Source organism: Pecten maximus, chromosome 4 (assembly GCF_902652985.1).
Source record: "Pecten maximus chromosome 4, xPecMax1.1, whole genome shotgun sequence".
NCBI lineage: Eukaryota > Metazoa > Mollusca > Bivalvia > Pectinida > Pectinidae > Pecten > Pecten maximus.
The window spans coordinates 24,796,402-24,940,580 of NC_047018.1; the positions used below are offsets into that span (position 1 = coordinate 24,796,402).

At 36.7% G+C, this 144,179-nt stretch overlaps 6 protein-coding genes across 6 annotated transcripts; 2 read left to right on the forward strand and 4 right to left on the reverse strand.

The window, feature by feature from the left end:
- Positions 1 to 22,463: 22,463 nt before the first annotated feature.
- On the reverse strand, positions 22,464 to 46,495 carry LOC117325585 (transient receptor potential cation channel subfamily V member 2-like). The gene is made up of 23 exons (XM_033881921.1): positions 45,673 to 46,495; positions 39,474 to 39,585; positions 37,472 to 37,554; positions 36,736 to 36,811; positions 35,825 to 36,035; positions 35,012 to 35,162; positions 33,812 to 33,976; positions 33,407 to 33,522; positions 32,704 to 32,785; positions 32,464 to 32,495; positions 31,487 to 31,578; positions 30,795 to 30,927; positions 30,402 to 30,479; positions 28,056 to 28,189; positions 27,660 to 27,835; positions 27,191 to 27,274; positions 26,444 to 26,607; positions 25,141 to 25,256; positions 24,466 to 24,673; positions 23,969 to 24,122; positions 23,571 to 23,610; positions 22,838 to 22,905; positions 22,464 to 22,594 (listed from the first exon to the last, which is right to left on the reverse strand). Exons 2-23 carry the CDS (start codon positions 39,575 to 39,577, stop codon positions 22,491 to 22,493), a joined length of 2,571 nt encoding a protein of 856 aa, XP_033737812.1. The 5' UTR covers positions 39,578 to 39,585; positions 45,673 to 46,495; the 3' UTR covers positions 22,464 to 22,490.
- An 8,322-nt stretch (positions 46,496 to 54,817) lies between these two features.
- On the reverse strand, positions 54,818 to 60,404 carry LOC117325586 (CXXC motif containing zinc binding protein-like). The gene is made up of 7 exons (XM_033881922.1): positions 60,241 to 60,404; positions 58,896 to 58,979; positions 58,615 to 58,671; positions 57,746 to 57,827; positions 57,214 to 57,323; positions 56,802 to 56,867; positions 54,818 to 55,524 (listed from the first exon to the last, which is right to left on the reverse strand). Exons 1-7 carry the CDS (start codon positions 60,244 to 60,246, stop codon positions 55,447 to 55,449), a joined length of 483 nt encoding a protein of 160 aa, XP_033737813.1. The 5' UTR covers positions 60,247 to 60,404; the 3' UTR covers positions 54,818 to 55,446.
- Positions 60,405 to 60,513: 109 nt separating this feature from the next.
- On the forward strand, positions 60,514 to 72,400 carry LOC117325587 (uncharacterized protein C6orf62 homolog). The gene is made up of 7 exons (XM_033881924.1): positions 60,514 to 61,331; positions 62,386 to 62,472; positions 62,973 to 63,062; positions 64,686 to 64,808; positions 65,687 to 65,821; positions 66,942 to 67,001; positions 69,470 to 72,400. The coding sequence occupies exons 1-7, from the start codon at positions 61,203 to 61,205 to the stop codon at positions 69,554 to 69,556; spliced, it is 711 nt and encodes a 236-aa protein (XP_033737815.1). The 5' UTR covers positions 60,514 to 61,202; the 3' UTR covers positions 69,557 to 72,400.
- A 4,766-nt stretch (positions 72,401 to 77,166) lies between these two features.
- Positions 77,167 to 106,615, reverse strand: LOC117325589. The gene is made up of 19 exons (XM_033881925.1): positions 106,428 to 106,615; positions 105,273 to 105,410; positions 104,653 to 104,745; positions 99,523 to 99,733; positions 98,708 to 98,816; positions 97,928 to 98,090; positions 95,983 to 96,088; positions 94,882 to 94,999; positions 93,671 to 93,809; positions 92,428 to 92,520; positions 91,730 to 91,841; positions 90,732 to 90,796; positions 89,987 to 90,155; positions 89,174 to 89,316; positions 87,651 to 87,728; positions 82,660 to 82,760; positions 80,853 to 81,000; positions 80,152 to 80,210; positions 77,167 to 78,227 (listed from the first exon to the last, which is right to left on the reverse strand). The coding sequence occupies exons 1-19, from the start codon at positions 106,485 to 106,487 to the stop codon at positions 78,065 to 78,067; spliced, it is 2,268 nt and encodes a 755-aa protein (XP_033737816.1). The 5' UTR covers positions 106,488 to 106,615; the 3' UTR covers positions 77,167 to 78,064.
- Positions 106,616 to 106,656: 41 nt separating this feature from the next.
- Positions 106,657 to 116,600, forward strand: LOC117325590 (threonylcarbamoyladenosine tRNA methylthiotransferase-like). The gene is made up of 15 exons (XM_033881926.1): positions 106,657 to 106,759; positions 107,724 to 107,935; positions 108,477 to 108,578; positions 109,085 to 109,248; positions 109,706 to 109,772; positions 110,759 to 110,879; positions 111,167 to 111,270; positions 111,508 to 111,674; positions 111,797 to 111,942; positions 112,236 to 112,296; positions 113,004 to 113,123; positions 113,643 to 113,705; positions 113,892 to 113,975; positions 114,750 to 114,923; positions 115,407 to 116,600. Exons 2-15 carry the CDS (start codon positions 107,752 to 107,754, stop codon positions 115,515 to 115,517), a joined length of 1,668 nt encoding a protein of 555 aa, XP_033737817.1. The 5' UTR covers positions 106,657 to 106,759; positions 107,724 to 107,751; the 3' UTR covers positions 115,518 to 116,600.
- Positions 116,601 to 131,879: 15,279 nt separating this feature from the next.
- Positions 131,880 to 142,277, reverse strand: LOC117325591 (ankycorbin-like). Its single transcript, XM_033881927.1, has 3 exons — positions 141,947 to 142,277; positions 137,910 to 138,140; positions 131,880 to 133,527 (listed from the first exon to the last, which is right to left on the reverse strand). Exons 1-3 carry the CDS (start codon positions 142,025 to 142,027, stop codon positions 132,973 to 132,975), a joined length of 867 nt encoding a protein of 288 aa, XP_033737818.1. The 5' UTR covers positions 142,028 to 142,277; the 3' UTR covers positions 131,880 to 132,972.
- Positions 142,278 to 144,179: the final 1,902 nt, after the last annotated feature.

Genomic DNA, 144,179 nt, shown 5'->3' on the forward strand with positions numbered 1-144,179 from the left:
CCAAGTTAAACACTGGTGTCTCCAAATTCCACTATACTGACACCCGCATCATAGTCTGTGACCTCAAAGGATACAGGTTCTGGGGCAGTACCGATCAGGGTATGGGGTTTCCTCTCTGGCCGTTTCCTGGAACTTTGTAGCGGGTCTTCTCGATGGGGACATCTATGGGCATCGCATTGAAGTACATCAACATATTGCGGTGTAGGGTCCGTTTACGTTCCTTTCCTTTGTACCTCGTATACAGGAATGTTACTACTAGGTTTTGTAGAGTTCCTGTTCCCATCTATCTGCCAATTTGTTCTTTCCTTTTAGACCGACCTTCCTTACAAGGACACGATCTCCTATTTCAAGTTTTGACTTCCGAATCGACCTGTCATAACGACTTTTATTGCATGCAGACACCTTTGTGGCCTCAGTACCAGCAACCTTGTAGACATATTTCATCCTATATCTAAGCTTACTGACGTACGAGGCATGGTCTGCCGCCCCTTGCTCACAAGGGTCTGTTTCAAGAAAAACGTCCACAGACAGGCGAGGATGCCAACCGAACATTAAAAAATGTGGTGAGAAACCGATGACATCGCTCCGTGAAGTAGTATAGGCTTGGACTAATGGCGCTACATGAGACTTCCAGTCCACTTTCTGGTGCTCCTCAAGGGTAGCCAGCATACCAAGAAGTGTACGGTTCAACCGTTCGGTTGACCCGTTTTCCATGGGATATTAGGGGGTAGTTCTGGTTTTTAATGCATGTCAGGTTTTCCACGATCTTACAGAGTTCTCTTATAACTTTGCTCTCAAAGTTGCTACCCTGATCACTATAGAGACGTTCGGGAAAACTGTAGAAGGCTATGAAATGTTCAAATAGTGCCTTCGCATTCCTGTGTGCGGTCTGGTTCCGACAGAGCACAGCCTGAGCGTACCTGGTAAACATTTCAGTTATCACTAGAATATTTTCAATACCACCCTTCGAAGACTCCATCGGTCTTTTGGTATGGAATGGTACCAGCTCAGCCTGCGGGCCTACTGGAGTTTTGTGTCTTATGCGCCGTCCACAGTTCTCAACTTCCCAAACCTGGCAAGTAAAACATCTGTCTAGCTAACCAAAGAGTTTTCTCCCTCCCCTGATGACCAACGATATCATAGACCCCTTTCAGCGCTAGGGAGGGGTATTGTCTTGGTAGCACTAGCTGTTTTATCTCCTGACCGTCTAGAGAGGCGGTTCTATATAGCACGCCCTCGTGTAGATGACACCTCTTCCAAGTTGTTATAATTTTCTGAATATCTGGGGACTCATCATTTCGGTTTTTGCCCATGGGATGAAAACCGGCTCTCTTAAGGTCTATAGCCCTTGAGAAGACAACACTGTCAATCAGTGGAGCTAGAACAGTTGAGGACTGGCATACAGCCTTAACAACATCAGAGTTACAGAATGATATGCGATAGAGACCGTCTGCATCATCATTATTTCTCCCAGCTCAATATGTCAAAGTTAAGTTGTAGTTAGCCAAAGTGGCTACCTACCTATTGCTAGTGGCATCCAGTTTAGCTTCACCCAGCACATAAGTAAGAGGGTTATTATCTGTTACAACTTCAAAGGTATTTCCATAGAGGTAATCATAAAATGTATCAGTAACAGCCAACTTTAGTGCCAGGAACTCAAGCTTATGAGCTGGATAATTGCTCTCGCTTGCTTTAAGTCCTCTATTGCATATGCAATGACCCTCTCCTTAACCTCATGCTTCTGATACAATACACCGCCTAAGCTGGTACCACTAGCATCAGTATGCAAAATATCAGGTTTTGTAAAGTCAGCATAAGCAAGTACAGGAGGACTAATAAGCTTCTCCTTTACAGTATCAAACGCCAACTGCCGAGTATCACCCCAGATCCATTCAGCTTTCTGTGTATGCTTTGATTTCTTAGACTTTGAAGCCTTGTTTTACTTGACAACCTTTTTTGACTTGATAGCCTTCATGGTTAAGGCATGACCACGTAGAAGCTTATCTAGGGTTATACTACGAATGTATCTTGGCATAGTCTTTCACAAACCGTCGATAGTACCCGCTCAACCCCAAGAACTGGTTCAACTCCTTCAAATTTGTAGGTACTGGCCAACTCTGGATGTCCAGATGATCCTCACTGGTACGGGAAAATATTAGAATGTCATCTAAGAAGATGAGACATTCGTTCAGATGCATATCACCCATGCACTTTTCCGTCAAACGTTTGAAAGAAGGTGGACCAAAGCCCATTATATTAGTTTTCCAGAATCCCAAGTTACCAACTGAGAACGCAGTATTTTTGATATCCGATTCTTCAACCTCCACCTGCCAATAACTTGAATGTAGTTCTAGCTTAGAAAAATAACGGGAACCATTTATGGTATCAACGGTATCATCAAAGCGAGGGAGCATATATGCATCCTTTCTGGTACGTGAATTAAGCATCCGAAGAAAATGGACTATTAGATTATCTAATCACACCAGCCTCCTGCATCTCCTTTATATGTTGACGAACCTCCTCATACATGCCAGGTGGTATTTTACGATGTAGATCTATGAAGGACCGTTTGTCCAACCGTTCGATCTTATGTTTAATAAAATTAGTTTTACCTAAATCGAACTGACTTTTGGAGAATGCATGTTCCCAATTACCTAAGACCTGGCGAACCCTTCGTAACTGTTCCTCGGTGAGATTTGTTTTATCGATATGCACACCAAGTTCTTCAGGTAGCGATAACTTCTCCTCCTGTGATGTAGGGAGATCAGAAGCCAAATTGTCTACTACCTGTACCCTGGTTACAGTACACAATAACGACCGTGGGTTTAATACCACAGATTCGCTGAGATATTACAAAGCTTCACCGGTATTTTGTGATTAGCTGTATTTTGCTTAATTTTCAGCACCCGAGGGCAACAGTATAACAAAACGTAGAGTTATCCTGGTTCTCTGTGACCAGGTCAGTTATTTCCGAGTCTACACCCCGAGCTATTCCATTTATGACAACAGTTGTATATAATAGGGAGCAATAATGACAGGTATGAACATGAGATACTATCCATTGCAGCCGCCCATTATTTAGGTACTACTGAATCATCAAATGTTGCCCTCTAAACTAGGCCCGTATAAAACTTTTCCGATAGAGTAAAAACAATCGAACCACTATCTGTTAGTGCTTTGACCTTTTGATCTTTGACAAAAACAGGACTCTCACTCGAAACACCCAATAATCTATCTAAAATATCTTGAACTTGGCCTTTTGACATATGTTCAGTCCCTGATTGGCCGTTAGCAGAGACTGTTACTTGTTTGCGTGATCTTCATTGCTGGCTTTCCCTTTATTGTGCCACTCACCACGGCCTCTAGATTTATTGTAACCTCCACGGCCACGACCTTTGTTCTGACCTGACTTTTGACCTGTACCTGGGTTATCATTTGTGGACTGTGAACCAAGTGTGTTCAAAATTTTGTCCAGCTTACTTTCAAGTTGAGAGTTCTGCTCTAGATTTGCTAGTTTTTTTAAACAAACTTATCCTCCATCTCAGTAACAGAAGCAACTTGTGGGTCAGATGCAACACTAATGGCCTGCTGGTGTCCCTTTTATGGCTTGAACCTGCAGCAGAGAAGATATTTAGTTCTTTCTCCACTATTCGGATATCCCTTAAAAGCTCATTAAAGCTTGTTATCGTGTCATACTTATGACGAGTCTGACTCTTACGTTTGTCAGATCTCAGGGAAGTCCAAACATTATGACGCATTAGGTCATTCTTGGCCGACTTATGTAGAGTACCACTCTCTATAGCAGTCTGCAGCAAAGCCTCTAAACGGCAACCGAATACAGTGGCAGATTCATTGGGTTTCTGACTAGTGTTAAAAAAACTGCTGCATCAGCATTCCATGTGTTGTAATGTCCCAAACAAAGAATCTAATTTTCCCAAGATTTCCCCAGGAGAGGCTTTATCACCGACGGTTAAAAGAGACCTTGCAATACCACGAAGAGAGCTCCTAATAGCCTACACAAGGGTGCTGGAGGCAATATCTTAGTCTCTATTGAGGCATCTGATCTCATACCTCCATTCCGCGTAGGAAACAAAGGTGGCTCCTCCACTGAAAACTGGAGCACCTAAGGGATATATTGTGGATTACCGCCATACATACTTGTACCATGGCCAGAGTGGCCAGGTTGATGTGTTTGGCTTGCACCCACAAAACTAAATTGATGACTAGGCGTACTAGCAGCATTAGGGATATGAGGTGGTCCCCTATCAAGTAATTAATTAATGACTGGTTTACGACCTGCTCGTTTATACTGAAGCAAATCGCACCTGAAATTTAAAGAATTAACACCTAACCTACAATTTATTTCCTTGATATTACTATTTAAAAACTCTTTTCGTTTTTCGTAAATAACATCCTGCTGGATATAGGACTCTGGGTTTGCATGGCCTTTGAAGGCATTCCACACCCTAATTGAATATGGCGGAATCTCCAGAAATACAGGTTTTACCTTACTAGATTCGAAACAAATTTTTACTGATCTATCAATATAGAATTTGCAATAATCAGAACATTCCTCATCAGTATTGTGACTCAAGGAGATGAATGGGCCTCTTTAAGTCACATTTACCTAACCAAATATACAATGTAATGTTGCCATGTTTATCAATAATTTCTGACAAATCTTTAGTGAGCCAACTGTAACTTTGGTTAAATTTGGCACCTGCTTTACAATAGAAATCATCCCAGACACTCATTTATATCTAAATGGTTCCGCAGTGAAAAACCCTTATTACTTGTTAACAACACTGGGGTAAATTTGGCTTCTTGAGAAATTTCCTAAGTTTACTTCATAAAGAATGACCAAAATATACAAAATACAGTTTCACAGCAGATATACAAGAGTTTACAAAAGTTACAAAATTATTACAGTTTATATCAAAAGTGCGTTGTACTTGTGCATTAAATAAAAAAGGACAGACATAATACATGAACTACAATAGACAAAATACACATCATGCATACAATACCTCTCTTTCTCTCTAGTGACTCGGCTGGGAGTGTGCACAGGGTACAAAATGATGAATGAGAACAGATGTCAAGATGATCAAACTGCTTCGCAGGCTTCCCTTACAGGTCCCTGGTAAACCCAAACATCAAGTACCCTATCACTTTACAAATTAAGTTATGCCAATAAGATAGATAATATCTATACACAATATACAACATATTAATAATTATATATATACCAAGTTATATTTACGTAAATGTTAGTAGTTAATATCAAAGATATTTTAACAATGTACAGTATGTATTAAATGAATGTTACGAATTTATGACAGTCTGACATAATCATAAATCACAACGGCGCTAAAAAGAATGACTAGACGTTCTCACGATAAAAAGTGAATATAGTATATAATATATGTATAACACGAGGTATATATAAAAATGTAATGTTCAGTCAATCCCGTCAGTTTCAATATATTTTTTTTATAATTTACTTTTTATTCAGTGTTTTCATCAAAAAATGTACAATACATAGCTTTCTCTCACACACACACACACACACACACACACACCCACACACACACACTAAGGCTTGTATACACTCAATCAATTAAATTTACTAAATTTGTATAAATCAAAGATATTCAAAATTACTTTAATTAATCATTTATCACATACACACATTTATACATACACACACATACATATGTCCCACTCAAACACATTAAATGCAGAGAAAACTAAATAATTAAGATTTCTGTACTGTAAATACATTGCATCAATTACACTCACAATTTACACATGTATAATTTCTTTACTACATGTTTATATATTTCACCATCACATACACACACATACACAATACCCTCCCATGCATACCCTCATATACCCGCTTCCTCACATGAATAAACACTCTCACATACATACACACCCACAGAGAGAGAGAGAGAGAGAGAGAGAGAGAGAGAGAGAGAGAGAGAGAGAGAGAGAGAGAGAGAGAGAGGGAGGGAGTGAGAGAAGAGAGGAAGAAAGGAGAAGTAGATTTAAGGTAGGGTTAGAAGACTGTATAATTGTTTTTAATTTTTTAATTTATATTCTTTTTTCAAATATGGAGTTATCAGCTATGTGAAAGGCTCCTTCATAATCTAATAAACAGAACTTAGAAGCAATATATTCAAGCAATTGTTTTGGAGATATTCTAAAACAAAAACAAAAAATAAACAAGTTACAGCATTATAAGTCTATTCCATTTGTTCCATTCATTTTCAAATTTGCGTTTAGCATTTTCACCCTTACTATTAGCAATGTATTTTTGAATCGTGTAATTATCCTTAATAATATTGATGAGAGCGTTTATACTTAGTGAGGTATGTAAACATCTCATTCTGTAAATATATTGTTTTATGATAATAATGATTTCATTATCAACTCGATTACTTGGAATGAAATTTTGATGAATGAGGCCAAAAAGAAAACTTTTTTTATTAAATGAGAATGGTATTAGCAAAGCTTTCATTAATGAGTCTAGACTATCCAGTAGTTTTTGAACTTCTTGACACTCCCACACTAGATGGGTTATGATTTCTGGTTCAGAATTACAAAGAACACAGAGAGGGGAGGCAACTATTTGAATTTTGAATAAAAAGGAGTTAGTAGATAATACATGATGAATCACTCTAAACTGAAACCATTGAAGTTTAGTGTTTGTTGTAACATGAAATGGTAATTTGTAAAATCTATACCAAGTTTGTTTATTAATGTCTTCAATATAGTATTCCACTTTCTGGTGCCAGAGGGTATAACATCAGATTTGTTTAAAATATTGTAAAAAAAACTTTTGACCCTTTTTCAATATATAGTCTAGATACAAATCAAAAACTATCGTCCTCTGGTCCACCTTGACCACGCCGAAGCAACAACACCCTTTATCATCGTCCTCCGCACATCATTCCACATACTGTCATACTCATACGCAAGCTCCGACTTTGTGTACGTTTAAAATAACTGTCATGCACATGCGGCCATTATAGCCGTCGGACGTAATCCGGCGTTATCTCCATTGCCTCCATTGTCGACTTCAGTCGTAGTCTAACTTAAATGGGCCACTGATTCACTTTAAACTTTCGTTTGGCGCCATCTGTAACCGTCAGTTGCTCTCACAGTAGGACTCCGACACGAGTTTTAGGTTACAAGGTTTTATTCAATAAATACAAATGAACCTGCAATAAAAGATACGAAACTGTCTCTTAATATATATGTACAGGTGTAGTTTCGGTTTCCACTTTTACAACTAACAACTTTTTTTAGGAATTTAAACTGAATAACCAGGGAATCATTATTCGCACAGTTGTAAGTATAGGTACATGTACCATGATCACTCTGACCAGCTGAAGCGGAAGAGAGTTGAATAATTAAGCATCGGTCACCTTATTTCTTACCAAGGAATGAGAGTTCTGGCTACCTACTAGAAAATTACAGATTCATTGAAGACACCCATCCAGTCTGCACTATCATGGATAACACAAAATGCTATTGGATATAAAATACACTTACCTGATGTTGGAAAGGTACACATAAGACATAATCGTACCTGCCTTGTTAAGATCAGAATTCTTTAAATATTCACCGACATCATCAGGAATGTGTTTTTGAAAGCCTTGGTAACTCTTGAGTAAGATTGGATTTCCCTAGTTATCATGAAAAAACGTGTAAAACAAATCTAACTTACCATAACCAGTGAATCGTTATTTCATTACGTTATTTTTATATTTGTTCAACTTTTGTTGAATACTTTTGATAACAAGATTACTGATAGTCGACACTCATCCCTCTTTCGAGTAAAATCATCATCAGTAGAGATGATGCATCCTAAGATTAGTTCAAGATTAGTTAATGGTCAAAATGGTAAAATGTGTTTTGTAGGAAAATAAAATAACTTATTATTTTTTAACAAACATATATTCAGGAAATTGAGATATTTTCAGATCAGATAACGGATGCTTTGTAAGGTCTTTCAATTTCACCCGTATGTGGTTTGGTGATTGGTTGTTCATGAATAACAAAAACCTTTATCAACCAATTATAATGGGTGTACTTTCAGACAATTAAGGTCGATTCAGTACAGTCAGAACACATATGTAAGCATTATTCCAATTTCCTAATCGTTAATTGTTCATTTCTAGATAACAATATCTTTGCAGCCTTCTCTAGAGTGCACCAGTTCGATCCTCTAGGTTTTGTTCCCGTTATTTATCATGAATCGGACTGCAATATAATACAATGCGAGCAAGTCTTTAGTTTACAAACAGAATGGAACGTCAGTTGAGTAAAAAAAAATGAGATCGAATTAGAAATGCAAAAATTACAGAAGAAATTAAAACATTTTAAGAGCTATACACAGAATTAAAGTCGTTTAAACGTGTAAGCCGTAATACATACATAAAGAATAGATAAGAAAAAATGTCATTAGATATAAAGTTTAAGAAATGAATCTCTATTCGCTAAAGTAAGATTGATAATACATTCAAAAGATGAGATTTTTATTTCATTCCTTCCGGACGATTTCAGAAAATTGTATAGATCGCATTTAAATGATAGCATGTCCGTATCAATCACTCTTTGTCTATACTATTTACCTTTTCAAAAATTACCTCGAAATATGGTTTGTTATCTAAACTCGGTCTTACCAAGGAACACCGTTTTCACTGGTGTATGCGAAAAATATCATTGAATTCAGGTCAAATGTTTATTGTCATACTAAGACATGCAAACACCTATATAAGGCATTATCAGAATTATACCTCCTGATTCAACCTCCCGATTGAATATGACCTACCAATGAATCCTCGATTATTTAGTTATGACGTATATCCCCTCTATTCACATTGAGTACAACCCAAACCTCAGTCCCGATGTTTTTCATCTTAGTGCCTATCGGCCGTGTCCCAACATCACCTCATAGTGGCTATCTCTTATGCTTGAGTGTCTTTTCACTTTCACAGGGTCTATATTCCAACTTGTACATACATGTGCATGTAGTTAGGTTTAATATGTGAACTTCACCACCCTCGGAAAACTCAACAACTAAACTGGGGGCTGCTGGTGAATAGGGTAGTTAGAGAACGGGACGTCGACACGACAGTCAGTGTAAACGTTCATAGAAGGGTCATTGTGATAGAGGCTCTGACATCAACGAGTTAGTAACACCAGCTACGTCTCCGAGTTGAGCTAATTTTGTTGATGATGTTTAGATGGTGTAATAAAGACTCGTAGCATAATATATCAATTCGTCATTACTTCAGATATGTAAGATTATTAACAATGGTTGGTGTTCATCAAAATGTTAGGTTTCGAGTTGTAATGTCCATCGGTAATGAGGTAAATTGTAATATAACATTCCGGTTTCGTACCTTTGAAATTTAATACGAAATGTTAAAGTAGAATTGTATTTGTTTTCAATCTAGGTGCGCCTTATTAGAGATGGAGATATTCGGTTTCTGTTGAAACACGAATTTTGATTGGTTATATCCTGTCGTTTTCTACCTGGCTGTATACTTTCTGCTTCAAACAGATTTCGCACTGCACAAACGTGTCATAATAGATTTGGGCGCATCCCGGACTCAACTGAGAAATTGGCGTATATATATCTCCTAATTGTTCTTCTAATTAAACATTAATGTATAAAGTTAATTAAACACTTGAATATAGAGTTAAACTTTCTCTAGAAGAACGGACTTGGTGTTAATTCTGCTTAAGCAAACATGCTCGAATATGGCTCAGTCTTATATATTTTGAAATCGTATAACAAATCTCATATAAAACCAACTATTGCCGCTGGTATAATGGAATTCGTTATAAACGAGCTTTACAATATATACAAACCATTAATTTTTATTGTAGTAACATCTCAGTTTCAACAGGCTATGTTGGTTACCTCAGTAATTCACAAGATAAACATACTAACATGAAAACGTCATTTATGAACAAAATATTCATATCATTTCGAAAAAAAGATAATAAGAAATAAAGACTGTTAGTAAGTACACTGTGTGTATAATGGTTACCAAAAAAACGAGTTCTTTAAAACTACTCTACTAGTAATTGGCAATCACAAAAAACAAATCAATGACTATATCGTTAATGGTTCCATTATATGTACATTCCCACACGCCCTGTATATGATATCCTGTTAACAAACATTTAATTTCCCTGGCCATCTCTACTCGGCAGACCTGTCACGTGCCGTCATCACCTTAACATCATTTTATGACACTATGGTATAGGAATCCGAAACTCCTGGTTATACTTTATGATAAAACGAACAGAAATGTTATCGATTAATGACCTTCTATTTATTTACCGATTATATGGTATTGTTTATGCTAATCGAATGTCAACATACTTTATTGATTGATATCAATGAGTGATTAACATCGCACATATAAAAAGACACCAGCGTAAATGGCAGTATCACAAGGTTCGCTTGACCAGGTTGTTTAGAGGGTGCGGGATACCGTCAGCAGTCAGTTCCAGTTCCAGCTACTGTAATATACATGCTCTTCCTTCAAGTCAAAAGGTAAGGTTAGAAGAGAAATAACATATTCTATTATTTTCTTAAGTCTGCATAGATTGGCCACAACGATTATTGTAATTAAATTAATCTAAAGTAGTATTAATAGGTATATGCAATGTACAAATCACTTTCCTTTCAAACAAAAGGCAATGTTCGAGGAAAAGTGTAATATTCTTCAATGTTCTAAATTCTTTATAGGCTGGTCCCAGCGATTATTTCTATTGAAATAATAGTGATTAATATATATTAGTATACCAGTGTCTCAAATATATGACTACATGTTTGTTTCTAAGATGAAACATAAAAGTTGCTTTATAAACAGAAGCGATCACGTAAAGGTCTTGTTAATATTTTGTTTGAATGAAATGTTGTTTCTACGAAACCGTAGAGTCCTGATACATTTTCACCGTACTTAAGTGTAATTTTGAAGTTGTTTATCTAAAATCATATCGGTTATATTTAATTCTGATAATAATATAATCAGGTTATTAGTTTGGTGTAAACTGTATATACTGACATTAGATATTGTTTGAAAAACAATAATCAGTTAACAGGAAATTTTAAGATATCGCGTGATACAAGGCAAGGCTGCCCTTTGTCATGTTTATTGCTTGTCATAGCAACGGAACTTCTATTTTGTAAATTACGTTCTGCGAAAGATTAACATGGTGTTCATGTAAATAGAAATGTAAATGTATCTCAGCTAGATAATAAAACGACGTTGTTTATGAGGTATCATGATGTTACAATTGAGTTGAAGTTGGTTGAAGGGTTTGGAAAAGTGTCTAGGTTGAAATTGAATAAAGATAAAACAAAGAGAATTATTGTCGGCAGGAATAAGAATAAAAATAACAGTAACGCAGATATTAAATGGGTAAAGCTAGTCCAATTGCTGGGTGTCTGTATTGGTAGAAACTGTAAAGCATACTTCGATCTTTGTTGGAAAGAAAAAGTAACAAGAATAGGCTACTACTTAGGAACTGGGAAAAAAGGAAAACTTACCATGCTCGGGAAGGCGTTTATCATTCAAACTTTAATTCTTCTAGAAATAACGATTCTTGTAAATACAATTGGAATAGACACTGATGGAATAAACATTTAGATAGTATGATATATAAATTCATATGGGATGGAAAGCCTGATAGGGTAAAACGAAAATTAATAATTTGCGATATTTAAAAGGATGAACTGAATGTCATATGTTAATATTTTACGCATCTTAAGTGAATACAGGTTCTATAAAGCTTATACCAAAAAAGCACGAAGAACAGCTTTTTATTTAGACTTACTTTAAGCGTCATATATGATGCAGTCTGATATTAGTGTTAAGAAAAGTTATAGAGAGATAAAACAAGTAATTTTGGGACATAAATATATGACTTTTAAAGGTGAAGCTTTAACTTTATTAACTGGATTAATTATGGTATGGTTCATACAAAGGACATTATTGGAAGTAACGGAAAATTGATGATAATATTATATATAGAAAATTAACATGTAAAAAACTGCATTGATGAATTATCAGCCAAAAACCGGACGAAGCCTCGAATTTGGTAAGAGAAGCTGCATATAGAATTAATAATGTAATGATAATAGAATAAGAATTGTGCGGTGCTAGTAGAAAATATAAGTAACCATGATATCTATGCAAGTTTATGGTATAGAAAACTTAAATATCAGAAAACTTAATAGATTGAAAGATAATTTCAGAATAGGAGAAAACATTATTCAAACATTAACAAACGGCTTTCATTTTATATCTTGAGTGATAATAGAAAACGATGAGAAAATACTATGTTGGAAACTCTTTCCTAACATTATTCCTTTGTATTATTAAAGAGATGGAATATAAAGATAAGCGAAAGCTTTTATGTTTGTAAAATCAAAGATGATTACAATCACTATTTTATTGAATGTCGTTGCAGTTATCCACTTTGGAATCACGTAAGACAGTCCCTGGATAAACTTGGATACACGATTGATTTAAAGAATTCGAACATGATAGTAATTGCGTACATTTTTTTTCTCACTGATTGATTTTGTTATATACTGTATAGATTGTACCATTTTTTTAATCAAATATAACGATATAGTCAAATCATTTAAGTATGAAATGAGAAGGAAATTATATTTTTAAAAAACACAAAAGGCTGTCTTTATTACATTGTTTTCTATAAAACAAGCATGTAATCATAGCATTTGTGATGTTTTGTAGAATTTGATCAATCTTGGTGTGTGTTACAGATACGACATGTGGCGTGTACAGTGTAAGACGTATCTACTGTACCTGTCCATTGTGTTGCTTCATGCGATATCATTAAAGGACAAGCCTAATGGGGCTACGGAAGTTAAGACTGTCACCAATGCTACAAAACTCTTGTATGAATACTTCCTGTTGTGTGGTTCGGACTACTTTTGCCATCCAGAAAAATTTGGGTTCGGATTTCAAAATATCAACACACGTCAATTTCAAATGTGTGAAGATTGTAAATGTGACCGAGATTGTACTGAGAAAGGAAATTGTTGTGTGGATGTGATTTTTTCCATACCACTTCCGGTATGTGTAAGTCCTTCCATCAACCTTCGAAAAACGCGAGAACCTCCTGATAAGGTGTTCATGATCAATTCATGCTTAAACGACACCGACGAAAATCTGAAAAGACAGTGTAGGACAAGTGAAATTCTTTTTAAACCTAGTCATGTCGAATTTCCTCCAGTAACCTCACAGCGCTACAGACAAACCTTTAAAAACAAATTCTGTGCTGAGTGTAACGGTGTGTTCGACTACTCCGACTGGAGTTTATCAATGGACTGTCCAGTGTTTACCGATTTTAACTTCCTGTCTACCTTTGACGAAATTCTCGACCAGGCTGAATCGTTGGAGTGTAGCGTGGGTTTTAGTACCGTCGATGACGATATTCATGACTGTTTTGTAGACTATATTGGCGTTAGATCGACCTCAAAGTGTAACAAGACGGGAACCTGGACTACATATGATCATGACATCGACTTGGCTTGTAACTCGGACTATAGGGTTAGGTATGGCGTCTACGATAACATCTTCTGTTTTATATGCAATCCACCCTATTTTGATGATGATGATGATGTCATATCATCATGCAACGTTACTGGTTTATGGGATAGCCACGTGGAAAGTATAGAACGAGCATGTCAGTTGCATAGTCAGTCACAGAATGCTGTACCTTACAAAAACATCTTTTGTTTCCTTTGCAATAGAAATAATAGTCACCTATCTCCATACTTCGATGTGTTTATGGACCCGATATCACAGAACCTGTTTACACAAGACGGGTATGGAGATGACAAATTATTATTCGTATATTCATTTTCATTCACCTCCTACAACGTAGAATTTTACGACACAATTATTAAGAGTATAAATAAAAATAGTTTCCAAAAGGATGAATTTATTGGCGAGCAGCAATGGTCTGTGAACATAACGAAGCTATTAATCTACGACTTCAGTGTGACAGGGTACGACAGATACTGTCGTCAACACTTGCTGCCATACATTGTCGGAAAATACAAATGTTCGTGCAGCCCTTTGTGCTTTTTCGATGAAGCCTTGGAATGTTGCCTTGATCTGGTTCTTGAATATCCTTTATCGTGCCAGAGACCGGATCTGGTAACAGAAGGACCAAATCATTATTTTATTGACGGGTGTTATCAGTCATCCTGGTCTGATGACATTCAAACAAGATGCCGGTTTTCAGATGATGATATTTTTTCTGCTTTGCCAATCGTAGGAGAAAACGGTATTCTTTACAAAAATTTTGATTGCTTTCTTTGTAACCAGGATAAGGCATTTAGTATGAGCTCATCAAAGGACATCAGTTATTTCCCTTGGTCTATCGATATGCAGTGTGAAGGAGACCTGAATTTACGGTTTCGCGCCACTTTTTATGATGTTATTGACACTGCGAAAGGAAATAGATGCAATATTAAGATTTCGTCTCCCAAGGTTAACCACGGGCGTTCGTGTAAGGACCAATTTAAATTTAAATCCCTGAAAGGTTTGCATAAAGACGTATGTAACACGACAGGTAACTGGGGAGAGTTTGATATAGATATCAAATGGGCATGTGAAAATTCTTCCCTTGAAAATCAATACCGTGGATACAGAAATGTATTTTGTTTCATTTGTAATCCAGAGTCAGTAAGAAATACAACGGAAGTCATACGAAGTTGTACGAGCTTTTATCACGAATTATATGGCGCAGAAATCTCCAGTGCATGCCGGGAAGCACCAGAAGTGATCAGCATGTTCCCTGTGAAGAACGTTTTCTGTGAATATTGTAATATGAATGACTCGGAGATTCCAATGCCGTGGCCCATCACATTTCAGATGTATAACTTTGACAGCTTTGATAGAGATTTAAAGATTGATGTATCAACACCCGTTTTTCAGGATCTGTTCAGTCCATTTGTCAACAAGTTGGTAAAGGATGAAATAGACGTTAATGGCTCTCATGTATTCGACCCTATTACAGTAAGTACCCAGATTATACATGAATACATATTGTTTACATTGATTAGTTATTTATTTATTCTATTCATTTATCATATTTATTCATTGATATGAACGTATCTTGAAATTCATTAATATATATATAACGTTCAATTAATATCTGTGATGTTCAATATATTCTGATATATATCAATACTTGGTAAGTTTCCATAATAATAGGAAATACAGCATTGCGTGTTTGTAAATTACTTAAATTCAGGATGTGTCATTACATTATAGAACAAATCACCAACTTAGTACAGTAATAGGTAACAACACAACCATTCTAATAAAATAATTTTTGTTCAATCTAATTAATTTTACTCGTAATTTCCGCTCCTCTACGATACATTACCGCATCACAAGGATACCCTACAAAACAAGGTATTATATTGTATTGTGTTGCCTGTTAATTAATCTGTTCATATGCAGTAATTTTACACTGTGTATGGATGGAAGAAAGTAGTTGGTTAATTTAATCAACAAGTGGTGATCTAAACTTCAAATTAAAAAATGACAAATTCGCTGATTTGGAAACTGCTTGCTGGACGCTTCCTGAAATAGATTGACTCATTAACAAAGTTTTTTACTGTATGATGTGATTTATCACTGTTACAGCATACCTGAAGATTACTTAACATGCTCACATATATAATAACTTCGTTACAGTCCCGCCTTCGTCCCCTGACCTGCTATCCCGGCAAGATCATCGACGAGAACGAGTGCACCCCTCTACTGCGGACTACTGCTGACCTGAAGTATACTATGTCGTTGTCCCTAGAGGGAACCGTACACAAGGCCGATCAGGCTATAGCTTTGCTAACTAACACAAAACAGAAGGTTTTGTCTCAAATAAAGACCAAACTGGCTGTTAGGGACTTGTTTATACTATCGTTACGTATCATATCCAACGTTTCCTGTGTAATTGATAATATATCACTACCGATCAATTACCACATACTGATGCAAACAACTTTTATTATTATGGACGTTGTCGAGAGGTTGACTACAGAACGAACGTTATTAAACATAACAAAAGAAAATTTGGTGATATCGAATGTGACGTTTAGGTCTAGGCCTACCAGTGAGGCGTTTTTCCTTCCGTCTGCTCCTGGTTCTAACTTTGACGATTACTGTGTCCAAAATTCACTCTACAATTATAAGTACTGGAACACTCTGCAAGACATCCGGGCAACTCTCGTGTCGGATATCATGATTTGCCGCCAAGTGGTACTGGAACATGACGAATACAACATTAAGCTGGACACCCTAGAGCTATCAGTGAAATATAGTTCAAGAAAGTTTCACCAGGACAGATACCTGCGCATGCCCGATGGTAAGGTGCAGATTTGCTGGGATGACTACCATGACATTATAAATGAATACATGGCCAGTACTGAGTACGACCCTTTCAGAGAGGCACTGTCTATCACAACATTAGTATGTACTGTGATATCCCTACTCTGTTTGTTTATAACATTTATCACGTACTTGTTGTTTCCTACCATGCGCTCTATCCCTGGAGTTAACAACATGAGTCTCGTTTTAGCAATGTTTTTCTCACAAGGATTTTTCCAGTTTGGTTTTGAAAAGACATCGATTCCCGCCCTGTGTGTGTCGATTGGAGTCGTCACACACTATTTCTGGTTGGTCACGTTCACCTGCATGAACGTATGTTCTTTCCATATGTATAGTGTGTTTGCTGTAAACACGTTGGCGGGGAGATCCAGCAACACCCGTAAACGAATAGCACTATACCTATCATACTCCTATGGAGTACCGCTGTTAGTTATTGCTGCTAACATTATCGCAACACACGTCACTTCCGTCCCGGATGAGGTAAATCACAGTTTAGCACCAATTGGATATGGCGGTGGTGTTTGTTTCATTTCTAACAACATTTCATTTTATGCCACCTTCCTTGCACCTATTGTATTGATCTGTGTCGTTAACATGTTTATGTTTGTTAGAGTTGCCATAAAAATCAGAACTACACCGAAAGTAGATAGCACGAAGGACCATAGACTCGATTTCGTGATTTACGTCAAGCTGTTTACCATAACGGGTGTGACATGGATCCTCGTCATCATAGATACTTTTCTGCCGTTATCAGTTTTCAGTTTCATTGTGACGATTCTGACTGGGTGCCAGGGATTGTTGATATTTTTCAGTTTTGTTTGGAATCAAAGAGTGTTTAACCTCTATAGAAAACGTTTCTGTAAAAGTAAACGTCACGAAAGGCCTTCAGCTAAATATTCTACTCGATCTGAGGAAACTGTGTCCAGTGCAGTGTAGAGAGAAATATTTGCGCTGATTTAACACTAAGGTTGCAGGTATGATAGAGAAAAATACACATATGTATGCTGACTACTCTCTGAAAACCTGTTACTTCATATTATATTTAGTAAATTATTTTATTTTAGCTAAGGTTTTCTTTATTTGATATCATAAAACAGTTGCCTGTACTTGTTATTTTAGTGTTTACAAATGTTCATAGATATCGTAGCGTCACCTTTTTACCTAGGGTAGTTTGAATTCAATTAAGTATGTTCCTATTGATTTTGCGACTACAAATCAATCGAAGCACCAATACATTTTGGTTTTAGTTGTATAAAGTATCGATATTAAAATTGATGTGATACTGGCAATTTTACGTTATGATGTCTAGTGTTGCCGTGCTTGAGTTGCCTTGATGTTTTGCGAAATGGTCAATAGACCTGATTATTGATTCCTCTTTTGAAATTCTATGAAAACTGCCAATGTTAACACTATCTGGCTGTATTTCCCCACTAAAAGATTGACATATAACAACCTTTTCGTGGTTTGAAAACTATAAAAACATTATTTGACAACAACAAGAGCAGATAAAATACTCTAGATCTGAAGAGATATACCCAAACACGAGCAATCCCGCAAGTAACGGAAACTATGATATCCAAAAAGGTACTTGTTACCTGCAACGTGTGTGACGACAAAAGAGGGGTTCCGAAATGTAAAAAACAGTTGAAAGAGCAATGATTGGGAAGAAGGATAAACTCTTAATGCGTTTTGATTGGTTTGCACTTGAAGCCTGCTTCACGGGGTTCCGGAAATGAGAGCGCATTAAAAGTAGTTTGCAGTTGCTTTAGTAATATGTTTTAAAACAATGTAAAGATGTCCATCAATTCATTGCTTTGAATATATAAACTTGCTTATGATTTATCATGATCTGTAATAAATTGTGATATTTCGACACATTTTCAAAATTGTCAGTTTTGCATGTTAATTAGTAACTTTTCACTTTAGGTAATATCCTTACGACCAAATATTGTTAAAAGAAAACACATTTACACAAAACAGGTCAATTTCTTTTAAAAATATTTTATTTTTTATTGTGGTATAAACAGGTACAATCTCGTAATTGTTGTATATGGTATTTCATTCACTCGTGTTAGTTATTTTTACCAGACATGTAAGTTTTCAAAAACAACTAAACTCGAAGGAAAGAAATGCTATATGCAACGACCTCTCGATCTCTCGTTGTGTAAACTCTATTTACTATATTCATACAGGCAAGCCGTCTTTGTTATACGTATTTATGAAATATTACAACTGAATCAAAACGTTTCCAACCATTATACTTGTTATTGATTACTGTAGAGAAAACCCACATCTTTGAGTATTTTTTGTATTGAAAAATAACACGTTTACTGAACACCAATGAAAACAAATATGATATTTCTGGATAATTGATTCGTGCACCAGGCTGAGGATATGAAAATGTTTCCCTCGCGAGTATATGTCATTACTGAACATACTTTTGACTAATTAAGCATTACATTAATGTATGTCTGGTTATAAGAATACAATATATTGCCATTGTCTTATGTAAATTATTGATAACTTAGAAGACAACGTTATCTGCCAAGGAGATTCTCTCAAGATTACTCCGTACTTGTACATATTTTGGCCTGAAATTAACTGAAAAAGTAATTTTGTTCTAATTTCCATAGACTCCATCAGGAGAATGAATTTCTGTTTTAAGATGACGTCCAGTACTTTTATTTTGTGTTTAAAGTATTATGAATACAAAAGAAAGCAATTAGCGGGGCGTTAATTAGTGTTCCGAGGACTAGTACTAATGGTACGGTAACAACGCTGTAATGATATGTCAAAGAAGTCTGGGAAATAGAGGGAAACTCTCCATGTATTCAGTCGGTATTTGATACAAGGAATTGATCTTAATGGATAATAACTCCGGTTGATAATCAAATGTATGTGATACTGTTGTGTTGTAAGTGTGTGAGCACACAAAACGTTTCTATGACACTTCACTCAATACAATCGTTTGATGTTTTCTATACATCCTCCACTAATTGATATCTTTAAATACTTATGTATTGTTAAATGATTCTGTTAATGTTCTCCTATATCGATAAGCTGTCAAGCGCTGATTACGATGACAATAGCAATGCTGCTTTAAACTGGATACGATGATGCTTAGAGTAAGGTAAACCCCTTACACCTTTTGTTTGACGATCTTTAAACGGCGATATTTACACTACATTATAGACAAGAACGGCTGTTATTTTCTTCCTCGGGTTCGTTGTGTGCGATTTATGATAGAAATGAAACGTGGGAACTAGTTAATCACATTGTAATTGGATAAAAAAATTGAGGATTTTTGTCTGGAATTTTCTATATACAAACAAACAGCAGTAATTTATCCCAACATATTCATGTACAATAAATCATTAAACCGTATCAGTCAATAATGAAGTGATCGGGGTGTCAGAGTTGTAAATAAAGATGCTACATCGCCGATATAAAACACCACCCTGGGTATAGAAATATATTAACAACAAACAATAAATGAAATACATGTAACAATAACGTCTTAAAATGATCGAAAACATGGCGGTAGGGAATGAACGAATATCTCCGGATTGCATTTAATTCTTAATTCACTTTGAATCTTAAAGGTAAAACAACGAAGCACAACGGTTTGAAGAGTGGTTATAGCGTAAAGTATGTAACTCCAACAGCCCATTCTTACTTTTAATCAATCAGAATTACACTTTGTTGGCGGTGTAGCATCTTGCTTAACTATTTTACTAGTTCAATGTACCATGACAAATAACTTAATAGCATTGGATAATAAGACGATAAACATGTCTAATGGTGAAGGTAAAGCCTCAAGAAGCTATTAGTGATGCTAAGGCTGAATGATTCAGATAGAAAGTACGGACAAACTAAATATGGGTAAATAAATTAATAAACAAGTCATCCTACGGTCACAGCAAGTGTAGTATGTCTACAATCTGACATACAGGTTAGAGAAATTACATAGAGGATATCTAACAGTGTCTTCAGTAATACCAAATATATTTCACGAGTGGGGCTAATATTTTGATATTTTTCACGAGTGCGCAGCACTTTTATAGAATGAATAATTTTTGATATTTAACTGGTAAAAATGTAATAAAATCTATTATATACCTCTTTTACTGAAAGTTGGGCGACACATTGGTAACAAGATCACCTTTCATCTAGGCGGTTTTCCCCGGGTAATCCGGTTTCCTCCCACAGTAAGACCCCTCGCTCACTCCATCAACCCAACAAGAGTGCTTGATAAAGTTTGTATAACTTGTTCCACCATTTTTGTGAAATAAAGCTTATATATATCCAGAGCAGATCTTGCTCTGTCTTTAAAGTCTTTTGTTCTAAATTGTCTATTAGATGGATGCTGGGAATATATAGCAAAACGGCACAGATATGTAAACATACCACAAACTTATCATATATGTTTCATAAAAAAAGATAAATAAAGTGTTTAAATGTATATCTTTAGATTTATTATTTTATCTATCCTAATTCTAATCTCAAGCATGAAAAACACATTTGGTACACTTCCATGTAAGAAAGACAAAACGAAAGCAAATGATAAATTTAAACATATTGATATATTGTTTGATATACCATCACAACAACTGAGTTTGCATATCATATCAATATAGGTCAACATACAACGTGTTCTTTGGCCAAGGACTGATTATATCAGATCTAATGTAGACAATAATTCCATTTGAGCGAAATAATTGATTTTTAAAACATTAGAATATAATGCAGCGTTCTTAATTTGTCTCCTTCAGAAATAAATTCATGTTGTACATAACTAGTTATCGTTGGGACAGTAAAAATGTTAATTACCTTACAAACATATGGACTTTTCAGTATTTTAATGCAGCTCAGAATGAATTAACAATCCTTGAATTAAATATATTGGACTGTTAATTGATGGACAGAATATCAATAAAATAATCTATTTAAGAAAAATGCCATTATTTTATAACGAAACCAAACCGAGAATACTTTAAAGATCATGATATGTAAATGAGGATGAGGGTTCACTAATTAAATACATAACCACGCTTTAGTTTTTATTCACCGACATATTTTGACACAATATGATACAAACTACCACGATTCGATAAACACACACGAATTACAAAGTCTAAACTGATTTCACAAATATAAGTCAAAGTGATATACGAAACCCTATAAAAATGTAAATAGATCATAACAGTTTCTTAAGTGTCCTTAGATGTCTTGGCCTGGCCTCAAACTCAATATCTTCGGTACTTAATTGCCTAACCAGAAATGTCTACCTTATGAAAATACACCAAATATATTGCTAGCCAGAAATACTTGCAATTAACAGCACTACAACAACAGCACTACAACATATCCACGTTTCAACGATGGTCATCCCAATACTCTGACATGACCGTATGGATAAATCGTCTATAAATCATGTCGGGATCGCAAGGTATTAACACCAATGGATGCAAATTGTACACATATTATATACATATTCAACGCATTACAATTACAGCAGAAATCCACGATGTGAACTTTCATATCAACAATATATTTTGTATATATGTATAGATGTATATAAAGCTTCTTATGGCACTTGTCAAATAACTTTTTGGGGAACCTGGACTGGAAAGCGATAAATGTTTTTTTAAAAATGTTAATAGATTCATATATATATAATGTTAGTAAAAACATTTATAAAAATTCTAGTAAGTAAAACATTATATGTTAGTTAGAACATTTATATGATATGTTAATGCAATGTACTTACAAGTAAGTATCTTTATATATAATATGAAAGTACAATGCACATTAATGATATAATGCATCATTTATCGCACCAAGCATTGTCATAATTGTGGTTTGCACACCAAATATGTACCAGTGTTGAATAAATTGCAAGCCTCATTTTTAAGGGAACATTCCTGTTAGTCCTACTTGTAGTTTTAGACTATCCAATTTCCCAAGCGAATTGGCATCTATTATTGAGAGTAATAATGTTATTATTAAATGCATAAAAAGAAATTATAAGTTTTCATCATCGTCCATGTTTAGTGAAGAGATGTCTGCTACTTTCATTTGGCCTGTCGAAGGTATTGTCCAAGGCTCTAGATCGCTCTTGTCCACAGCTGTAGATATTAAAAGGAGACAAGAATATTTCAATAAAGTATGTTTTTGTTGGGTCTCAGTTTGTAAGGTACTGATATATAGTATTTGAATGTTAAAATCCCTACAATATAACTCTACACAAATACATACGATTTTATATCAATCATTTTGTGTTGTTATGTAATAACGGCATATTATGTATTTTACATTATGTATTGTATATTATGTATTTTTATCAATACCTGGATCCCCGTCATACTGACCTTCGATATCATCCCTGTCGTCTCTTGAAGAAGTCTTTCGTTTCTTCTTTTTCTTTTTTGATGTCGACCTTATGGAAAAGGGAAACGAATCTGTTAAATATTTCAAGGACGTGTTCGCTGTGTATCCAAACTTTCCGAAATGTTTTTCTTAAATTCAGGTCAAATTTCATTTTAGACGCAGTGGCCTAAACAGAAAAGCCAACAGTGTGAATTTCAATTATCGAGGACTTGTCCCTTTTATATTCACGAGCTCAATTTATTTCTCTCGTTTAATAGTCACATCACTAGAACCAGTCTCAAAATGTGACCATTTCAAAAATTGCATGTATGACTCGGTTATTATGTAGGCGAAAATTACAATACTGGACAATGATAATTTACAGGTTTTATATTTATCCTGAAATGCGTCACTGAGAAGACTTTTATGCGCATGTGCATAGTTAAATGTTTATCAAATTTAATGTTAAACTGATAGTTCAAAACAAAGGACTATTGTGTTTTCTATCTAATGAATTACACGGTATGCTCTGTGGGTTCAATATTTGAATATTTATCACAAACCTAGCGTAATAGACGGATTTGATTAGATATACAATGGAAAATTGTTTAGTACAGCTGACACAGATTTAATTCTGAAAGCAGATACAATTAACATGATGTAGAACTAGCATGTAACAACATTTCTATCTAGAGTATATGAATATGTAAAGGCGTAAGATAATCAATAGAATACCTTGATCTTGTAAGCTCAGATGCAACAAAGTCGCCTGCTCCTGAAAAGATATTACATGAAGTTCTGCTAATTTCTTTATTGGTGGGACATCAATTTATATAAAAAGTTTCAAAAACAAAACAAAAAAACAAAAAAAAAACATGTCTGGCAGAAAAGAGAAAATTTTCGAAAAAGACATTCGAAGCTCATATCGGTGTGATGCCAATACACAAGCAAGAGTAACACATTTGTAATACTGTAAAAAATATTGGATAAAGTTTTAGTTTTTTATATCAATATATGAGTGTTATAAGTAAAACTGAAGATAACTTTATACCATTACAATAAAATTATCTCCTTTATATGTCACTTTATCGTTTACATTTGTTGAGTTCAGTTTTTAATGAAACAATGTGTACCTCCGTAGTTAGGATGTCCTGGCGGTAGGCCGGAAGATTGTAACATTAAAATGATATCTTTTATTTCAGATATGTCCCTCTCAATTTTGTTGATATCATGATCTAATCTATTCACAAGGTCATCCTGGTTTTGTTTTTGGATTCTTGTTATTTCCTACAACATAATATGCGTATAATGAAATACTGAACAGCAGAACTATGCAAACCAGGTGGTCAATAGCAAATCTCTTTTTCGTTGTCTTAATAAAAATTAATTAATTTGATAATAAACGTCTGAACATACATCTAATGATTAGAACGGTAAATCTTACTCTAACAAACGATTTTTTTTTAAATACATAATCTGCTAATATTACATGAAAAAGGATTGCCTGTATTAATGTTCCATATTTGACCAATCACTTGCTGTGCAGCTCACAGAGATGCCTAAGATATATTTCTTGGCTGAAATTACGTACAGATATGATGAAGCTGTAAATTAATGAGTATCGCTTTACCCGAAGCTGTATAACGGCAGTCTGCATTTCATTCCCATCTGTTTGTTCTTCCACGTCGTCGTCATCGTAAGCCTCCTGGAGAGGATTACAGCGCTCTCTCATGTCGTTCAGGATCTGCTTCCGTCTGCTCTTACTGAGAAGGTCCCAGTCCACCAAACATACAATGGCCTTCTGCATCCGGGCTATACTATGGGCGTTATCGTATACTCTGTCCAGGAAACATAAACACAACATCTACACAAGGAATAAAACACAAGAAAATATCTTTTTAAATTTGAAATTTGTACTTCTCAAGCATGATCCATATTTATCTAACCACGCATGTAATAAAATCTTACATGATAAATGCAGTTTCTTTAATACCACATATTAGGCAAAGTAATGACAAAGTGCAGTAAAATCGTTTACTCAGTATCGCTTTCTGTATTGGCTTAGTATAAGGTGTTTGTTTCTTCATTTTAGTTGTGAATATATTAAGAACGCGTGCGTGCGTGTCTGTATTGAGTAGTAACGATGGAAGGCGATCCAAACTAACGTTTTGAATAAGTTAACGCCGACGTGCCCTGTTCGCTGATTGTCCATCATTCCGTTGTTCTATCTCGTCTCATAACCAATGTTATTGAGAAAAACGTTACATGAATTTGGCTAATTCCTTCACTCAACCATACCAGTTACCTTTGAAATGAATCCGAAAGAAGAGCGATGAAGAGGTTGAGACAGACAATGGCAGACACTGTTAACCATGATCCCACTAGGATGTCGGTCATAATAGGATCCACTGACTTCATTGTCTGCACAACAATGGAAACATTATTTATCTCAGAGAATATTGGTCATAATAGGGTTATCTACCATTATTGTCTGTAGGAAAAAATTATCTATCTCAGAATATTGATCAGAATAGCATCCACTGTCTTCATTGTCTATAAGAAAAGAAAACTTTATCTCAGAATATTGAGCATTATAGGATCCACTGACACGTTATTTATCTAAGAATGTTGATCATAATATGAGGCACTGTCTTTATTGTCTGTAAGGCAAAGAAAACATTATTTATTACCGCAGGATTTTGATCATATTATGATCCTCTTCAATTATCTTTCGCACGGAAGGTATGCTAATCACACTGAAACAGTCATAAAGTATTTTTTTTTATATTCATGCTCTATGATTATAAACATATCTTTCTGGAACTTTGTTATTCTATATAATAGGTCAAGATTTCTTTAATTGATATTCAAGGGAATTATTTTTAAATGAAGACCCACCAGTATATAAAATGGTATCTATTGCCGTAAAAGGACCCGAGTACAGTGAAGTAAATGTGTACAGCAACGGAGAAATGAAATATCTAATGAACAAGAATACAGACTCTTTATTGTAGCGAGTAAGCAAAATATACTTTTACCACCAAGTGATAAAGACATGTAAAAGTATATTTGTCAAGTTGTAAATTTTATTTCTCTTAAAACAATTGGGAAACAAGTTATATCAACTTATATTAATCAGGCTTATTGGCCTGGGTGGAGGCGCGAATGGCCTTACTGTGGGAGGAAACCTGAGCACCCGTGGAAAACCCACGTGGTTGGGCAGGTGACTCCATACCTTTTAACGTCTGATCGAGGAATCGAACCCCGGCCGCCTAGGTGAAAGGTAAGTGTGTTATTACTGTTCCACCCGACCACTCAAAAGTACATTTGAACATAGAATTAAATCCAACAGATGCCATTTTATGTAACTGCTGCCATGTGAGGAGTTGCTTATTTATCAATAATAGATATCAACGATGGGAAAGTCACTGTGCATTCAAATTTGTATTTCGCCTGTCTGCCTTTTACAATTCTGAGTGTTTCGTAGCTCTCGTTGCGGATACAGTTCTCAAGGTTTGCCATTTTTGTGCATGTCACATCTCAATTCCTACGAATAGTGACGGTCTAATTTTTGTCAGCGTGATAAAGTTTAAATCATGCAAACTTACCTGGTAATCATAATCATCCACAAGAGTTATCCTAAAGAGACTGAAGAAGACGTCCCCAAATCTGGTGAAACCCTCAACGTTAACGTACTCGGTTGTATTGTTGTCATGGTAACGAGTATCATACGTCACCCTCTCACCACCAAATATCATCCAATAGGCACACACTAAAACAAAGCAAACTCTTATTTTTTATTTCCTCACATCAATGCCATACGTCTTTATAGCAAGCAGAATTATATCCCAAACATCTAAATATTATGGAAAATTCCCATTGCTCATTTACATAACAATAATATCATCCATTTATATAAAATATAGCATATGTTACATTGTTTCAGTTCAAATTTAACACTTAGTTTTTTAACAATCACAAAAACGTTATAGTCTTATATCAATCACTCTTGTTCGCTCGGATGTTTGAAGAAAAAGGAGTACCCGAGGAAGACCCATGTGGGTTGGTAGTTGACCCCATACCTTTCCAAGTCGATTGGGTATCGAAGCCTTGGTTGAAAGGCAAGGGCGACTTTTACTTCATACACATCATTCCAATAAAAGGTAATAAACATAGAGATATCTCTCATCTGCCCCACATCATATCCTCCAGTAGTATTGGACAACATTTCTACATAATTAGATTGTACACATCTATAAATAGACAGACACGTTACCATATGGGCAAATAGCTAAATGTATAGGGTAGATTACCTTTAATGTATGTACATCTATATATTGAATGGCATATCTTACCAAATGGGAGAAAGAACTGAAGGTAAAGACATCCAAACAGGATGAAATCCTCAATCATCTTCGCCAGAATTACAATGAGTGGCCCTACAATACATATACAAATCCATATAAGATGCAACACTGTATCTGATTGGTGGATAAGAATAATGTATCATCCAATCATTTTAAATTTGTATATAAAGCCTGGATGATCCTTACACGTCATAACATTTATAATTTATGACGTGAACCGAAAGGTTTTTTCCCGGTAACTTTTAATAGAAGGGTCGTTAATGATGCCATTTATCCATTTTCAGAAATAGATCCACAAAGACTCGAATGGCCTTTTCGAAAATATTCGGCCGGAAACATCGTTTAAATGAAAGTTGATGATTTAATATCACTTTGATCGAATTTACCTGACAATATCTATATATATATATTAGATATTATGAAGTTGCGTGTATTTTTGCATTAAGTGTTATATTACCGAGTCGCTTAAAAGGTCTGGCACATTTCGCCAGTCTCAACCAGAGGAGAATAAGCGTGAGTGCCATAAAATTGATATGGAATCTGGCTGCCTCCTCGGAGTGACGGATGACGTCAGCAAGATGGGAAATTATGCATATGCCCTGCATTCCGTAACACACCCAGTCAAATACGTTCCTGGGTAAGAAGTATGGTAACAAAAAAGAAAAAGTTATATAACAAAAATTAATGCTGGCCGTACCATGACGAAAATAATCTGAACATTGACAAGAATTATTTCAATCACGTGAAAGATTCAAGAATAAGAATCATAGCAACATTCAAGCTAAAATTAGTTCAACTGAATTCCATTATAGCCAAGACAACATACGTTTCGTTGAATGAAAATTGCACTTACCAAAAGTCTTTGAAGTATCTAGGAATTTGCTTCTCAACTTGATGTAACTCATCTTGTAAAAACTGTCGGTCTGAACTATCAATGCAATGTTTCATGTCTGCATATAGTTCATCCGCTCTGAACTTCTTCCATTCCTGAAAAGGTTGATGTGGTTGATACGATACACGATGTACACGATACAAGTAACATTCATCATTTACGCTATATGTACTTCCAAATTTCCTTTTCTGAAAGATTATACATCAACATCATACTGACATGTTGAAATAGCTAACACTACACGCCACAATATATAACACTACAGAACAACAATATCTAAAACTATAGATCGAAATATTTAACTCTACAGACCGACATATCTAACAATACAGGCAAAGCTATCTACTTACTCTACATATCAAAATACCTACCTCTACAGACCGAAATATCCAACACTTCAGACCACACCGAAACGTTGTCACACCACAACATTTACGTACCACACTGTAACAGCGATGGAACACACCTAAACCTAAAATGGTACAGAATTCCGACACACAGAACCGGAATCGCAGAATAGCAGACCGGAAGTCAACACACACATAACCGGAACTTCCAACTCATCAAACCAAAAGTGCTCACGAATCATCAAACCAGAACTGTAGCACAAGAGACCAGAACAACATCCCTCAGAATAGTTTTAGTATAAGAGTACGAGACGAATATGAGTCTTGATAATTCGACTGCTTTATCGCAGAACTGTCGTCAATTCTCAGGAACTTGAACTGCTTGCTTGACAACGAAAACAATTGTTTTCTAAAGCTCAGGGCCCATATTCATAAAAAATCTTAAGTTAAATACTTAAGTTTGACTTAAGTTATACTTAACTATAAATATTTTACTTAGTTAAATAAAACTTAAGTTTGAACTTAAGTACTATTCATAAACGACTTAAGTATTTACTTAGTACATACTTAGCTAAGTATAAATATTTAAGTAGTTCATGTAGTTGCTATGTTGTTGTTAAGTAGCTGCGTGATGTTTTTCGTAAAACGTGAAATTTGGCACCGGCGTTCCTGGCATTCCAAGACGATCAGAATCCGGAAATGGCAACAGCAAAAAAGACGAGATGACCAACTGGACAAAGGACGAATGCCTTGCGATGGTGAGGCTAGTACATGTTTACAAATGAAAGAAAACATGTCATACGTGGACGATTTAAGGACGGAATGTCGGCATCTGCAAATAGGCAAATAGTGGGTTCAGGTTGCCGGCAGATTGAACAGATCAAATGTATTAATCAGGAGAGAGTCGGAAGAATGCACAAAAAATTAGACTAACCTCGTCGTTCAGGCCAAAAATGCACATAGCGTGTTCATCGTAGAGTCAAGAAGAACAAGTACGTTTTAGTTAATTTCCACTAAACCAAACATCAGTTGAAATGTACATATCAAACCCCTAGTTACATTGTACGATCTGTAAAATCCCGCTCCCCAAACATGCTAGAACTGTCACAACAATCAACTGTTATTTAAAACTTTCGTTTCGTTATCAAAGCAGGGGAGTACTAAATACATGACAGGGCCGGAATGCACATGAACGGGTTTTAAGTTAAAGTACAAGTAACCTTAATGTTTTTTAATACACAGGTAAGAACTCTATAGATATACATTTTTTTAGATTAATGAATAAAAGATACAATAAAACTTTGAGGCAGTATTTCTGCTTTGTCAAAGTCAGCAAGAGAAACAAAAATGAAGTTTTATCTAAATAAAATTTGATTTGTATGTGGGTATGTTCATTATAAACTACAATTGCTCCGTGTCGTTGTAGTATTGACTTCGTAATGGGCCTTAACGACAGTGAGATTGACTCCTCCATCTTCGATTCAAACCTTTACCTCTTGTTTTAAATGATTGAATACAACAAAGTCTGAAGTTAATGATTTTTTTTCTTAAAAACAATTTGATTTCTGTCGATTTCGTAAGGTCATCTTTCACCTGAGTTGTTAAGTATTTACTTAAGTATTTTTAAAGGAAGTTAAACATCCTCATGACGTTACTTAGCTTTAAGTAAAAACTTAAGTAATACTTCAGCTTAAGTAGTTTTATGAATACAACTTAAGATAAAACCTTGAATTAAGTAAATACTTAAGTTTATTTTAGTACTTAAGTACAAAGGTCCTACTTAAGTATTTACTTAAGTGAAATACTTAACTTAAGTTTTTTTTATGAATATGGGCCCTGAGCTTTAAATATTTGTTTGTATATAAATAATATGTGTTAAATGCATACCATCATGATTCCCAACGTATTGGAAAATACTTATCTTTAACACAGAGTTCCCATTTGAATTTTTTTCACTTACGTCGTTTTTGGTAATAGAGCGACGATATTCTAAGACTTCTCCTATAATTTCCCATATGGTGAGACCGATACCGATGACCTTACAGGACAAGAAACATACATATTTAATATCTGTGTGAAATATCATATAAAATGTAATTGTTATTACTGAAAGTGCAAGGTGTCGTAACTTTCGATTATGTATCATAAAAAGGCGTCATTCAAAGCAGACGTTCTTCTGAACTTGTTATTTAAATAGGACATATAATCCTAAATGTGAAATTATAATAGGGACCACAAAATGTTATAACCAAATATGTTGTCTCAAATTTACAAATTCTATGCATAAAATATATATGTAAACTAGTGATACTATTATGGATATACCAATATAAAACATCATACGTGGACTTACGTGTAGAAAAAGTCTCCACCATTGGCCAGGCAAGTCATAGTAGTGCTTATTTTCATAGGAAACCAGCACCCCAATCAGTGACCAGATCACGATATAAACTATGTTATATAGGAACCACATAATGGCGCGCCGCCTGTATAAACGTACCAATTCGTATGTGTGATATATAGAAACGTACCAAATCAGAGGTATGTTATATAGGAAACACAATATGGCACGCCGCCTTTAAAAACGTACCAATTCATACAGAAACGTAACAAATCATAGGTATGTTATATATAAACGTAACAAATCATAGGTATGTTATATAGAACCGCAATAAAACATCGGTATGTTATATAGAAACGTAAAAAAAATCAGAGGTATATTATAAAGGAACCACAGTATGGCACGCCGCCTGTACAAACGTTGCAATTCATGGAGACGACCAGTGAAAGCTAAATTGTTTTGGCGAAAACCAAAATTGGGCTTCAATTTTGGCGCCCTATTTAGTTGATGACGTGATATTATTGTCAATATGATGACGTCACAATCGATTTCTGACAGGTGCATCCAATGCAAATTACTCAATGGTATATATCTAATACACGAAAAGCATGTGCAAAAATATTATATGAGCTCATTTAACAGCAGTCCAATTATGTGATAAATACTTATCTGTCTGATCAATGAAACAAAACTAAACAGCTTACCTAGCATACTCATCCCACATGTACTGGATGAGGGTGGAGAAGACAGAATGAGACAGAAGATTGTACTGGTGTTTGTTGACGGCTGCCTGGAGCTATAATATAAGGAATAAGAATATTAACTATAGGTACGAAATAATGAAAAGGCTAAGCTATCAAGTGTTGACCTTACATGATTCATATCAATTTATATATATCTTGGTCCAGGAGAAACAGCTTGTTTCGCTTACGCTTACGCTGCGGTTGAATTGTAAAAATATGTCGTCGGCAGGATGTTGATGATATGTTCTATGGGACTATGTCCAGTTATGCAAAATTATCTAGATCGTCTACATTCGTTTTTTTTTTTTTTTTTAATATACAATATATATGTTAAGTGTGTATAAGGAATTGTTTATGAAATGTTAATTTTGTATTAGTAATTGTTTATCAAATGTTAATTTTGTATATTTTGTATTAGTAATTGTTTATCAAATGTTAATTTTGTATGAGTAATTGTTTATGAAATGTTAAATGTGTATGAGGAATTGTTTTTGAGGAGTTAAACCATACATTCCATGCTTATACAGAACAATGCACAGTAATATATATTTTTCTTATATTGGAACATTTTTCGCTCGTGACGTATAGTAATATAGCAGGAATTGACCAATACATACTAAAGAGTACAGATTACCCGATATCAATAACTTTGTTAAATCAATAATATCCTTAAATGTAATGGAATGGGAATGAAATAACATCACTAACCATATCATATTGCATCTGCGTTTCATGATAAACAGTTCACAGATTCTGGCTGGAATGCTATAATGTTACAATAACATAGAATTGTAGGACATCCCTATCACCGGAAGTCAATATTATGAAAACGGTTATAACCGTATCGCTATGGTCTACTCAGTTTGCAATAAACTGTCTAAAGTAGATGCTAATGAAATGCTTCTCATTGAAATTTCTTCTTTAAAATGCAGCCTTACCGGCAAGTCAATAAACGATTCTTTCTTCTCGTCTGAAATAAACAGTAAATGGTATATTTATCAAAACTGTATTCTGGATTATTTGAAATATACAGTGTAGGTCTTAACAATTCATATCAAATTGATAGAAATTATAACTTTTACACAAAACTATAATGGTCCCAGAAACAGGAATCATACATGACCCGAACGGACAGTTTTATAAACCTTACACAATTATTATGATTCGCGTTGGCTCACCTGCCATTAGTTGGTAGAGGTAGAAGCTCTGGCTACGGTGTGTCTGGTCAGTGGTATGGTAAGCATCAAGAGCTTCGTACGCCTGGAGTTGGTAATTTACAGAGACATTTGTTCAATGGTAAGCGCCAACAACACTAAAACTTAAAACATACAGGTACAATAAATTCCTTCCTGGACAAGACAAAGACAACATATAATTGAACACCAAAGGTGGTGATAATTGAACACCAAAGGTGGTGCAGGAACTACTTCCACAACACGTGATCATCATACTTTTATGGTGCTATCCTTCGTCTTTTATCATTACTTTTATTTCTAGTTTTATGTTTTGCTTGTTAATAACAAATACAGACTATTAAAATGCCTTAACAAAACATGCCATAAATATAAAAGAATTATAGAATATGGTATAGCTGATAAATTTCCCAGGGACAATATTTCGCGGTCGTACTTACCGGATATTATTTTTTGCGCAATCATGCATTTTTTTTAAATTCTGTAGTAAACACTTCTCTTCATTTCAGTATATAAACATTCCCTGGATAATTATCTTCGCGGTATATTTAATGACGGCGAATATAGCGAAATTAAATCCTTCACGAATATTACCAAACATACAGTATTTAAGCATCAACACCAATCGGAGAAAATTAAATAACTAATATAGTTAACAGACATGTCTGTTATGAATGCCAAAATTTACCACAGCAGGCATGTTGATGATCATCCAACCAATGGTTCCGTATCCGGGAACGTTGTTCCGGTTCATCCAGGCACGAGCGCCTTTCTTCAGTAGTAAACGCGTCGTTATACTTCTGTCTGAAAACATTGGTCACGTGATAATTAAACTACACTGATGTACTAAGGAATTATCATATCTGGTGTGTTACTTTGTCCCTTAAACCTTTTACCCTGTAACATTTGTAACCTGAATGATACATTATACATGATAACCGACTGCCCACCATCAGTACTATCTGTATTTACATGATAAGAAGGATGGTTCTTTTGGATGTTAATTGAACTCTTTATAATTTGCTTAAAGTCGTAGACCCCAAGCCTTAATAATTTGGGTTATCGAACCTAGCCGTAGTCTACACAAACGTACCTTGTTCGGCAGCTAATTGTATCGGGTATCTGTCTTTGTAATCCTGTATGTCGTCAAACTGACAACCATGATCTATCAGACAGTTCAGTGCTTCACTGCAGTTGTATCTGGCAGCAAAGAAAATGGGCGTTTGTAGATCTCCTTTTGTTCTAGCTTCTTTGTTTGCTGCAATGCAATGAAAATATTGTTGGATCTTACAATTAAAGGTTAAAGACAAATTTCATATTAAAAATTGAAATAAGATACAGTCCCCAGCTTCAAGACGAAGTTTGGTACCAAATATGACAAAGGACTCCACAACTCTGTATCAAATATTAGTCCCTAATTCTAGTATCTGTTTCATCGCACTACTTACTGTAACTCACTACATATTGGTATTAGGAGATGAGTAAAGATACAATTCTCCTTCTCCATACTGTAGAATTTCAGCTTTTTGTTATTTTTGTCTTAAGCTAAGTGGTATTGAAGTGACCAAATCTGATCTGTTGTCCCTTTTCATGTACCATCTTAGTAAGTTATGAATAAAATTAAGTCAGTTTTACTATTACCCAGTAGCCATGCATCTAGTTGCTTCTACCCAACAATTCTCAAGACAGTTACCCTTGTACCAAGCCACTAAACCAGTTACCGTACAACATGCACAAGTTAATCTGGAAGTCACTTATGCAGCTACCCTGCTAGCAAGAAATCACTAATGCAGTTGCCTTACTTCCCTGAATTCACTTATACAGTTACCTTACAACCAAGCAGTCGCTAATACAGTTGTCCTACAACCCGGAATTGTCAAAATATATATACCCGTTACCCTACCATCTAGGATTTACAAAATACAGTTACCCTACTGTCAAGAATTCACCAATACAATAGTTACCCTTCTATCTAGAATTCATTTAATATAGTGTCCTGTTACCCAAAAGTCACTAATACAATTGCCCTATCCAGAATTCACTTTTACAAATACAGTTACCCTGCTATCCAGAATTAACTAATACCATTGCCCTACTACTAAGAAATCACTAATATATAGTTCGTCTAGTTAATACATCGGCCATTTAACGGTGGCGGATATTACTGAATGATCACTTTACATGTACAATGTATGTAAATATATATAATCATACATGTTTTCCTTTGCCGTCTAACACATGAAACAACAATAATTGTTTACAAATCAAATCCAAGTGTACATGATAAGGTTACCTCCGTGTTCGATGAGAAGGGTCAACATGTCTGTGTAGTTATTCGCAGCAGCCACGTGCAATGGTATACATCCGTTCACATCAGCAGAATTTACATCAGCGCCATGATTTAACAGAAATAACGCGACATCCACGTGCCATTTTCTTGCAGCCTGAAAGATTAAGAATATTGATTCCATTGACGCTCGTAGAAATGGCTGCTGGTTAAGCTGTCACCAGCCTTCTTCTCGTTTTCAGAATGCGACATTACCTGAATTTGACGTAGATTTATAAATAATGTGCGTGTCGTCAATGAGGTAGAAGACACTTTTTATCCTTCCTGAACACTATGGTCTTATTCTTCTTTACTTTTCAATGGTCCCTTTGTAAAAGATGTTATTCAAATTCTTAATTGTTATCAAGTTCAAGTTAGAATTAGGATTTTATTCAGAGTTCTTCGAGATTTCCTTATTGTTTTAGACAAATCTAAAACATTGCCACATATGGCGGCTAGAAAAATCTGGGGGGGGGCACTGACGTATGCGGCATCTATACTTATCTAAAAGCATTGCCGAACATGGCGTCTAGATGACTCTACAACATTAGTCAATGCGGCGTCTAGACAAATCTAAAGCATTGCCGAATGTGTCGCCTAGACAAATCTAAAGCATTGCCGAATGTGACGTTTAGACAAAATAATCCATTGCTGAATGTGGCGTCTAGACAAAATAATCCATTGCTGAATGTGGCGTCTAGACAAATCTATTCTGATCGAATTTGACGTTTAGATAAATCTAAAGCATTGTCTAATGTGGCGTCAACGTCGTATAAATACCTTGTGTAGGACAGTCTCTCCTTGAGAGTCGGGAACATTGATGTCCGTGCCAGAATGAAGCAATATATCTGCTAGCTGTAAGTCTACTTCGGTAGATTGATTAGAAGTTTCAGATTGTTCAGATTTCAGAAATAATTGATGTAAATCTGATGAATTACCGTCCTCATATTTAAAGTCTTCGATGAGGTTATCTTTTGAGTCCTGATTGTTTCTGTGGAGAAAATAGCATAATCATATAGCATTCACGGCCGTTACTTTTTACATAGTTTTTGCATTTGATTTGGTATACATTGTAGGTAAATAGTTTCGTCTATGTTATTATAACAAGTATGCTGGGTATTGCTAAAGCAATACATGTCTCTTACCTACCCCCGCTAAAAATAGTAAGTGACCTTGACCTTGACCCAAAAACCCGGAACTTGATCTTTAGCTACTCATTCTACAGTTATGAGCCAGGTTTCACCAACATACCTTGAAGAGCTGTCAGCATTGTCGAGAAAAATGCGGAAAACTGAGTGGACGAACTAACAGACGGACGGGGAGGGAACCTATAGTCTCCACGGTTTTACCGGTAGAGGACTAATAATCGATAACAACTTAAATGAAACATCCTGATTTGTCATTTTACGACACTCCCGGGAATGTTTGAAGTGATACAATAAATGTACATAAGTATTCAGAAGACAATAAGGACATACATCGCTATGGACAAATTATTCAAAAATATCGAGGTAAAAAGGCTTTATCCGAATGTTTTAAAATTGATTATTTCACATAAGGAGCATTTTTGAAAGAAACAAATATTAAATCCCATGTTTCTATTCCTAAGAATTTAAGCCATTGATGCATATAGGATTACGTTCAAATTTGACGATCTGATATAAATTGTTAATTGGTATATAACTTCTCACCGGTTATTCCTGTTTGGTAGACAGCAACTTGAACAATCGTCATCGTCCTTGTAAAATTTTGATTGTGTATCTTGATCTATTAAAACAAACGCACATGGAGAGTCACGAATAATAGAAGCATTATAGTACACGTACGATAAAGTATTTTAAACACAACACAATGATATAATTGGTATTGTTACAGTTATAATGGTACAATATAGAGTTATAAATATCGTGGAATCTCTTGAGGAAAGTTTTCAATTGAATAGAAAGGCATAAGCGATAAACATGAAATAATAATTGACGTGTTTTCAGCTTAATGTTAATTTATTTTAACAATTTGGCTAAATTACAATGTTGGTGCACATGTAGTTGGTATGATATGTGGTTGTATCTCTAAAAGATTTATTATTTTTCATTGTTATATCTTTCGTAACATTTGGATAAAACAATAGTCAAAATTAAATTTGAAAATGTACCTTATCAAAAGCTTAGATTAAATAGCCGGAATGTTCTGTAGATCTGATTGGTGTTGAATAAACTTCCACGCATAAAAAAAAAATTCACATAACCATCATTTTGAAACAAAATTCAAGAGGGTATGATTAATAGGCATAATGGTCAAAAATCTGTGCCTCGCTTGAAGGGACAAAATGAATTCAAAACGATTCCAACAGAGCGCAGGTATAGATTTTATCTTTTTTTTGTTTGTTAGTTTGTTGGTTTTTTTTTTTTTTTTTTTTTTTTTACTTACTGTAGCCTGCCCAGCGTTTGCCGCAATACTTGCTCACATCACATTGTGGATGTTTGAGTGTGTCATCTAAAAGATCGGTAATACTGAAAAGACGTAAAATGACATAAGTGAACTGAATGATTAAGTACACTAACTTAACAACAAATTAGAAACAGAAAGAAAACGACATTAGACTAGATATCCGAACTCGCCATATTTTATCTTAAACAATCATAAAAAATGTTAAAAGCGTGAGCAGTGTAATAGTAGTGATAAAGTCTGTCTTAATGTTCTCATCAGTTGTATTCTTCATTTTCTGTTTTTATGAATAACTTGAAAATCGTTGATGCGTGTTGGTACTATAAATAGCGCTTTAAAATTCGCACAAAACATAACTTATTTTATCGGACGTGTTATTAAACCATATTCCTCGCCATTTTGTTAATTTTTAAAATGTTTTCGATAATTGTTTATCTGACAACAGCTTATCAAATAGACATTTATTTATAGCAATCAACTGTAGTACACTACTTGATGGGTGATACTTGATGGGTAATAATTGATGGGTGATAAATGATGGGTGATAATTGATGGGTGTTACTTGATGGGTGATAATTGATGGGTGATAAATGATGGGTGGTAATTGATGGGTGTTACTTGATGGGTGATACTTGATGGGTGATAAATGATGGGTGATAATTGATGGGTGTTACTTGATGGGTGATAATTGATGGGTGATAATTGATGGGTGATAATTGATGGGTGTTACTTGATGGGTGATAATTGATGGGTGATACTTGATGGATGATACTTGATGGGCGTTACTTAATGGGTAGTAATTGATGGGCGTTACTTCATGGGTAATAATTGATGGGCGTTACTCTATGGGTGATAATTGATGGACGTTACTTCATGGGTAATAATTGATGGGCGTTACTCTATGGGTGATCATTGATGGACGTTACTTGATGGGTGATAATTGATGGGCGTTTCTTGATGGATGATCATTGATGGGCGTTACTTGATGGGTAATAATTGATGGGCGTTACTTGATGGGTAATAATTGATGGGCGTTACGTGATGGGTGATAATTGATGGGCGTTACGTGATGGGTGCTAATTGATGGGCGTTACTTGATGGGTGCTAATTGATGGGCGTTACTTGATGGGTGCTAATTGATGGGCGTTACTTGATGGGTGATAATTGATGGGCGTTACTTGATGGGTAATAATTGATTGGCGTTACTTGATGGGTAATAATTGATGGGCGTTACATGATGGGTGATAATTGATGGGCGTTACTTGATGGGTGATAATTGATGAGCGTTACTTGATGGGTGCTAATTGATGGGAATTACTTGATGGGTGACAATTGATGGGCGTTACTTGATGGGTGATAATTGATGGGTTTTACTTGATGGGTGATAAATGATGGGTTTTACTTGATGGGTGATAATTGATGGGAGTTACTTGAAGGGTGATAATTGATGGGCGTTACTTGATGGGTGATAATTGATGGGTGATAATTGATGGGTGATAAATGATGGGCGTTACTTGATGGGTGATAATTGATGGGCGTTACTTGATGGGTGATAAATGATGGGCGTTACTTGATGGGTGATAATTGATTGGCGTTACTTGATGGGTGATAATTGATGGGCGTTACTTGATTGGTGATAATTGATGGGCGTTACTGGATGGGTGATAATTGATGGGCGTTACTTGATTGGTGATAATTGATGGGCGTTACTTGATGGGTGATAATTGATGGGCGTTACTGGATGGGTGATAATTGATGGGCGTTACTTGATGGGTGATAAATGATGGGCGTTACTTGATGGGTGATAATTGATGGGCGTTACTTGATGGGTAATAATTGATTGGCGTTACTTGATGGGTGATACTTGATGGACGTTACTTGATGGGTAATAATTGATGGGCGTTACATGATAGGTAACACTTAATGTGATACGTGATGTTAAGGAACATTATAAAACAACTATAAACAGTAGATTCACTCCAACCTGTTGTCATGCTGGTGTCCCCTTGACCTAGTCCTAATAGCCATGACTCCATCAAAGTCCGAGCTAGTGGGTCCCACCTTGCTCTTCTTACCGCTTTTCGTCATCGTTGATACTGAATGTAGTAAAATTCTCACATTTTAAACCAAGCAATATATGACGTAACCATTTGTCAGTATATTGTCAGGGCGGATTCCCTGAACGCCTACATTTTGAAATAACACCCTACTGACTATGTTTGTACAGAAAGTAGTATAGTCTGTTCTGGTGAAGTCACTTGTGAAGTCACTAAGTTAGCTGGGTTTTTTTACCTGTGTATGTTACCTATAAATTTCATTATATATCTCATCAAAATCAGAGGTCAATATCCAATGAATATATACTGCACAAAAATAAAATATATTAGAATTAACTATGCACATGATAATTGTCAATAGTTATTTAAAGAAATTAATTGTCAAATTAGTATTAATTAATAATTCACTGAAATTATTATTGTAAAATATTTATTAATCAAATTCATTAATCTTATCAAACTAAATATTATACCAAATACTTTACTTTGCCCTTAATTACAAGTTATAATCAAAAAGATCTTTTTTTCTCTTTTGAACACCTCTCTGATACCAATCAAAAAGACTGAAGATAATATGATGTTGATAAGTAAATACCGCTAACTTTACTGAGATCAGTAAAAATGATGAGCTGTGATGTAGCCCAGGCTTCGGGATGGCATGAGACTTCGAGATGAATACCGAAGCTACATGTATGTATCTATGTAAACTTCGAAATTATCATCAGGACTATCATTCTACAACTTGCATTTATACTGTTTATAATCAACTATGGCTAATGCTCAGTTAAACTTTAACTTTGTTAGGAATAGGTAAAGTGGCAATAACTTAGCATCAATGGTCACACTGTCCCACACTATTCCATTAGATATACACCATCCACATCGAGACAGACGGGTCCATGTAACCAGTTGTTTACGCCCTACTATCCAGGAAAAGTCAGGTCATATACACCAGATTTTTCAAACTACTAGGGAAGTTCATGACAGAAAAACACCTACCCATGATGCCAACCACAGTATCCATCGACTTTGAAATAGCTGTCCACAACGCCCTCTTTACCGTCTTCCCAGGGACCAACATCAATGGATGCTTTTCCTTTTCATCTAATGCAACGACAACACTAGGAGACGCCGCGCGGCTTTATTGCCACTTGTACCACTACACCAAGTAGAAGACGTATGGTTCCGACCATTAGAGGACATCGATGATGCTGACCTGCTCATTGACGTTATGCCATTCACAGACAACGTTAACGCTGCTGACCAGTGAATAGAGGGAGAGAGAACCGTTCGGAACCACTACGACAACGACCAAGGATGACCAACCACTTAAACGCTGGCACGGGAAACTCAAAACAAATGTACACCTTGTACATTCCAACATCTTCACCATTATATAAACATTCAAGGACATACAGGCTACTAATGAGATAAATAGAAGTCAACGTCGCGCTGGAGGAAACAAACGACCCCGGCCAACGAAATACAGAAACATCGACACTCGTCTTGCCCTTCTGAAACAGAGACTGGAGAACCAAACTGTTGATATAATATCCTACGCCGATGCAGCCTACGAACTTCTTCATTTAGGTTAGCTGTGTGTACTGATGCAACATATGGACAGTGCTTTATCGTTTATGTATCAAAGACGTTTTCAACAATATGTATTTTTTTTATTATATAAACATGTAACATTCTAAGATAAAAATAGCAATATTCCAAAACTTTAAATTATTTATATTTGAATTTATATGTCTTGTGCTCAATTAATAATTAAGATTCTGATAGAGTTGTTTTCAAAATATGAAAAAATATATTAACTTGCAGAATTCTAATGTTCTTATAGCTGATCCATAGCTATACTATAAAATTCACAATTCTATTTAAATAAAACGTTAAAATTTATATGCTAGTGTCTTGGTTTTCTTTTGTTGTCAAATGATTTCTACATGTAAAATACACGTAAAATATCTCAGGTAAATACAGAACATGTATGAAACAGACTATAATTATCCTCCCTTTGCTGTCTCTGCCTTTTGTTCTAAATATGTAGGTGTTCGGAGAACACATCATTTTTTGGCTTTGTCATTAATGCCCCGAGTATCGCTTTGAAGTCTTCATATAATTTTGATTTATCATTTATTTATATGGCAATAAAGGAAACACCTTTTTCTGGAACAGTTTGTCTTAATTTCCTTTTCCAATGATTTCTCCGGAAATCTTTCTTTTGCTAAAACTCTAATCATACAGGGCTGTGGCAATGTGACTAAGAAAGGGATAGTTTATGTTAATTAGGCTAATAGCTGCATGTGTGCGTATGGTTTTAGATAAAATAAAGATAAATAAGATAAATTTTATTACCAGTGCAGGACCTTTTGATCCTCTATATCGGACTCCAAAATATGATTATTACAATAAAATCAATAAATTGTGAAACAGTTCCAATTCTTATATAATTTCACACTTATATAGTTATATAAAAGTTCCTGCTTTTCCCAATGATTATCTAGTCTGTTTTTGAAAGAATTTACTGTTGTATGGGAGGCGGAAAGGGCAAAAATCCTTTAAAACAAAACCAATGTCAAAATCATATCAATAGACATCCTTTTCAAACCAACATATGTTATGGAACAATCAATGTTCAAAAACAAACCAAAAGACAAGAAAATCAAACCAATAGACAAGAAAACCAAACCAATAGACATGAAAACTAAACCAATAAACAAACGGAAATAAATTGTCACGGCTGCAGTAAACGCCATCTAGCGTCAGTTTGTGAGTTCATTGATATAGCTTTCTTGATTCTTATGACATAATATTTGTAAAGTCCAATTTCAAGTTTTAAAGGTGTTTATTTCTTCAATAGCTGGTCAGTTCTGTCTTTCTCTTGCGTTCCGGTCCTTCCGTCAGTCGGTGTTCGAGTACGTCCGTAGGTTTCTATGTATCTCCCCGTCTCACCGTCCCTATAATATGTCTACTTTTTATAGTTTAGGGTTGCTTGACCTTTGTATGTACCGTATTGGATACTGCATTACTCCTGTCACTCTTACCACCTGCTAAGCGCATAGGCACACCGATTTTGGTACTTACAATGACAATGACAAGATTTTTTTATTCTCATAAACAGAATCCTACGGCTATTATTCTCACATATTGTGCTCATATTCCTGGTATGGATTTGACATGTTAATTTCTCCATTGACCCTGAGCTGGCGCGTGTAGACCATTCCACGCAATTATGACCATGGCTTGTTTCTGTTAAGTATATCACATGATGAAATACTTATTGAATGATTGAACCTCGGTACTTAATTTTTAAATCCTTGAACTTATTCAATTCTATACGTTATTTTGTAACATCCGTATCCTTCTTCGACAAGAAATTTGATTAATCAAAGTTGTAGCATTTCAGGTGTTTACATGTATGTACTTATATAAACAAAAAGTTCAACCGCAGGTTCTTCAAACTAACTTCTTTAATGGGATGGCTTCTACATAAATACTGTACATGGAGTTTAACATCTTTACAATCAGACTGGTCAACTGGCAATAACTTCTCGCAGAGAAATAAAACAACTAAATCTCATGACTACATGAATTTAGCGGTACGGCCAAAAAAAATGAGTGTTGAGTATAACACAGAGGTGTTATCGAGTGTCTGTCCCAAGTGTCCCACTCAATTATAGGTACTGCTGCTGCTTCTTTTATAGGGATGCTTACAAAACCATCACGTTTTTCAACACGTGAGTTAAATTTTAATTAAGTGGCTATGGTCCAAAATTCTCCGAAATTCTCTAACCTATCTGTTAATACTAATTAACTACCTGTCCCAGGGCTACACCATCTGTTGTCTTTCAATTAAATATATTGACCCCTTGTTGACCAGCCTATACACTAACATTTATATGTACATACATATATAAAGACACAATTTCTCAAGTACGTGTATTTCTCAGTTATAAATATTAAATATAATTATTCAATACTCAGTTATAATCATTAAATATAATTATTCAATAAGAAATTACACAATATTTTTTCCGTCACCAAGTCTATTGTTTTACAAAGTTCTTACAAAAAGAAGAAAAGACCATATATAAACATCCTACCAACCTGTTTTCTAAATACGCATCCCCAACATCCTTACTCAATTCTATAGTTCAGTATACAACATTCCCTAACACCCTTATGTGTCAGTAAAATGTCTCGTCAAGTCTAGTGAATGTTCAACACTTATATAGTAGTACATACAATCATTAACAACATGATACATATTTGAACGAAGTACCTTCTACACATCGAATATTTATAGTTAAATCCAAAATTATTGATAAATGAGTTGCGTTTCCGTAATAAAATCCACACGGTGAAACTATTGCATCAGTTATTCATCAATATTTACAACTTTAGAACTATTGATCAGAGATAAATGAGTTACATTTTCATCATAGAATCCACACGGTTAAAATCATTATATCAGTTATTTCGCGACAAAATCCAAGTTTCCGCGCGACAACTCGGGATAAAACGTATTCACCACATCTGTTATTTACAAATTAATTAAATTTAAGCATTACATAGTTATTTACACAAGTATATGTCATGCCTCGGTACTTTTTTTAATCCTTGAACTTATTCAATTCTATACGTTATTTTATAACAGTCTGCAGTCGTGACTATTGATTTTCGTTTGTCTATTGGTTTAGTTTTCAAGTCTATAGGTTTGGTTTTGAACATTGATTGTTCCATAACATATGTTGATTTGAAAAGGATATCTATTGATATGATTTTGACATTGGTTTTGTTTTAATGGATTTTTGCCCTTTCCGCCGCCCATAATGTTGGTACTAAGAAAACATGTTCTTGAAGATCGTTCCATATTCTAACAACGCGCAGACCAAAAAACTGTTCCTTATATCAAGCCGAGAATGCTGCGGATATGACTTTTTTTTTATCGTGTTCTCTTGTTCCGTGTCTCTGAACCTTGTCGCTACAGAGCTTGAAAAAGTCCGCAACTTTGATATCGCTGATATTGCTAGTCAATTTGTAGACTTCTATCATATCGCCCCTCATCCGTCTGAAAGCGAGTATAGGTAATTTGAGTCTTTTCAGTCTATCGGAATAGGACGTATCCTTAAATCCAGGTAACTGCTTGGGTGTCCTCCGTCGTACAGCTTCAATCATATCAATGTGCTTAACTTTATTTGAGATGGACTCTAACTAGTCTTGCAAAGCAACGGGAAGTTGGATTCATTTAGAAAATCAAAAGACCGTCTTATTAATCCAGACATAGAATTTGCTTTCTTAACTTGGGTACTTAAACGTTCATCGAAAGATAGAGATTGATCTATAATTACTCCCAAATCCTTTCCCATGTCCACTTCCTGAAATTCTTCATCTTTTAGATAATATTTTCGTTCATCCTTATTTCTGCCTATGCGCATCTATTTACATTTTTGGAGGTGAAATTGAAGCAACCATTTATCATTCCAAGCTGACAGGTGATCCAGGTCATCATGAAGTTAACTTACATCAGCATTTCCCTGTATGCATCTGAATAACTTGGTGTCGTCCACAAAGAGATAAACATCTGACTGAATAGTATCTGGTAGGTATTTATGTAGATGACGAACAATGTTGGCCCGAACAACGTGTAAATCGTTCAACGGGAGGTAACTCGTCTGTCTGATAAGATGAGTTTCACTATTAGGAGACCGATCCTCGTTTGTACCAATGCTATAAAATTTCGCCAATACATTGAGATATCCATCGTGATACCATAATGTGCTGTCACCTCTGGGATCTAACCCGTCACACTAGCCTATAATCCCGACCTGACATCACACACATTCATCGTAGTCATGGTCACCTAGCGACTAACAATCTCGCTGGTTTTCTGAACGCGTTGGCATGGTAACGAAAGGTAGAGGTTGGAAATAAAAAGACATTTTGAAATATACTCTGTATATTAACTCGAAAATAGGCTATTTGGACACGGGCCGAATAAACCATTAGGCTTTAACAGCATTGAAGCACAGAAACCTGATATTTATTTCGGTTCACAAGTTTTCGAATAACCTTATGATATTTAAGTTAACTTTTAAAAGATAAAATGTAGAAACTTACCTCCATTACCAATGCACCCAAGGCAATAGTTTACGTGGATACTGTGTTAATCCAGTCACACCTGAATGTATTGTCTTAAACATTGTGTTGTACAGCTCAATAGATAAATATATACATACACGTCCTTTAATGGAAACAGGTATGAACAATGTCACAATTAACTAGTTGTTCAAGTATGATACATTTCTAAAGACGTCTTTGCTATCATGAATATATAGTGCATTCTATTTTCAATCGAAGCATTACGCCAAGACGAAAAATAACTTTAAATAGGCGGTCTCGAACGGAACAACAATTGCATTATATGCATTGTACATGGCATTCCCGTGTGTAAAAACATAACGATATCCATCAACCCGTGACCAAGAGGATTGTCTACGTATATGGGTATTCTGTAAGCTAACTCGGTGACTTAAGTAGCAGAATAAATAGGGTGTAACACAGCGTTAAATCATTACATTGTTTCATTACGATATTAAGATTATACTTGTCGCGTTGAGTATATCGTTTATTATATTAATCGCTTGAAACAAATCGCCATATGTTGACTAAAGGCGACAGATAATTAAGAATTAGGAAGTATATAAAAATGTAGGCGAGCCTCTTCGGTCTCACCTTGAGATTTTACACACAAGATTATCCTCCACAGGAGATTTGTTTGCTCCGCCATTCAATGTAGGGAAAGAATAAGAGCATGTTAATAAAACACCCTCACCAGAAAATGTACTACCTGTCCAGGTTAAAATAACTTTTAACTGTAATATGAAGAAGAGAGGGATTCCCTAATCATGATAAACTGAATGGCGTCACATACTAATTACACGTAGTTATAATATGGAAGATTCCAACCCTCAGGGCCAGATCCTTATCAAACTACACATGTATATAATACACTAGCGCATCCGGGGGGGGGGGGGGGGGGGGCTATAATTTGCTAAATTACTGGACCCCCCCTTTCAAATTCCTGGATCCGCGCCTGTAATACAAGTCTCGTGTTTAGCAACTTCAGATGTCTGCGTAAAGCCTAAGTTACGTCACACATGCGTTAAATAAGGAAGTTCAGCGTAATTCCACGTACCTTAACGTAAACTTTAACTAGCGTAATTCCGACGTTAATTTGCCGTAGTTTAATTTCTAGTAACTACTTAAAACCTTTGGAGAACCGTGGCAGGCGAATTATTTTTTGAACCTTTTCAAAAGATAATTACAGCACGAATAAAATTTTGAAAGAACGTAGACGTCTGTAGTGTAGTTATACGTACTTTATCGTACACGTCTGTAGTGTAGTTGTACGTACTTTATCGTACACGTCTGTAGTGTAGTTATACGTACTTTATCGTACACGTCTGTAGTGTAGTTATACGTACTTTATCGTACACGTCTGTAGTGTAGTTGTGTGAACTTTATCGTACATGTCTGTAGTGTAGTTATACATACTTTATCGTACACATCTGTAGTGTAGTTATACGTACTTTATCGTACACGTCTGTAGTGTAGTTGTACGTACTTTATCGTACATGTCTGTAGTGTAGTTGTACGTACTTTATCGTACACGTCTGTAGTGTAGTTGTACGTACTTTATCGTACACGTCTGTAGTGTACTGTACTACTTTATCGTACATGTCTGTAGTGTAGTTATACATACTTTATCGTACACGTCTGTAGTGTAGTTGTACATACTTTATCGTACATGTCTGTAGTGTAGTTATACATACTTTATCGTACACGTCTGTAGTGTAGTTATACGCACTTTATCGTACATGTCTGTAGTGTAGTTGTAGTACTTTATCGTACACGTCTGTAGTGTAGTTATACGCACTTTATCGTACACGTCTGTAGTGTAGTTATACGTACTTTATCGTACTTGGTCTGTAGTGTAGTTGTACATACTTTATCGTACACGTCTGTAGTGTAGTTGTACATACTTTATCGTACACGTCTGTAGTGTAGGTATACGTACTTTATCGTACATGTCTGTAGTGTAGTTGTACGTACTTTACCGTACACGTCTGTAGTGTAGTTGTACATACTTTATCGTACATGTCTGTAGTGTAGTTATACATACTTTATCGTACACGTCTGTAGTGTAGTTATACGTACTTTATCATACACGTCTGTAGTGTAGTTGTACGTACTTTATCGTACACGTCTGTAGTGTAGTTATACATACTTTATCGTACACGTCTGTAGTGTAGTTATACGCACTTTATCATACACGTCTGTAGTGTAGTTGTACGTACTTTATCGTACACGTCTGTAGTGTAGTTATACGCACCTTATCATACACGTCTGTAGTGTAGTTGTGTGTACTTTATCGTACACGTCTGTAGTGTAGTTATACATACTTTATCGTACACGTCTGTAGTGTAGTTATACGCACTTTATCGTACACGTCTGTAGTGTAGTTATACGTACTTTATCGTACACGTCTGTAGTGTAGTTATACGTACTTTATCGTACTCGGTCTGTAGTGTAGTTGTACATACTTTATCGTACACGTCTGTAGTGTAGTTGTACGTACTTTATCGTACACGTCTGTAGTGTAGTTATACATACTTTATCGTACACGTCTGTAGTGTAGTTATACGCACTTTATCGTACACGTCTGTAGTGTAGTTATACGCACTTTATCGTACACGTCTGTACAATAGTTTTGGGTAATTTATCAAAATTCGGCGTTCTTATTTATTGGAAACATATACGTACTTAAACTTCAAAATCACCCCTCAATGCGCCGTACTTCAACGTAGTTTAACTTCACAATTCAACCCTCAATGTGCCGTACTTAAACGTAGTTTAACTTCACAATTCACCCCTCAATGTGCCGTACTTAAACATAGTTTAACTTCACAATTCACCCCTCAATGTGCCGTACTTAAACGTAGTTTAACGTCGCATTACTAACCCCTCAATGTGCCGTAGATTTACAATTAACCCCTCACTTGAGTTTGTATGTACTTAACGGACATTAATATAACATATGCTTATGCTTTCATTACTCATAATTGCTCTCTTCGTTTAACCTTCTTTACAATACTCTTACTTAGTTAACTACCGTGGTCGTTTCTAAGAATTGTACCTGCTGCCCCCATTGCATGACTGATGTTTTCTCAACTTCCTCAGTAGCAATTTTAATGTCTCCCTTGACATTGCCTAACTTTTTTTGCATTAGCTGAGTGTTTGTCCCTGTGAGGATGGCATTATATATATTTAGGTTCTGTCCACTGGCCGAAACATACCAGAGTTTATACAAATGGTAGTAGCCCGAATTTCCTCTGGGGAGGAAAGTCGGGCTACTTATACTCCTGCTTAACGCTGGAGCATTTTGGGAGTTGGACGACTGGGTTGCCCGTTGTCAGTATGTGACTGGGTGGGGCATCCTGCTGGGTGTCTTCCGCAGTACCCTTCAGTGAGGTTGCACTATAAAGTCAATGTCAGTTTTGTCCTATTACAAGAAGACCAAATACAAACATGAAATGCACACACATACACTACATGCATATATCTCCCACACAGGGGAGGCCATCCTTAAACGACCATAGCTGTTGATAGGACATTAAACAATACTAAACCAAACCATTCTGACTATGTGATGTTATTTAAGGCATATATGACAAGGCTTCAGGTTGAATTGCTTTTGTGCATTTACAGAACATTTATTTTAACAAAACTTGATTGCAGTTGTATAGTATGGGGTTTAGCGGGCATATTTGAATACATATTGCTTTTCTTCAAGTGATTGCGAACAATTTTCGAAAGTGACACACAACCAGTTGACACAAAGTAATCTGACCATAGGTGATAAGAAGACTCAACAGAAGAATGTAACTTAGAGATAATTTTAACAAGCACATATATAACATTGTAAATACACCAAGGATCGTACAGCTATGTAAAATATAGTTGTTTACGGTCAACGTCATTAAAATCACATTTAAAATCTTATGTAGATATCTGATGAAGCCCTGCAAAAAAACAGGATAATTTTTTTTTTTTAAATACACTGTTGTAAGAGTGAAGAAAACCTCAGAGTAAGCCAGACTAAGGATTTGTTTCTCATAGAATACAATATACATTTTACAAGACTGTAGATTACAAAATATGTCCAATATGAGAAACACAAATGAAAATATAAATATATTCTGCACTATAAATGAAATAGAAGAATTCCAAAAAAAAAAAAAAATCAAAAACAAAACATCAGTTATACTACATATGGGATATTTGAAGAATTTTGGTGCCAAATTACAATGATGTCACATGTTTTTAATTGATCACCTCAATGCATTTTCACCGTTTTCATGGTAAATTTACTTACAAAAAAAGAAACAAACAAAATGTAGTAACATAAATAATTTAATGTACATGCATACAAAAGTCATCTGTGGATGAAAATAATACCGGTGGCACAGAATGCAGCGACTGGAAAATACTGTTCTGATTGGTCAATATCTTATTTGATATCCAAGGGTTATGGTCTGGATTAGTTACCAGTACTTAACTTGACGCACTAAAATTTTAGCAAAAAAACAAATTAAAACAGATTAGCAGAATGATGAATTAGCACACCAACAAAAAATGCCATAGAAACCAGAGTTAGCTCACCACCAATGATTGCCATAGAAACCAATGTAGATTAACTGCAATTTAGCGCAATCATAATCTAGCAAAATGCCTGCAGTGAGAAATCAAAGTACTGAAAGTACTGAAGACACAAACGAAAACAAATTATTTTAACTGCTTTTGTTTAGTGGGGACATGGTCAACTTTGTATGGAACATCACCAATACCTGATTAGGACTAGGACAAAATATTGGCAAGAAAAGAAATTCATATCTACTTTTGATTGCAAGTGCGTCTTGGCAGCTAATTGTCAGAATAGGTACTCGGGTAATCTTATTTGACATCTTCAATGGGTTAATGTATACGTAGTTGTAGATGTAATATGAAGGTCCTAGATTACCTGTAAAATTAATGAGGCCTTTCTTTTCAAACTTTTGAGGATCCCATGCCTATAAGCGCTTCACAAATTATCATTATCATTAGCATTTGAAAAAATATTTATACGTTTGATGTAGCGCCCCATCTAGCTACCAGCTTTTAGATAAGAGAGAGCTCAGGTTAAAAACATTTGTGTGATTGTTTGAGGATTTTATCGTGTGTGTGAGCCCTGGTTTGAATGATGTCATGTCAAGGTTTTGAATGATATTTTGTGGCAGATTGTTCTATCCCTTCAGTTCCTTCTGTAAAATAGCGATAACAAACTTCAATTGTCAAAAAACAATATGGCTGCCTGTCGGCCATGTTGTTTTCCGATTAGTCTCAAAATGCAATATCCATAACTAGGCACCGAGGGGAACCTACATATAAAATTTGAGAAAGATCCCTTCAGCACTTTCTGAGAAATAGTGATAACAAACTTCAATTGTCCAAATCCAAGATGGCTGCCTGTCGGCCATATTGTTTTCCGATTGGTCTCAAAATGCAATATGCATAACTAATGTAAGCACCAAGAGGAACCTACATATGAAATTTGAGAAAGATCAATTCAGTGCTTTCTGAGAAATAGCAATAACAAACTTCAATTGTCAAAACCTAAGATGGCTGCCTGTCGGCCATATTGTTTTCCGATTGGTCTCAAAATGCAATATGCATAACCACCCACCAAGGGGAACCTACATATCAAATTTGAGAAAGATCCCTTCAGCACTTTTTGAGAAAAAGCAATAACAAACTTCAATTGTCCAAATCCAAGATGGCTGCCTGTCGGCCATGTTGTTTTCCGATTAGTCTCAAAATGCAATATGCATAACTAGGCACCAAGGGGAACCTACTTATGAAATTTGAAAAAGATCCCGTCAACACTTTCTGAGAAATAGTGATAACAAACTTCAATTGACAAAATCCAAGATGGCTGCCTGTCGGCCTTATTGTTTTCCGATTGGTCTCAAAATGCAATATGCATAACTAATGTTAGCACCAAGAGGAACCTACATATGAAATTTGAGAAAGATCAATTCAGTGCTTTCTTAGAAATAGCAATAACAAACTTCAATTGTCAAAACCTAAGATGGCTGGCTGTCGGCCATATTGTTTTCCGATTGGTCTCAAAATGCAATATGCATAACTAGAAACCAAGAGAAACCTATGAAATTTTAGAAGATCCCTTCAGTACTTTGAGAAATAGCGATAACAAGAATTGTTTACGGATGGAGGGACGGACGGACCACTGACGCAGGGCGATTTGATTGATGAATAGCCCACCATCTGATGATGGTGGGTTAAAAACACCTGGGTCTGATAAACAGACTCTGGAGGCGTAGAATGCGGATGTAGACAGGGCAGGGTATACCATTACGACGGGCACATTAAACTAAGCACTATATTCAAAACTTAGAATTACATGCTCATATCAGCTCAGACTTGAGACAGTTTCTTAATCGCTCATTAGAGTGAACACGATTTTCATATAGCACTCTACGTTATATGTTTACACTCCATACTGTGTAGCTACAAATAATCTATACAACAAAAACACATTCATTCACATGTACAGTTCAAATCAATTTGAAGTGGAATTTTGTTTTTCACTTATGTACATTGCATCAAATATTCTCCGCAATAGTATATGTACCATATACATAACTGTAACTGCATGATACATATATATATGTATGTATGGTATATATATCATGTTAATTAATGTTAGTGAGATGTGAATGTAGCTATATGTATTGATATCATCGATTTCAAAATCAGAGGTTTTTTTTTAATCTGCAGCATCTGTCAGATGAAAATGTAGTTCGAATGCCCAAACTGGATGAACTGTACATGTAGTAGCATTCTTCAAAGTCCATTATGAATGCTTTTCATACAAATGTATTTCTTTCAATTGTTCATGTGTTTAAATTATTAGAACACTGAAGTAATTTTTATTTTCATAAAAATGGAAGTACTGCCTATCTTTAAAACTAAATTGGATATTGACAAGATAAATTTGCCAAAATGTTAAAAATCAAACCTTATTAAGTAGAATCTAAACAGTTGTAAATGGCTAAGCCCACTATTCTTAACAACAAAATTACTTATTTTGATTCTCTGTCAAATATAATCAGGTTACTTGAAGACTTTGTCAGAAAAGTTAACACATATATACATTATTAATAGTTGCTTTAATTAAATTAATCTGAATTTGAACATTAAACCGACTTAACAATTTAAATGAAAAAAATGTGTTTTCACCATTTACCATAATTGACAAGAAGAAAATAATTATTTAACTCAACCTATGATATAGTATGTAACAGCCATCAAGACAATACTATTATCTTTAGTTATTTCACAATAGGATATATGCACAACACAAAAAAGTTTTACAAACTTTTGTTGTTTAGAAGAATAATGAACTTAGTAATTTTTGCTGTTCTTCTCAAATAATATGTACTAGTGTTGTAAAGAAAAAAAAGATTAAATAATAATAATAAATCTAAGTTATAATAAATTATTTGCATTGATTTATCAATACTTTACTGTGCATTAGTTTAAAGGTTAATTTAATTCAGAAGCTGAAATGATTTAAGACAGAAAAAAACGCAGATGTAGGAATATAACATTTCCACTGCCTTTAAATATCTCTGGTTAAATTTAGCAATCAGTACATTTCCATGAAAAATGGTGTTTTCTAAAGAGTTACTGCCCTTTAACCGTCCCTGAAGCGTTCAAAACTCCGCCAAACATAATAAAGGTCTATGTAGATGTACATCGTAGACCCCTTTCTTTTTTATAATATGCTTCGACTGTTATGTAATATTTCAAATGATAATGATAGATCATTTTCTATTTTTTTTTTAAACCATCACGAATATTAGAAAAAAAGAATCAGTCGCTATAATTAGAGATGAAATTTTCAGTGACGTCTACATCTGCATGCAGACAGCCACGTTAATGCGGTACGCGTTCTGTAAACGAAAAACTTCATGTGCATTACGTAGGATATAATCAATAGATCCGAAGTCAATAATAATATTCACAAGTCCATTTGACATTTCGAAACCCTATTCAGTGAGAATTTATTTAACTTTTTATTTGCAAACATGCGTATGGTACTCGACTGCCGTTGTTGTGATATTGTCATGATGAATAGACAACTTTTTTTCTTTCGTAAAAAAACATCTAGGCCTATATAATCTAACCATCTGCAGACTACATCAATCACATGCAAGTTAATATTTCAGTGAGAAAATGACATTCAAAGTTGGGTTTGATCACCTACTCTACATTACTGAAAGATGGCGGACAAAATCGGATGCTGGATGAGTGATTTTTCAATGTACAAAATAACACATCGATGTCGATGATGAAAATTCAGCGTGATGTTAGTAGATTTTTCTTCCGGGTCACAGGTAAGCAGAAATATGGCGCCAGCGAAAAGTCGATTGTATCATTCCGCGTGAAATCTAATGCGTTCAACGCGGAAAAATATTCTTACGTATCATCGACAGAACATACTTAAATTAAATACTTTGAAAACTATCTATTTGTGAGGTTCTGTTGTTTTGTCATATATCTAACGAAACTGCAGTGTTGCATTTGACTCCGTAAGTCACGGGACTATTTTTTTTTTGCGATAGAATATGATTGTGAAGTGGCAGTGGAAGTTGTGTCAGAGCGAACGAAAATGCCAAAAAAAACAACACATTGTCCTGTCAGCTTCTAAAATACAACAAAACAAAAGGTGATTTTTTTTTAATAGCTGAACTTCACTGTATGTCATTTTTTATCGTGAAGTTAAACAAATATTTACTGCATAACATTACGGAGTTACTGTAAAGCAACGTTTAGATTGGCCAACAGCAGTATCCGCCAGAGCCCTCAAAAGCGCTGACATAGACTCAAACTTACGTTTGTGTCTACGTTTGTGTCAACAAAACAAAAGGTAATTTTTTATAGCTGAACTTTACTATATGTCATTTTTTATCGTGAATATTTACGATATTTACAAATATTTACTGCATAGCATTACGCAGTTACTGTAAAGCAACGGTTAGATTGGCCAAGGCAGTATCCGCCAGAGGGCATCGTAGATTTTGTCAGCTACACCTCAAAAGCGCTGACATAGACTCAAACTTACGTTTGTGTCAAAAACGCTTAAATAACATTACCGCTAAAATTTGTACATTTACAGTATTTTGTATACAAAGATTGTAAGTCAGTGAATCAAGGCAACCCCTGGAATTTTGAGGATGGGTCAACATTAGACCTACCGGTATGTTATGGAAATATGAACAATTTTGTGTATTTGATCAGTTTTAAGCAGGATTGTCTGCGGTTAACCTGTAACTCGTTCAACAAGACTGAAATCGGTAACAAAATAACTGGACATGCATAATTTACAACTTTTAACCAACCTGAAAAAAATTCTGATACAAGATTGTAATGCTAGTAGGTCACAAACAGTAACTGGCATCACACCTATCTGAACGGAGTCCTAGCAGGATGAAACAGCTGAGTGGTGAAGTTTCATTTTACACACATGATAACTCTTACTAAAATTCTATTTAAAGGTATGATTTATCTGTGTGTCATTAGGATGATACTATATCACTTAATAGTAAAAGAATTTTATATTGTCCATATGCATCCCATCAGAAAGTCTTCCTTCTTCATATGACACATCCACCAAAAACCAGAAACTATTGCAAATTGGAAGCCATGTCTTCTGGTTGGATAACCCATATGCAATATACACTGAAGATCTTCTATAAATTCTGTCCACTAAAGCTTCACAAACTTGTGTTCAATATTATACACTCCTACAGACTCGCATTGCTTTTCATCATAGTCAACCCAGTCCTGGAAAACAAAGAAAAACTTTGTTTATAAGAGCAAGTAGTAAAGAAAGGAACATGGTGGTAGAATATTCTGTATATGGCCATGAAAATAAAACAATGAAAAGTACATAAATAAATTAAACAATCGTCAGAATTGACATGCTAGTACACTGAATCAATATTCAAGCTGTATTCAAACTTGAATATTCTACCCTCTCCATATCAGCCTACCCTCTCCATAACAGCCTATATACCCTCTCCATAACAGCCATGCTGATCATCGCTACTCTGTAGAATATTCAGCCCTCTCCAATGCAGCCATAGTGATAGTTTTTGTAGAATATTCTACCCTCTCCATAACAGCCATGCTGATAGTCATTTGTAGAATATTCTACCCTCTCCTCAACACCCATACTGATAGTCCTTTGTAGAATATTCCTCCTTCTCCTAACAGCCATACTGATAGTCCTTGGTAGAATATTCCTCCTTCTCCTAACAGCCATACTGATAGTTCTTTGTAGAATATTCCTCCTTCTCCTAACAGCCATACTGATAGTTCTTTGTAGAATATTCCTCCTTCTCCTAACAGCCATACTGATAGTTCTTTGTAGAATATTCCTCCTTCTCCTAACAGCCATACTGATAGTTCTTTGTAGAATATTCCTCCTTCTCCTAACAGCCATACTGATAGTCCTTGGTAGAATATTCCTCCTTCTCCTAACAGCCATACTGATAGTCCTTGGTAGAATATTCCTCCTTCTCCTAACAGCCATACTGATAGTTCTTTGTAGAATATTCCTCCTTCTCCTAACAGCCATACTGATAGTCCTTGGTAGAATATTCCTCCTTCTCCTAACAGCCATACTGATAGTCCTTGGTAGAATATTCCTCCTTCTCCTAACAGCCATACTGATAGTCCTTGGTAGAATATTCCATTCTTTCCATAACAGCCATGCTGATAGTCCTTTGTAGAATACTTGCTTTTGCATTTCTTGTTTATAAGAAGTAAATTATTTGAAGGTAAAGTCCTCAAGCAAATTTCCAGAAAATCACCTGAGAGTTTCATGGACAAGTCTGTAAATTAATGCTCGGAATTTTGCAAATAGGCAGTAACTCAATAAATATAGTAGGATCAATACTATTCTGATCACAAACAAGTTATCTCATAGTGGTAAACTGTTGACAGATGCCAGAGTATTTCTATATTACCTGAAGCATTGCTTTACACACTTTAGTTGTTAAAATGTTAATATTTTAAAAGAAGTCACTAAAAAAACACTTGCACTATTATATACTTACACCTTCTGTCAGTTCCACTTCAGGAAACTTTGCACCTGTTTCTGCTCCCTCAGCCATAAACCCAACCTATAACACAACAAGATGTCTCTAGCGATCCCAATGTGATGTGTTAAAATCAAGATGAATGTGTTTCTAATATGATTTACTTCACTATTTATGTTAGTGTTTTGTAACTGAAGCAACAAATTACGAAATAATTGCAAAAAGCACTGAAAAGACGACTGAAACGATGAAGTGTTTTCCTCCACTTCCTACTGTATCTAAGGTAAATGTGTGATTTTTTTCATTAACAAATAGTAACAAGAGAATAAATGATTAAATAACAATCAGACAATTCATTTTAAATGTACATTAATAACCAATTCATGAGAACATAAGTGAGTATCAGCTATGATGGTTATACTGTTCTTACTCTAGGAGAAAAGTCAATAGGTTCCATGCCTCGACAATCAAATACAACCATGGTTTTGAATTTTCCACTGTCATCAATATTATAAGGTTTTATGGAATCTTTTATTATGTCTGAAACAGAAAAAATCTTCATGTTATTTCAATGTGTGCCTCTAGTTATATGAACACGAAATATGAGAATAGCAAACATTGTTTCATTGTATGAGGCATATGGTACTCTCAAAGCTTCACCAAAATTGGGGGAATGGTTTCTTGTTTAATTCTGTCTGGGATATTTAAATTTTTGAATGTATGAGGTCCTCTGCCAAACCATATGTTTTTTTCTCTTGGTATTCCAGATCACTCTATGTCCACGTTAATTACAGTCAGGACGTCCTATACACTTCCATCTGGGCCAACAGGAGTAGGACCTGCTTAAAAACTTGTTTGATAATTGTTGTAAAATCAATAAAAATTGTCTTACTGTATATGATCTTCTCTGAACGCTATTTGAACTGACAAAATGGATAAATTAAACATCCAAATCAATTTACCTATAGAGCTTTCTCTGCCACACAGTTTACACTTCATAACCATACTTGCTGAGCCTCGGCCACCTTTCAATGGCGAGCTGTCCTACAATATAAAGTCAGTCAATGACAAATCTCATAGTCTCATGCACCTGCAACTGACTCTAAACCTCTTGGTTCATTTAAACTTGTTTAAATTTTATAACATTTCTAACCTCAATGACCTTCAAAGAAGCTGAGGATGTTATTCACTTGAATTCACTTAACATTGGTCCTATGACAGACTGATCTTTTTTCTACTTTTCATTTCTTTCCTTGATTCCTCTTAATCAATTGATAACGAGAGGAAACTACATATGAAATCAAAGAAAGATTGAAGAAGAAAATTTCAAATGTCAAATCCAAGATGACCTCCTGTCTGCATTTTGATTTCCAGATCAGACTTGAAACTGGATGGGCACAACTACAGACCAAGGGAAAAGAATTAGAATTACCCTTTTCATACTTCTGTACTTATCAAGAAATGGCGATAATCAAAATCCAGAATCTTCAAATATCAAAATCCATAATGGCTGTCTGTTGGCCATTTTCAAAACTAAATGGGCGAAACTGTAGGGACCAAGGGGAACCTATACATGAGGTTTGAGAAATATCCTTCTGTTACTTCTCAAGAAATACATGTTATAACATATTTCCATCTGATGATGGTGGGCTAAAAAGCTAACGTTTGTCTGAAACACAGCACCTTTACATAAGCCCACAAATAAGCTTAATATATGCAAAAAAATATTGTAAATAAGAGCTTTATTTTTGGCATTACCGCTGGGTAAACTTGCGTTCGTAATTAAACAATGATATCACAGAATGATTGTCAGGAGAAAAACAATACTTACAGCCGGTGTAACATACTGAAAATCAGTGGTAGCTTCACCACAATTGAAGCATTTCAGCTGCAGAAGAAAATAAGAATATTCATTACAATATCTGATTACACTGTAATAACATTTTAGAAAAAAAAATTCTTCTTTTACAGTATGTTTTACTAAGTATTTGCTTCAAATTGGTACTTTAATTTTCTCAGTGAATTTGAAACTGTCTAACAGTAATTTCTCTTCCTTTCAAAATGCTACAATATGATAAATAAGTCACTAAAAAGGGAACAACATTTACTTACTCTGATATACCACCTAAAATCTTCTCCATCTGGTCTTAAATTTGTTAAAAATTCCAAATCTGCCTTGAACTGAAGACCAATTTTCTGTACAAAAAAAAAGAGATAATGTTATAATAAATCTAAATGGGCAAAGTGGAATAGCTACAAGCTTGTTACTAAAACACTGAATGAAGGAATGTTGATCGATTGTATGGAATATACTAATGTGTTGTTCCAGCTGTACTGTGGTTGGTATTGCCACCTTTTGGGTGAAATGGGATTAATCATTAATATTACCAGTTTGAAATAGTGTTAATGCAACCTTTGCCAAAATATGTAGTTTTTTTCCCTTTACATCTCCTGCATTTTCATCCATCACGAATGTGCCATCATTGAGAAAGTACAAACAATTGATTTTTATTATGATGTAACAAGTGACCATCAATTGGTACCGTAAATTGGATTACAGAGTTAGTTCCGTATTTTAGTATGTTTCGTTGTCATTCCATCGTTCAATGTTTTTGTATAGACAGATACTTTTTTAAGTTAGTGAAGGTTCAAAATTTCAAATATTACAAAGACAACAAATAGAGTCTACTGAGAAATTATGAAAAAAATAATGTTGTACATGTAATGTCCAAAAATTAAGTTCGTCCGACCTAGCCATGCACTAATCTCTTAGGAAGACAGTACTGATTTGTATTGTGGAAGGGAACACCAGATCACAGAAGACACAGACCAATTGGGAAGTTACGAGACACCTCTTTAGACCCCAAGGCTTACAGGCATAGACTACAATAAACTTTTTTAATAAAAATTTTACCATAGACAAAGCCAATCAAATTTGTTTGAAACAAATAGTACAAAGTAACACAGCAGCATGAATCAGGCATACTTTTAACCAATACCAATTCAGTATGTAATATGTAAAGTATGTGATAAGATTATTTATAGCATATGGCAACTTATTGTGAACACTCAACTCAAAGTTTCATGTGATACAACTGTACATACAGTACATATACTTTACTGTACATGTACTCTATGGGAGTTATGTCCCTTGTCCCATATTTCAAGCACGTGTTAGTGTGCTGCTTACAATGATTGTTTGAACTTCTTATTCTACATGTACATCTGTATAAGTTATTTAAAATGTACAAAATAGTCAATTTTATATGAGATACTTTAATCAACTTGGAATGTCTACTGCAGTTTTGTACAGTGCATGCACACGAGGAAAGCTGTCATGGTGAAGTTCATCATTTTTAAAATATTGTAAGTTATTAAGTCAATTGTTGGACGGCTTTAAAACTAAAAGATTAACTTTTCATAATGCAATGTAGTGAATTCCAACAGTTTGACTCACCACCATCCTTCTACTTCTGATACGAGTGAAGTGCACAAAATAAACTTAGAGTTACCCCCCTTAGTTAGTTGATACGTTTTCTTTATATTGTTATTGATTTGTTTTTTTGTAAACAGTGACAGTTTTATATTAAATTCACAATTGATAAATAGGTGCAGGTCAAATAACACACACAAATCTTTGTCTCTTTATGTTTCCGGATTTCCCGGCTCATGTCATGTTTATCTGAACTCTTGTGTGTTTGAGGTAAGAAAAGTAAACGAATATCATATCGCCATTTTGGGAGCTGGTGCAACAGATGCATTTGGAAGCTGCTGCCTGTTTTTGGTGCTTTCACTGCAGTGCTGTGCAAAAGAAGAACCGAGATGGCTCCACCAAATATTTTATTGACTCATAATGGACATACAAAGCTATTTGCTTCCCTGTCTTCAGTGTACACATAACGAATCGCGATGCCACTTGGAACGCCCGATATGGATCATGCTGCGATAACCAGCTGATAACTGCCACTTGTCGAGAATAATTCGTGTACTTCCTTGTTTAGTTATGACACCAAATACAGCCACTGAAGGCTTCTTGAAATAATTTGCCGTTTCAGAATAATGTAGTTATTCGAAATACAGATGAATGTGTCGCTTTTCTGTTACGATAATGAGAACTATCGCCAAAATTAAAATCATTACATACTGAAAGTAGGCCTATAGCTGTATGTGCAAGATGGCAAATGTTTCGAGTGACTTACTAGTAGTCCAAAGGATATGCGGTCGATAGTTTTATGTAGATCGATGTTCAACAATATACTGAACATATTTTGAAACAAAGCTCAACAAATTTAAAAACATTTAGAAAGTGACGACCTGGCACAAAAAAACTCTTCTACAGGATCCGCATCTCTTCATAATCACAGAAAAAATGTGAATAGGAAAGACCTCGATTCAAGTCATTCAATACTTGTTTTGACCATGGGCGATCCACACAACAGGAAAAATTTAGCTGTTAGCCGTCTGCGGCATCAATTGAGAAAGAAGAGGGAATCTTTGGCAGACCATTTTGAGTTCAAGATGTATATTGCCTTTCATTTTAAGGAAAAGGTGATTTTAGTTTTTGTAATATTTAAAGCAGACATACATACATGGCCCTATTGGGATACAATTGGATATCTGATCCTTATTTAAAAACCATACTGGTTTACAACATGCAACCTTATATAGTACCAATTACCCTATTCCAACTGCTCATTGCATGCATGTATGTTTCTTTTTTCAAACAAAAACCTTATAGAATATATTGATAGAAATCTAGTTTTTGTTCGTTGTGTAGCAAAGAGGTAGCACATTTGCCTTTTGTTTGAGCGACTGGGGTTCAACTAACTGATCAAGCATGAAAAGGTATGGGTCACCTGCCAGACTACATGGGTTTTCTCCAGGCACCCCGGTTTCCTCCCACAGTAACTATATAAGACCCCTCGTAAACTTGTATTGCAGATATTGTATGATAAACTCTAGCTTGGTTGGTTGAGAATAAGCCTATATAAGCCAGGCATCCCAGGTTCGATCCCTAGCAGAGGTGGTGATTTAAATTCAATTAATCATGTACTCTGTTACATTTTCATAAAATGTAGATTGTAATGGATACAATTTTAAGTGTGCACATATGTTTCTTAGATAAGATTTAGTACCTGGAGACCATTAAGCATTTTTGTTTTCCGGGTGTGGGGAACAGGTAAATCAGTCTGTTTCAATAAGATTTTTCAAGCAACCTTTCTAGGTCAAAGATGAACCAAACCAGATACTTTAATGAGATCCTTGATAAGTTTGTTTTGAACTCTCAAAATGAATAAATGAATAGGTTAGATTTGAAGGGTCATGTCTGTTCGGCACATTTTGGCCTTTGGATTTCAGGGAAAATGTACTTCGAAATTGGTATATTTTTATATAATTTAGTAGAGTTCATTGAAAGTCTGGCAAAATGTATACATGTTTATTGTCCCGACTTCAAATTGTCCTAATTGGCGAGTCAAATTGCCACAATTTAATTTCTCTGAGCTAGAATCTCGGATCCTCTCCAATAGTGTTATGTACTGTCTCTTATTTAAGGTATATTTTCAAGTATTTTGAGTAATTTATATCTTGCTTTTTTCCCTAGAAAAAGAATTGTGCCTTGTTTGAAGTTGCTGAGGTGGTACCAGTTATGACAAATAACTATGAAGATAGTATTCTCAAAGGAGTAAAGGTATGGGCATTTTGTTTACAATGGTTTGCTTTAGTTAAACAATAAGGCTAGTAAGATGAACTCATACTGTCTCTTATCAAAAAGTTTTCATCTTATTTTTGATTATGTATGTAGCTATTTTGGAAATGACTTAGTTATGGTGACAGAAATATACATGAAGTTATTTCACCTTAATCAGAATATGTATGCTGCCATGTAAACTTTATTTCATGTTAAATGTTAATCTATTTTTAGAAACAATGTTGATGTCCTGGCATATACCAGTACATGGACATGAAAGTAATGAAAGCATTTTGGACCTCAGATATTTCCAGTGTACATGTGGCAATGATAACATTGACATTTTAAATATCATTAATTTATGACATCCTAATTTTTTGCATTTTGTTTTATACATGTGATACTTATGAAATGTGACATTGGATTTGAATTAAAATCTGCATCATATTTTATATAAAACAAAATGGGAATTACATCATTGGTGTCTATCTTTTCTTCAGGAAGAAGCATATACTTACGAAAGTTCCAAAGAGCTTTTAGAAAAAGATGTTGTACAATTGCATGCACCAAGGTGGCAGTCCATGAGGAGGGTAAGACCAGTAGATTATTCAATTATATAGTAACTATATTGATGGGATTCGTGCCAGTAAGTGTATTTTGCTGTTGATGTCATGGTTTAGACGTCCCCCTACTGTGGACTTGCTATTGTTAAGAAAAGTGAATTTCACATATTTTTTTGTATTTTTTTTCTTCCAGTCTTATCTAGTCATTGAGATGGTATTTGACACGACTTTTCAAACAGTACTTTGCGCTAATGTTGCTTATTTTGACAGATGACTCTGTTAAATATACAGAGGACATTGGTCTTTTAAACAAATGTAACAGGTAACATTTAATTTTACTGTAAGTCCTGAAATGGTTTGCTTTGAGCAAATCTTGTAAGGTTGGAGAAAACCTCATCAAAACTATTTAGAATATATTTGTGTGTCTTTCATTAGTGCTGTAACGATACATCGATACATATCGATATATGTTCGTTTTGTGCCGCGATACGATACATCGATACAGTCATCCCTGTATCGTAATATCGCCGGCATGGGTGCGGGTCCATGTAACACATCTGATACAGCGAATCGAGCGCACCGAAGCGCACCGTCAGTAAAACACTTGTAACCGGATTGTATGAAGTCGCCAATGCAGAGCGCCTTGATGATTGCGAATATGGACAATGGATAACATTGACAGCCATGTGTAATTCCGTTTAACTTTATCTCTCTATCTATATCTATATCTTAGTACTAAACCTCCTCTGACTTGTAAATCAAAGATATTCGTTGACTTGAAACAAGTCAAGGGTCCACGGCACATGGAACTTACCTATCGAAGTAGAGTATTCAGTATTGCCGTATTCACAGAATGGGAGGCGGAGTTAACGTATTCCGGGAACACAATAACTTGAATTCGCATTAAATCGGCATCACCCTCATTTGACAATTTTACACCACAAGCAAGACAAGTATTGAGAACCGAAAACCGTGGACAGGTTTAACACAAATAAAGCCGAAAACCACTATGTTTAAAAGCTGATAGCAAACATGCTACATGATGTATCGATAACTAGTTTATAATAAATGATCTGCGCCCTTTTCAGCAGTGGAAATGAATGTTTCCGTGAGTTATAACTTGTTGCACGTTGTTGACCCAAGGTATAACATTCACAGTCGACAATGTTTCAGTGACAAGACTCAAGAGTCCTGTTTATATTTGACATTTACTTAGATCTGTTTAATTCTACTGTTTTTGTTAAAAATGTGTTCAATGAGTGTCATTAAAACTTCAGATTGAACGTTAAATATTGTTTGATTTGTTTCAATTTATGACAATTTCACGTATACGCGATACGTATCGTGATGTCTGTATCGCAATACGTATCGTATCGTGACATTGTTGCCGATACACAGCACTATCTTTCATACAATCCCTCTAGATTGGTGAGTGGAAATTAAAGCTCTGATGATGGACTTTCATGTTCCTCAGGTTTTCTGTTTCAAAATATACACCTATAATTCTTATTCTCTTAAAAAATCAGATAAAAAAAGACAAAAATGATATGTGGTTAATGCACATTCCTTTATATTTGAACTTTCGTTGGGACACATTTCTGGTTTTTTTTAGGTGTTTATTACTATGAGTTTTTTGTACAATCCTTTCAGGATGTGTTAGGATGCACTACAGAAATGGACTTCTTTCTTTGGCCTCGCAGTGACATCGACAAGATAGAGTGTATGCTGTTCTCCAAATGGAAAGGAGATGAAAGTCCCTTCAAACCTATCCAGGTAATAATTCCAAAGTATAGACACCTGCGCCAACACTACATTTTTGTGGATTCGTTCATGATGTTTCAGACCAACACATGTTTTTATAAATTTACCTCCAAATGGCATCATTAACAATGGCAAAATGAAGAAGAATGGCATTTCCTCTGTGACATTCTATGAACTGTCCAAAAATATATACATGTTACATCAATTACAATAATTGAAGATTGCATTTTTCTTTAGTACTTAGTAGAGTTGTAATATCAAGCACATGCAAGACTTGCATATGGGTTTGCAAACTCACCCAACGTGTACATGTAGACTCGAGTTATGACCCTGTGTTCAGTAATACTAGTACACTATACACATGTACGTGAACATATTGAATACAACTCTTTTACATTTCGTTCAGTCATTTTAAAGCAACTGTGAGACATATAAATTGTTAACTTAGTTCAAAAATAACAAAACCAAAAAAAAAGCAACATGACAATGGTCAATTTGATGTCCCATTTGTCATTTAAATTTGAAAAGACAAAACTCATAATTTAGATGATACAGGAAAATATACAAAAATGTTTTTTACAAGGAACAAAAACTGAGAGCAATAATACAGGAATCCATCTTTAAGGGGTTTTGCTTTTCATCAATGGTATACTATCCTTCAGGTAGAGCATTTCAGATTGAAATGTGCACTTCCTCAAATGAAATTTGTATGAGTATTTCCTGTGGTAGTGTTAAAACATGTAAAAGGTTCAAAAGTATCATGTATTGGTTTAAAAAATGATATCGATTCCAGTGATTATTACGGTAGGTAGCAGTTTTGATATAATTTATAGTTCTAGTCCATTAAATGTTTATAGAATTATTTTAACTGTGATTCTACTGTTTTAAAGGCCGAGTTTAGATTTGACCATGCTGATTATGAGAAACAACTGATGCGACTCTTGACTAAGAAAGAAAGATCCGGCCTCATCATCAATAACCCAGACCAGTCAATGTTTCTCTTTATTGACAAAAACCAACTACAGGTAACAGATATTAGAATTTATTGTCTTTCTGTTAGATTTAAGGTTGTATTATGGGTTCGTTGCTACTAGTTTCATGTTCTAAATGGTTTTTTTTTTTTAGTAAGTTAATTATTTGTGTCATAGAGTGGAATAATTCCAGACCGACAGAATCAGTTCATGTTTTTAAAATAACGTAAATAGGCAATGGACATCTAAAAGAAAAACAATATGAAATATTTAGAAAACATAAAATGTTTTACAATGATATTAATGAGATTAATTGAGCATATGCATGCACATATAGGAATGGAATATGATACAATATACAATATGTTGGAAGAATATCAGTACTTTTATAATAAATGTCTTTTGATATAGATAGGTATGCATAATTATAGAGAAGATAAGTTGTAAGCAAACACTAAATCCTACTATGCTACATACCTGGATTCGTGACAACACATGTGCATACCTGGTCCTGTACAGGTAATGCATGGTATTATACACTAGAGACATCTATTATTAGTTTAATACTTATAAAACCTAAATGACCAATAGTGTACATTCCTTGTCATACCTGCGTGCAGGACACAAAAAAGAAACAATATCATTCTGAGGCGTCGCTACATAATCAAACAAGTATTGACAGCTTACCAGACCAGTACTATACTACAATGTACAGTTAGATTAATGAACTGTAAACATATTCATATATGTAACATACCCACATCTCCATCGATCCTTGAAAGCTGTAGCAGCATTGGACATCTGATAAATGGTGTTGGTCTTATTTGAAGTGGAAACATCTATAGTTTTTTTTTTCAGTGATACTCGTTTAGTTCATCATCTTTGTCATTAAACTACCATATATGTATTAGAAAATTTGACAGCTGTCTCATCCTTGATTTATTCAGCAAAATTTGCTCAATGATCAGTCACTGCTTTTTTTTTCATCTTCAAAAAATAGCTGGTACACTGGACAATAATGTTTATAGATGCAATATAAGGTGTATTGTTATTAGCTTCAAAATAAAGGGTTTACTTGGTGTGCTTGGGATTTGCAAAGTCTGAGTTAACTTTGCTGTATTTTAAGTATACCAACTAGATTCATTTTGGTTTAATTTGATCTCTCATTTTTCAGACCAGCAAAAACAAAGTGATTGTGTTCAAACTATCCAGCATGTGTTTGTACCTACCCCAGGTATGTATCGTAAATTTGCACATATACCGGTAGTACTAGTGCACAGGTACATTTTTATGTCATGTTCATTTTCAGGGGGGGGGGGGGGGGGGAGGGGGGTAATGTTGAACTGCACGATAGCTTAAAATTTCAGCATAAAAGTTCAGCATAAGAGGAAATCTGTAACTTATCAAAGCTACATTGCAACATCTAAATGGAATCACCAATCAGGTTTTATACATTGACAGGTTCTTTACATGACACTGTGATAGGCCTAGTCAGCTTGTAAATTTGAGTGGTCACATGTACGATGTTTGTACAAACAAAATAATTAATCCTACCCTCATTTAGCTTGTGATTTTCACATTAGTATGATCTTTTGACAATGACAATTGTTTATTGTTTATTCTCATAAACAGTACAGTGCAGAGAAGATGAATACAAACAAATGGACAACAATAATGCATGGTTAAACAGAATGGACAACAGTTTTGTGAATTAATTATCTCATTTGTATCAATAATAAGTTCAACCAATGAAATAAGTTGACTTTGAGTTGCTTAATTAAATAAGGTAAGGAATCTAAATGTATTTAGTCTTTCCTAATAATATCTAAACAAATGTTTCCATCTGCTATTGAGTATAAGTTGTGAGATTACAGTTAGATAAATTATGAAATTGGTCGCCTATTTCTCTTAGATTACATAAAGTGCAAATTCTATTTTCACATGGTATATTAGACCATCTACCCCTTTCGATTGGTATTTTTGTTTTACCTATTCTAAATTTACAGTACGCTTTGGCTAATTAGGGAGGGAGTTCTAGTAAATAATTCTCTAAACAAAGTTCAGTCTTCTAAATTCTATAATTGATTCCTTTCGAGGAAGTAATACTTTTTTTTCATTTTTCCAGTCTGTTAGAAAAATTACCATAACGTTATAAAAATATTGTACTCCTCAGCCAATTTAAACTTGAACATCCATATATATATAGGGTTTGATAGCTTTATCAAATATGTCAAGTTGACAATGTATAGACAAATTATGATCTTTACATTAGAAATAGCACCATACATTGCTTTAACACCTTTTTTTATATAGTTGTTTGATATTGTTAAACCAGTGTGGGTAATATAAACCCCAAGATATTTAATTTCTTAGGTTATTTCTATAAGATTATTTTCACTGTATGTAAAAGTTCTAATCATTAGGAATTCTTTTCCTTCCAAAAATCATTATTTTGGTTTTACTGGTATCTGTACACGTAATATACAAAGCTGATTACCCCCAATTATAACAAGACTTGACTGGAAAGTTGAGTACAAGTGTAGACTCAGTAATGTAACACTGGTCACCATTTTGTATACGGAAAGAATTCTGCTGTCTTTGTGCTTGTCACTAATTATACTTATATCAATGAAATAAACATATTTATAGGATACATTTTAATACAGTGCAGATGATGAATTAGAGCAGTTTTTACAGTCAGGTCGCAATCTATAGGGCCAGTTAGTCAGTGACTGCCGCACGAAATAAAGGCATTATTAGTGTTATCCTTGCCAAATTGCACATGCATGCTGTTACAGCTTCCACAAATACACAAGTGGAACGTTATGAGTTTCTGGCAAAGCTCTGGATTTATACTGTGTTTTATATAGAATTATGAATTAACCAAGTACTGATTTATCATTTCAAGTTTTGTTTGATGTTAATTTAGCCATTATACATCATATTGTACCTGAATACAGAAACTTGCTCAAGTGGGGTCGTATGTGTGTGGAACCTTGTGGCTCAACAAAGATAAATCCACTTAATTGCTGATAAATGGATATACAAAAATAGATTACAAATCTTAAATCGCATTCATGACATTCATGTTTCTGACAGGCAGAGTCTTGTTCCTACATATAGTGCTTAGAGGATTTTTTCACTTGTCATTTTTTTTTAAATTTGCACAATATACGCACATACTTGGTATTAACAGTATATCCTCTTGCTGTCAGTCTCTGTGAAAGTGATCGTTATTGTCATTCTAGCTCCAGAAACATATCCTGGTATAAGTATTTATCCAATGAATATGCATACATATACTTTGCTACACAGAGCTGAATTCTATTGATTGAAACTCTTTTAATAATTGTATCAGTGTAGTTTTACTGGATATAAAAACAGGTTCAGAATGATTAATGGGGAAAAACACACAAAAACTGCAAAATACTTTTTGAATTTTTAAAAATGAAAAGAATACTACAAGTAGGAGAAAACAATACTATAGGTAGGAGAAAACAATCTTTGAAAACTCTCGGTAGCCATACATCACATCGAAGTTAACTGCCCGCTTTAACACATCTGCAGGGCAAGATGAAAATGTGTGGTATGCTTGTGTATTGTTTATTGAAATAAGGATAAAGTGGCATCAGTATACTTGTTGTGTGACATATTTAGTCCTTACTGGTGACATATTAACTAATAATTTATATTCTCCTACAGGATCAACTGACATCATGGGGACCAGGCACCGCGGAGGAGTTACTGTCTCCCCTTATGGCCGAGCCTCAGTCAGAACCCCAGGGATGATCGGTCCTCGCCCAAGGATGAGGCTTGTGGATAGTGCAGCTCATGTTCTGTATAGTCTCTCAAACACTTAATCAGATACTGAATAGTAGACAATGGCTGCTTTTGTTTTAGTGATTAATCAACAAACCGATAGTGTAAATAATTACGATAATACATACAAATTGTGTATGTCATTTGTTATTCATAGTCTTTGTTATAACTTTCTTTTTAAACCTTTCGTGTAAGCAGCCATTTTGTGTATTATACTAAATTCATTCCGTTTACAGTTTGCTCATTTTAAATGCCATACAGTATACTGCGCAATGAGTGCTCCTAAACCTTTTTTTGTAAGAGATGGAATATGATCTCTTAACATTTACATTTTCGTTTGCTATTGTAACAGTTTTTACATTCCTGCTTTCATTGCAATTTCATATTTTCTAAAAATGTGGTAAAACTTGTGCAAGATTTTACTTCCTAATTTTCCTAATGAGAAACCAAAATTATTTCGGATCAGCTCAAATAATTTTTGTTTTCCTAGTCATGGAAGTTGGTAATGTGGATTAAATCTAATGTTTCTTGCCTTCCTTCCTGCAATGCTTTTTATTACCATATTGGTATTTTACTTCAAGTTATGATTGAAAATGGCATGTTTTGGTTTTGATGAATTTCATATCAGACTATATGTTTGTTTATCAAATAGACTTTTCCGTTGGCCTGGCCATCGATTTAACAATTTCCAGTAGCTACTGGTATTCTTGTTTTGAATTCTGATACTGATGGATAGTTGAACCTCATAAGTCTCTTTCGGCCTTGAATGAATTATAAATAATAGATACAACCTTGACATAGGAAATTTCCTTAGGGTCATTGATAATGTTTGTTGTATTAAAAAAAAAAGAAAAAAATAGAGAGTATATTTGTCAGAATGAAATGATACATGTACACTGTCTTGGAAGCTGTGCTGACAGCCCAGTTGCAGTAACATATAACAATCATGATTAGTTAAGACACGGCATTGCTTACTTTATGTCCGATATGCTACCTGGGATGTAATATACCATATTTGGTCGCCTTGAAAATATTATAAACCATTTTTTGTGTCTCATAGATCAGAGGATTAATCTTTCAACTATCCAAAGTACCAGTAAGGAAACATGATGATTCAAAATTAAGATGTACCTAGCTACAATTTGTGTTTAGCAAACAGAAATTTCCCCATTCATTTATTTTGCATTTAAAATAATATCTTATTATTTATGTTAAAGCTTTCTGTTATGTATGTGATATGGCACATAAAATGATGTGTGGATGAATGTGTGTGCTATAATAACTGGTCTCCATATAGTTTGGGTTGGTAGTTAAGGAAATGTGCATATTGACATCAGTTGGGGTCAGCTGTGTGAATATCTATTTTGTTCTGAAACATTCTGTTGGGGTCAGCTGTATGAATATGTATTACTTGACCATAGCATAATCGTGGGGGTTGACTGTGTAAATGTGTGTGCAATACTGGCCTGTAGTGTTTAGTTGGGGTCTACAGTATAGATGTGTGAGCGTTACCTTGTACTTGTTTGCCCCTCAGTGTTTAGTTGGGGTCGGCTGTGTAAGTATGAGTACTACTGGCCAGTAGAGTTCTATTCGGTTTGACTGTGTAAATGTGTGAGCTCTGGGGTCAGCTGTGTAAATGTTGTTAAAAGATAACTTGACAGGAAGGGCCAAATGTGCTATGCTGTAGTGCAACATCCCTCGTCCACCAACTTTTTTCTTGTAACATCTTCTCAAAAACGAAAAGGCCTAGAATCAGATTTGACTTGTAAGTTCACAATGTTTGCGAAAAGAAATGCCTGGACCCTATATTCAAGGTGATAGGGGTCAAATGTGTTTAAACATTAAACAACTTCAAAGGCCTAGAATAATGATGTTTGTCTTGTAGGAATAACCTTGACCTATATTCAAGTTCAGAGGGGTAAAATTTGTCAAAATATTCAACAACTTCTGATTACGAAATGGTCCAAAATCAAGATATTTGACTGGTAGGTTCCAGGGATGATGCTCAACAAACTTTGCTAAAAGAAATGACCTTGGCACATATTCTAGACCACTGGGGTCAAATTTTCTAAAACTCTCAATGGAATTCTCCTGATTAACTGAAAGACCTAGAATCAAGTTATTTTGATAAACTGAAAAGCAGAGAATCATCAAAGAAGTAAAACCAGGTGAGAGATGTATGCCCATTTGGCCTCTTGTTTATTCTTTAGTGCTATCCATTTTATGAGTAAAATCATTTTGTTTTTTGTGTGAACAGAATATATGAAACAAATAATATCATTTATTAACAAAAGTTTTGAAATACACATGTACATGGACCTTTATATTTTGAAATGAAAATTAATCATTTCTATAAAAACAAAAACAAAAAAAAGAACAAAAAAAAACAACAGAAAAATAACACGGTTATAGGGAAATTATGAACAATTTCCTTAACCTAGTGAATTCATATTTCAGAAAGATTTACAAAATATTTCTAGAATGTCAAGGCTACAAATCCTTGTTTATTGGTCTTTGCATATTTACCTTGCATCAATATTAACTAAAAAAAAAAACAGAAATGCTTAAGCTTTTGCCAAGAATTTTCACATCATATATGAATTTTAAATCACATCTGTATCTGCTGAAATTCAGCACAACTACTATATGTACATTTTTGTAAACTAATTTGAAATGCAGATTGATGTTGAAGGTTCATAGAAGTGGTCACTAAGTTTGTTCTTTACCTTAAAACATCCTCATGGTTGTGAGCTTGTAAAATACAACTACATTCATTTTCTATTATTTTGTTTTCAATAAAGAGCAATACATGTACTGAGTTTTGTGCTTCATTTTGTATTGACCATTTTGTATCCTTTCAAAACAATCTGCAACAGAACATAGAAAGAGAAAATGAATGTATTACAAAAGGTTAATATAAAAATACTAGACATTTGAAATAAGTCTTTATTGTTCTTTTATTAAGGTGTTTGGTATTTAAGGTATAAATGTACCAGTATTGTTAAAGTAAAGCTGCTGTAAATTGGGATACTTTCATTCCTACTTCAATGTACAGTATACAAATTATGATGTTAGAAGATTTGGTAAATATATATCAACATATGCATCACTGGACAAAATTGTTTTGGGCGCTTGAGGCTGAAAATTTCACAAATTTTACAGTTAATGTGTGAGAATGTCTTGCCTAAATCATGTTTATTTTATGATTTAAAAAAAAATAAAGATGTTAAACAATTACATTTACAATTATTTATTAGCTCATCTCTCATTTAAATTACCCTAATGTGCATTTAATATCACATGGGTTGGTTTGGTTTAGTATTGTTTAACATCATATTAAGAGCTAAGGTAATTTAAGGACAGCCATCACAAGTTTTTGAACACCTAGGGTATTTAGTCAGTAAATTTCTGGGATGTGGTGTTATAAAGTTTCTTTATGATAATGACCTTCACCTACTCTCAAGGTCTCTGGTCAAATATTTCATCAATCATTAATCTTCTTTCTCAAGTTCAGAAAGATACACAGTCATGGTACTTGTGTATTTGGTCATCTGGTACCTGGGATAGAGTGTTTTATTACATTTTTACCAGTGAAATATCAAAAATTGTTCATTCTATAAAAGTGATATTTTTCACTAGTGAAGAATATCATATTTTTCACTAGTGAAAAATATCACTTTTGCTGATTTGACCAATCAAATTAATGATTAGAAAATACCAAAATAATTGACCAATCAGAAAGCCCGACATATATGTCAGCACCTGGACAGGGGAAACTACTTTTTTGTTTACAAATTATCGCTGTAGTCCTAGTTAGCATACGGGGTAGGGTTTTTGTTGATAAAAAATGTAATCAACAGAATATCTAACAGTGTCTTCAGTAAAACCAAATATATTTCACTCGTGGGGCTAATATTTTTAGCCCACCATCATCAGATGGTGGGCTATTCAAATCGCCCTGCGTCCGTGGTCCGTCGTCCGTCCGTCCCTCCGTCCGTAAACAATTCTTGTTATCACTATTTCTCAGAAAGTACTGAAGGGATCTTTCTCAAATTTCATATGTAGGTTCCCCTTGGTGCCTAGTTATGCATATTGCGATTTGAGACCAATCGGAAAACAACATGGCCGACAGGCAGCCATCTTGGATTTTGACAATTGAAGTTTGTTATCACTATTTCTGAGAAAGTACTGAATGGATCTTTCTGAAATTTCAGATGTAGGTTTCCCTTGGTGCTTAGTTATGCATATTGCGTTTTGAGACCAATTCGAAAACAACATGGCCGACAGGCAGCCATCTTGGATTTTGACAATTGAAGATTGTTATCGCTATTTCTGAGAAAGTACTGAATGGATCTTTCTCAAATTTCATATGTAGGTTTCCCTTGGTGCCTAGTTATGCATATTGCGTTTTGAGACCAATCTGAAAACAACATGGCCGACAGGCAGCCATCTTGGATTTTGACAATTGAAGTTTGTTATCACTATTTCTGAGAAAGTATTTAAGGGATCTTTCTCAAATTTCATATGTAAGTTTCCCTTGGTGCCTAGTTATGCATATTGCGTTTTGAGACCAATCTGAAAACAACATGGCCGACAGGCAGCCATCTTGGATTTTGACAATTGAAGTTTGTTATCACTATTTCTGAGAAAGTACTGAATGGATCTTTCTCAAATTTCATATGTAAGTTTCCCTTGGTGCCTAGTTATGCATATTGCGTTTTGAGACCAATCTGAAAACAACATGGCCGACAGGCAGCCATCTTGAATTTTGACAATTGAAGTTTATCACTATTTCTGAGAAAGTACTGAATGGGTCTTTCTGAAATTTCAGATGTAGGTTTCCCTTGGTGCCTAGTTATGCATATTGCGTTTTGAGACCAATCCGAAAACAACATGGCCGACAGGCAGCCATCTTGGATTTTGACAATTGAAGTTTGTTATTGCTATTTCTGAGAATGTACTGAATGGATCTTTCTGAAATTTCATATGTAGGTTTCCCTTGGTGCCTAGTTATGCATATTGCGTTTTGAGACCAATCTGAAAACAACATGGCCGACAGGCAGCCATCTTGGATTTTGACAATTGAAGTTTGTTATCACTATTTCTGAGAAAGTATTTAAGGGATCTTTCTCAAATTTCATATGTAAGTTTCCCTTGGTGCCTAGTTATGCATGTTGCATTTTGAGACCAATCTGAAAATAACATGGCCGACAGGCAGCCATCTTGGATTTTGACAATTGAAGTTTGTTATCGCTATTTCTGAGAAAGTACTGAAGGGATCTTTCTCAAATTTCATATGGAGGTTCCCCTTGGTGCCTCGTTATGCTTATTGCATTTTGAGATCAATTGGAAAACAATATGGCCGACAGACCGCCATCTTGGATTTTGACAATTGAAGTTTGTTATCTCTATTTCTCAAAGTACTGAATGGATCTTTCTCAAATTTCATAAGTAGGTTCCCCTTGGTCCCTTGTATTGCATTTTTGGACCAGTCTGTCCTGAAAACAACCTGGCAAACAAACACCCATTATCGTTAAATCTCAAATTTCTTATATAGCTAGGATTCCCTTGTTTGAAAAGTACTGGAGGGATGTCTCAATTTGCACAGATTAGTAAAATGAAGGGAAAAGTAGAGAAAAGATCAATCTGACATGGAACCTATAAAGATCATTCAATGGTGGGCGCCAAGATCCCTCTGGGATCTCTTGTGATATTTTTCACTCGTGCTGCGCACTCGTGAAAAATATCAAAATATTAGCCCCACTCGTGAAATATATTTGGTATTACTGAAGACACTGTTAGATATCCTCTATATATGACTGTGATCTACCGTCAAGATAACGGATGTGAAATGTGTGGAAACCAGATTCCAGAAGGATCGTGATTGAATTGTCAACCTGATGTCATTATATTGTCACTGTGACATCATGGTATTGTTGAAATGAGGAAATGCAATTGTTGAGAACGTGCAAAGAGCTTGTTTCTATCTAGGGTGAGATTAATAGAACCTTTCACCCCCTTGGGGTAAGATAATGAAGCTGACAACACTCAGCAAGCCTCGTGTTTGGCAACTTAATAATCTTCCCCTTGGGTTGAGATTCCCCTGTCTCACTCCCATGGGGATGAATGATTACTTTTCTCTTGTCCTGTTTACCATCTTATGTATCTGATATTGACGGTACATCAATGCAAAAATATTTTGACGTGACATGATGAAGTTTCGATGTGACATCATTGTACTGTTGCCATGACGAAATGGTATTGTTGACGTGACGAAATGCAATTGTTGAAAATGTGAAAAGAGCATGTGTAGCTTGTCTTTGACCAAGGGTGAGATAAGAAAATGTCACTCCGGTAAAACTGTGGATGTCCTTGTCCAGGGTAAGAGAAAAGACAAGAGGCCTAAGGGCCTTAAAAACGGCCATCTGACTCTAAATTTAAGACCCTTATACTGTTTTAGTATGCATTCTCTGTAGCAGTTCTGGTGGCATTGTCAGCTATGGTGGCCATCTTGGAATTCGGATCAACCCAAAAAATAACAACACTTGATCAAGACCATCTCGGAATCATTTCTGTCAAGTATGAGCTGAATCCCACTGGTGGAATATGAGAAGAAGTTTGAAATAGGTGTTGTTCAGGTAAACAATGATTGCGCAATCATGTTACAAAATGGCAGCCATGGCTGCCATGTCAAAGATTTTTCTATGCCGAAAAATAACAACACTTTGTTGATTCTCTTTCCTTAACATACTCACCAATTTCCAGCTCAATGGCACCAGTGGAACTGGAAAAGAAGTTTAAAATGTGTTTTTCAAGATGGCCACCATGGCGGCCATCTTGGATTTCTGACCAAATAGAACATTAACAACACTTGGTCGGGACCATCTCAGGATCATTTCCGGCAAGCAAGAGCTGTATCCCACTGGTGGAATTTGAGAAGTTTGAAATAGGTGTTGTTCAGAAGAACCATGATTGTGCAATCATGTTATAAAATGGCTGCAATGTCAAATTTTTTTATGAGGCTGAAAAATAACTACACTTTGTTGGCCTCCTTCCATAACATTCTCACCAATTTCCAGCTCAATAGCACCTGTGGAACTGGAAAAGAAGTTTAAAATGTGTTTTTCAAGATGGTTGCCATGGCGGCCATCTTGGATTTCTGACCGACCTGAAAAATAACAACACTTCCTCAGGACCATCCCAGGATCATTTCAGGCAAGTTTCAGCTCAATATCACCAGTGGAACTTGAGAAGAAGTTTCAAATGTGTTTTCGAAATGGCGGCTGTGGCGGCCATCTTGGATTTCGGACTGACCCGAAAAATAACAACACTTGGTCAGGACCATCCCAACATCATTTCAGGCAAGTTTCAGCTCAATCCCACTCGTGTGGAACTTGAGAAGAAATTTAAAATGTGAAAAGTTTACGCACAGCGCACGACGACGGACAAAACATGATGACTATAGGTCATCCTGACCCTTCAGGTTAGATAACCTAAAAATCTCACACTGGTAAAATTGTGGATATCCCTGTCAAGGGTAAGAGAAAACGTGATACTAAAAGTATGCAAATTAAAGACTGTTTTAGCTTCTACATCATTTATTGTAAAAATCAACAATCTCGTAAATCTTCAAACCACGATGAATCTCTTCAGAAGATGTATCATAATGTGAAAGTGATACTGCCATCATTAAATAAATACATAAATTAATCACATAATATGAACAAATTATTCTTAAATAAAATTTCAAAAAAAACTTTATATCCACTACCCTGATTAAACATCAGAGGAACATGAATAAGAAAGTTTTAAAACTGTTTGTCTTGTTAAAGTATGGCACTTCTCAATAAAGTGGAGACATGATGTTTGTTCAGCCAAGTTGTAAATGAACACAGAATTCTTTATCATTAGAATTGTACAAAATAACACATCAGACAACAAAATACAATGTATATGTTTTTTGTTTTTTTTTTACAATTAATTTTGTTTCAATCATATAATGTACACACATGGAAGAATTACAACATAACTGGTATGATGTATTTGGATGTACCCAATAGAAAGCAGAAACTCAAATAGACATTCCTTAACAGTTGGCAACACTTCCATGCTACCATTGAACCTCTAACAATCATTTATCAAACTCTTTCACTGCATAATAAATCTTTTACCCATATACAACATACTTATAAAGATAGGAAGCAATTGCTGTAGAGCTACCCTGTATCTTAATAAACTAGCTATCAAACGTTACTAGGCAAGAGTGCCATTAATCTGGTCACCATTTACAGTCTATTTTTAGGAAAAATGAATATTTTCTTTATTTTCTGTGTAATTCACATTGAGTTCATCCAGAAATATTTAGTGAACATTGGTTCTAAAACATTAAGAATGTTTTCTTGTTTTGCTTATTTAAGGATTAAGTACATGTAGAGTGTAACAAACACATGCTGCAGTTAAGTTAATTATCTGATCTGTTTAGTCATTAACTGCTTCAGTCTCCCTGATCTTGTCCAACAGGTGTGGTCGTATTTGTGCAATCTGGACATGGTTAAGCTCTGTTGCAAATAACTGTTTCAAACTACAGGTGCTCGAGCCATCATCGTTCTGCAGTGGGAATGCTGATGTCACAGAGTCCATGCTGTACAATGAAGGAAAAATGAAATTGTCAAATTGCAAAGGTCAAAATACAGCACTGCCGCATAATCAAGGATATTCAATGTCATATTTAGCTTAACAGGAGAATGATTTCCAGGCCCACACAAGAACAACTAGAACTGTCGCCAGGATGGCTGACTAATACCCCCGCAATCTGGAACTGTTAATTAGAGGCCAACTAAGATAACCTGTGCATGCCGATATTTCTGAAATTCAGAATGTCTGAAATATGTGTTGTTCACAATAAAGAAAATTCAGTTACCAGTTGCCATAGCAACCATAATTTTGAGAAAAAGAAAGTGGCATCTACACATGGTCCTCTATATTTGTGTGAAGTTTCATTGAAATTGGCACTTCGGTTTCAGGAGGAGTTGTCCGGACAAACTTAAAGTTATGGTTCTTATCGGAAAACCTATTTATAGTGACCAGTTGCCATAGAAACCATAATTTTGAGGAAAAGAAAATGGCATGCACATCTACACATGATCATTAATGTTCGTGTGAAGTTTCATTGGAATCGGCCCATTGGTTTAGGAGGAGTTGTGCGGACAAAATGTGTCTACAGATTGACGGACAGACAACCTGATTCCAGTATACCCCCTAACTTCGTTGCGGGGGTATAATGAGTCCTTTTCACTGAAGGAATATTCCGATTAATAGGGTCTTAATCCCTTCAGCTACATTGAAGAGCTAGTAGAGTAATGACATGTCAGAAAGGGCCCAGCAATGTATGTCTCTCTAAACCTTAGCTTAACAGAAGTATTAGTGTTGAATTATTTCTTATATGCTCTCCCTCCGAATGTATAAATTAAAACAAGTGTTTTACACATTATGTTATTAAACTATGGTGAACTAATTTAGAATTGGTTGACAAATTCACGAGTTATTTTGACATTAATGAACTTTCCTCGTGGCAGCACTGGATAAAGTCCAAGTGCATTTGGCCTAACAGAAATCGAGATACAGTGCAAAAACTTATTTTATATGAAATAATAGCAGTAAACTTGACCTACTGACCTCAGGACATGAAAAGCTACCATATGTTTGTTTGCTGGGTTAAAGGCCCAGTGAACACTCGGGGTCATTTGGAGGTGGGGTCTCCTTGTAGTAGTAGATGACTCATTGAACAACATACAGGAGGCCCGTCACATGCCACCCAGAGTAATAAGGGTAAAGTGTCTTACCCAAAGACACAACCACAACAGCTCACACCGGCCCATTTCTCAGCTTCCCAAGAAAAACACAAACCAACATGGGTAGGGAGTGACAAACCAGGCACCTCGGATCTTCACCTGAGGTTATGTGGCTGGCACTCTATCATGGTCCTTTTTTCTTTGAGGAAACATTAGAAAAAGTCTAGTGCAATCAACCCAAAAGAACTCAAGATATAATATAGGGGGAAAAAACAAAAGAAAACCTCATCACTATATGGCCCCTAATATTAATACATATTTGCCAATGTTTACAAATATCGAGTAACCTTCACTCAAGGATTTTCTAGGCCAAGTTAGATTAGCTACAACTCTTTTTCTGGGTCCCACCCGTCTGATGAGGGACAGGAAAGGGCTGGAGTTACTCGCCATTTCAATAGCATTTTATCCCCTTCAGTTTAAATTTTCCTGAAACATTCCATATTTTTACAAGCTTAAGCAAGAAAAATCCATTTGATATGGAACTAAAATACTCTGATAACAACAGCTAAATTTTAATATTCTGTACCGTCAAATAAGTCTACTGTGTTTTGATACTGGCTGTGGTATAAGGTTATTATACTGGTACCAACAGAGTTTTATGGTGCCAGTGAAACCATTATTTAACATGGTGTTATTATGAGTATGCAAAAGGTTTTACAGTTCCAGTTTATTTTAACTGACCAATCAGCCATGCTATGTTTATGTTATACTCACCTTTTACATACTGGCATGTTGTTGAACAGGGCATCAGCATGAAGAGCCAACACTTTCCTCTGTTAAACACAAATTATATTTAAGAATTATTTCTCGACATTTCATAATTGGTTAGTGAATGCAACAATTTGTTAAAATGTCTTTGATGGATAAATTAAAGATATTGCATTGGTTACTAGAGCTGTGTATCACAAGGTGGGTAGCTTGCGATTCGTATCGCGATATCACGATATATGAGAAGCTGATGACCTATCAGATATCTGGTATTACATCATACAGTAGTCATGTTTTGTTTGTGGTATTTCCAGAATATACAAGTCTTTGTCTACATTTGTTACAAAAAAATATACAAGTCTTTGTCTACATTTGTTACAAAAAACATGTTTTGTCCATTTCCCACAAAGCGTTCTTGAATTAAGATAATTTGGATTTGAAAGAACTCCAACAGGCAGCTTTATAAGCTGCTGTAGCGGCCTTGTCAGCCATGTTGTTAAAATATAAGCTAAAGTTGGTCAAGGGAGATAACTACAAATTTCCAAGTATCACGATACAAATCAAGGATAGAAGATGCATCGATGCAACGGTGAATTGTTATTCCACTATTGGTTACACATTGAAGTTAAGTGATCCTGTGAGGAAACTTTCGGACCCCTCACTGATAATATTCTGGTGGTACTGCTGTCCAAGGGAGTACTACTAACCTGTGTCATACAAAGGAGGATGGCATGGAATAACTTGATATGAAGAGCAGGGTTGTCTGTATACGTAGGTAGGAGATCGACAGCATCTCTCCAACATTCCTGCTCCATGTATGTCTGCACTGCCTTTACTTCACATCCATCTTGTTCACTATAAACATTAAATACAGCTTTTAAATCACTACGCCAAGGGAGCCCAGTCATGACATTTACAGGGTGTTTAGAGGTAATAGTCGTTATAAAGGATGCAGCAAAAGTGGTGATTAAAGTCTAATCTAGTATAAAAGTTTCATAAATTTAACCATTTTGGCAATATGTTCCTGAAACTGGAGTAAGTGATTCAGACTTTCTGATTTCATGATAACCAAAGAAATATCAAAGCTGGAAACTCCATAGCAAAAGGCACTAATAGACTACTTGTTTGATGTGTGTAGAAAAAAATAAACTGTTTGGGAGATATGCTCCGGAAATGCTGAAATAACTGATTATTACTAATTGTTGCCATGGTAATCATGAGAATATTGAAACTGAAAACTGCTCCATAGCATAAGGCACTACTAAATCACTTGATTGATTTTTGTAAAAAGTTTTGTGAAACATGAAACTTTATACTGCAGCTAAAATTTGCCCTACCCTAGGTGAAATAAAAAAATCCAGTTTCATCTTACCTGGCCAGAAGGAACTAAACAAAGATAGGAATGGTGTCCTATCATACCTGTAGGAGTGCCATTATGCCTTACCTGTAGGAGTGCCATTATGCCTTACCTGTAGGAGTGGCATCCTATCGTACCTGTAGGAGTGGTTTCCTGTCTTACCTGTAGGAGTGGTTTAGATAGGTATGGTGTCCTAACTTAGTTCATTGTTGTTTAATATAATGGGTCTTACATGTCGTCATTATACCACTCAGAACTATTTTGTGGGTATTAAATTTTTGCACAACACAAACTTAAGAAAATTTAACACTTTTATACTAGGTATTCATTTTAATGCTGTATTTCATGTTTAAGATTACAGTGAAATTACAACCCCAACAAATATTAACAGTCATACCTCTGGTGTTATGTGCTCTTACCTATTTTTTCTTAGTACATTGTATTTCTATTCTTATGCCATACAAACATTGCTAGCCTGGTGGTCACACAGTGCCTGGCGAGTAACAGCTGGATATAGACAGGTGTGCTGTTATTCCTTACCTGCCCAGTAGCAGCTGAATGTAGACATTTATGGTGTCTACTTATCTAGCCATTCGGAGCTGGATGTACACAGGTATGACGTCCTAGCTTACCTGTCCATTTGGAGCTTTATGTAGACAGGTATGGTGGCATTAATGTCTTGTCCAGTAGGAGCTAGCTGAACATAGACATGTATGGTGTCCTAGCTTACCTTTTCATTTAGAGTTTTATACTGATTGCAGGTCAATGTAACCTGACTTGCCTGGCCAGTAGCAGCTGACAGCAGGTCAGTGTTGTGTCCTGACTTACCTGGCCAGTAGTAGCTGATGGTAGGTCAGTGTTGTGTCCTGACTTACCTGGCCAGTAGTAGCTGATGGTAGGTCAGTGTTGCGTCCCGAGTCAACTGACCAGTAGTAGCTGAGAGCAGGTCAGTATTGTGTCCTGACTTACCTGGCCAGTAGTAGCTGATGGTAGGTCAGTGTTGTGTCCCGAGTAAACTGACCAGTAGTAGCTGAGAGCAGGTCAGTATTGTGTCCTGACTTACCTGGCCAGTAGTAGCTGATGGTAGGTCAGTGTTGTGTCCCGAGTAAACTGACCAGTAGTAGCTGAGAGGAGGTCAGTATTGTCTCCTGACTTACCTGGCCAGTAGCAGCTTAACGTAGGCTGGTGTGGCATCCTGGACACATTGAGACTTGGACAGCTCAGGCAGACACATGAGGGCACGATCATAGTACTGAAGCTGTAAGGTAACGCATTCATTATGATAGCAATGATACATGTATCATTATCTAACATGGCTACAGTGTTGACACGCCCTCCAGTCTGTTACTGTAAACAAGGTCGATACCATACAACATAATGAAGGTAATTTATAAAGAGACAATACAGCATACTAGTTATAACCACCCATATCAATACTGCCACATATAGATATCCATATTAACATGATGTAGTCCACATGATGTAAAAACAAAACCGCCCCCTCCTCCCCAGACAGTAAAGATGATGAACACACAAACACTTCCCCTCCTCAGACAGTAGAGGATGATGAACACAAACCGTCCCCCCGTCCTCAGAGAGTAGAGGATGATGAACACACAAACACTCCCCCTCCTCAGACAGTAAAGGATGATAAACACAAACTGTCGCCCCCTCCTCCCCAGACAGTAAAGGATGATGAACACAAACCGTCCCCCCCCTCCCCAGACAGTAAAGGATGATGAACACACAAACAGTCCCTCCCCAGACAGTAGAGGATGATGAACACACAAACTGTCCCTCCCCAGACAGTAAAGGATGATGAACACACAAACAGTCCCTCCCCAGACAGTAAAGGATGATGAACACACAAACAGTCCCTCCCCAGACAGTAAAGGATGATGAACACAAACCGTCCCCCCCTCCTCAGATAGTGGAGGGTGATAAACTCAAACTGTCGCCCCCTCCCCCCTCCTCAGACAGTAGAGGATGATAAACACAAACCGTCGCCCTCTTCCCTCCCCCCTGTCCTCAGACAGTAGAGGATGATTAACACAAACTGTCTCCCCCTCCCCCCCCCCTCCTCAGACAGTAGAGGGTGATAAACACAAACTGTCCCCCCTCCCTCCTCAGACAGTAGAGGATGATAAACACAAACTGTCGCCCCCCCCCCCCTCCCCCTCCCCTCCTCAGACAGTAGAGGATGATAAACACAAACTGTCCCCCCTACCTCCTCAGACAGCAGAGGATGATAAACACAAACTGTCGCCCCCCTCGCCCCCCTCCTCAGACAGTAGAGGATGATAAACACAAACTGTCGCCCCCTCCCCCTCCCCTCCTCAGACAGCAGAGGATGATAAACACAAACTGTCGCCCCCCCTCGCCCCCCTCCTCAGACAGTAGAGGATGATAAACACAAACTGTCGCCCCCTCCCCCTCCCCTCCTCAGACAGTAGAGGATGATAAACACAAACTGTCGCCCCCCTCCCCCTCCCCTCCTCAGACAGTAGAGGATGATAAACACAAACTGTCGCCCCCTCCCCCTCCTCAGACAGTAGAGGATGATAAACACAAACTGTCGCCCCCTCCCCCTCCCCTCCTCAGACAGTAGAGGATGGTAAACACAAACTGTCTCCCCCTCCCCTCCTCAGACAGTAGAGGATGATAACCACAAACTGTCGCCCCCCCTCCTCAGACAGTAGAGGATGATCAACACAAACTGTCGCCCCCCCCCCTCCTCAGACAGTAGAGGATGATAAACACAAACTGTCGCCCCCCCTCCTCAGACAGTAGAGGATGATGAACACAAACTGCCCCCCTCCCCCCTCCTCAGACAGTAGAGGATGATGAACACAAACTGTCCCCCTCCCCCCCTCCTCAGACAGTAGAGGATGATGAACACAAACTGTCGCCCCCCCCCCTCCTCAGACAGTAGAGGATGATGAACACAAACTGCCCCCCCCTCCCCCCTCCTCAGACAGTAGAGGATGATGAACACAAACTGCCCCCCTCCCCCCCTCCTCAGACAGTAGAGGATGACGAACACAAACTGTCCCCCCTCCCCCCCTCCTCAGACAGTAGAGGATGATGAACACAAACTGTCCCCCCCCCCTCCCCTCCTCAGACAGTAGAGGATGGTAAACACAAACTGTCTCCCCCTCCCCCTCCCCTCCTCAGACAGTAGAGGATGATAAACACAAACTGTCGCCCGCCCCCCTCCTCAGACAGTAGAGGATGATGAACACAAACTGCCCCCCCCCCCCCCTCCCCTCCTCAGAAAGTAGAGGATGATGAACACAAACTGTCCCCCCCTCCTCAGACAGTAGAGGATGATGAACACAAACTGTCCCCCCCCCCTACCCCTCCCCTCCTCAGACAGTAGAGGATGATGAACACAAACTGTCCCTCCTCCCCCTCCTCAGACAGTAGAGGATGATGAACACAAACTGTCCCCCCCTCCTCAGACAGTAGAGGGTGATAAACACAAACTGTCCCCCCTCCCTCCTCAGACAGTAGAGGATGATAAACACAAACTGTCGCCCCCCTCCCCCCCCTCCTCAGACAGTAGAGGATGATAAACACAAACTGTCGCCCCCCTCCCCCCCTCCTCAGACAGTAGAGGATGATAAACACAAACTGTCGCCCCCTCCCCCTCCTCAGACAGTAGAGGATGATAAACACAAACTGTCTCCCCCTCCCCCTCCCCTCCTCAGACAGTAGAGGATGATAACCACAAACTGTCGCCCCCCTCCTCAGACAGTAGAGGATGATGAACACAAACTGCCCCCCTCCCCCCTCCTCAGACAGTAGAGGATGGTAAACACAAACTGTCTCCCCCTCCCCCTCCCCTCCTCAGACAGTAGAGGATGATAAACACAAACTGTCACCCCCCCTCCTCAGACAGTAGAGGATGATGAACACAAACTGCCCCCCCTCCCCCTCCCCTCCTCAGACAGTAGAGGATGATGAACACAAACTGTCCCCCCTCCCCCCTCCTCAGACAGTAGAGGATGATGAACACAAACTGTCCCCCCCCTCCCCCCTCCTCAGACAGTAGAGGATGATGAACACAAACTGTCCCCCCCTCCCCCTCCCCCTCCCCTCCTCAGACAGTAGAGGATGATGAACACAAACTGCCCCCCCCCCCCCCCCCCCTCCTCAGACAGTAGAGGATGATAAACACAAACTGTCGCCCCTCCCCCCTCCTCAGACAGTAGAGGATGATAAACACAAACTGTGTCCCCCCCTCCCCCCTCCTCAGACAGTAGAGGATGATGAACACAAACTGTCGCCCCTCCCCCCCTCCTCAGACAGTAGAGGATGATAAACACAAACTGTCGCCCCCCCTCCTCAGACAGTAGAGGATGATGAACACAAACTGCCCCCCCCCCTCCCCCCTCCTCAGACAGTAGAGGATGATGAACACAAACTGCCCCCTCTCCCCCCTCCTCAGACAGTAGAGAATGATGAACACAAACTGTCCCCCCTCCCCCCCTCCTCAGACAGTAGAGGATGATAAACACAAACTGTCGCCCCCTCCCCCTCCTCAGACAGTAGAGGATGATAAACACAAACTGTCGCCCCCTCCCCCTCCTCAGACAGTAGAGGATGATAAACACAAACTGTCTCCCCCTCCCCCCCCCCTCCTCAGACAGTAGAGGATGATAACCACAAACCGCCCCCCCCCCCCTCCTCAGACAGTAGAGGATGATGAACACAAACTGCCCCCCTCCCCCCCTCCTCAGACAGTAGAGGATGAATGACACAAACTTATCCCCCCCCCCCCCTCCTCAGACAGTAGAGGATGATGAACACAAACTGTCCCCCCCTCCCCCCTCCTCAGACAGTAGAGGATGATGAACACAAACTGTCCCCCCTCCCCCTCCCCTCCTCAGACAGTAGAGGATGATGAACACAAACTGCCCCCCCCTCCCCCTCCCCTCCTCAGACAGTAGAGGATGATAAACACAAACTGTCCCCCCCCCCCCCCCCCTCCTCAGACAGTAATAAACACAAACTGTGTCACCCCCTCCCCCCCTCCTCAGACAGTAGAGGATGATAAACACAAACTGTCGCCCCTCCCCCCTCCTCAGACAGTAGAGGATGATAAACACAAACTGTGTCGCCCCCCTCCCCTCCCATCCCCTCAGACAGTAAGTAGAGGATGGATAAACACAAACTGTCGCCCCCCCCCCCCCCCTCAGACAGTAGAGGATAAACCAAACGTGTCCCCTCCCCCTCCTCAACTAAATGATACAAACCTTCCCCCTCCCACTGAAATTCCCCCCGTCCTCCCGGGATAACAAAGGCCACCCCCCCCCCCCTCCTCAACAGTAGAGGATGAAAAACAAACCGGGGCCCCCCCCCTCCCTCCAAGAACTCAACATTCCACCCCCGCCCCCTCACCCGGTGATATACACAATGTACCCCCCTCCCCCCTCCTCAGACAGTAGAGGATGATAACAAACCCTGTCCCCCCTCCCCCCCCCCCTCGACTAGAGATAACCAAATTCCCCCCTCCTCAACAGTAGGAGATAAAACACAAACGTCCCCCCCCCCCCCCCCCCCCCCCGTAATAAACACAAACTGTGCCCCCCCCCCCCCCCCATCCTCAACTTTGGATAACCCATGCCCCCTCCCCTCCTCAGACAGTAAGGGCGATAAACACAAACTGTGTTCCCCATCCTCGGAGGAACCAAACAAACCCCCCCCCCCTCCTCAGACAGAGGATGATAAACACAAACTGTCCCCCCTCCCCCCCCCCTCAGACAGTAGAGGATGATAAACACAAACTGTGTCGCCCCTCCCCCCCCTCCTCAGACAGTAGAGGATGATAACACACAACTGTCGCCCCTCCCCCCCTCCTCAGACAGTAGAGGATGATAAACACAAACTGTCCCCCCCCCCCCCCCTCCTCAGACAGTAGAGGATGATAAACACAAACTGTCCCCCCTCCCCCCCTCCTCAGACAGTAGAGGATGATAAACACAACTGTCCCCCCCTCCTCAGACAGTAGAGGATGATAAACACAAACTGTCGCCCCCCCCCCCCACCCTAGAGGATGATGAACACAAACTGTCCCCCCCCCCCCCCCCCCCCCCCCCCCCCCCCCCCCCCCCCTCCCCAGACAGTAGAGGATGATGCCACTCACAGCTTGTCTCCTCCGGATGAAGGCTGATACTCCCACACGCTGGTCATTGATGAGTTGGGCAATCTTCACAAAGTTTACCTGAATAAATGTTAAAAGTTGTTTCAGTTATATTTGTGTGGGAGGGTTGGGGGGATTTTCCTGGATCCCATCACACATTAGATATTAAAACATATTAAGTATGAAAGAATCCAGAGAAATGGTTATTTACCCCCTCTACCCATTACACTTTTATACAGGGGCCTCCCCCCCCCCCCCCCCCCCCCCCCCTTCTCAGACAGTAGAAGATGATAAACACAAACCGCCCCCCTCCCCCTCAGACTCAAATACTTTAGACCCATCACCCATGTATTACTAAGCTACTTAATGACTTCCATACATAATTCCCTATGTTCAAGCCTAGAACAGCTCATACATGTTAACTACGATTGTAATATGTGATTTGAAAAAGGACAAGCACATGCTTATAAACTTTTCATACCCATTTGTCTAGATGTGACACTTAATAGAAATACTAATTTTGGTAAAACAAGTTTACAAATGTGTCCAATCCCTGATGGTGAAAGTAAGAACTTACAACAAGAGGCCCATAGGCCTTAATGGTCATCTGAGTTTTGAAATATTTCAGACCCTTTTTAGCCGCCCATCAGCCCCTGGAGGTCAGTCAGGCCAACATTTGCATACCATCAAACTGGCAGTTTGAATTAAATTCACAAAAGTTAAATTTATTTCAATTGAAAACAAACTAATAATAGTCAAAAATGTGATTTCCCTATAAAAACTATTGTAAAGATAACCACTTTCCCAGGGTCAAACATGAGACCCTAAGGGTCATGAAATTCACAATTTTGGTAAAGCACTTTAAGAACCTTCCATCTATGATGAGCATTTGATTTTACCTTATTTGGGTCTTGAAAAGAAGATTTTTAAAATTTCAGTTAATTCGACCCTTTTTGGCCCCGCCTATCAGCCCCAGAGGGTCGGTCAGTGTTCACAAAATAAATTTGAAATTCAAGGATCAGAAAATACATTTAATTTCATATATTTAACTGCAGGTGGATATCATGATAAAATTAGTTCTCTAAAGATATAGAATATCGATTGGTTGACAGGATTCAGCTTAACAGATCCCCAAACAATCCTTTTACATTGCCATTCCTGACAGACTTTATTACAGAGCTAATGATTTGGAGTAAATGTAGACCTCGCTTTGGTCCAGAAACAGAAATAGTGTAACTATATATGACTTTGTAACTATATACATGTACAGTGAATATGATTTTGTAACTATATAAAGACTAGACAAATTCAGGGCATCCAGTAGACCCTTGAGAGTATGTTTTTGACTCCCCAAAATCAGATTTGACTCTTTGAAGAGTTTGAAGGAGCATGTCTATCTGAGAGATAATGTTTTTAATTTGACCCTTCATATTTCTAGGAAAAGGTGATTTGACTTCTGAAATTGCTAGAAGTCAAGGGTCAACTGGATGCCCTGAAATTACGACTACCACAAATCAGGACCTCACCAGTCTGGATGGTTGGACAATGAAAAGCAGACGACAGATGTGCTCAAACATGGGTACAGCAACTTTGGTGCTGACAGGGCTCACAACACTGTCCTTGGCCAGGATACACTGCCAGCGCTGTAACTGGGCAGAGCTGATATCCTCTAAATACACAGTAAAATTATTCATATTATATGTCTCCAGTACTTTTTGTAGTTCTTTATAGAATATATCTATACATGTAGTCATCACAAACTAAATAATGTTGCAAACAATCAGCGATACTTTAAAATAAAGAATATTGATGTACATTGTACAATATGTTTCTTTATAGAATTCAAAGCCTCACAAAAATATGAAAATAAGGGTTGTATATGTGGAGTTATAACAATTTGTATGATATCAAATTGGTAGCTTCATAAACAATGCACATAATTATACGTATTTTTTAATCATACCTTTCATAACCAGATCAACAAAAGCAGAAGAAACACAATAATTTGAATGCAAAAGAAGATATAGGACTTTAATGCTTTATCTAGCTTTTTATATAGTATGGTATATAGTTATTTCCCTTCCACAAATTATTAATTACAAGTATCTTGGATTTGCTCTAGTAATGCCTTCTGTTTTGATGGCGGTAGTGTTACTTTGTCCTGTATAGATGTAACTTGATCAATAAATATGTTATTAAGTCCAAACTATCATTCATTACTTTCATGCGGAGCTCTTTTGGAAATCAGAAACACACCACTGTACATCCTAACATACACCCATAAGTAAAGCTACCAATATCATATTAAATATATTTTACTTGTGTTACTCCCACCCTACCTGTATCAAAGTCAAGTTGTTCCATGAGGATGTTGAGCACCTCCTGTGGGTACTTGTTAGCCAGGAGGAGAAGCCATGCCTGTCTCCCAGACATAGACATACTGGTCTCAGGACTTAGGACTCGTAGCACCTCCTCCTCAATGTTACCAGGACAGATGCTCGGTAACACCTGGTGTCAGAGGTAGGTAAAAATAAACATTTCTTATAATCAATGTCAAATAGTAAAATGGCCTCTGTATCTGACGTCCCTTGCATAGTTCCAGAGTGTTGTGATCAAAGGAGAGTAATTGGTTATGATTCTGTATATTAAGCCATTCAATTTTTTTTTTTTTTTTTGCAGTAAAATGCACACCCTACACATGCTATTCAAACCTTGTAATAGTGCGATATTTGTGTGCTTTTCTAAGCCTGCTGTTACAACTTTAACTTAAGCTTGCTTGAAAACTATTATTGTAGAGGCAACTGTGTACTCTCTTACACATTCCAATACATACAATTTAAAATTACACAAACTTTCAATTAATATATTTTCTTAATCCCATGAGTAAATCGGTAATCATTTAAAAACCTTTACTAATAGTCACAAACATCATTATGCATTTTTCCTGAGCTTTGGAAAGTAATTAAGAGGTCTCCAAATAATTTATAACTGAAAAATCACAATTTGCAATTTTTTTTTCAGAGATGACACAAACTAATAAACAAGTTGATATCTGGATCAATTTTATAAAGATTATGTACATACCAATGTTCCATTAAGGATTTCCTGTTGGAATTTCTCTAAACTCCAATACTCCCTCAAATATGGATCTGAAAATATATACCATTGTTAACATACATTGCATGTCAAAATCTTCATACCTTTGGCAGACATCTTTGAGAGGTATCTACTGATGGATAAACGTATGCTTTATACGTCAATACAATTGCTTTATATATTGATATGATTCATGTTGTTCCACACCTTACAGGCTTACTTTCAACCTGACCCTGAACTTTGACCTGAATGTATATCGTTAATGTAAACAAAGCAAGTAAATGCTATGTGGTTATCACCAAATGTGGATATGGGAATAATTTGGATTTGTGCTACATTTCCATAAATGTTTAAGTGAAAATGAGCTGATTTACATAAAAAGCTTGGAACTATTTTGCAATGTGCATTAATAGTTTCATGGTAGTAAAGTACATTTTCCTGCGCAACATAGCAGTACACTTCACTCAGGAGTCACTTGAACTCAAGAAAGGTACACAAAACAGAAATATGTTTATTTTGAATGTTGTCAACTTGTAGAATTTGTTGCAAGATAAACAGAACACAAGGCTTGTATGTTATAATACGAAATTTATTTTGGTACACACAGAAATCCAAGATGACTCGGCAAAGCCTTGTCACTTCAGCTCTCCTGAGTATCGCACCAAAATAAACTTTGTATTGTAACATACTAGCTATGTATTCTCTATATTCCACTCCATCTAACCATTCATTCCTCGGTCGAATTGAAAATAGAGAAAATAATCTAAATATGAAAGTATTTGCATACAATAAATTTGTATCTATACATGCAGGAGGTTTACTAGATAATTCCTTATCATACTGAATTTACTCCCATTATAAAGAATAAAAAAAAATCTGATAATTCTCCTCATGTAATACATCAATGTCAGGGTGTTTAAAAAAAAGTCTGAGATAAATAATATTGATTTAAGTGTGTGTTTGATTTGTATAGGTAAATATATTACTCAATGTTTCTGCTAGCTTAGTACTGGGAGGTCGGTTGCCCTCAGTTTCCCAAGCCCTGCCAAGCTTGGTGATACTATCATACACAGGTATACCGCTGTTCTGAGTCTTCAGCTGTAACATCAGATATACATTCTGTGTAAATCGTATTATATAACATAAATAGTCAGTTATGTACAATTAAATAGATTTTAAGCATGGACATAATTTGTATATATTTTAATTTTAGTAACTGAATGTGTTACTGGTACTTTTAATAAGGCCTATTCTAGTAAAATATCCAACGGGAGGACTCCAGAAATAAATAAATATCTAAGCATGGAGGGTACTGGAAAACACAGCCTACTTTATGGTATTATTTTAATCAAATCATTTCTATGTGTCGTCCCTGTTTGCAAAACCTTGAGTCCTCTCATTGGGTACACATAACTGAAATAGCCTTAAATAATCTGACAGAAAAGAACTAATTAAAGAGTTGAGTGGGGATCTGTACAAAGTTACTATGTACATAGCAAACAATATTAATCTGGAATACCATATACACTAAATACTACCAAACCTTTCAGACAAATCCTGGTACCCTGTAATCATTAATGGTTTGATAATAATGAGATCACTTATCTTTAAGTATAGGACAACTGGACATCAGTTCACATTACTACTAATTATTTAACACAATTTTAAGGCTACATGTACCTACCTGCTCAAGATACCCCAATTCAACTGCCTTTGTCTGGAAATTGTTGACAGCCAACAGATCCTTTATTTTATCTTCAGTATGTTCCTTAGTTCTCTGGTAAAAATAAAGTTCAATGATAAACAACCTGCCATACTTTAGTATCTTTAAATAACTGAAATTCAAATTACTCACTTTTATGTATGCATGACTTGCTTTCAGTCAACAAAAAAGTCATACAAGACTATACAGGAGACTCAACAGCCCATATGGGCCATACAGTACTGTTAACAGGTCATATTAGTTTTAATGGTCCATCAACAAATTAAAACTCATACAAGGCCACCTTAGTTTTAATGGCCCATCAACAAAACTCATACAAGGCCACCTTAGTTTTAATGGTCCATCAACAAAACTCAAACAATGCCACATTAGTTTTAATTAAGCATTGAACTGCTTTCATTTGGAAGTTATGGGCTGATGAATGCCATCTGGACGAAGGCAAATTTAATGAAGCGCGCTAGCGCTTCATGTTGAATTTGCCTTTGTCCAGTTGGCATTCATCAGCACATAACTTCCAAATGAAAGCAGTTCAATGCTTATATTTACATTTGACAACGAATTTGAAAGACTATATCCAGGAATTGTACTCTGATAATGAATAAACAAATTATTATCGTCAAAGACGGAACAGCCTTTTCAACAGCCATCTTTCGTTATCGCCGATGTTACAATTATGACGTCACTATAATAATGACGTCATAATAAAGATTTGGAAGTTATGGACTCATAACTTCCAAGTGAGCTTGGTAAAGTTATATAGTGGGGCTGCAGTGTAAATGTAAATATTGGTCCATCAACAAAACTCAAACAATGCCACATTAGTTTTAATGGTCCATAAACAAAACTCAAACAAGGCCACATTAGTTTTAATTGCCAATCAACAAAACTCAAACAATGCCACATTAGTTTTAATGGCCAATCAACAAAACTCAAACAATGCCACATTAGTTTTAATGGTCCATCAACAAAACTCAAACAATGCCACATTAGTTTTAATGGCCCATATAGGGTCAAACAGTAGCGATAAAGCCAAAACAAGACCAAATAGGTCATATACACTGTAGTAGTTTTTGAGACTCCAAACTTATGAAATGAACCAATTCAATTTGTTCTACACCAAAGCAGTAATTCCTTACAGCAATCATGTCAATGAGATGTTTCTATTAAACTCAGATGTTTTGAACATATTTTACTGATCACTTACCTGGATGACATAAATGTTACTTGTAGTAAAAAACGACATCCACATTGTCCCTGGACTTAACTGACAAACATCAACAATATCTAGGTTATCAGGACTGTCTAGGGTGTCCATCAACTGTCCGGTGTCCTGGTCAAACAACCTGTGATATAAAGTCTATCTTCACCTCCAGTTTAATGCTGAGGAAATGCAGTACAATGACATTCATTTAACGCTGACTAGAAATTCCTGTATCATATGACAGCAACACTTTGGTACAATAATACCTATAATAAGATGTATTGAAACCTGATGAAGGTGTATGTGTACTTGATAGATAGTGGTTCTTAAAATGTCCCCTATACATAGATACATGTATCACCTTAGACAGGTAATACCACTAAGGAATGACATCAAAACAATTACACGTAAGGAATGGCATCAAAACAATTACAGGTCAGGAATGACATCAAAACAATAACAGGTAAGGAATGACATCAAAACAATTACAGGTAAGGAATGGCATCAAAACAATTACAGGTCAGGAATGACATCAAAACAATAAAAGGTAAGGAATGACATCAAAACAATTACATGATTACTTTATACAATTGACAGTGTCAACTTATGTCAATATCTATATCTTACGCTATTAATATTTTTTGTACAGTGTACATATTTCCTCATGTCCTTTATACAAAAGTACCATATATAGACAGGTAAAATACTATTATATAGACAGGTAAAATACTATTATATAGACAGGTAAAATACTATTATATAGACAGGTAAAATACTATTCACAGAGAAACAGTACTAAAGACCAGTTCATTATATCATATGGCTAAGTAAACTTGGGAACTCGAGAAATATACTTTATTATGAATACCTACTAGATAATATTGTTAAATAAAACAGGTGGTCAAGAAGCAAAAATGTTTAAAAGAAGACCAATGACAGTTATTGCTATTTCTAATCTTTGTGCAGTTTGCCTACCTACCCTTTCTGACAGACAGACTGCCTCTGTTAATACTTTACAGTTATACAACTTGTATTTCCATTTGTGTCTGTGATAATCAGGCTTGTTTGGCTATAGACTACTGCCTTACATCCACTATCGAAAATATCCATACTACTTCTGTACAATATAACATGTTGTGAAGGACTGAATTCACTCAAGCTTCCTCACCATTGAATGTGTGAAGTGACTGAAATATAACCTATGTCATACTTACAACAGATGTGATTTATAAACAGCAGCCAGGAAACCTTGGAACTTCATCCAGTTGATCACTCTATCGGATTCTTTCACATCTTTGAAATGCAGCTTTTGGAATTTTTGCAGCTGACATGCTGTATTTGTGATAAACGTACATAAACATACATCATTCTTAGCAAGAATTCCAAGTTAGTGGATGTGTCGCCTGCACAGCAGGTTGGGTGATTACGAAGAAATAGATAAATTTTCCTATTTAAGAATTAATGTTAAAAGTAAGCGAGACCTGCATCATTCAAGTATCCTTGGAATTCAGCAATACAAAGGAAGCACTTTCGGTAAATGAGCACTGCATGAAGTTTAAGTTTGATCAGCCCAAGAGATCAGGATTTATTGCAAGGAAACAGATATGATTTTATCGTAACATTGACCTTGACCTTTGGACCAGTAAAATAACCATCCAATGCATGCACTTGTGGTAAGGAAAAACTGACTGAAAATTGAGTATGACAGGCTCAAAAGACTTGATTTATCACATGGAAACAAAATTTTTCGATTTTTAGTAGCAGTGACCTTGACCTTTGACCTTCAAATCTGTAAACAGCCCAAGGAAACTTGAGTTATCACAGGGAAGCCTCTGTGTGGACATCGACGCTTACCCCGACATAGTGATACCCAAAAAGTAGGTGACTCAAGGTACGTACATGTAAATTTATATACAATTCTTCAACCTAAAATTATTAAAAGGGGTTAAATCTTTCAGGAAGAGGTTAGAAATAAGCTTACTTTTGGTTAGAAATGGGTAATGGACTTATTTTTCGGAAGAAATAGGTACTGGCTTTCCTTTAGAAAAAAGTCAGGTATTGGGATTTGATTTTGTTTTATTTTTTTTTGTTGGGGGGGGGGGGGGGGGGGGGGAGAATTTGGTACTGTGCTTACTTTTTGAAAAGAAATTGGTATTGGGCTTACTTTTGGAAAGAAGTTAGTACTGGACTTCCCTTTGGAAAAAAAGTTGGTATTGGGCTTAGATGTTGGTATTGGACTTGTGTTTGGACAGCAGTTACTACTGGGCTTTTGAAAAAATAAAGATGTTTTGTACATATTTACTACATTAACTTACAGTTTGTGTCTGAGATAGTTTTGACCTTTGTCTGACCTTCTATCACTGTGACCTCCATTGTTTGGGGGTCATAGGTCACACCTGTCATTCTGTTTTCTGGTTTCATCTACAAAACAAAAATATGTCTCTATAAAAGTATTACAATATCCACGGATACACGGCAATGGTTCAAAGATGGCTTACTAGCTGTGCAAATCAAATTGGTTTGTCAAACTTTTTAAATGTAACATTTCAGGTATAAATCTTGATGGACCAGTAAGTCTTTTGAAGGCGTTGAAAATCTTTGTCAAAAGCTTGTCTGAACGAGACATAAAATCACTAGGTACATCCAATACAGTATTTCATAAACAAACACCTCTGGTTCAACAATAAACAAGAGATCCCAGAGGGATCTTGGCGCCCACCATTGAATGATCTTTATAGGTTCCATGTCAGATTGATCTTTTCTCTACTTTTCCCTTCCTCTAAGTCTTACTAATCTGTGTAAATTCAGAAACAGCCCTCTAGTACTTTTCAAACAAGGGGAACCCATATATAAAATTTAAGATTTAGCGATGATGGCTGTCTGTTGTTTTCGGATTGGTCCCAAAATACAACACCAGGGACCAAGGGGAACCTACATATGAAATTTGAGAAAGATCCCTTCAGTACCGTCTGTAAAATAGCGATAACAAACTTCAATTGTCAAAATACAAGATGGCTGCCTGTTGGGCAGGTTGTTTTCTGACTGGTCTCAAAATCCAATATGCATAACTAGGCACCGAGGGCAACCTACAAATGAAATTTCAGAAAGATCCCTTCAGCAATTTCTGATAAATATCGATAACAAACTTCAATTGTCAAAATCCAAGATGGCTGCCTATCGGCCATGTTGTTTTCCTATTGGTCCCAAGATGCAATATGCAGAACTACAGACCAAGGGGAACTTACAAAAATGTTTGATAAAGATCCCTTCAGTACTGTCTGAAAAATAGCGATAACAAACTTCAATTGTCAAAATCCAAGATGGCTGCCTGTCGGCCATGTTGTTTTCCGACTGGTCTCAAAATGCAATATGCATAACAAGGCACCGAGGGGAACCTACATTTGAAATTTGAGAAAGATCCCTTCAGCACTTTCTTAGAAATAGCGATAATAAGTTTCAATTGTAAAAATCTAAGATGGCTGCCTGTCGGCCATGTTGGTTTACGATTAATCTCAAAATGCAATATGCATAACTAGGCACCAAGGGAAACATACATATGAAATTTGAGAAAGATCCCTTCAGTACTTTCTCAGAAATAGCGATAACAAACTTCAATTGTCAAAATCCAAGATGGCTGCCTGTCGGCCATGTTGTTTTCCGATAGGTCTCAAAATGCAATATGCATAACTAGGCACCAAGGGAAACATACATATGAAATTTGAGAAAGATCCCTTCAGTACTTTCTCAGAAATAGCGATAACAAACTTCAATTGTCAAAATCCAAGATGGCTGCCTGTCGGCCATGTTGTTTTCCGATTGGTCTCAAAATGCAATATGCATAACTAGGCACCAAGGGGAGCCTACATATGAAATTTGAGAAAGATCCCTTCAGTACTTTCTCAGAAATAGCGTTAACAACCTTCAATTGTCAAAATCCAAGATGGCTGCCTGTCGGCCATGTTGTTTTCCGATTGGTCTCAAAATGCAATATGCATAACTAGGCACCAAGGGGACCCCACATATGAAATTTGAGAAAGATTCCATCAGTACTTTCTGAGGATTAGCGATAACAAGAATTGTTTACGGACGGACGGACGGACCACGGACCACGGACGCAGGGCGATTTGAATAGCCCACCATCTGATGATTGTGGGCTAAAAAACCCAGCTTTGGTCAGTACAGTATCAATGGTACGTTACTCTCAGAGAAAACAAATCTGTCAAGAAACCAGCATGGATCCATGTTATGTAGATTACTAACTTGTACTGTGTAACCAATAAGCTTGAAAGCTAGGCTCCTGAAGTCTATTGGTTGTCGTGTTCCTAGCTCTGGCAGCTCCACCTGGTGGGGACCTACATTTATCACAACTTTGCTTGCTATTGGCAGCCATAGTATCACCATAGAAACCAAGGGTGGTTTTAACCTGAAAAGAAAGGTAGTGTTTAGTTGTGTATGTGTTAAAGTACATGTGAAAGCCGTGTAGAGTAGTACCTTCTGTGTTAAATATAAACATCTTCTGTTCATATACATCTGCTTAAAACATCTTAGATGGCATATCATAAGTAATAAATCATACTCAAGTAGTTACTTATTGTTGTTGATACATGTGTATCGCCTGCCTATATGTAATTAAAGTACAATGGCCCTCAACATGATTATGTAATAGACAAGCAGACCTACCTGGTAATTATGAATTGAATTTTAAAGTAGTATTTCAATAAATCAAAGAAAATAAATAGTACAGTGTATTAGTTCATTAATTCTTATACTTCACAGTTTAATATCTGTAGCCACTAACACCTGGTAAATTTCTTTAAAATCTGAAATCTCATACTTATATAATCATGGAATTAACATTTACGCTGATCTGCATACAATATGTACCATGTATTGATATCAAAAGAAGAAATTATTAGACAGCTATTCAATAATTTAAAGGCAGCTCACATTTTGGAAAAGTATGGTCCTCAAACTACTCTAAAAAATAAGAAAAGATTAACTTAAATAACATTTTCACAAAATAAATGTACAAGTACTTACTTGATGACAATGGAAACACCAAATGAGAGAGGGTAGAGAGATGCTGACGGACAGTTCTGTAGGACCACCTGGGTACTGTTATATTCTTTGGCACTAAGCTTATCTTCATCTGTACAAAGGGGAAATAACTATTAATACACAGTGATCTGTACATCAGGAAACGGTTGATTCAGGTTGTTTGTAAGCAGTGTACACACAGATTCTATCTAAAACAGATGTCACTGGGACCAGTGGGTCCAGTTTGGACAGAATTCTAAAATACAGAGTTTGCTATGAGCAAAAAATTTCAGATTAGAGAAATTTCTATATGAGTTTTATATGCACAACCAATCAGACATTTTAATGAACATCTATGTACACTGGGGCATACAGTTTACAGGGTTAAATCAAACTGACTGGTGGTTTCTCATAAACATTAATAATAAACTTGAATGCCATTGTAACTGGCTCTGACATGTAAAATTCATTGTGATTTATATATATATACAGGTTATAGTCTAAAAGCATCCCACTACAACAATACATTTGTATATAATAATATATGTATATATCAACTTAAAAACTTACTTGAAAAAAAATTAATCCTCACAAATTCTCAATAAAAATGTTAAGGGCAGTGAACTTAAACAGGACCAGGAAAATCACTTATGCAAATTGTTATGTGTTACATGTAGTCCAAGTTTCCTCTGGCCTCAACACCAGATGTTAGACATTTTGACCAAGTTTCCTCCGGCCTCAACACCAGATGTTAGACATTTTGACAGCCTATTGTGACTCAAGCTAAGTATACAGCCCTTTTTTACATAGCATATTACCATTGTTTATATGTCGTTTACATATTGAGTAGTTAGCAACATCTGAAAAGTCTGGCCGTCGCTCACACCAGTAAAGGGTTTCTTGTGCTGAGTGTAGACATATACTTGTCACCTCTGACCTATTCACATTACAAAGGTCAAATCTCTTGATCAATATCCATGTCAGGTCACCACGGAATTTCCAGCATTGGACATGACCATTCCTTTGAACCTTAAAACAAGTTAAAGGTCAAAGTTCATCATATTATTATTTCATCATTATTTATACATAATTTATCAACAATATACTGAATAACACATCCCAAACTTCCATAACTTTATATATCAAAGGATATTGATAAAAGTGACAGAACATGTAAACTACAAGGAAACAAACTGTCTTGTACCAATTATGTGTATTATTAACTGGTAAGCTCCACAAAAATGGCTGATAGAGTAACGAGTATAAACTTTGTATCAGGATACTATTGAAAAGGGCCAAAGCTCAATAAAATCAACAAAATGAAAAATAAAGCTCATATATCTGTATCAGACACAGATCATGTGCACAACTTTTCATATAGTTGGAGAGCACAACTGTTTGATCTCTGACACTTACCACATAGACTAGACTGTAGTTTGATCTCTGACACTCACCACATAGACTAGACTGTAGTTTGATCTCTGACACTCACCACATAGACTAGACTGTAGTTTGATCTGACACTCACCACATAGACTAGACTGTAGTTTGATCTCTGACACTTACCACATAGACTAGACTGTAGTTTGATCTCTGACACTCACCACATAGACTAGTCTGTAGTTTGATCTCTGACACTCACCACATAGACTAGACTGTAGTTTGATCTCTAACACTCACCACATAGACTAGTCTGTAGTTTGATCTCTGACACTCACCACATAGACTAGACTGTAGTTTGATCTCTGACACTCATTACATAGACTAGACTGTAGTTTGATCTGACACTCACCACATAGACTAGACTGTAGTTTGATCTCTGACACTCACCACATAGACTAGACTGTAGTTTGATCTCTGACACTCACCACATAGACTAGACTGTAGTTTGATCTCTGACACTCACCACATAGACTAGACTGTAGTTTGATCTCCGACACTCACCACATAGACTAGACTGTAGTTTGATCTCTGACACTCACCACATAGACTAGACTGTAGTTTGATCTCCGACACTCACCACATAGACTAGACTGTAGTTTGATCTCTGACACTCACCACATAGACTAGACTGTAGTTTGATCTCTAACACTCACCACATAGACTAGACTGTAGTTTGATCTCCGACACTCACCACATAGACTAGACTGTAGTTTGATCTCTGACACTAACCACATAGGCTAGACTGTAGTTTGATCTGACACTCACCACATAGACTAGACTGTAGTTTGATCTCTGACACTAACCACATAGACTAGACTGTAGTTTGATCTCCGACACTCACCACATAGACTAGACTGTTGTTTGATCTCTGACACTAACCACATAGACTAGACTGTAGTTTGATCTCTGACACTAACCACATAGACTAGACTGTAGTTTGATCTCTGACACTCACCACACAGACTAGACTGTAGTTTGATCTGACCCTAACCACATAGACTAGACTGTTGTTTGATCTCTGAAACTCACCACATAGACTAGACTGTTGTTTGATCTCCGACACTCACCACATAGACTAGACTGTAGTTTGATCTCCGACACTCACCACATAGACTAGACTGTTGTTTGATCTCTGACACTCACCACATAGACAAGACTGTTGTTTGATATCCGACACTCACCACATAGACTAGACTGTAGTTTGATATTGACACTCACCACATAAACAAGACTGTTGTTTGATCTCTGACACTCACCACATAGACTAGACTGTAGTTTGATCTCTGACACTCACCACATAGACTAGACTGTAGTTTGATCTCCGACACTCACCACATAGACTAGACTGTAGTTTGATCTCTGACACTCACCACATAGACTAGACTGTTGTTTGATCTCCGACACTCACCACATAGACTAGACTGTAGTTTGATCTCCGACACTCACCACATAGACTAGACTGTTGTTTGATCTCTGACACTCACCACATAGACAAGACTGTTGTTTGATCTCTGACACTCACCACACAGACTAGACTGTAGTTTGATCTCTGACACTCACCACATAGACTAGACTGTAGTTTGATCTCCGACACTCACCACATAGACTAGACTGTAGTTTGATCTCTGACACTCACCACATAGACTAGACTGTAGTTTGATCTCTGACACACACCACATAGACTAGACTGTAGTTTGATCTCTGACACTCACCACATAGACTAGACTGTAGTTTGATCTCTGACACTCACCACATAGACTAGACTGTAGTTTGATCTCTAACACTCACCACATAGACTAGACTGTAGTTTGATCTGACACTCACCACATAGACTAGACTGTAGTTTGATCTCTGACACTCACCACATAGACTAGACTGTAGTTTGATCTCTGACACTCACCACATAGACTAGACTGTAGTTTGATCTCTGACACACACCACATAGACTAGACTGTAGTTTGATCTGACACTCACCACATAGACTAGACTGTAGTTTGATCTCCGACACTCACCACATAGACTAGACTGTAGTTTGATCTCTGACACTCACCACATAGACTAGACTGTAGTTTGATCTCTGACACACACCACATAAACTAGTCTGTAGTTTGATCTGACACTTACCACATAGACTAGACTGTAGTTTGATCTGACACTCACCACATAGACTAGACTGTAGTTTGACCTCTGACACTTACTACATAGACTAGACTGTAGTTTGACCTCTGACACTTACTACATAGACTAGACTGTTGTTTGATCTCTGACACTCACCACATAGACAAGACTGTTGTTTGATCTCCGACACTCACCACATAGACTAGACTGTAGTTTGATATTGACACTCACCACATAAACAAGACTGTTGTTTGATCTCCGACACTCACCACATAGACTAGACTGTAGTTTGATCTCTGACACTCACCACATAGACTAGTCTGTAGTTTGATCTGACACTCACCACATAGACTAGACTGTTGTTTGACCTCTGACACTTACTACATAGACTAGACTGTAGTTTGATCTCTGACACTCACCACATAGACTAGTCTGTAGTTTGATCTCCGACACTCACCACATAGACTAGACTGTAGTTTGATCTGACACTCACCACATAGACTAGACTGTAGTTTGATCTCCGACACTCACAACATAGACTAGACTGTTGTTTGATCTCTGAAACTCACCACATAGACTAGACTGTTGTTTGATCTCCGACACTCACCACATAGACTAGACTGTAGTTTGATCTCCGACACTCACCACATAGACTAGACTGTTGTTTGATCTCTGACACTCACCACATAGACAAGACTGTTGTTTGATCTCCGACACTCACCACATAGACTAGACTGTAGTTTGATATTGACACTCACCACATAAACAAGACTGTTGTTTGATCTCTGACACTCACCACATAGACTAGACTGTAGTTTGATCTCTGACACTCACCACATAGACTAGACTGTAGTTTGATCTCTGACACTCACCACATAGACTAGACTGTAGTTTGATCTCTGACACTCACCACATAGACTAGACTGTAGTTTGATCTCTGACACACACCACATAGACTAGACTGTAGTTTGATCTCTGACACTCACCACATAGACTAGACTGTAGTTTGATATTGACACTCACCACATAGACTAGACTGTAGTTTGATCTCTGACACTCACCACATAGACTAGACTGTAGTTTGATCTCTGACACACACCACATAGACTAGACTGTAGTTTGATCTCCGACACTTACCACATAGACTAGACTGTAGTTTGATCTGACACTCACCACATAGACTAGACTGTAGTTTGATCTCTGACACTCACCACATAGACTAGACTGTAGTTTGATCTCCGACACTCACCACATAGACTAGACTGTAGTTTGATCTCTGACACTCACCACATAGACTAGACTGTAGTTTGATCTCTGACACTAACCACATAGACTAGACTGTAGTTTGACCTCTGACACTCACCACATAGACTAGACTGTAGTTTGATCTCTGACACTCACCACATAGACTAGACTGTAGTTTGATCTCTGACACTCACCACATAGACTAGACTGTAGTTTGATATCTGACACTCACCACATAGACTAGACTGTAGTTTGATCTCTAACACTCACCACATAGACTAGACTGTAGTTTGATCTCTGACACTCACCACATAGACTAGACTGTAGTTTGATCTCTGACACTCATTACATAGACTAGACTGTAGTTTGATCTGACACTCACCACATAGACTAGACTGTAGTTTGATCACTGACACTCACCACATAGACTAGACTGTAGTTTGATCTCTGACACTCACCACATAGACTAGACTGTAGTTTGATCTCTAACACTCACCACATAGACTAGACTGTAGTTTGATCTCTGACACTCACCACATAGACTAGACTGTAGTTTGATCTCTGACACTCACCACATAGACTAGACTGTAGTTTGATCTCTGACACTCACCACATAGACTAGACTGTAGGTTGATCTCTGACACTCACCACATAGACTAGACTGTAGTTTGATCTCTGACACTTACCACATAGACTAGACTGTAGTTTGATCTCTGACACACACCACATAGACTAGTCTGTAGTTTGATCTCTGACACTCACCACATAGACTAGACTGTAGTTTGATCTCTGACACTCACCACACAGACTAGACTGTAGTTTGATCTCTGACACTCACCACACAGACTAGACTGTAGTTTGATCTCTGACACTCACCACATAGACTAGACTGTAGTTTGATCTCCGACACTCACCACATAGACTAGACTGTAGTTTGATCTCTGACACTCACCACATAGACTAGACTGTAGTTTGATCTCTGACACACACCACATAGACTAGACTGTAGTTTGATCTCTGACACTCACCACATAGACTAGACTGTAGTTTGATCTCTGACACACACCACATAGACTAGACTGTAGTTTGATCTCCGACACTCACCACATAGACTAGACTGTAGTTTGATCTCTGACACTCACCACATAGACTAGACTGTAGTTTGATGAAGATACCAGAATATCTAGAACAGGATGGTCAAGGTCAGTTAAGTCCAAACATCCTCGGTTCTCCTCCTAATCAGGACAGATATACAACAGATTTATAGTTTAAGAATTTATTGATTTGTAATTAAGTAATAGAAAGCATTGCATTTTATAATTAAAAGACCAATAGTTAAGGCTAGTGTTCAAATACACATGATTTAACTTCCTAAGCTGGTATAAATGTACTACACTGCTTAAACTAACCATAATCACTGGCTTTAATCTGTATTTCAAAATTTGATTAATTGTATATTGGTGATCAATCAGAGCTTTGGAGATAAACATAATGATCAGTTTTAGTACATTCTAAATGAACACAAATTGTTTTGTCTTTCAATTTAAGTTGATGAATTTTACAACATAAATCTAGTTCTCAGTATCAAATCAAATGTGATTTTAGTATAAATTTTAAAGTTGAAAATATGAAAACAGCTGACCTGCAATATCTGACAGGAAAAATAAAAACTATTCACTATATTGCCTTAGTTTGAAGGCTATGTTTCACAGTACTTGTCAATGTTACAGTACATTGAACATGAACAGAACAATTTACTTACATGTGTTTTGTTGGTAGGCTTTGTATCAAATGTGTAGAGATGGGTACCTCCATTGACAGTTATATACACATGACCAGGAGATAACCACACTCTGTCAACAGGGCCAGACTTGGCATCACACACTAGGTCCTCATATAGCTGCAAAATAAGAAAATGAAATGCAACCTATTTCTTTTTCATTTAGCTTGTGTTAACACCTATTGTAGTTGGAGTTTAAGTAAACCATTTGTTATATATATATTTTCAAGTAGAAATAACCTACAAAAGATTATATGCCTTCTTCTCAGAGACCTAGAAATATCCAAATCACCAGATTAATGGATATATATGCATTTCAGTTACATAGTCTGATAGCTTGCTTTTGTGGCTGTGCCGTTGAGTGTTATGTCTATGTATCAAAATTAATCAACGTCGAGCAAGGTCAGCTCTGGGATGGAGGACCAGCACTCTTGTTATAACTCTGGTGCACGTTGCATTTCAATGGTAGGATATCTGCTCAGAGAGCAGGAGGTTGCTAATACATTTATAATGTCCAGCAAGACAGGATTTCATTACTCCTTTCTACTACATATTTGGTGCCGTGACCATGCATGCAATCCAAGTGTAAGCTAAAGGTGATTGAGAGGCTTGCTTGGATTTGTATTTGTGAGACTTTGAAGGATGGAGTAGTGTAAAATTGGAGAGTATAGGTCACCTTATTAGCTCAAGAAAGCAGGAAATTTCCTTAAGTCTGGTGGTAGGATGTCTGATCAGAAAACTTGCTAGTTCGAGGACCAGTGCAGGAAGGGTTACATTTTTATTACTCATTTGGGAGTCCTTTCGAATTTGCACACATACACACATACACACACACACATTATGATAAAGGTATATCTACTCATTTTCATTCGGCGAATTAAGTATATCAAAGCATATTTATATTCTAGTGTTTCAAACAATATACAAAATTTGTAGAACATGCCACAAAATCATTAGAAAAAATGTTAGTTACAAAGGACTTCACAAATTATAAAACGAATATACTTTTTTGAGTATTAATATATGTTATTTTTTTTAAATAGCAAAAGTAACGTCAATGTATACCTGATAACAACTATGACAATATTTACTGAACTTAGGAAAGCCTACTTTCGTTTTCAACTAGCTCGTGTTTACCTGCCATCGACATAAAGGAAGATTAGTCGACAGTGGCCGTGAAGAAAACTTGAAACTCATCAAATTTATTGTGTGTTATTCTCTTTATAACACGTGTATATATTCCGCTGGCGAAACATTCCCTACTTTGTTGCAAGTCACGTTATTTCAATTTTGCAATTTCTTTTCCGCCTCCGTCCGCAAGTCATTTAGAGTAGTTTCCCTTCGTATAACTCTTCAATAAAAGTCACGTTGAACTTCCGGTATTGCAGAAGTTAATGAAGTTATGGTCAGATGTATTTATTGTGAAAATTATGATTAGCTACAGATTCAACGTACAATAATATTTCATTGTAAGTATATATATCATAAAAACTCAACAAATCGTTTTGTCATGAAAATGAATGTCGAAATGATATTCTATTTACTATATATTGAACACGTGTAGTATTTGTTTATCAGCTGTTTATAGAAATCCTTTTACATGTTCGTTGTATCTGTGTCGTGTTTCATGGTAAGATCCCGATGCTCTTTTGACCCTGTTACATTTAATGACCAAATTCATTAAAGGTGAAAAAATCAAATTAAAAAAACCCATGACATTTCAATGAAAAAAGTTTGGTTTAGGGTTAGCATTGTTTATATGCTGTTTATATAATTAATGTCCTATCAACATATAAGTTCATTTTAGCACGAGTGGGATGTAAAATATACATTTCCAATGTCCTAGTTCTGGTCCAGAGCGAATATTTACCTTTAGCTCAATTGGTACTGTAGAATACCAAAATGGCTAGTCAGTGGTCTTAGAGTGCTTTTTGTGGTGAAATCGCACACCTTGCTTTAATTTCTGCGTATACTCTAGCTGTGATAACATAGCTCTGGACAACCTTGGTCAATTTCTGACAGATGGTCGTCATCAGAGCTAGGATTCCCTTCCATTGATGATAGTGTTGCAAAACAATAAACCTTGAAAATGCTACAAATAGCAGATGTCTTATAACTTTGGAGTAATATTTACTATAATCAAACATTTCTAATGCAATTTTAGCAATGTATTGGCCTACCGTCACATGTGGAAATCTTTAATTCGCACATTCCAATTTATACTACTCAGAGTTGTCTCCGTAAACTAATCCACCATGATACTTCTCTTAGAACTCTCGCAAGGATGCTAATCTAAATACATGACCATATATGGATGAAGCTACTACAATTAAAAAAACATTATCAGAGACACTGTATGAAATATTTCCACAGTACAGGATACAAACTAAAAAACTATCTACTGCTGAATATTTACTACTTTTATCTTTGTAGATATAAAAGACATTATAAAAAATACACCATGCCAGCTTCATCAGGATGTGAAAAAGATGTTGATGTGGCAGACATTGAAGACATGATCTCCAAAGACACATCATCAGATGATATCAGACACCAACCTCACAAGCATGTCACGACCAGGGCAAAAAAGATTGTCACAAGCTCTAAATTCCAAGAACAAGTTCATGGAGATAGCCACATTCCAGGTTAATACATAAATCATTGGTCTTGGACCTGTAGTCATATGTTGCCTGATTAGAAGGAAATTTCATGAATCTCGGTGAACTTGGAGTTATCTGAGAGTTACAATTTGCCTATTGTGTAGAAATTAAAGGCATTTTCAACTCACCTTGCTAAAATACTGATTGAAAATTTGGAATATCTATACCAATCATAATCATTTATTTTTATCATTGCTTTGGTCTATTAAGTAGATTTAGGAGATCAGTAGAACTTACTGTACACAAATGATGATATCAGTGTACTTCCAATAGTTAAGAAAAGCAGGACTAACCTTGTTTTCAGCAACTTTGGCATCTCTGAATTTTACTTTCATTCATTACGAGACAAGGTCAACTTGCTCTACCAAATTACTTACCATATTTTCCAAGCACAAGAAAAAGAAGTACATTTGTAATACATTTTTGTAAGAGAAGTATATCAAAAAGATTGTTTAATTTACTATGGTATAGCACCATTGAAAGTATTTTACTGGTACATTTTGTGCTAAAATTTCTACATTAATAGGTACACAGAAAATATTTGTGAAGACCTGGGGATGTTCTCACAATAACTCTGACAGTGAATACATGGCAGGTCAGCTAGCATCCTACGGTTACAAGATAGTTGGTAAGTATTGAAGTGATATACTGTGCAGTAGCTTCATAGTAGAAGAAATAAGATCTTGTAACCATTGAAAAAATGAGGTGTAAAGAATAATCTTTTTTCCTGTGTCCATCATTTTTAAAATTTCAATGGTATTGCCATTGCTAAAGCAGCATTCCCCAAAATTAAGATTTTGATCATAATTAATTAATGCAAGTGGGTCAATTAATTCATGTAATCAAGGACTTGTTTCACATACTGATACCATATATATGAAGTAAAAGTGAAGTACCTTATTTATCCTTAAAAAGTCCTTCTCCAAGAATGAAAATATATTATTTTGGAGGTCTTCATAGTTCTAAAGTTTAGAATGGGTTTATTTGTGAACCACTGTAAGCTTACCATTTCAAAATTAATGACTGTGCAAAAAAAGAAGGGGGCTTATTTATGGATATATACAGTACAATCACAATGTATATGGTACAATGTACTTATTATCAAGCACTTGGTATATTGTTGTGTACCACCAGATAACAAGGAGTCTGCAGATCTGTGGCTACTCAACAGTTGTACAGTGAAGAACCCAGCTGAGGATCACTTCAGGAATGAGATAACCAAGGCTCGTCAGCTTGATAAAAAGATGGTGGTAGCAGGGTGTGTACCCCAGGGCCAGCCTAGGGCAGACTTCTTAAAGGTAATGAGGATTTTCTCCAGACCAGCCTTATTTCATTGTGATAGGCTGCTATAATCGAGTTATTTTAAACAATAATTTCCTTAGTCAGACTACTTATTTTTCTTTAGTCTAGCCTAATTCAGAACATCAGACTACTTATTTTTCTTTAGTCTAGCCTAATTCAGAACATCAGACTACTTATTTTTCTTTAGTCTAGCCTAATTCAGAACATCAGACTACTTATTTTTATTTAGTCTAGCCTAATTCAGACTACTTATTTTTCTTTAGTCTAGCCTAATTCAGAACATCAGACTACTTATTTTTCTTTAGTTGACAGCCGATTGCCTCAAAACTTGTCTGTACTGTCACTATTGCTTCTTTGATCATATATATGTATACATTGGTATTATTAGTGAGGTATAGGAAGAAATCATCTGCATAAGGACATGTTTTTCTACATTTAAAAAAAAAATTTCAGGGTTTAAGTGTGATTGGAGTTCAACAAATAGACAGAGTAACAGAGGTGGTAGAAGAAACATTGAAAGGTGAGGATTTCTGGTATTCCCAGATCTATATCATAATAATCCATAAACTCAGCATAGAATAATATACAATTTCATGTATATGCCAGAACATTACAGTAAGCATCACCAAGTCAAAGCTGAAATCCCCTGGACAAATTCTGGATCCTCTCATGCAGATAAAAGATACAGTTGAACCACTAGTCTGTTTCCTAGTTTTACAGTCAAATTATGAAGATGGGACAGGAAAACTTCTTCAGCAACTTCATATTATTCAAAACCCAATTTACTTCATTATACATGTACATGTATATCTATGACTTGGAATTAAAGAACTGTGGACATAGCAAAGAACTTTAAATGATCTATGAAATTAATTATATGTACATGTAGTTAATTATGAGTGAAGTTGACTGTACAATGTAGTAACGTATTGGCGAGAGATATATAACATATATATGGTGAAGTGCACATTCAGGTTCATGTTCTGTCGCTCTCATCTGCTGCTATTTTGATCAGTTTAATCTGTAGTTTTTCTTAGGATTATGTTAATTCTGTTCACAGAATTAACATAATCCTATCAAAAACCAAATTTTGTTAACATATGGATTAAGTTATCTCCCTTGCCAAAACATTGCAAGAAAGTGTTTTAAATTGAAAGAGTATCTTATATATGTGTGTGTTTCTTATATATAATTTTATGATCCATCAATTGATAGTATTTAAATGTAACTATTCGTCCTGTATTTCAGTCAGCTTTGTGCTATTTGGGAGTCTATCAAAAAAGCACTTGGTTCAATGTTTTCTCCCACTAACTAGACAGAGACGTAATTAAGTTCAGATATCAAAAACTCATTGTTAGATGGTTAACACCCTCTTTGTCTAGGGAAATAAAACAATAAAGCTGTTTATGTACCTATTGTGAATTCACACTTTGGGAATATAGTTGTAGAAAAACATGATAAAAAAGTGTTCACAGCATCAATTGATTTTAAATATGTGCACAACAGGTAACTCCGTCAGATTGTTTGGACAAAAGAAGGAATCGGGGAAGAAAACAGGAGGTGCTGCACTGAGTCTGCCCAAGATCAGAAAGAACCCGCTCATCGAGATCATCGCTATTAATACAGGGTGAGGTATTTTGATGTTGTGTTTTCACATGGAGGCTAAGATCATATACAGACTGTCCACAGATTCTTATTCTGTGGTGAGTAGCAATTCCCAAATATATGTATGACATTATTGAATCAGGTGACAATGATTTGGATATTTTATGTGATGTCACAGGTATTAGTTACAAATTCACTATTCACTTTAATTTCCCTGTATGAGTTGGTTGCCATACATGTAGCAGAGCATCAGTATAACATAGTTATTGTCATACATACATCTTATTAATATATGTAGTTTAATCACAGGTGCCTGAACCAGTGTACTTACTGTAAGACAAAGCATGCCAGAGGAGAACTGGGCAGTTACAAACCAGAGGAGATTGTAGCGAGGGCCAAGCAGTCCTTTGAAGGTAAAGACAAAAGTATTGTTTCCTATTCCTAGCAAAGTTTTTTTTAGTCCTGGTCTTTACTTGGATGGTACATATAACTACTTGCACAAATAATATTTTTGGGGACAGTTTGAAATCCAAATTCTATAATAAGTGTTTTTAATTTTCAAGATGTTCAACACCCTTTGACTTTGTTAACAAAATAAGATTCCTCAAGTCTTTTTACAAAGATATATAATATGTCTACTTATTTGACAGAGGGCGTGGTGGAAATATGGCTGACCTCAGAAGATCTTGGGGCATATGGACATGACATTGGTGTAACCTTGCCAGAGTTACTATGGCAACTAGTAGAGGTCATACCTGAAGGTGCCAGAATGAGACTGGGAATGACAAATCCTCCATACATCCTGGAGCATCTCGAGGTATGGCACAAATATGCATCAAAATAAATATGATGTTAGTATTGGTGGATTCTCTATGAAATATTTCTAATAATGAACATTTCGACAGAAACAAATTTAACAATGAATTGTTCTTCTTTCAGGAGATTGCCAAGGTGTTGAAACACCCACGTGTGTATGCATTCCTCCATGTACCAGTTCAGTCTGCTTCTGACAGTGTCCTCATGGATATGCGACGCGAGTATTGCCAAGCTGACTTCCGACAAGTAGCAGATTATCTCAAAACCAAGTATGTGAATCTGTTTCCTATCAATCTAATTAAGATATAAAAGAACTCAGAGGTCTATTTCTATTGTTAAAGGAGTCCTAGTGTGATATTAGGCAGTTTGAATTAGGATATATTGTGTACTTAGACATGTTAATGTCATATATCTATATAATAATTGTTTGTATACTGGAAGTAGAACTGAGATTTCATATTAGTTTTTCATAATAATATTGATATGGTTATACATTATCTATAATATTTGACTAGAAATTTTAATCTTAATTCATATGCATTATCTTTACTGAATGTTTCAGTGTGCCTGGTGTTACCATAGCAACAGATCTGATCTGTGGATTTCCTACAGAGACAGAAGAAGTGAGTAACTGTAGCCAGTTTCTCTATCATTTTAGAATTTTATTGGTTTTTACTTTTCGTGAAACTGCTTAGATATATATGAATGTTGTTTCACAAATCACATGTATCTGACAGGCAGTGCTTGAAATCTGTAGAGTGATCAAAATTAATTATCAGATTTAGTACTAATCCATCATCAAGTTTTGGTTGAAATAAGCATCAGAATGAAAATAAATTCACACAATGTATGTAGAAATATTATTCAGGCATAATTATATGATCCACCAGAATAAGGTATTCTATATCTGTATCAAATAGATTTGATTCATTTCATGGGATTGTGAGGGTTGCGGTGGCCGAGTGGTTAAGGTGTCCCGACACTTTATCACTAGCCCTCCACCTCTGGGTTGCGGGTTCGAAACCTACGTGGGGCAGTTGCCAGGTACTGACCGTAGGGCCGGTGGTGTTTCTCCGCGTACTCCGGCTTTCCTCCACCTCCAAAACCTGGTACGTCCTTAAATGACCCTGGCTGTTAATAGGACGTTAATGAAAACAAACCAAATCAAATTTCATAGGATTGTATTACCACCTGAGAAGTAGACACTTAGTGGTACATAGATTAATAAGATTACCACCTACAATCTAAGCATGTCTAGATTTTCTTTTCAAATCAACCATATAATGTACCCAGTAGTTTGTATGAAAAGTTTGACTCTGTTTCATTTTAGGATTTTAAAGAAACTATGCAGCTTGTAGAAGACTACAGGTTCCCAAGTTTATTTATTAACCAGTTTTTTCCACGACCTGGAACACCAGCGGCTAAAATGCCAAGAATCCCTCCTCCACAGGTACGGCCTTCTATAAGGAGCACTTTGGTTATTATTTTTGTGTTACTGTCATGATTTTCTATTTTTTAATGTATTTAGTTTTGAAGTCGGTCAATTTATGCAAAGAGTTGATTGTCATGAAAATATCCATTATCAAAATATCTATGTCTTAAAACAGATTACTTGACACAGTTATGATAAATGTATCGGGTAGTGTTATGAATGTATCGGGTAGTGTAATGGATGTATCGGGTAGTGTTATGAATGTATCGGGTAGTGTTATGAATGTATCGAGTAGTGTTATGAATGTATCGGGTAGTGTAATGGATGTATCGGGTAGTGTTATGAATGTATCGGGTAGTGTTATGAATGTATCGAGTAGTGTTATGAATGTATCGGGTAGTGTTATGAATGTATCGAGTAGTGTTATGAATGTATCAGGTAATGAACATGAACATGTTGGACAGTTTTGGTATATAATAGTACACAAATGGTGTATAGTTAACACTAGAGAGAGTGTATTGTTTGTTTCTGTTCCAGGTGAAGAAGAGAACAAAGGCAGTATCAGAATTGTTTCACTCGTATAGAACATATGACCACAAGGTATTTAATATACAATAAATGTACATGCTCAGCATATTTGTTTATTGATTCCAGTTAAACTGTGCTAACAATGACTAAAATTTATTAGAATTCATATTTATATAAGTTTCTTCATTACAAGTTCCTGTATCAAATAATGGATTTGAGAAATAACTTTAAGTTGAATTATATTTGTTTAATTTACAGATGGGAGAAACCCAGGATGTGTTGGTAACAGAGATCTCACACGACAAACAGTATTATGTCGGTCACAATAAATTTTACGATCAGGTAAGGCCATCACTCCGTTAATTTACAAGAGATAGTAATCATATAAGATAGTGGTGCAGTTATTCAAAAGTTAAGTTTGAAAAAGGAAAGCAGAAAACAAATAAAGAAGTATGACAATTTGAAAATTAATGCTGCCTGATATGGGCAAGTTCTGTACCAGCAATAATGGTAATCTGAACCAAAGTCATAAGGGTTTGGATGTTCCATGCCTAGAGCTGTCATGTTTTGCCAGAATAATCCTGGGAGAAGAGAATTAAGAGTTGTTAAAAAAAATCAACAACTCTAAATTCACACAAACTCCCTAAAGTATTATAAGATTTGGTTAAGGAGGGTTCTATAATGGTAAAATAGGACACATAACCCCTTAGGGATGGGAGTGACAGGGCCCAAAAGGAATTTATTTTTACATTTTGCAAAATCTTTATTTCGAGTTCTAGAAATGCCACAACTAAATACATGTAGTAGAGGTGTATATACCATAGGGATTAAATATTGAATGTTGTTCAAGCAAAGTTCCCTGGGTCACCAGGGACATAACATCATTTGTTGTTGATGACAGGTCATACTAATGGAAATATATATATATCTACATGTTGTAGTTTGAAATATATCAGTGATGACAGGTCATAGTCATACTCAAGGAAGATATAGATGTTGTATTATGTGTGCATTGTTTTTGAATAATCTTAGGTCAATTATAAATCCTGTTTTACTGTATGCACAAGTGTCACTGTGGTCAGGTATCATCTAAAGAATTTTTGTGGTTTCTTTTAGGTATTAGTGCCACAAGATGAGGATTTTATGGGAAAATTGGTTCGTGTTGAAATTGTGGAGACAGGAAAACACTTTTTGAAAGGAAGAGTGGTATCTAAAGAGGAGATAACTCAGCCATCTGTTCCTCCCCCACTGAAGAAGGGACAGGTTTCTGGCATCAGTGATACAGTGCAGGTAAGGATATGGCTGATTTATTTTAATCATCATTATTGGGTGTATTATCCGAAAATCAATACTGATTTTGGATTTGCTCAGTGATAATTGCCTGGTAGGAAAATGGTGGTCCATTCATCTTAGATAATAAAGTACCTGTATTGAATTCTTAATCTTTATACAGGTAGAAATATATCAGGATAGAAATTGTTTTTTTTTTTTCACAAAAAACAAATGTTTTGTTTTGCTTCGTTTACACAGTTACTAGTGTGTTACAATAACATATTTAATTTTGAGACTTTACAAAAACATGTAGATATTAATATCATTCTGATTATGGATGGCCTAGCAAATCCAAACATGTCTAAATGATACACTTGTCACCTACTACTTTACACAATCCTTGGTGTACATGTTGAGATCCATCCAACCCATGTGTTTTTAAATGAATGCATAAATTGTTCTGAATATTATGGTACGTAAGAATGACTTTTCCTCTTACAGGTAAATCAAGGTTCTGACTTTGTGAAACAGACATTTAAGTTCCTTTCCCTGGCTTGTTTGGTACTCGCCATTGCTTGGAGATTACAGAGTATAGTCCTCAGTGCAACATGAGAAAGATATTTTTATCTTAGAGTCCAACCAATTCACAATTCTGTAGGAACAAATCATTTCGGTCAGCTGTTTTTTGTGTGTGGTGATAACAGAGTTTAGTCCTCGACGCAACATGAGAAAAATATTCTACTTGGAGTAGAACCAATTCACTATTCTGTAGGAACAAATCAGTTCGGTCAGTGTGGTGATAACAGAGTTTAGTCTTCGACGCAACATGAGAAAAATATTCTACTTGGAGTAGAACCAATTCACTATTCTGTAGGAACAAATCAATTCGGTCAGTGTGGTGATAACAGAGTTTAGTCTTCGACGCAACATGAGAAAAATATTCTACTTGGAGTAGAACCAATTCACTATTCTGTAGGAACAAATCAATTCGGTCAGTGTGGTGATAACAGAGTTTAGTCTTCGACGCAACATGAGAAAAATATTCTACTTGGAGTAGAACCAATTCACTATTCTGTAGGAACAAATCAGTTCGGTCAGTGTGGTGATAACAGAGTTTAGTCTTCGACGCAACATGAGAAAAATATTCTACTTGGAGTAGAACCAATTCACTATTCTGTAGGAACAAATCAGTTCGGTCAGTGTGGTGATAACAGAGTTTAGTCTTCGACGCAACATGAGAAAAATATTCTACTTGGAGTAGAACCAATTCACTATTCTGTAGGAACAAATCAATTCGGTCAGTGTGGTGATAACAGAGTTTAATCCTCAGTGCAATGTGAAGAAGATATTTCGGTCCTATTAATTCACTATTCTGTAGGAATAACTCTGCCAGCAGAATCTCCATAATAAACATGTGTGGTTATAAGGGACAACTAGTGAGGATTTGAGATTTATTCAGGTTGTTTAAACAACTCAGAAGAATCAATTGTGAGCTCTACAGAATTATTTTCCAATGCTAAATTATTTACTTTTGAGAATATAAATGTTTATGACTCCACCAGCGAAGTACATGTTTGATGAAAAGTGACTAATATTGTTTCGAAGTAAGAAAATTGTTATAAACTTGGATTCTAACAGTTACATGTTGATATTGGCAAATAAACCCATCAATAAGTACCCAGGTACATAATTGAGTTTTCTGTTTTATTTAAGAAGCAAGGTATTACATTCCTGTCAATGTAGGACTCGGCTGCCACACCAACCTTATGCTGATTTATCATGATAAGATCTACTTCAATCCACTCTGGTACATATAGCTTCTCCATGCCACCTTAAAACACAGTCTCGTCCTCTGGTACATATAGCTTCTCCTGCCACCTTAAAACACAGTCTCGTCCTCTGGTACATATAGCTTCTCCATGCCACCTTAAAACACAGTCTCGTCCTCTGGTACATATAGCTTCTCCTGCCACCTTAAAACACAGTCTCGTCCTCTGGTACATATAGCTTCTCCTGCCACCTTAAAACACAGTCTCGTCCTCTGGTACATATAGCTTCTCCATGCCACCTTAAAACACAGTCTCGTCCTCTGGTACATATAGCTTCTCCTGCCACCTTAAAACACAGTCTCGTCCTCTGGTACATATAGCTTCTCCATGCCACCTTAAAACACAGTCTGGTACATATAGCTTCTCCATGCCACCTTAAAACACAGTCTCGTCCTCTGGTACATATAGCTTCTCCATGCCACCTTAAAACACAGTCTGGTACATATAGCTTCTCCATGCCACCTTAAAACACAGTCTGGTACATATAGCTTCTCCATGCCACCTTAAAACACAGTCTGGTACATATAGCTTCTCCATGCCACCTTAAAACACAGTCTGGTACATATAGCTTCTCCATGCCACCTTAAAACACAGTCTCGTCCTCTGGTACATATAGCTTCTCCATGCCACCTTGAAACACAGTCTCGTCCTCTGGTACATATAGCTTCTCCTGCCACCTTAAAACACAGTCTTGTCCTCTGGTACATATAGCTTCTCCTGCCACCTTAAAACACAGTCTCGTCCTCTGGTACATATAGCTTCTCCTGCCACCTTAAAACACAGTCTCGTCCTCTGGTACATATAGCTTCTCCTGCCACCTTAAAACACAGTCTCGTCCTCTGGTACATATAGCTTCTCCTGCCACCTTAAAACACAGTCTCGTCCTCTGGTACATATAGCTTCTCCATGCCACCTTAAAACACAGTCTGGTACATATAGCTTCTCCATGCCACCTTAAAACACAGTCTCGTCCTCTGGTACATATAGCTTCTCCATGCCACCTTAAAACACAGTCTGGTACATATAGCTTCTCCATGCCACCTTAAAACACAGTCTGGTACATATAGCTTCTCCATGCCACCTTAAAACACAGTCTGGTACATATAGCTTCTCCATGCCACCTTAAAACACAGTCTCGTCCTCTGGTACATATAGCTTCCCCATGCCACCTTGAAACACAGTCTCGTCCTCTGGTACATATAGCTTCTCCTGCCACCTTAAAACACAGTCTTGTCCTCTGGTACATATAGCTTCTCCTGCCACCTTAAAACACAATCTCGTCCTCTGGTACATATAGCTTCTCCTGCCACCTTAAAACACAGTCTCGTCCTCTGGTACATATAGCTTCTCCTGCCACCTTAAAACACAGTCTCGTCCTCTGGTACATATAGCTTCTCCTGCCACCTTAAAACACAGTCTCGTCCTCTGGTACATATAGCTTCTCCATGCCACCTTAAAACACAGTCTCGTCCTCTGGTACATATAGCTTCTCCATGCCACCTTAAAACACAGTCTCGTCCTCTTGTACATATAGCTTCTCCTGCCACCTTAAAACACAGTCTCGTCCTCTGGTACATATAGCTTCTCCATGCCACCTTAAAACACAGTCTCGTCCTCTGGTACATATAGCTTCTCCTGCCACCTTAAAACACAGTCTGGTACATATAGCTTCTCCATGCCACCTTAAAACACAGTCTCGTCCTCTGGTACATATAGCTTCTCCATGCCACCTTAAAACACAGTCTCGTTTTATACTCCATGTTCGATACTCTTTTAGTGTGCAGAGAGAAAAATTGAATGCAACCCCTGAAGCGTCAATGATTGGTATTCTCATACATGACGGATATGTTAAGTTTTGTTTTAAAACAGATCCATGTAAGTTTCTATTAATCTATTTTCGGAAGAACGCGGAAAACCAACACAGAGCGTTACGATGACTATGGACATGAACAGCTTAAACAGTGACATTGTCAACAACTCGAAACCAATAACCATCCCACGATACAAACAAATTCTTCGTCAAAACCACAGCTGCTCGCCTCGTCAGTCATTAGAACCATTATATATTGGGTGCATTGACAGACGAGGCGAGTATAATGTTATGTTGCGTGTATTGACAGATGAGGCGAGTACCAATTAAAGTTATATTGCGTGTATTGACAGACGAGGCGAGTATAAAGTTATGTTGCGTGTATTGACAGATGAGGCGAGTACCAATTAAAGTTATATTGCGTGTATTGACAGACGAGGCGAGTATAAAGTTATGTTGCGTGTATTGACAGACGAGGTGAGTACCAATTAAAATTATATTGAGTGTATTGACAGATGAGGCGAGTTCCAATTATATATTGGTTGCATTGACAGACGCGGCGAGTAGCAACTAAAGTTATATTGGGTGCATTGACAGATGAGACGAGTACCAATCATAGTTATATTGAGTGTATTGACAGACGAGGCGAGTATAAAGTTATGTTGCGTGTATTGACAGATGAGGCGAGTACCAATTAAAGTTATATTGGGTGTATTGACATACAAGGCGAGTATAAAGTTATATTGCGTGTATTGACAGATGAGGCGAGTACCAATTATAGTTATATTGGGTGTATTGACAGATGAGGGGAGTACCAATTAAAGTTATATTGAGTGTATTGACAGATGAGGCGAGTTCCAATTATATATTGGGTGTATTGACAGACGAGGCGAGTACCAATTAAAGTTAAGTTGCGTGTATTGACAGACGAGGCGAGTATCAATTAAAGTTATATTGGGTGTATTGGCAGACGAGGCGAGTACCATTCATAGTTATATTGGGTGTATTGACAGACGAGGCGAGTACCAATTATATATTGGGTGTATTGACAGACGAGGCGAGTACCAATTAAAGTTATATTGGGTGTATTGACAGACGAGGCGAGTATAAAGTTATATTGGGTGTATTGAGAGACGAGGCGAGTATAAAGTTATGTTGGGTGTATTGACAGACGAGGCGAGTACCAATTATGTATTGGGTGTATTGACAGACGAGGCGAGTACCAATAATATATTGGGTGTATTGACAGACGAGGCGAGTATAAAGTTATGTTGCGTGTATTGACAGACCAGGCGAGTACCAATTAAAGTTATATTGGGTGTATTGACAGACGAGGCGAGTACCAATTAAAGTTATGTTGCGTGTATTGACAGACCAGGCGAGTACCAATTAAAGTTAAATTGAGTGTATTGACAGACGAGGCGAGTATTAAGTTATATTGGGTGTATTGACAGACGAGGCGAGTATTAAGTTATATTGGGTGTATTGACAGACGAGGCGAGTACCAATTATAGTTATATTTGGGTGTATTGACAGACGAGGGGAGTACCTGTGATCAAAACATCGCTTGAGTGGAACCAACCGTATGCGTTTGTATCATCAGCCCTTCTAAAGCAGCAACAGATGTTCTCTCTCTCTCTCTATCTCTCTCTATCTCTCCTCGTGAATGTCACGTCTATCCTAGCTAACAGTAGCGATAACAATTGTTTACAGGTGGACACCGGACGCACCTTCAAACATTCGACCAATAGAGATAAAACATTATATTATGGTTGTAAACCCATGTGTTTAAGTACATCCACCATAAGACCATGACCCGTTAACAGACCAATGATTTAATCTAATATAAAAGAGAAAGAACATTGCTTTGTCTCTCGAGTATTTCTGATTTGAAATGAGAGAAAATGGTTATACAAAAAAAAATGTACATGTATTCAGACATAACATCGAACAAGACAGGAAACCCTAATAAGCAGAAAAAAAGACACAATGTCTCCGAAATGTCAAACGGAATTGGCGACTGAAAACTATCCTTTGTATTAAGATTCAATTTGAGATAATTTTTCGTCTCTCCCGTCTTCAATCAGAAACATATCAATGCATTAAGGAACTGTTATTCTATAAACGGAAACGTTATCTTTAGATCTGTATATTTTAAATAGATAAAGAAAGCTCTCTGATCGCAACAGCTAATTATTATATTCAGTGATCTACTAGACAAGGTTAAATTAAAACCTGTCGGCCAAAGTACCAATCCTCCGCACCCCGACGTCAGACATGGAAGGGAATGGTACAAGAAGTGAACGCTAGGGTAAACCATCTTGCCGAATTACGGATTGTCTTACAGGCTCGTCTGGTAGTAACACAGGTTCATGTACATCACGATGAAACAGGCACATTATGATAACACAGGTGCATCACGACAACACAGGTACATCACGGTAACAAAGGTACATCACGGTAACACAGGTACATCACGGTAACACAAGTACATCACGGAAACAGGTACATCACGGTAACAAGAGTACATTACGGTAACACAGGTACATTACAATAACTGGTACATCACGATAACAGGTTTATAACAATAACTAGTACATCACGATAACCAGTACATAACAATAACTAGTACACCACGGTAACTAGTACATCACGATAACTAGTACATAACAATAACTAATACATCACGATAACTGGTACATAACAATAACTATTACATCACGATAACTAGTACATCACGATAACTAGTACATCACAATAACTAGTACATCACGATAACTAGTACAGTACATCACAATAACTATAGTACACCACGATAACTAGTACATCACGATAACTAGTACATCACGATAACTAGTTCATAACAATAACTAATACATCACGATAACTAGTACATCACGATAACTAGTACATCACGATAACTAGTACATCACGATAACTATGTCGCACGCACGGGAGGCCGTCCTTAAATGACCTTAGCTGTTAATAGGACGTTAAACAAAATAAACCAAACCAAACCAAAGTACATCACGATAACTAGTACATCACGATAACTAGTACATAACAATAACTAGTACATCACGATAAGTAGTACATCACGATAACTAGTACATCACGATAAGTAGTCGACTCGTACATGCTGATAGAGGAAGCACAATGCGGTAGCATCTGTGTAGTTATTCTCTTTCCGGTTAAATCTCCAATTGATACGGGCGAGGCTAACTATGACACGGGCGTGGCTAACTCTGATACGGACGAGGCTAACTCTGATACGGGGCGAGACTAACTCTGATACGGGCGAGGCTAACTCTGATACGGGCGAGGCTATCTCTGATACGGGCGAGGCTAACTATGACACGGGCGTGGCTAACTTTGATACGGGCGAGGCTAACTCTGATACGGGCGAGGCTAACTATGACACGGGCGTGGCTAACTCTGATACAGGTGGGGCTAACTCTGATACGGGCGACGCTAACTCTGATACGGGCGACGCTAACTCTGATACAGGTGGGGCTAACTCTGATACGGACGAGGCTAACTCTGATACAGGCGAGGCTAACTCTAAAACAGGTGAGGCTAACTCTGATACGGGCGTGGGGCTAACTCTGATACGGGCGAGGCTAACTTTGATACGGACGTGGCTAACTCTGATACAGGCGTGGCTAACTCTGATACAGGCGAGACTAACTCTGATACGGGCGAGGCTAACTCTGATACAGGTGGGGCTAACTCTGATACGGGCGACGCTAACTCTGATACAGGCGAGGCTAACTCTGATACGGACGTGGCTAACTCTGATACGGGCGAGGCTAACTCTGATACGGGCGTGGCTAACTCTGATACAGGCGAGGCTAACTCTGATACGGGCGTGGCTAACTCTGATACGGGCGTGGCTAACTCTGATACGGGCGAGGCTGACTCTGATACGGGCGTGGCTAATCTAATACAGGCGAGGCTAAATCTGATACAGGCGAGACTAACTCTGATACGGACGTGGCTAACTCTGATACAGACGTGGCTAACTCTGACACAGGCGTGGCTAACTCTGATACAGGCGAGACTAACTCTGATACAGGGGAGGCTATCTCTGATACAGGCGAGACTAACTCTGATACGGACGTGGTTAACTCTGATACAGGCGAGACTAACTCTGATACAGGCGTGGCTAACTCTGAAACAGGCGAGGCTAACTCTGATACGGGTGAGGCTAACTCTGATACAGGCGAGGCTAACTATGATACAGGCGTGGCTATCTCTGATACAGGCGAGGCTAACTCTGATACGGGCGAGACTAACTCTGATACAGGCGAGACTAACTCTGATACGGGCGTGGCTAACTCAACTGGACATTGTTATAGTATATACCAATACCCCGACACCACTGGACAGTGTTATACCATACCAATACCCGGACACCACTGGACAGTGTTATACTATACCAATACCCTGACACCACTGGACAGTGTTATTTACACTTGCTCGTCCTGAAAGAAATGTTGATTGACTAAGTGGATATATTTGGGAAAGAAATGCAATAGATTAGAGTTACGTTCAGCTAGTATCATGTTTGTTTGGAAAACTCGTTTTGGATAGAGCAAATATGCAGAATATGGCTGATCGATGAGGCATTTAAACAAGATTCACTCGAGGTTGCAGGCGACATACAATTCTACTTCCGGTGTATAATGATCCATAATCAATGGCTTTCCTCTAACGCGGGGATTAGTGTGTTAGATCGATTCAATTTCATCCCGTATTAAATCATTGTCACCGCTATTGAAACTGTCTGTTTCATTGGTTTCTGTCTTGAGGACATTTATTCGGGGAAAATGAATTCCATCCTCTCGATTTCATAATACAATTACCTCATGTCATGATATGGAAAGTATTAGGTTGAAACTGACTTGGCAAATGCAGGTTTTAAAATACCAGGTATATTACAAGAATAATAGGACTTTCGATTGAACTACGTTTGAAGCCAAATCAATAATTATACGAGAGATATGCAGACATCTGCTCCTTCTCGTTCGGGTAATACTACAGCAGTCTTTTCAAGAATCAGTCGATGACTTCAACCTTACGTCATTTGTAAATAATCCATTTTCACATTGTCCCTGATTAACACCGGGGATTGTTATCGTCGTGGACGATATAACACATATTAGATAGTTAATGGAAGTGACCGTCAAACACGACGGACTGTTTTGGATATCGAGAGCGAGAGCGCTGTTAAAGGTGTTTAATTCCACAATAAAAACTTAGGGGTGAAAGCGACTGGTAGAAAAGGAGCCGCTGTAACGTCCCTTGGAAAGAAACCATATGAAACTAGGATGCCGTGGAAAACGGAACCAAATATTAAATTTTCTTTACATTCCCGTTGAAAATGGACCTCGTTGAATAGTGAACCACATAAAAGTATTGGATCTCGGTACTAGTTTACATTGTCATAGACATTGAGATAAGATATGCTTACATGATACAATGTATAAACGATATTGAAGGACATTGGTAAAATAAAATGGCCTGTGACCTTAGGTGACCTTTGATATCACATAAGGCCGTTATGAGAAGTGTATATAAAATGTATATAATACTTATGCACATCGATTAACACTTTAATTCGTGACATCTGGTGACCCAGACAATGACCATTAGCATCACTTTAAATAAGATATTCCTATACATGTATATGATTTAACGACATTGATTGATAATTTGAACCGTGACCTTTATTGAACCAGATAATGACCTTTCTGCTTTAAAAAATGCATATAAAATGTGTACGATATTGACAATTTGACCTTTGATCCTTGGTGACCCATATAATGACCTTTGAAATAACTTAACACTGTTACAAGACATTCATGTAACATGTACACGATATTGATCGACATTGATTAACAATTTGACCTGTGACCTTTGGTGACCCATGTAATGACCTTTGCTATAACCACTGTGAATGTCCTACTAACGCATGGTCCTATGGATGTCCTACTAACGCATGGTCCTATGGATGTCCTACGTGAGTTTTCATTTTACATGTACATGAGATTTATGAAAACCGTCTTAAGATTTTTTTCACTTTACCGAGACTGTTAGTTATTGCATCTATACGTCATCACTGCTAAATCAAAATATCGATTTGTTCAAAACACAAAACGTTATGATCAGTGGCCAAAGTTTGGTAATTAAATCGTCTCCCGAGCCGTTCTATCGATGTTGATATATATGTCGAAAACTAAGTGCATTTGTGCATATGTTGGGGGTTCAACATCCATCATTGGGTTATATGAGGATGGGTGGAGACATTGGTATATATTGTTTTGAAATGCATTTATATGAAGGTTGATATCCAAACTCCCATGTCTGATAGAGGACAAGACATTATAAACTGTTCTGTTTAATATTCTAAATTATCAGATATCCAAACTCCCATGTCTGATAGAGGACAAGACATTATAAACTGTTCTGTTTAATATTCTAAATTATCAGATATCCAAACCCCCATGTCTGATAGAGGACAAGACATTATAAACTGTTCTGTTTAATATTCTAAATTATCAGATATCCAAACCCCCATGTCTGATAGAGGACAAGACATTATAAACTGTTCTGTTTAATATTCTAAATTATAAAATATCCAAACTCCCATGTCTGATAGAGGACAAGACATTATAAACTGTTCTGTTTAATATTCTAAATTATCAAATATCCAAACCCCCATGTCTGATAGAGGACAAGACATTATAAACTGTTCTGTTTAATATTCTAAATTATCAAATATCCTAACTCTACCAGATAGATTTTTTTTTCTTGAAGTATGAATGATTTTGATTGACTCATTATTCCTTGCCTTAGTTCTGAATTGATGTAAAACCTGTGTGGTGTAGTTTTATTTACCATTTTATTATATACACTGTATATCATATCTACGAGGAATTCACACACTTTGCGCGTATGGTGTGGTTTTATTTTCCATTTAACCATACATTATATTACATTATATCTACGATGAATTCACATTCTATGGTCTTTTCCTTCCACGTGTTTACACTGTTGACCCTTAACATAACTGGCGAGTCTTAGAAGGACGAACCGACAGTATGATGGTATTACACATAATCCTGAATATGATATTGTTTTACACTGGAGTTTTCCCCAGGAACTTCGGTTTCCTCCCACAGAAGACCCTCCGCGCGCTTTGAACAATTCGGGCCAACAAACGTGATACATATAAGTTGATATAGATTGTTTCGCAAACGTTGTAAAATAAATGAAGTTTTATAAAACTTACATAAATATATTTCCCACTTTCCAAGAAAATAGCTTTTTAATGTACGAAAGAAATAATAATAGCATGTGCTATACTGGTTTCTACAGACTTCTACAATCCAAGGGACACAACTTGTGTAGTCAGGTAGTCTGTGTGATCATTATTAGAGATGTGTTTTTTTCTCATGCAAAACTAAACCGACAGATGTTGATAATGAGTTCTATTATATATCAGATGTATTTTCCTCTCACTTTTCATGTGAATTTTGAGACTTAGTGATTTTGTGAGGAGTGTAAGTTGTCTATTTTGAGTGATAGAATGTATGTCATTAAATATCACCGTACGATTCTATTTGCCCCCGTTATATCTTTGTGTTGTATATAGTGAACTGCCCATGTTATTATCATTCTATAATGTTTTTATGTCAAAGCGTGTATCACTATGTAAGGATGTAAACCTGAGTGAGAAAGCATTTTCTTTTCTTTCTATGTTGTTTGAGATTTATGTGTATTTTGTGTTATTTCTATTGCTCTTCAAATTTGGAGGAAATAAAGAAATAATAATAATAGTGTATACAGAGTGCTCCCATACTATTGTGCAGAGTTTTTTTGCCAGGTGGGGAGGCCACAGTACCCGGCCGCTCAGTCGGCCCGGGCAGCGGGCTGCCCGTCCAACCTGCAAAGTCGTATAGATTTTAACAATAATAAGATATTCATGTATGATATTGATCGACATGGATAAATATTTACATTTGTCTGGCATTGTCACTATATACAGTTGTAGTCTGTTTGAGAGCTCTGGCATTGATGTACGTTTAAATGCCATCCATCACGCGCTACACTTATCAGCGTATTAATACAACACAAACCGGAACTACAATATCCAGGATAATTAAGTGTAACGACTAATTATTTTGTGTGCATTATTTGTTATAAAAAATAAGCCATTTGCGCATTACGCTGATAATAAAATTATTTACGAAATTGATTTTTTTTTTTTTAATTTCCATGTACTATTTTGTTTGCCAAAAAGCACGCGACCATGTTCCGGCTGTTCCAACGGCTGACAAATAATCTATTGACTGACGGCAAGGCGGAAATTATCAATTTTAAATATGAATTATAGCATTTAAAAAATAAAAAAAGTAAATGGAATGTAAATATAAGCGTTGAACTGTTTTTGTATGGTATTTATGATCTATTTGAATGCCAGAGTTTTGCAAGCAAACAACATAAAGTGCGTTATATATTGTTTTCTTGCAAAGCTCTGGCAATCAAATAGATCATAAATACCATACAAAAACAGTTCAATGCTTAAATAAATGTTGATCAATATCGTATATGTTTTATATGCATATCATATTACAGTTTCAAGATATACCAAAGGTCATTATATGGATCACCAAAGATCGAATTGTTAATCAATATCGATCAATATTTTATGCTTGTTGTATTGTATACAGACTTGTATCTTATAACAGTGCAACATGTGCATATGACTCACTTTTCAACAAAACGGGTTCCGTTTTCAACAGGCTACACGTGGAAAAGAGAGACCTGATGGATTCCATTTTCAACAGGAGAATCAGTTTTCCACGGCGGTCCGGGTTCCATTTTCCACAGGGGTCCATTTTCAACATTACACCGTCAAAGACATCTTAATTTACACCAGAATACTCTTGATTGAAAACAAAATAGGTCCTTGCTTGTTTTGAAAGCTTCAGTATGCTAACAAGGAGGTATCGTTGCTAGCCTGTAAAGAATGACAATGATGCGTCCTAGATATTGGATTGGATTCCCTCCAAAAGGATCCTTCTCAGCCAGCTCATTATGACCAGTCCGTGTAGTAGGCTTTAAAATTAACACCATTAGCCGTAATTTGAGATGGAAACCTGAATCCACGATAATTCAGGCTCTTTTTCTTCTTCTTTTTTTTCACTGCCACACGACATAACGTCACACTTAAGCTATAACAGCACAAACAAATATAAAAAAAAAATTCATCAAATCAAATCAATTTCAATGACAACCCAGCTGTGAGGTTCAGTAGCTGTTCCTGTTGTCAAACAGCCACTGGTCTCCAAATAAGTACCACTAGGAAACGATGCGCATTGATTTGAACAGTAATGACCGTGCAATTATTGTGTAAAATACTGAAATGAAAAACACAGTTTGTTCTGACCCTGTCAGCAAAGTATACATTGACATCTTACATATTCTAAATGATGATTTAATTTTAGAAGTAAAACTGGTGTATTTGTATTCCTTTTATCCTGTTATAGGGTGAGCAATATTTTTTCCAAAAATACACAGGTCATCTGCATTTATTTTGCTGCACAGATCAATTTTTATACAAAAACAACAAAAAAGGAAATGAGTCGGTTCAGATCACCACAAGGACAAGATAATTTGTTGGTCAATGTGTAGTAGGACTTATCCAATATCTATGGCGCGTTTAGTACATGTTCAAACATTTTAGTGGGTTAGATTAACATTCGGTAAAAATACCACTTCTAGGTGTTTGTTACTAGTATATATATATATTGTGTTTCCGATTTGTTCCAAGCGTTTCGGAGAATTTGAAACACGTTCTCGGATTAGTCAATGTCAACGCTTCATTGTGTTCTACTCTTCGATAGGTCAATCTATTACCTAGGACACTCATTAAGATATACAAAAGGTAAACAGTATAAAGAACCAAAAGGAATTGGACACAAGTTATTACGACTTAAATACATCTGGGTTTTTTTCAACAAATAAGTTTTATGTATATCACAGAACAACAACAAAAATCATCGCTTTATTGTGTTCTATTTATAGTCGATAGAGGACAAAAACATCACAATACCCGGCAAAATATCACAGTGAACTAGACAAATTAACAGTTTAACATCACGTAGGATAGCTCTAAGTCAAATAACAGTGGAACAAGGCAAACAGGGACTCGCTGGATGTCTGCTGAGCTTGACCTTGGCTTGATTTAGTGATTTCTGGGTTTTGTTTGTATTTTAACAGGAAAAGTATGTCTACTATTACAAGATAGCCCGAGTTTCCTCTGGCCCTGACACCATGTCTGGTGTAGGGGCCCTACACCAGACATGGTGTCAGGGCCAGAGGAAACTCGGGCTAACGACAAGATCGTTGCACTTTTGAAATAGGAACTTTCTTGAAATTATGTGATATAGTCTGGAAACAAAATGGGTGATTTTGGCTATTTTTCCATGATAAGATAATGACAATTTTAAGACAGAGGAAGGCTCCATCAGACTAGAAGATGTATGTACATATCACTTTCGTAAAGGTTCGGTAGTGACATTAGTGTTAAACGTTATTTGTTGTGAAACGTATTGGAGTTGGGCACAATTTAGAAAACTCATTCAATCATTTTCTTTATTTGTTCCTATAGTACCTGGGACAATACGGAAATGACACCGACCAGTTCGAAAAGAAATGACGAAAGCAAATCTAAGGCTCCAGGTTAAATTCTCATGTAAATTCGGAACGATAACTTTGGCAAAATAAAATAAAATAAATAAATAAAACAAACAAAAACAAAAAACAAACACAAATGGACAGACAGAAATGCCGACGTGTGGGGTTCATGCTTTGACTGCCGACTTGTGGGGTTTAATGCTTTGACTGCCGACTTGTGGGGTTTAATGCTTTGACTGCCGACTTGTGGGGTTTAATGCTTTGACTGCCGACTTGAGGGGTTTAATGCTTTGACTGCCGACTTGTGGGGTTTAGGGCTTTGACTGTCGACTTGTGAGGTTTAGTGCTTTGACTGTCGACTTGTGGGGTTTAGGGCTTTGACTGTCGACTTGTTGGGTTAAGTGCTTTGACTGTCGACTTGTTGGGTTAAGTGCTTTGACTGCCGACTTATGGGGTTTAGTGCTTTGACTGCCGACTTGTGGGGTTTAGGGCTTTGACTGTCGACTTGTTGGGTTAAGTGCTTTGACTGCCGACTTGTGGGGTTTAGTGCTTTGACTGCCGACTTGTGGGGTTTAGTGCTTTGACTGCAAAAGCAGGTGTTTTGACGTGGAAGCACTGAATGAAGTTTGGTTGGAATAAGCCAAGAACGAGCGCACGGACAGAGGTGATTACAACATCTCTCCCCACTGTCAATGATATGATAATTAGTTTTAGTTTAAACACGATATACATTGTACCCCCTTTTTCAATGTGATGATCACTCGTGTTGGTTTTAACACGATTTTCAATTCAAATTTATTCCTTAAGTTTTACAACTTATTGGATAACATAATATAATTTGTACATACATTTAAGGACAAAGGCACCCACTTAATTCATCATTCATTCTACAAAATTCTTCTTACTCTCTTCACATACATCTACAGTCAACAACAATAAATCTTACAACAATTTTAAAGAACAAAACAAAAATATATCATTATACTCCCTCTCTCAATGAGATGATCACTCGTGTTGGTTTTAACACGATATACTCCCTCTCTCAATGAGATGATAATTAGATAACTCGTGTTGGTTTTAACACGATAATACCAGAGATTAACCTGTTTATCAATGAATTGGTCTTTGGAATAAACTTTTGATAAATAATATAGATGGCAAATGTTTTCGGATTATTAAAAATATGTACAATGGTATCCAGGCCAAAGTAGGTAAAGATGGTGTAATCTCAAATGTATTTTTGTGTACTTCCGGTGTCCGGCAAGGCGATAACATATCTCCGTTTTTAGATTTCCGATTTAGATGATTTTATTAAGTCACATGATTGTAAAGGTTTGTCTTATATAAGTGACAAATTAGAACAAGAATTAAATATATATTTGAAATTGTATGTAATGTTATATGCTGATGACACTATTTTACAATCAGAAAATGCTGATGATTTGCAAAAGCAGCTAAATACATTTTTGAAATTTTCTAAACTTTGGCATCTTGAAGTAAATACCAGCAAAACCAAAGTAATGATTTTCGGAACTATATAAAAAAAAAAAGGTGTTAAAGCAATGTATGGTGCTATTACTGAATGTAGAGATCATAATTTGTCTATAGATTGTTAACTTGATATATTTGATAAAGCGGTCAAACCTATTGTTTTATATAGATGTGAAGTTTTGGGTTTCTGTAACTATAAACTTATTGAACGTTTGCACCTAAAATTGTAAACATATTCTTAATGTTAAAACGTCTACGCCCAATTTTATGATATATGGAGAACTTGGACGATTCCCACTTGATATTAATGTTAAAGTCAGAATGATTGGATTTTGGGCTAAATTGACAAAAAATAATCAGAATAAGTTGAGCAACAAGCTATTAACAATTATATCATAACTCGTCTTGGTTGAAATATGTGAAAAATATATTTGAAGAATGTAGATTATTAGATATATTTAACAGTCAAAAGTTTTCAAGTATAAATTGGCTGAAGAGTACAATATTTTATAAACTTAAGGCAATTGTTAAGTAAACTGGAGGAATGAAATCTTTACTTTCTCGAAAGGAATCAATTATAGAATTTAGAAGACTGAACTTTGTATAGAGAATTATTTACTAGAACTCCCTCCCCAATTAGTCAAAGCTTACTGTAAATTTAGAATAGGTAAAACAAAAATACCAATCGAAAGTGGTATATGGTCTAATATACCACGGGAACATAGAATATGCACTTTATGTAATTTAAGAGAAATAGGCGACCAATTCCATTATTTATTTAACTGTGATCAGCAACCTATATTCAATAGCAGACGGAAATATATGTCTAGATATTATTATGAAAGACCAAATACATTTAAATTTCATACATTATTCAATTACGTAACTCAAATTGAACTTATTTCATTGGCTCAATTTATTATTGATATAAATCAGATAATTAATTCACAATACTGATGTCCATCCTGTTTTTTCATGTATCATTGTTATCTATTTGTTTATATTCTTATTCTCTGCACTGTACTGTTTACAAGAATAAACAAATTGTTATTGTATGTATTATATTTAAATACCGTAACAACCAATACAAATGTAACCATAAGTGGAATATTAAGGTGACAATGAGACGAGTATACGACATTCATTATCACAGATACTTTATTTTTGGGATTTGACCTTGGAGAGGTTCGATGCCTCTATGATACGCCAGAGATCCCGATCGAGGCTCTGTAGTTTTACAGGTCGAGCCGATCCAGTGTGGCGGAGACTTTCCCGTAATGGCGGCAAACACACACCGCTATGAGTTTTCATATTTGAAGAGCACGGAATGCTTGGCAATGGATCTCGAAATGATCGCCATTTTAATGGTTCCAGAGCTTTCAGATCAGATTCGAGTCCGACAGGTACACGTTTGTTTTCACCTGCTACCTCATTCTTAACACCATTTTCTTTTGGTGGTGATTTTTCTTTCTTCTTTCGATGTTTCTTACTTTTCTTAGGTTTTCCTTGACGGAAGTATCCTGTATTGTTTAAGGCCTGTTGTTCTATGGGGACTTGAAGGGTGACTCCTCCCGCCATCCCACCCTCGCGGGACGGCGTTATAATCACCTTGTCAACAGTCTTCCGTTCACACAACCGTTTCTGGTCAGGTGATATAGAGTGAGTGCTGTGCGTGACTCGTGAGCTGTTTTCGGAAGCACGCGAGAGCGAGTGCGCGTTACTGGAATGTGGCGTTGTAGAAAGTTTAGTGACCGACATCAGGTTTCCCATCATGACTTCCGACTGTCGAACGGATCGTGATTCCCTTGAATCTAACGTTGTGTGTGGCGACGGTCTCTCGTGATCCCCATAGCAAGTCTTACTGTCCCGTACCTCTCGAAAGTCCCTGCGACCTTTAACATTAGACATAACCAAAGTGTTCACGAGCTGCGCGAGGTCCTGATGACGTTCCTTCCGTTTGTTGGCGTTCTTTTTATGTCTCCGTGACAATAAATCTACCGCGCCGCCATGAGCTACAGACCCGGATGACCTGCTCGAACGTTTTCCCTGTTTGTCCTCCGTACGGCTTTCCGTCTGTCCTTCGTCCGTTTGACCACGGAGATTACTTGGTTCATTTGAGACTACCGGTAGACGTGACTGATCTCCTTCTTTGGTGTAGTCTATATCGTAATCCTTGCAAATCTGTCTGATGTCCGCCGCACACTGACGGACAGCCAGGACCAAGTCTCCGACATCACCCTTGTTTCTCCGGACCGTCGTCTCGCGAGGAACTCGCCTTTGACTGATTTACACCACTTCCATTGGGGATAGGCGTCCTGTCAGCTTCCTCGCGATTTGGTTTATCGGATAATTTGACAAATTCGTCAGCTAGCTCACGCTTATAGTGATGTAATGCATTAACATCGACAGACGTAGTCAGAGAATCACAACTCACAGATTTCCCGATGTCCGTTCGGAAGCTATCGAATGCGGACGTAGGAGAAAAGGCTCGAGTATCATCTGACTTCCGGATCTTTCGCTTTGTGTTACTTCCGTAATCCGAATACTGCTTCCGTAATTCGTTTTTCTTGAGACGTGACAACAGTGCTATCGCCCCTGCACTCCGTTTATCAATGGCCTCTTCCAATGCGTTTCGGCCAAACAGATTTCTCAATGATAGGTCCACGTTTTGCTGACCGGAAGCGTGTAACTTCAGAATTAATTCCACCATGTTGACGTGATTGAGTTGACACGCGAACATGAGGCCCGTCATACCCTTGTTGTCCTGAGCATTAATATCGGTTCCTTCCTGAAACACAAAGACACCCAATATATTAGTAAGGAGACAAATAAATGAACGAATGTAATAACATACAATATGTATATTGAAATTCCAAAATACCACATGGAATATAAATATTGCATCACAAAATGATACCATATGGCCGTTTATACCCCTTACGGCTATCTTAAATTTCTGTTTGAAACTTAATCGAGTCATCACGTGATGGAGAACACGAGTGAACCATGGACTTTTATTGTAGTAAATATGGTTGACCTTGGAGAATAAAATTAATTTACCGAGACAGGGACGTAAAGTAAGACAGTTTGAGATTTGTGACGTCACAATTCAAGTGATGCTATGGGACAACATTACCTCAAATACAAAAATATTAAGATAAGGAACAGATTCATTATCACAAAACTGATATCACTGACATACACGTGGTGATGCTCTACCAAATAGAATGTATTTTTTTTGTTAAATAAAGTGTATTTCGTTGCCTAAATTTCTGTTTCTGTTGTATTTTATGATAATGGAAGTAAAGCACCATTGTAGCTTTGTTTTTCAAAAGACAATAAAATTACCGAAACATTTAAATTTGCCGTTTTTAATACATGCATGTAATATGGATAACAATAGAGCCTTTATCGTTGATCAACAGTTACACTTTAGTCATACAGGTAACGTATCGTCATCAGGCTACAGAATTTTCCAGTGTACCCAAAGGTTTTTAATCACGTACGTATGACCGCCTACAGACTCTTCACTCGATCCCAGACTATATATATTTGGTTCTATGTACATGTAGTGTGGCATTGACAATACTGACATTTTGGTTTTGATATATTTCAATTAACTTAGAAATAATGCCTCAGTTCATCTCGTTGTTCGCTGCAAAGCGAGAAAGAACAGAACATACGTCACATTAATGGAATGAAAACAGATGTTGATTCCCCGGGCAATATATGCACAACAATCATCCTAACCGATTACTCTAGAGACTCCACCTGTCGGCGCGTGACGGGTACCAATCTACAGCATTTCAAAAGTAATTGTGCTATTACTGTTTCTATCAAACAGGGGCGGATCCAGGATTTGTTTGGTGGGAGGGGGGGGGGGGGGTATGGTGGTGGCCTGGGGCAATCTAGCCCCCCCCCCCCCCCCGAAGGGTTTCAAGGAAACATTTATTATTATTATATTTTAGATGACATTAATCGGGGGGGGGGGGGGGGGGGGGGGGGGGGGGGAGGGGAGGGGATCAAATGTTGCTTCAGAAATTCCAGGATTTGATGTTAACAGAGACTTGTATATGTGATATACAAGTCTCTGATGTTAAGGAGATATGGGGCAGAAGCTCTCGAAGAAATGGTCAAAATTCGGCGGCTATATGAGTGACTATCAATTTGATCGCATATGACTGATGGAGAAATTAAACTAAGAAGACGGTATATTATGATTTCCTTGTATTGTAGAACAGAAGTTCTCAAAATTGAGTTCTCAATATGATAGAGAAGAGAAAATGTTCTATATGTGAAAAGACAGGACAGTATTGGCAATTTAACGGTGCTTATAGGCATCAATTATCAAAATGTGCGGGAGGGACTTTTCAAACAACTATACACGGTCCTGTTCTATTATGCTGCATTATGAGGTCATAATAAATATCGCTTCGTCCAAACAATACAAAACTGGGCTTGTAGATGCTTTCTGGGAACAGGTAAAAATGGCTCCAATATCGCCGAACGAGGTGACCTGGGACGGAATTCTTGTGAAGTGAACCATAAAGTTGAAATCTGTAAAGTGTGGGTAAATTTAAAACTTTTAAATGAGAACAGGTTACCAAAATGTATTCATAACTGGTCCCTGTCGATCAACCGTAGTTGGGAGAACAGAGATATTAAACAGTCGAGAGACGATAACTTAGAACAACTAATTACCAGTATCCCTGTAGTGTTTACTAAAGAATGTGTAAAGTAAGTTAAAGATCATGTTATTAATGTTGATGTAGGTTAAAGATTATGTTATTAATGTTGATAATATGACTGACAAAAAGAGCTGTATAATGACAGAAATTGTAATAACGGTAATAAACTTAGAACACATAGGCTGTATAAAACCAGTAATTATACCGAAACGTATGCTTCAATATTATGGATATTAGGACTTAAGATATAGACAGGTGCTAGCTAAACGTAGCGGCAATTTAAAGTTGAATATTGAGACGGGTCGGTACTCTCGTCCTAAAATACTTTCAGAAATAGGGTTTATACATTTTGTGATTTGAATTGTATAGAAAATGAATGCCACTTTTCGATTATATGTGACTTTTATTCAGATATATAAAGAAATATTTTTACAGTAGCTGAAATGAATTGTCCAGGTTTTAGCCTTTTAAAACAGTAAACAAAAACTGATTGCTTTGATGAATGACTGAAAGTCACACTATCTTATAGCTAGCACAGTTCACAAAATGTATCGTAGAAGAATGAACTTTAAATACAACATCTATATCAATTTACACGAAACAAATGTAGTAACCGAATATGTTTTCTTATTTCTCTGTCTCATAAATCTATTATTTTATTCCCGAGGGGCAGGCCTGGGCCCATATTCATAAAAAATCTTAAGTTAAATACTTAAGTTTGACTTAAGTTATACTTAACTATAAATATTTTACTTAGTTAAATAAAACTTAAGTTAGAACTTAAGTACTAGATCTATTCATAAACAACTTAAGTATTTACTTAGTGCATACTTAGCTAAGTATAAATATTTAAGCATTTCATGTAGTTGCTATGTTGTTGTTAAGTAGCTGCGTGATGTTTTTCGTAAAACGTGAATTTTCGCACTGGCGTTCCTGGCATTCCAAGACGATCAGAATCCGGAAATGACAACAGCAAAAAAGACGTCAGATTCCAAACTTGACAAAGGACGAATGTCTGGCGATGGTGAGGCTAGTACATGTTTACAAGTGAAAGAAAACATGTCATACGTGGACGATTTAAGGACAGTATATATATACAAGTGTATGTCGGCATCGGCAAATAGGCAAGTATGGGTTCAGGTTACCGGCAGATTGAACAGTTCAAATGCATTAATCAGGAGAGAGCCGGAAGAATGCACAAAAATTAGACTAACCTCGTCGTTCAGGCCAAAAATGCACATAGCGTGTTCATCGTAGAGTCAAGGAGAACAAGTACGTTTTAGTTAATTTCCACTAAACCAAACATCAGTTGAAATGTACATATCAAACCCCTAGTTACATTGAACGATCTGTAAAATCCCGCTCCCCAAATATGCTAGAACTGTCACAACAATCAACTGTTATTTAAAACTTTCGTTTCGTTATCAAAGCAGGGGAGTACTAAATACATGACTGGGCCGGAATGCACATGAACGGGTTTTAAGTTAAAGTACAAGTAACCTCAATGTTTTTTTAATACACAGGTAAGAACTCTATAGATACACATTTTTTTAATTAATGAATAAAAGATACAATAAAACTTTGAGGCAGTTAAGTTAGTTTTAAGGCAAAATCTGAAGTTAATGATTTTTTTCTTAAAAACAAGTTGATTTCTGTCGATTTCGTGAAGTCATCTTTCTTCTGAGTTGTTAAGTATTTACTTAAGTATTTTTAAAGGAAGTTAAACATCCTCATGGCGTTACTTAACTTTAAGAAAAAAACTTGATTAATACTAAAGCTTAAGTAGTTTTATGAATACAACTTAAGATAAAACCTTGAATTAAGTAAATACTTAAGTTTATTTTAGTACTTAAGTACAAATGTCCTACTTAAGTATTTACTTAAGTGAAATACTTAACTTAGGTTTTTTTTATGAATATGGGCCCTGGAATTTTGAGACGAAAAAACAGTTTTCACTTCATTTTTTCTTTTACACAAATCTTGTGTTAACATTTACCATTCCGAATGTAGCGGGATATGGTCTCGATCGCGAGATCTGGGAGAGGACACAGAAACGGGAGAAAGATAATGTTTTGTTTGCATCTTTGATGTAAACATCAACTCTCTCTTCTTTTTCTTATTTTTCCCCTTTGACTTCGTTTCTTTTAGGGGGCGTACGCCGGGCAAATGGGGATTTCCCTTAAGGAGCCTTGTAGGATGTCCGTTCGGAGAGCGGGAGTTCGCCAGTTCGAAGGCCAGTGTGAGCAGGGTATTTTCCATTACTCCTTCCTATTACAAAGAACTGCATCGTGCGGCACGTTTCGTCCTTGAGTAAGAAAATGCGTCACTATGGTCCATCAGATCAGTTAAAAAACACTTGCATAACCCGTCAGTTGACACCACCTGCCCCAACCAATGACACTGTAATTGCATAACATTCAAATCTCGTAGCTAAGGATGACCGAATGTTTTACACATTCCCCAACTTCCGGTTCTCACTCACCTTCTGTAATAGGAGAAACGCCACTTCCGGATAATCCATAATACACGTGTACATAAAAGGGGTCTGGCGTAGTGCGTTCCTGACATTAGTGTCAGCTCCGAGACTGATTAGAGTCTCTACGATAGAAGTAACTAGCTGGGAATCAACGCTGGCTATGGCTGCCATCAGTGGTGTTTCGTGTCGGCTGTTCCTGGCTTCGATGTTCTTCCCGTTCGTAAACAGCAATTGGAGCTGAAATAAACAAATTTGTTTTGAAGCAGTGAATGTTTAATGATTTTTTTAGGGGTTGTTGTTTTGTTTTTCACTTTATTATCCCCATTATATGACGTTCTTGGAACAGCAATATCAATGTTGTTACAATGGGTTCATTGTCATCGACACGCATTGGATATTGTTGTATGAAAAAATGTAAAATACGACAAATTACAAGAAACGTTCCACACAATGTGTAGATCATATAACTTGGTTGGCAATACATTTGCAACGCATATAACAGTAACGGTTTTTTTTATACAACAACACTACATTCTCTGTGTCAATGTGGTTCAATTATACATTGTATGATGTTAGTTTTCATGTCTTAAAGTAGAACGTCAAAATAATGTGTAATGATAGTCTGATCAATAGACTTCACTGTAAAACATCGGACTTGTTAACGGGATGGGAAAGTTTTCGTGTGAGATGTAACAGGCTAAATCCCACGCGGTAGTTCAGGTGACACCACCAGGGAATCGAACCTCGAACACCTTTGTGAAAGCCGACCGCCCTACTAGACAGATTGCTTTTCTGGAAAAAGCCGCCTTCTATTCAAATGTTAACGTAGGGTTTACTATTTATTTACATATCACTAAAAGCATGGCGTGTTTTATTTCATAAGCCAAAGCTCAATATCAGCTATCGATTGTTGACGGAGCATTCTCATTTCAAAGAATATTTGCATGAAAAAAATCTTTCAACTTCATTGAACACGCATCCATTTACTTGTTGACATGAATACGTATAAGGTGTATGGTATACACATCTACATTCATGGTTTATAGATTTTCTGGTTTCTAAAAAGGCCTCATACTTCCGTCAGAAGTACGTCGTATCGACTCGTAGTGGGTGATCCGTGTCTTTACTAACGCATCTTAATCCAAGACTTTTTGAGGTCTGATTTTGTTTTAAATAAAATATTCCCTGTGTCACAAAGAAGTTGTTTTTCACTCTGATAACGATTTGTCAGACTGTCACTGTATAACGAACGTCCGTATTTTGTTTGGCGAAATATACTTTATTTTGTAATATGATTTATATGGGAAATGCAACAGTAATATTAAAAACTTACTCCGGAACGGGCCATGGAGACGCCATTTTTGTGTTACCGAGTCCATGCATGGGAAGTAGGTTCCTACCCCTGGGTTTAATGTATGATAGGTGTTTATGATCATAACTAACACGGTATGATAGCACGACGAAAAAAGGACCCTCACCACACCCCATCATGCCAGAAATACAACTCACTAGCAACGGTATAGACAAACTACTGAACAACATAAATCCCGACAAAGCATCAGGACCAGATCAAATCCATGGCAAAATCCTTAAAGAACTTAGGCACACCATAGCACCTATCCTCACCAACATTTTCAACACATCACTTGACACAAACACGTTACCACACGACTGGAAACATGCACATGTCAGCACCATCTATAAGAAAGGAGACAAGTACAACCCCACAAACTACCGTCCCATATCACTCACCTGCAACACATGTAAACTCATGGAACATGTCATAACAAGCACCATAATGAAACATTTGAAGAACAATACCATTTTATACAACCTACAACATGGATTTCGTTCTTCAAGATCTTGTGAAACACAACTTACTACATTCATCTTGGCCAAAACGCTAACACAAACACACAAACAGACATCATCATCATGGACTTTAGGAGTACCCCAAGGAACCTGTTTGGGACCCATCCTCTTCCTCATTTACATTAATGATTTACCAGATTACATTAAACACAGCACCCTCAGACTTTTTGCAGATGACAGCATCATTTACAAAACAATACCCAACATCAATGACGCAACCAAACTACAACAAGACATAGACGCAGCAGGCAAATAGGAACACGATTGGCTGATGACCTTTCACCCCGACAAATGCAATATCATATCCACATCCAACAAACGCACAAAAATTAAATACCCATACAAACTCCACAACCACACATTACAACAAGTAGATTCCGGCAAGTACTTCGGCATAACATTACAAAACAACCTCAAATGGGACACGCATATAAACAACATCAAATCAAACGCAAACAAATCACTAGGATGTTTGAAACGGAACCTAAAAATAAACTCACAACACATCAAAGAACATGCATACAAGGCCATTGTTAGACCCAAACTGGAGTACTGCTCCTCTATACGGGACCCTCACAACACAAGTCAAATAAACCAGTTACAAAAGATACAACGCAGAGCAGCACGATACGTACAAAACAGATACCACAACACAAGCTCAGTACAAGACATGCTAGACAACTTAAATTGGCCATCACCATAAACAAGAAGACTACAAAGAAGACTCATTCTGTTCTACAAAATCATACACCAACATGTATCCATAGAATGCACCAACATCCTTCACCCAACAGACCCTAGAACCAGACAAGCACACCCCTACACTTACAAACACATATCTGCTACCAAGGACACATATAAATTCTCCTTCTTTCCTCACACAATTACACAATGGAACCTCCTCCCGGTAGCAGCAGTACAGTGCACCACACTAGAGGGCTTCAAGGCACACATACCACACTAGGTCCTTGAACCCCTCATAAACAAACACTAGGTCAACAAGTTTTTTTTTATCCTTTTAACCATACTAAAACAAAAACAAAAAAACCCCTCTCTTTCTTTTTAAATCATCGCCACTGTGCACCCAACACCAAAACACTCCACGAAATCGTCATTATTGACGGAAGGGAGTAACTATAAGAAACCAGATTGCACTTCTATGGTCAAGTTGGAACTGGACAAGATATTTACATAACGGTATCAATAATTTAATGTCCATAAAATCTAAAGTATTTCTTAGCATACCAGACACTGAGCTGACTTTTTTCACTTATGTGATTTCAAAAATCTGACTCTATAATAACAACAATATATGTTCCCTTGTAGCTAGCAGTTGTTAATCTGTTTATTATAGTATACTAACACGGCAACACTCATCTTCAGACTTCCAATGTGAATTTGTTTGCATTTATCTGGGTGCATTTTAATAGCCAGCCCTCATTCAATTTGCACATGATATCTGAGTCTTGCTGCAGTATTTACATTTTTTTCTTTGATTTAGAAACAATTTATCGATAAACGCAGTCGTTTTATACATGTACATGAATGAAAGGACGAGAAACCCGAGCGCCCGACAGGAATCGAACCTGGATATCCGTGATAGGGGCAGAGAAACATGTTCCGTCAGCCGAGTGTGACAGAGAGCTATTAAACACCACGTACATATGTTAAAATCCTAATCGAAGGGACACAAATATCATAACACGATGTTCCGTGTATATAACACCATCTGAAGAGTTAAGCCAAAGCGCTCATACATAGACAATCATTCGTTGTACAATCGTTGGTTGTCTCTCTCTTTCTTTCTGTTCTTTCTTATTTTTTGTTTTACAAAAATATACACCACATGTACGTACATCTTTTTTTTCGTCCACAGGCAGTGGACACAAATGTAGACTATGTATCGTGGGAAAGTTGTGCTGGGTCCTTGTGGAATGAAATATATCCTCTTACTTTTATTTTACCCTTTGGGCCTATGTTTTCAGAAAGATGTATCACAAAAATGTGCGTGTACCTTACGATATGACAGGCCTACTCTGTGTCCCTGAAAATCACAGGACAAACACATCTGACAAAGTGAGACCACTTTTCAAATGAAATCATTATTTAGGCCTAAAGTAAAATTTTGTATGTATGATAATAAGTAATTATTTATTTTTTTTAATTCTCACCTGTCTCGGGTTTTGACATTCAACCACCAGGCGAAACTCGTCCGACATATTCTCCACCTTTTTATCCTCCGCTGGATTCATACATTCTTTCTGTCAGCGAACAGTGTCCAACCACTGAAACCCAACTAGACACCCGGACAACAAATTGTGACGTAGTTGACAATACACCATTTCTTTGACGTCATCAGAATTGTCGTACGTCTTATAAAAAGTCTATGAATCGCGATAAACTGAAGTGGCCTCTAATTCTTTATACCGCTGTTCCGGTATATGCTCTGATTCGATAGATTTTTACGAGACATTGATCGGCGCAATCCTGATAGATATTTACAGAAAGAGTGTCGCTGCCTTGCTCAATCGATTGGTCACTATTGGTGTAATACCTGCGATGTTTACCTGCAATGCGGCCCAGGGTACGCACCGACAGAAACGTGCTTTCAATACGAATAGTCTAGGACTTATTGTAGATTATTTTTATGTCCATTCAATTACATCAGTTACATTTTGTTGCCGCTGTCGCCTGGTGATCAATATCTGCTTTATATGATACGCTATTAAACATGGATATGCCCAGGACTCGTCTTTCTTTTACAAAATAACAAATAATGGCGCCGTTAATTAAAAATGGATAAGAAGCGGGAATGTTTTTTCTCAGTGTGACGTACTATTTAACTCCAGTAAGGAACCTTTCACGGCCAACTGGGTGTGATGTACCATTCACCTCCAAGAAGGAACCTTTCACGGCCAACTCAGTGTGACGTACTATTCACCTCAAAGAAGGAACATTTCACGGCCAACTCAGTATGACGTACCATTCACCTCCAAGAAGTAACCTTTCACGGCCAACTGAGTGTGACGTACCATTCATCTTAAAGAAGGAACATTTCACGGCCAACTCAGTGTGACGTACCATTCACCTCCAAGAAGGAACCTTTCACGGCCAAGTCAGTGTGACGTACTATTCACCTCCAAGAAGGAACCTTTCACGGCCAATTCAGTGTGACGTACCATTCACCTCAAAGAAGGAACCTTTCACGGCCAACTGGGTGTGACGTACTATTCACCTCAAAGAAGGAACCTTTCACGGCCAACTCAGTGTGACGTACCATTCACCTCCAAGAAGGAACCTTTCACGGCCAACTCAGTGTGACGTACTATTCACCTCCAAGAAGGAACATTTCCACGACAAATACAAATCATTACACGAAGTACACCCTATGTCCCTACGATCCGTTCGTGTTTCCATATAGTTAGATCTAGAGCGTCTGTCCATGAGCTCGTTTAGGAGAATATTCCCTGTATTGTTTCGCGTAATCGTTTCACCGTTTGCATTTTAGTGGCGCATACCAGACCTCTGGCCTCTATACCGTAACAGTGTGAACGGTAACAAGTTTCGTACGTATAGAGAGTTCAAGAATGACGTCACCGTTGAACGTTACGTCCGAGTGGACATATCAAGACACTTCGCCCTTTTCCGAGCGGGTTCACTTCCCTGGTCGTTGAGATGGGACGATACGCCTGACCGCCCGTTCAACTAAAGGACAGACTACTAATTGTGACCAACATAAAGTGGAGGACGAGAAACATTTTCTAACAGAATGCAAGTTATATATATAATAGTATAATGAAAAATTCTGTTCTCCAGCCAACAAATGCGATCTATATTACTATTTACTTTAATAAAAGACAACTTTTCCGTATAATTTCGGATTCATTAGTAAATTGAAGAACTGAATTAAAGTTATATGTGTTATGAAGGACATTTCCTCTTGTGGTATTATATAAGTACAACACATAGTGAATATGCTCTGATATTATACTTGAAATTTTTAGTCCTAGTGTACAAGTGGATTAATTTCTAATTATGTCAATCGATTATGATTCACTTTATGAGTTTTAGCGTTTCATACTTATAAGTCAAAGAGTTATGGCTGAGTATTGGCCACTACACCAGACCTCTGGTCTCTATACCAGACCTCCGACCTCTATACCATACCTCTGGTCCCTATACCAGATCTCTGGTCTCTATACCAAACCTCTGGTCTCTATACCAGACCTCTGATCTCTATACCAGACCTCTGGTCCCTATACCAGACCTCTGGTCTCTATACCAGACCTCTGGTTTCTATACCAGACCTCTGGTCCCTATACCAGACCTCTGGTCTTTATTTTAGACCTCTGGCTTCTATACCAGACCTCTGATCTCTACACCAGACCTCTGGTTTCTATACCA

Excerpts from the sequence above, each read along its gene's own strand:
- LOC117325585 (XM_033881921.1), bottom strand. The coding sequence starts at position 39,577 with ATGACGAAAAGCGGTAAGAAGAGCAAGGTGGGACCCACTAGCTCGGAC. Across the intron at positions 33,977-35,011 it reads CCTTCTCATCGAACACGGAG|CAAACAAAGAAGCTAGAACA; the intron begins GTAACCTTATCA and ends ATTGCATTGCAG. Across the intron at positions 22,595-22,837 it reads CGACAGGGATGATATCGAAG|CTGTGGACAAGAGCGATCTA; the intron begins GTCAGTATGACG and ends TAATATCTACAG.
- LOC117325586 (XM_033881922.1), bottom strand. Across the intron at positions 57,828-58,614 it reads TTCAGTATGTTACACCGGCT|GACAGCTCGCCATTGAAAGG; the intron begins GTAAGTATTGTT and ends TTTATATTGTAG. Across the intron at positions 57,324-57,745 it reads TGGCAGAGAAAGCTCTATAG|ACATAATAAAAGATTCCATA; the intron begins GTAAATTGATTT and ends TTTCTGTTTCAG.
- LOC117325591 (XM_033881927.1), bottom strand. The coding sequence starts at position 142,027 with ATGAATCCAGCGGAGGATAAAAAGGTGGAGAATATGTCGGACGAGTTT. Across the intron at positions 138,141-141,946 it reads AATGTCAAAACCCGAGACAG|CTCCAATTGCTGTTTACGAA; the intron begins GTGAGAATTAAA and ends TGTTTATTTCAG. Across the intron at positions 133,528-137,909 it reads CGTTTCTCCTATTACAGAAG|GAAGGAACCGATATTAATGC; the intron begins GTGAGTGAGAAC and ends TTTGTGTTTCAG.
- LOC117325590 (XM_033881926.1), top strand. The coding sequence starts at position 107,752 with ATGCCAGCTTCATCAGGATGTGAAAAAGATGTTGATGTGGCAGACATT. Across the intron at positions 108,579-109,084 it reads CTACGGTTACAAGATAGTTG|ATAACAAGGAGTCTGCAGAT; the intron begins GTAAGTATTGAA and ends GTGTACCACCAG. Across the intron at positions 109,773-110,758 it reads GGTAGAAGAAACATTGAAAG|GTAACTCCGTCAGATTGTTT; the intron begins GTGAGGATTTCT and ends TGTGCACAACAG.
- LOC117325587 (XM_033881924.1), top strand. The coding sequence starts at position 61,203 with ATGGGCGATCCACACAACAGGAAAAATTTAGCTGTTAGCCGTCTGCGG. Across the intron at positions 64,809-65,686 it reads GTCCCTTCAAACCTATCCAG|GCCGAGTTTAGATTTGACCA; the intron begins GTAATAATTCCA and ends ACTGTTTTAAAG. Across the intron at positions 67,002-69,469 it reads TGTGTTTGTACCTACCCCAG|GATCAACTGACATCATGGGG; the intron begins GTATGTATCGTA and ends ATTCTCCTACAG.
- LOC117325589 (XM_033881925.1), bottom strand. The coding sequence starts at position 106,487 with ATGAGTTTCAAGTTTTCTTCACGGCCACTGTCGACTAATCTTCCTTTA. Across the intron at positions 87,729-89,173 it reads TTGTCCAACCATCCAGACTG|GTAAACTTTGTGAAGATTGC; the intron begins GTGAGGTCCTGA and ends ACATTTATTCAG. Across the intron at positions 78,228-80,151 it reads AACATGCCAGTATGTAAAAG|CATGGACTCTGTGACATCAG; the intron begins GTGAGTATAACA and ends TTCATTGTACAG.